Below are 144,179 nucleotides of genomic sequence, written 5' to 3'. Positions count from 1 at the left end.
CAACCAAACCGTTACTGCAATGGCTAGACTGGTGCTAGATTTTTCAAGCAGTTATTAAACTAAAGCACTTTCCGACAGATAAACTGAATTTCATCTAGTAGTGTGAGTGTGAATTCTTCAGGCAGCCAGGCCTCTGTAACCACTATTCACGTCATATATATATTTTGTGTAGCAGGGTTTACTTTAGGAGAACCTGCCTGCTGAGAGTATGTCTTTGAACTCCTGATTATTACAAAGGGCATAAGGGCCAGATTAAAGATGTTTACACCAAAATGCAATTGGCACCATTGTTTGAGAAAGAAAAATAAAAAGTGTTAATGTTACATAACAAGTAACAAGATAGCATCTATTTTAATAATAAGCAACACACTACACACAACTGATACACTTACAGAGAACCATTTATCCTGTTGTGATTAAATTTATTAATTACATTTTTTTAGGACATTGAAAGTATCAAAGGGGGACCAAATGGAGGTGCCCATACTGTATTTGCAATATGTATTGTATGCCAAGTAGATACTGTGGCTATAAGCCATTGTACAGTATTTATATCTGTAGGTTTGCATTGATTGCTGTGGCGAGGGTGTGTTTATTATTATGATATTATTAGCTGCATGTTAACATTTTGATACTGGCTAACTTTTCTTACAATAGTTCTGCTTTCTAAAAATTCTTACAATTACAACATAAAGTCATCATCGGTAAAAGTGTATTTTATCTCCGGTTATCTAGTCCTGTAAGTGGCTTAAATAACAGGCATAGAACTGAAGTATCAAAACCCAATGATCAGTAAGTAAGGTGCTAGTCAGAACCAGAACCTGAAAAGTTCAAGAAAGTTTCTTATTTTCAAGAAAGTGGGACTTATTAAATACAAATACCAAGTGATACACTTCTGGTTCTCTGTACTGTAGGTCAATGATCGTCTGGACTGCTACTGCTGTGGATTCAAGCCTGATCCCTCTGAGTCCTGCGTAGAGGAAATGCTCCACGAAAAGTGTAGAAACCCAAAAGGACAAGTACTGGTGCATGTTTTGGTATGTTAATACTTAGGGTAATGCCCAAACTGCTTGGACATACCTGCAATCCATGTCTCAGACTGCCTACACATGAACACGTTTTATATGTAGTGGAAAGGGAATGGTTCTGCCATTCTCATAGCTGGTTGCTCTACTCTTTTTTAGACTAGGGTAAGTGGGGAATTAAAACATTTTACTTTACTTACTGTAACTGTGTCTGAAGCTTGTAAATCAAGACAAACATGGCTAGTCACAAAGTGTGGTACAGTGCAGCACAAACATTGAGAAATGATCAGAAAGCTTCCCGAAGGCCAGGTATTAGCGTTGTGTAAATGGCATGTATATCAGCCCAGTTGTAGGGGATTGTATTTAAAGGTTCATGTGTGTTAAAAGGTCTTTCTCAGTATGTGAATGTTTTGTATTTATGATTTCTAGCTGTATGCGTGTGCAGGACATGCACATGAACAAATGCCTGGTAAGTACACATTCTTATTAACAGATATCCAGTACATTTGGCAGGGTTGTGCGAAATTGGAGCTTTATGTTTCTGAGTATAAGCATGATTTTATAAAAATGTGGAGTTTTAGTGATCGCAGTACCTGTCTATATCTGTCAGAGTACTAAACCATAAACAAAATTGCAGTATCAATATCAGCCAGTACGATTATAGGTGTTTTTTTTTTTCAAAGTGATAAGTACAAGATAATCAATAAAATATGACCCATAATGAGAACTGATTTACACCCCTACCATAACCAACAATGCCAAGATTACATTTCTCTTGCCTGTTTCGTGGCAAACCATATCAAGGCATGGTACAGCAGCACAAGAGCAAATTCATATACAAAGATATTACAATAAAAAGAAGCAAGAGATCAAAATGATATACATAAGAGAACCAGACTAACGGCTGCTTTCAGTGACACTGATAAGCACTAATGCAGGACTGCATTATCTATTAATTCCAGATTGTCCAAGACTAGTATTACTCAGGATCTTAAAAGATTAAGGACAATCGGCTAAGAAAATGCAAAATAAAACAAAAATGTGTGTTAAAGTGAGACGTAGCAAAAAAACTCTCCATCACTGAGAGTGTGTGCATGAGGGGAGAGGAACACAAGAAATGCATTCATTAGTACATAGTGTAGTATAGTGTTGTATAGTACCTGACTGGATTTTTGTAGTTTCTATTGTAACATAGATTTATGAGGTACTTGTAATGTATATACGCTATAACACTATTTACTGCTGTCGCAAGGGGCCTCATTGCAAAAAATTGTGACTGAAACTTTGTGGTAAGAATTAATATCTTTTAGGATGTTGTGGTTTATATGTCATAAAATATAAACTGTATATAAACTGTATGTGTGTGTGTGTGTGTGTGTATATATATATATATATATATATATATATATATATATATATATATATATATATATATATATATATATAGTGTGTGTGTGAAATTTGAAAAACAAAAAATGGCTGTGTACCAAAAATAGCAAAATCATAAAATGAAATGTGAATAATTGATTTAAAAATCTATTATATCCGGACATCTCAGACTACAAGTCCTTCTTAAGCTGGATGGAAAAATGCAGCCAGGAAGCAAAAAGAAAGCAAATTCATTTTCAAATTAGGCACTTTGGAACCTCTTGGAATTAATATTCTACTCTGGAACTTTTCTTTTCAAAGACAATATAACTTGTTTGTGCACTGCTTTTTTTCCATCCAGCTGAAGAAGGACTTGTAGAATTTATTTTGTTATCAATTATTTACATTTTTGTGTACCTACATTACCTTTTTCTTGTATATATACCACGTGCGGCCTGTATGCGTCATGGCATAGCGTCTACCAGCCTCTGGAATTCTGCAGGAGGGATGCGGCACCATTCTTCCACGAGAAAGTCAATCAACTCATGCCTGGTTGATGCAGGTGGAAAACGCAGTCTCAGGCGTTGTTCCAGAATATCCCATAAATGCTTGATTGGGTTCAGATCTGGTGTCTGAGAAGGCCATGACATGTGGATAAGTGTCATGCTCATCAAACCATTGGGCGACCACACGTGCTCTGTGGATGGAGGCATTGTCATCCCCGGGCAGGAAAGAAATGCTGCAACATGGGGTGAAGATGATCACTCAGTACCATTAAGTAACGATTAGCACTGACCTTGCCTTCTAAGGGAATGAGTGCACCCAAACCATGCCAGGAAATTGCGCCCCACAACATTACGGAACCACCAGAACCCTTCACTGTTGGAACCAAGCACTCAGGGCTGTAGAGTTATTTAGGTTGGCTAGCCATGCTAGCATTTTTATACATGACCCTAAGCATGCTGGGATATTATTTGCTTAATTAACACATGAGTCACACCTGTGTGGAAGCCCTTGCTTTCAATATACTTGGTGTCCCTCATTTACCCAGGTGTTTCCATTTTTTTGTCCACTACCTGTATATATGTGTGTGTGTGTGTGTGTATATATATATATATATATATATATATATATATATATATATATACACACATATATATGTGTGTGTGTGTATGTGTGTGTGTGTGAAAATTATACCTCAGAAATAATACAAGTAAAACCTGAATAAACCAGTCAGAAGGGACTGAACCTGCCTGTTCAATGTGTCTCTGTCATTTGCTGATATTAATGTGTATACCTCAGAAAACTAATTATTAGTTATGAGTATCAGAAACCACAGGTTATCAATGGGGCTTATATGAAATGCAATAGAAATGTGGTATATTTAAGTTAGATGTGAGTTCTATTTGTAGGCATTTCCTTTTTGTTTTTGAGCTACCCAAAAACACAAATTAGAATAAATAGAAGTTTCTGGAAAGCTGTCGTTAAAAGATCACCTGCACTGCATTGTGTTACAACAGGAAGTGACATCGGCAAGTACTCATGCATGCATGCATACTCTTGTATAGTTTTTTTTTTCTTTCTAAAAGCCATTCCTACCAAAGAACTTCAGAACAGGAAATAATTACAAAATTGATTTAATCTAAATGGCAGATCTACAGGAGGGACAGAATGGCTGGCATGTAATGTGAATCAACAATTCTATTTTCATAGATATACTTCAGTAACTCAAATATGGTGTACAATTTGTTAACAGAAGTTTGTATAGTTAATATATTTAAAACAAATTGTATAATGTACAATGTACATTGCACATACTTTAAATATATTGCTGTTTTTGGAAACCAGGTTAGGAAGAAGGACCCCACACGACTAGTGTTCATTGACAATGCTGGCAGGCCTCACCATCCTGAAGACAACCTCAACTTCAGGCTGTTGGAAGGTATTGTTGAGTAAGTACTGGGAAAGTTGGATCCTCATCACCTGCTTAATAAAACAATACAGTAAAAGACTTTCTTCACACACTCAAGTATATATATATATGGACTGGAGAGGAGGGCTATAGTATAAAATGATTGCCCCGGGACGGACTATTGTTACTAACGGAGCTATAATGCCAGAAGCCGCTGATACAGCATACGTAAATAAATATTGACATATATTGTGTTTAAATATATCTGATACAGCATAAGTAAATAAATAAATAACATAAATGAATAACAGAAAATGTTTTTGAAGTTCATCCCATATAGTTAGCAATGTTTTTTCTCCATCTCCATCTGTTTTGCCAACAGCTGCATAATCCAGTTTATATCCCGCCCATCATATTTGTTTTCGTTGAGTTGAATTTGTTTGAATTTCAGAAAACCGTGACAGTGACAGTAACGTTTTAATCACCATTTCAGTGTTTGGAGCATCTTTCTTTTGTAGTGTGTTTTGTAATTCAGTGTTCAGTGTAAGTCAGTGTTCAGCCATTTTCTCTTGTGAAGCGTGCAGGGAGAAAGGCGTTCCTTTGAAAAGGGACTGGACTGAGAGTGATGTGAACCAATCAGATAACAGACAGAGACTATTGACCGGTGGGGTAAGTATGTTAGGGCTCTGAGGAAGACCTACGGGTCAAAACACGTGCCATTATTATGTTTACTGTTGTTTTAAATATGTTTAAATAAAGACTATTGCTTTTATTGAGAATTCCTTGGGGCTTTGGACTTAATTGAAATATATAGTAGCATTTCCAGGTTCTTCACGAATAGATGAAGTCTCAATTCGTTTATTTTTTTTAAATAATAAGTGAAATAAAATCATAAAGTAGGGGAAGGGAACTGGGAGTCAAAAATGAAAACAAATGATTGTAGTTCTTCTGTTTTACTCTTTTCCGCTCTATCTCTATCTTTCCACACACACTTATTTGCTCCAGTCCTTCTAGGCACCCCCTTATATGCCCTTGCTTCCCCCTCCCCTTACAAAGACCCCAGCCCCCCACATCTTTTGCACTCCCACTCCATTGAGGCCAGTCCTGTGGGGGAGTTGGTGCTAGCAGAGTCCTGGTGGGCCACCTCAGCAGTGCCCTCCCCCCCTTGCCGGCGATGCCTGTGTAGCACCCGAGTCTAGTGTTGTAAAGGTGGTTCCCCTTCATCAACCCCCGGCTGATAGGGGGCAAGCTGGTCCCAGTGGAGGACCACCTTCCGCCTTCAAATCCGCAGCCGGACCTGGTACACCACCTCTGAAAGCAGGCGAAGAACCTCACAGGGTCTCTCCCACTGGCTAGTTAGCTTAGGGCTCAGTCCTTTTTGGCTGGAAGTCCCACCCCTTACTCCACACGTCGTAGACCTGCTTCTACCTCAGTCCAGCGCATGCTAGCCGCTCCCATGCAAATTGGTGAGCCTGGTCCAGCCGGTCTTGCAGGGGCTATTTGGATGGCTTGATCATGCCATTAGCGACCATCTCCCAAATGATACCCTCCACAGTCTTCTTCTTGGCCAGCGGGAGTAGATGAGCACGCTCGCAGCTAGGCGGCGCATCTCCCATGGTGATGGACCAACCCAATCCGTGTGCAGTCCTTGGACTTCGGAGCAAAACAGGCCTCATACTCTCCCAGGAGCCTTCCCAGTATGTGGTGCTGCTTACAGTTCAACCCCTCCATGCTGCGCAGATCGAGGTCCTTCATAACTTTTGCCCGCTCTGTGTAGGGTTGACTGACACTCAGGCGGTTGGCCATGCATGGTACTTACGAGTTGTTGGACTGGCTGGCCAGCAGTCCAGCTATGTGTTGATCAGCCTGCGGCGAGCCGGTGAGCCAGGGCAACTATTGAGCAGACAGGCGAACTGGCAAACCACTGGGCTGATGAGCAGGCGGGTGTTGGTGCTTGATGCCCCCCAGGCTAACTTCGGGCTCCTGAAGGCCTCGCATGAGCATGAGTTGGCTGGAAACTGTCCTAAGGCAGACCTCAGCCAGGGCTCACGAGGCTTCGCTGGCTTCTCCATAGCATGGCAACATTCCCGGCTGAATGGGCGTGATGGTGGCACCAGTGGCGACTAGGGCTCTGCACGGGACCCCACTGACCATGCAGGGCACATGCATGTGGCTGCCCGGTCCAACCAGCCCCACTGTCACAGTGTCTTGGTTTGTTGCGGAAGTAAGCTGGATATCATGGGCCGACCCCCACTCCCCTAGGCCGACACGTGGTCTTTTGCTGCTGGCGGAGCTTGAGGTACCTGGGACCTGGACAACTGGGGGCAGGAGGCTTCCAAGTGAACCTATACCCCGCAGTTCCAGCACATGTGGTAGTCAAACGGGGTGCCTAGCTTCAGGCCTGTTGGCCGGCCCTGGCAAACACCCACGCTGTCTACATCACTACTACGCACCTGCCTGAGTTACCGTGGCCCGCTTATGAACGGGGGAGTGTCTGTTCTAGGCGGTGCGCCTCCTGTACAGCCTTCCCTAACATCTTCAGAATCCTTGTGGAAGAGGAAAAAAAGTTACAAGAACTAGATTTACAATTACAATTATTTATTTCAGCAATTTTTTTTTGCAAAACTCCAAAACTACTAATTCAAAAATATTCATATCCTTTGACACTATGATAATATTATCTACAAGGTGCTAGACATTTCAATATCATAATGCAAAACCTAATTCTAGAAAAGTCTACAAAATGCAGGATTATAGGTGAACATTCTTAGAGAGTGTAAAAGGGTTAGGCATAGGATGATTGCTGTCATTACCAATAGGTCAATATGTGAAAAAGTAAAGATCTATCTGAAGACCTTAGGCAGAAAATTATTTATTGTCATAAAGCTGGAGAAGGATACAAGAAGATTTCCAAGCCCCAATTTTCAACTATTGTTTCTATTGTCAAGAAGGACAAGACTCATGGTACTGTCACAACGTGCCCTCGGTCTGGAAAAAAGAAAGTTCTTTCACCAAGAAGAATTGTGAGTAAGGTTGATAACAATCTGAGATTCACTGCCAAATATATTAAAAGTGAACTGGCTGCAAGTGGTCTGGCGTTTCCTTTTCAAGTATTGCATGGTGAAAGTCATGGAAAAAGCTACTCTTAGGAAAACGTCACAAGAACAATCGCTTAAAATGGCATTTGAATGATGGATATTAGTTCTGGTCAAAGGTTTTGTGGAGTGATGAAATAAAAATTGAGCTATTTGGTCATGCTGACAGTAATTACATTTGGAGAAAGTCTGGTGAGGCGTAGAAAGAAAAGAACACCATATCTACTGTCAAGCATGGAGGTGGTAATACCCTTATATGGGCTGTTTTTCCTCTAATGGCACTGGAAATATAACTCCAATACATGGTAAAATGGATTCCATAGAATACCAAAATATATTAGCCAATTGTCTGAAACCCTCTGCTACAAAACTTGGTTTAAAGTGCAACTGGATGTTCCAACATAACAACAATCCAAAGCACACATCAAAATCTACTTCATAATGGTTAAAGAAGAATGAAATCAAGGTTCTGGAATGGCCGAGTCAAAGTCCCCATCTAAACCCATTTGAGAATCTTTGGTATGAGTTGAAGAAGACTGTGCACAAGAAAAGTTTTCAGAACTTGAATGAACTGGAACAATTTTGCATTGAAGAAAAAATTGCTAAAGAATCATGCTAGAAGCTCATTGAGTTACCAGTTTGTTTACATAATCCTGCATGCTCAATACAATTAAAAATGGACTGAGTAGAATTTGTTTTTGATTGTTTTGAGAGAAAATATACCATGATAGTGTTGAAAAATAATATACTCACAGATACAGGTTCAGTTCAATTCATTTTCACATATAGGCTGTGGCACTGGGGGATGTATAAACAAATAAAAGTGTTAGCCAACACTCTGCTCAAACTAGACTTTGGTTTTTAATCTGGTTGCCTTTTTGTTGACCCCCTAGGGTTCCTGAGACTGCTGTGTCTGTTTTGAAGTCAGGGTGCCTACAGAGCATGCTTCTACGGTCCCTATACACCGACAGGGAATTCTGGGAGAACCAGAGCAGACTTCTGGGATTGAAGCAACTTACGCACAACATAGGGAGACGAGGGATGATTCTGCTGCAATACATTCAGGATAAAAAGTTAAAAGGGTAAAAGCAGGTGATCAAGGATACAGGTCTTACTGTATCAAACCAAACGTGTTTTAGTTTGGTTCGACAGGTTCATTTTACACAAAATGATCTGTCCAAATAACTGCAGTTTTGCACAATATCTAATTTTCATTTTGTAGACTTGATAAATGCATAATTGAAAGTTGTTGACCATTTTTAATTACAATTTTTTTTAATGGAATAAAAGTCAGTGGAGTGCACCCAAATGGCTTATTGTGGTCTTGCTTCCAGGCCACGGTAGACACAAGGATCAAATGAGAAAGTGCAGGCACTTTCATCTTACTGATATATAGGACGTATCGGGTTAGTCATAATAGCAGTTGTTAGTGGTTCTCTTACTAGTTAGTATTATTTCTATCACTATTTAAACCACAAAAGTCTTCTCTTTGAAGATGTATGTTTAATACAGATTCAAATAAACAAAAAGGTAATTTAAGAAAATAAACATCAAAGCCTTGACTGTGTCAGTTATCCTAATTTTGACAGTTTGTTTAACTGGTTGTATGTGACTTGGTAGATGATTGTAGTGTGAGCCTTGATGCTGGTCTGGGGTAAAGATTTAAAGAGATGCAGTCTAAACATTGTATAACCTTAGTACTCATTCCAGGTCAAGTGCATTAAAATGGCTGTTTCTATCCCTAAAATACAGAAAAAGCAAATATATTGTGCTGTACTGTCACAAAGACGATGACGTCAGACCAGAAGCAGGAAATAAACAACAAGAGAGATGGAGTTCGGTGGAGCTGAGCGAATGGCTTCACTCAGCATTTAATGAGTAAACAGAACAGACAGAAAATAAACGGTTGTAACATACAAAAACACAGGACAGGGCACTCGTTGCCAAAATAAAAAGACAAACAAAATGGACTATACAGACAAAAAACGGTGAGCAGATATTTTACTTATTACTTATCACAATTATTACTATTACCTCCGTCTCCAATCCCGTTCTCCACTCACCGAACAACCCCGAGTGGGTGAAAACATGTTGCTTTTATGCAGCTGTACCGAGACTCGACTGCTAATCAGTCATTCAACTGGAGTCGCGGTACAACTGCACGTGAATTAATAAAGTGCAATTCCCTGTGCTCACATATTATTACTTTTTACTTGCATGTTAAGTGCTGTGCAAACCTTGTGCCTAAATATAAATATACATTTTAAACACTCGTCTTACACAAACCCGTTTATATCCTGTGTACCAATGACTAAACACTAACATTAAAACACAACACATAACACAAAATATACACAGGGGTGGGCACTTTGCCACATGTACATACAGATATATGTATGTACACCAGTGGTCTGTGTGTATTTTAAAGACTTACGCTGGCTTTTCCAACCAGCACAAGAAGGTCTCACCACTGTGAGAATGTTAAACAACAATGTTACAGACGGTGTTATTGTTTGTAAGATAATTTTATTGTCGGTGGAATGGCCTGCTTTTATTTTATAGGTTGTGGCAAACTAAGATTTAGATTTTTTAGTTCTTCTACCAAAATATATTAATAACTTGCTCATATTTCTCACATGTTCGACTGCCCTATTAACATTTTATGATATTTTTAAATGTAATGTTGTAATGCATTTGAAAAAATACTCAGATGACAACATCGTTATGATTAGTTCATGGTTGGGAAGCATATCTTAAAATGCTTGTAAATTGTGTCTATTACTATGTAATGTCCAGTTTGTGAAAAGCCATTTCCTAATTATTTGCAATAAATAAATAATAACATGGCAAATTATAATACTGTGCATCTTTAGGACAGTGTGTGTTTCCTTACTGTGCAGAATTATATGTAACATTACAACTACATGAGTTTGTAGCGTACTGATATCTTATTCACTAATATTATCTTGTATTGGAAATATTGAGTGCCTACACCACTTGGCTTGCCCATGTGTTCAGCATTCATTCAAGTTTAGTGTCTATGTGTGGCATGTAGAGCTGGTTAAAGGAATGCGTAAGGGTTTACATAGGACAGCAGCCAAAGATGCACAATAGCATCACACTTTATTAAAGTAGATCTGAGCATCCTGCAAATTGCACTCCATATGTACACTGCGACCCTTCTTGTTACAGCTTAGAGCAAATAATTATTCCGTAGGTGATTTCCATTGACTGTATAAAGTAATAGTCGCTTCAAACACCATTTATATTGTTCCTCCAATATAGCCATATCTAAATTTTTCTCTAAATATGCCTTTGCATGGCTTTGAGTTTGCCTTCCTCATTCCATTCAAATGATATCACTATGTAACACAATTTTTGTTCCTGGGTAGTAAGTGTTATTTTCTAATTGCTTATGCCTCAAAAGTATAGAAAATGGCTATTATTCCCCACAAACTTTGCTTTTGTGACCAGGACAGTGATATTTTGAAATTTACCTATTTTCCAGAACATTCCAGATAGATTCAGTGCTGAGTAAACTTGGGGGCTTCCTGGGCAGTCACAAGGCTGAAAACTATGTGGAGCTGGTTGAGACTCTGGTGAAGAACTACGGCACAATGGGCTGTAGGATGTCCCTCAAAGTCCATATCCTTGATAAATTCAAGGAGAACATGGGAGCGTACTCGGAAGAGCAAGGCGAGCGCTTCCACCAGGATATATTGGACTTTGAACGCCGCTGCCAAGGACAGTATAACGAGAACACGATGGGAGACTGCATTTGGGGGCTGATTCGTGAAAATGATTTACAGTATAATCCTAAATCTCGAAAAACTACTCACTTCTAAATCTTTTGTGGTCATTTTTGTATTACTTTAGTATAAATACATGTTAATTTGGATTCATATGTTGTTTTTTTCTGACTTTATGTGAACGAAAAGACACAAATTCGCCCGTTTTCTAATTGGAAATAGGTAAATTTAAAAATATCACTGTCCTAGTCACAAAAGCAAAGTTTGTGGGGAATAATAGCCATTTTCTATACTTTTGAGGCATAAGCAATTAGGAAATAAGACTTACTACCCAGGAACCAAAAAAAAATAAAAATTTGTTACATGGTGTATGCCAATATAACCTTTCAACTCTGTCACACTGTCAATGAGAATGGGCTTTCAGTCCCTTAGAATACTGCTGATAAGCTTGAGGCTCAACTTAACCAGGAAAAGACAGATTGAGAAACTAGTTAATACCTTAATAAACCAAACCCATAACCGCTCACTTAGATGTAAAATCAGAACTAAAATAATACTGGCTGTTATGGGCAAAGGCGTTACCTAGGCTACATTGATTGAGATGTTGTCAACTTGGAGTGCTGAGAGATCTCTGTTTTTCTTTGGTTTGGGGGGGATCTGGATACTAAGTGGGCACAAACATTATAATGAGATGTAAGGATTTTGTCTTGCGCTTAGGCAATTGTTGAGCCTTCAAAAACTTTACACCTCTTCTCACAAGGTGCAAAACATTGTTTTACAGCATAAATGGGGTTAAAATTCCCCTTCGTGCTAAATGTGTGCATAATTTGGCCATCTCTAAATTAATTAAATGATTACCAATTTGGAGATGGCCACGTATAAAGAGAGGATAAGTCGCTCATCAGCATCAGTTGTTCAGAGAGGAGGACTGAACAAAGTAAAATATAAAAATACAAGTGCTACTCATGCTCGATTTTGACAAGCATGATACTTGTTTTGTGAGAATATTTTGTCTGTTTGTTTTGACCACTGTGTCATTTTGTTTTGTGTACTGGTTTTTTGTTTCTGTTTATATAGAAAAAAAAAGAAAGGAGAGCATTTGCGACTCAACCGTAGTACCTTGTGTGTGTCAATTTCATTTGTGAAGTCACCACTCGACCATCCTTTCACACATTACCACACAACTAACCAGCTCTAAAAACATTACAGATGTTGATCTTCCTGGGTCTCAGTATATAGAACTGATTGCTCTTGGTTATCTGTGTGTTGTTATGTACTGTACATCTGAAGCATAAGGAACAGAAAGGGCTGGAAGATAAACATTCACCTCAGCTTTGCATACAGGATATCTGGGAGGTGCTCTGAATAATGTTGCTGGAGACCCCAGTATCCTGTCTTGTTTTATTATAGACCCTTACACTCTGCTCCATTTTCCTCAATCATGCCTAGCTTAGCTCACAAATAAAACAAGCTTACATAGACTTACTGTTGCATTAGCACACTTGAATTTCAAGTTTTATCACATGCCAGACTCTAATGTAACCATTATGCTGGCATTTGCTTTTTAAACTATTGCTCAAAACCCAAGATACACACTGGCAGCAATCGTAATGAGAAACAGAAGGTGTTCTTGTGGTAATGTGAGCATACTATGAAAGCATGGATATGATTAATTTTCAAATGCCTGTGGTAGACAAGCAGGGCTTTAATTTGGCCCAACTATAGATGAAATATATACCCTGCAACCCTCTTGAAAAGAAGATAAGGTAATACTGCTGTACTATAGAAAAACTAAACGTTTCTAAGGAGGTATGGGAAGCTTGCACCACTAATGAGCAAGTCGTGGAATCGTCCAGAGCCAAATGCCTCCAGGAGCATCTTCTTGCCATGAATTAGATATAAGGACTAGCAGGAGGGACTTTACATGCTTGCCCATGGAATCGGTATTGAAGTACAGCTTCTGCTCTCAAGCCTATTAAAGCCCCTGTGTCTCAATAAGATTGAACACCAGTGTAAATACAGCGAAAGGCTTTTTTCAGCACAGTGTGAAGTAATATATTAAACAACAAAAGGGTGATCATTTTAACGCTAATATGTGCGACTGCTTTTTTATTTAATATATGTGTTAAAGCAACAGGCCCTCTTGTGCTAGTCATATGCATGGATGAAAACTGCTGCTGAGTGAACAGCATGGTCAAATGGAACATGAAAACCACATGATTAATTACTTTTAAAAGCCTTTGCCAAAAATTGCAGTTAATAATGTGGTAGAATCAACATTTAACTTGCAGAACCATGAATGGATTCAATATGGAATGGAATCACCTGCAAAACAGCAGCATTTGATTGCCATTGAAAAAATCCTAGAAGATTCTGTTTGAATTCTGCAGTGCCTTCAGGCGGTAAATCAACAGTACAGTTCCTTTGAGGTTTGGACCAGCTCTTAGGCTGCTGTCCAATCCCAGCTTCATTTCCTGAACTCAGACTCTCTGCTGACTATTACATTAAAGTTTCAACAATTTCTTTCATATATCTCTGTTACAAATAATCATTTAAAAATATTAACACCTTGGCTGCCAATCTACACGCACAACAGCCTTTAAATGACAGTTTTGACAACTTGTGGGTTATTTAAGTGCATTTTCTGAGTGCTCCATGCAAAGGACCATTTCAAATGATTACATAATGTCATAATCTATACAAAACTTGATAAGGAAGATGCATGAGGCATTCTATGGATAGACATCTGTTAGATATATGATATTATATTGCTGTAGTTGTTTTGTCAGAAATGGTCAGAGGATTACAAATGTTAATAGGGTTAATAATATTTTGCTAGCGGTTATATATAGTTTAACTATACAGAAGAATATTAAAGTCAATCTTTTTTGTTTTTATTACACTGATTTATATGTATTATTTAGTTTTAAAAGTTTGCCTTTTTATCAATTTGACTTTTTGCTTGAACCAGAAATTCTTAGACGCACAATGAATTCAATGTCTATAAGCCTAAATACAGAAGATATAGCCTTTTTATCAATTTGATATTTAGTTTTTTGCTTGAACCAGAAATTCTTAGACGCACAATGGATTCAATGTCTATGGAAGCCTAAATACAGGGATATAGTAGACAGGGGGGAAGTTGGAAAGGCCAAGAGAGAAATAGAAATGAACATTGCTAAGGGAGCTAAAACCAATGGGGGGGGTGTGTGTGTGTGTGTGTGTGTGTGTGTGGGGGGGGGGGGGTTGGGCTGTGGAATGCACAGTTTTCCTGTCTGAGTGCAAAGGCTCCCAAGTTAATCTGGCGAAGACCACAAACCAGTGCTCAACTTCATGTAGTGTTTTGTCTGCACCATTTCATATGCACAACAATATTCAACCTTAACTTAATCCCACAATTTTCATTGCTGTTACCATCAAAATACTGGTATGTATTTGATTATTATAAAAATTGATGAGAGCAAACTTTGCGCTGGTGCAAACAAGCTGAAATTTTATTCAAAGAACACAAGCACAGCTTATTTCTATCCGTTTTAGTAATCTCTGCCCATCCTTTTTATGTTATTTTTTTACTTTTATTTTAATTGATGGTGTAAATGCCTGAGAAACTTTATTGTTAGTTTGCCTGAAGGCACAGTTTATATGGACAGTGTCTATTCAGTGTCTTCATTATCCATCACACTACATTTCCCAACTGAGTTTTTCAAAGTAGTCATTGCATTATTTAGTTTGTGTTACAAATAATCTTCAAATTAGACTCCTAAATAATATTATATGGTTTTACCTTTTTAAACTTTTTTCCCAGCAGGAAAAACACTGGATTAAAGCTGCCCAACTTTATAAAAGTCACAGTATTTTTGCATGGCATATTTGCAGTTTTCCCATTATTTTCCCATGGTAATACTATGCATTTACCATAGGTTACCATGTTTATTAATACCTTGCTATTATTTATAATACTTACCTATGCTTTAACTGTGCTTTAGTGCACTTTGCTATGTTTTTACTAGGGTAATATATGTACCCAGAAGCCCTTTATACTGAGTCAGGGCTGAAAAACCTGTAGAGCAGGGAAGGATGGATTTTAAAATACTAGCTGGTTACTACTGTAGCAACAGGAACACACTAGGGAAAATAATTTGAGTGTACTTGTTTACATGTTCTTCATATTTAGCCATTTATTGTTACACACTATCATTGTTAGGTTTTCTGATTGTTTATTGTCATAAAATTAATTTAAAAATGGTGGTAATTACATTTTTTTCAAACTTTTTCATTGCTCAGAAACCTTTTGCCATTCATATGGTCTATCAGCACTCCACAGCACTCCATATTTTATATTATTACCCAAGCGTGTAAGACACGCTTTGCAGCCTTCTGGATGAATACCACACTTTAGAGCTGCTTGTTGCAGTTAGAGGCAAGGCTTCAAGACAATCTAGTTTTTCTTCACACTGTTGAGCCATAATCTTTGAATGCTACAGGGAGTAACTCAAGTGTGCACCATAACCATATAAAACAAACAAGTAACATCACTGTAAAACATCAAGGTCTAAACCTAACACATTTTTTCACCAATTATTCATCAAGACCTGTAATAATGTAATAATGGGGCATTGGAGGTGCTGTGGAAAATACATGCGTCTGTTGGATAGTCAGCTAGGTTATTTAAAAGTGTACAACTTCCCAGTAATAGTAAAAAGATAATTATTTTATACTAAAGATTTTTTTTAATTAAGTAAAGACAATATACCGGTATGTGGGCATGCACTATGCACATACACATAATTCAAGTCAATTTGACCATTATAGCAAATTATCTACACAATAGGAGGGTTAAAAAGAATCATACCGGTGAACTTGGAGCCATCTGTCACCCTATGAAACGACCCCAAGCAACACAGACCAGCAGTGGTGGTTGAATGCTTTGGGTGAAATGAATTGTGGGAATGGAGCATCTGTCCAATAGGTACTGTGGAATCTTTAATATCCACAAAGCAGACCACAGTATAACATCATTGCATAATGAACTTGCCTCTCTGGTGATGAACTGTACTTAAGTAGACTAAGCTCCATCTCTTGCTTCTGTGTGCCCTGACCTTGTTTTTTTTTTTTTTCTCTGTCATTAACCCTCAATCCTACATGTACCACAAACCAAATAGAAGTTTTTGCTGACAGGTAAGATTTCCCCTCACAGGGATTGTATTGGAGGGTGGCAAGAAAGAAGCCTTTACTCAAAAATTACCATCTGAAATGCGATGTGGGAAAAGGTTTTGTGGTCAGATGAGACCAAGATAGAGCTTTTTGGCCAAAACTCAAAGTGCTATGTGTGGCGCAAACCTAACACTGCCCATGCTTCAAGACACACCATCTCTACAGTGAAGTATGGTGGTGGCAGCATCATGCTGTGGGATGCTTCTCATCAGCAGGGACTGGGCATCTTGTTTCAATTGAAGGAAGAATGGATGGAGCAAAATACAGGAAAATACTACAAGAGAATCTACTTCAGTCCGCTAAAAAACTGAAGATTGGGAGGAAATTCACCTTTCAGCAGGACAGTGATCCCAAGCACAAGGCCAAAGCAACATTGGAGTGGCTCAAGAACAAAAAGGTGAATGTCCTACAGTGGCCCAGTCAAAGTCCTGATCTCAATCCCATTGAGAATCTATGGCACTATTTGAAAATTACAGTCCACAAGCGTCGTCCAACCAACCTGAACAACCTGGAGCAAATCTGCCAAGAAGAATGGGCCAAAATCACTCCGACACTGTGTGCAAAGCTGGTACATACTTACCCCGAAAGACTTAAAGCTGTTATTGCAGCGAAAGGGGGCTCTACCAAATATTAATGTGTGGGGGTTGAATACTTATGCAAGCAAGATATTTCAGTTTTTTATTTTTCTTAAAAATATTTCCCAACATAAAAACAATGTCACCTTACAATAACTGATTTTGAGTTTAAGTGTTTTAAAATAAAATATCGAACAGATCGAAATTTCAGTGTACCATTTGTAATTCAATAATATGACAGAATTGGTCAGGGGTCTGAATACTTTTGCAAGGCACTGTATATATATATATATATATATATATATATATATATATATATATATATATATATATATATATATATATATATATATATGCCTATAGTAAGTATTCACCCCTTTGGACATTTTCAGTTTGTTGTGTTATAACCTGAAATCTTGATGCATTTAAATGGGATTTTTAAAAATTTTATTTACACAACCTACTCAACACTTTGAAGAGGCAAGATAATTTTTATTGTGAAACAACGGTTAATGAAAAATAATAATAAAAAAATACTGAAATGTCTTGGTTAGATAAGTATTCACCCCCCTGAGTCGATACTTGGTAGAACCACCTTTGGCAGCAATTACAGCTCTGAGTCTTTTGGAGTCTCTACCAGGTTTGCACATCTGGATTGTGCAATGTTCAACCATTCTTCTTGGCAAAATTGTTCAAGCTCTGTCAAGTTGGATCGTTGGTGGACAGCACTCTTCAAGTTTTGCCACAGATTCTAAATCGAATTCAAGTCCTGGCTTATACTGAGCCACTCTAGGACATTCACTTTCTTGTTTTTAAGCCACTCCAGTGTCGCGTAGGCTGTGTGCCTGGGGTCATTGTCCTACTGAAGGTGAATCTCTGTCCCAGTCTTAGGTCTTTTGCAGACTGAAGCAGGTTTTCCTTAACAATTTAGCTCCATCCATTTTGCCCTCTACCCTGATAAGCTTCCCAGTCCCTGCTGATGAAAAGCATCCCCATAGCATGATACTACCACCACCATGCTTCACAGTAGGGATGGTGTTACCTGGGTGATGTGCTGTGTTGGGTTTGCGCTAGACATAACATTAGACACAACTTTGCATTTAGGCCAGATTCAATTTTTGATTCATCGGATCACAGAATCTTTTGCCACATCTTTTCAGAGTCTCCCACATGCCTTTTTGCAAATTCCAAGCAGGATTTTAAATGGGCTTTTTCCAGAAATGGCTTCCTTCTTGCCACTCTTCCATATAGGCCAGATTTGTGGAGTACCTCAGCTATTGTTGACACATGGACAGTTTCTCCAATCTCAGCCATGGAACACTGAAGGTCTTTCAGAGTTGTCATTGGCCTCTTGGTGGCTTCTCTGACCAATGCCCTTCTTACCCGGCTGCTCAACTTGGGAGGACGGCCTGCTCTAAGCAGATTCTGGGTGGTGCCGTATGCCTTCCACTTCTTAATGATCAACTTGACTGTGCTCCAAGGGATATTCAATGTCTTTGAAATCTTTTTATACCCCTCCCCTGATCTGTGCCTTTCCACAACTTTATCCCGGAATTGTTTCGATAGCTCCTTGGTCTTCATGGTAGTACCTTTGCTTGAAAAGCACTATCCAACTGTGGGATCTTACTGAGACAGGTGTATTTAATCTGAAATATGTGAACCACTTTTATTGCACATAGATGGACACTTATTGTGTGAATTCTGAAGGCAATTGGTTGCACCTGAGCTTATTTAGTAGCGTCATAGCAAAGGGGGTGAATACTTATCTAATGAAGACTTTTCAGGTTTTTATTTTAATTGATTTGTTTTTTAACCCCCCTCCCTCCAAACACACATTTTTGTAGATGTATATCTCGATTACCCATAATTCTATAGTTACTGCTTTCTCCCACCGTCACTCGAAAGCTACTTGTATAAACTTATACAAGTACTTACATACTACCTCTACCAAGCTTTTCACTAGTCAAAGTACAGTTATGCTGCACTGATGAGCCCCAAACAGGGCGAACAATGTATGCAGTCATTGTACTTTGATTTTTAAAATGCTGTGAATGTAGAAGCTTGTTGGCAACTTTCACGTGATTTGATTGGCTCTTGTAATTCTGAGATTTGCATATCCCCATTACCCAAAATTCTATAGTTACTGCTTTCTCGCACCTTAACTCGAAAAAAAAAAAAAAAATCGGAACAGTAGCTGTTGCTACCAGGTTTTGCTTTTTTAATTTGAGAATACAGTTGTAAGAGTCTCTACTGGCATGTTAAAACCAAATTTTGCATTAAGCCTTTTCTTAACTGACAGGATATCAGTGTTTTACAGAAAACAATAACACAGTGAGCGGCAAGTACACCTCAATAATATCAACTGGGGTCCAGTTATTAATCAGCTGAGCTGGTTTAACTCTTGACTTAATTAACGTGTTACTGTAATAATATTACTTTTGTCAATAAAAAGGTAATATAATGCCTATGTTTTTTTAATGGGAGTAATAATGTTAGTTACTTTCTGCACAAAATAAACAAGCTCACCTCATTACCTTTTCTCTGTTATACACCTACAGTACAGTATACTTTTTTTTTTTTTTTTTTTTTTTTAAAGCCAAGGTACATTTCAGTTCAGTTGTAACAGTAAATGTGAACGGCTGTTTATTGAATTTTCGGTCAGCATGACACGCCATCAAACTGGAAACAGTAATAACTCGGCTTCGTCTAAGACTAAGACTAAGACTTAACTGCGATTTCCCCTAAACACAGGGAAACCCCGACCACAACCGCTCTCCTTGCAGTACATAAGAACATAAGAACATAAGAAAGTTTACAAACGAGAGGAGGCCATTTGGCCCATCTTGCTCGTTTGGTTGTTAGTAGCTTATTGATCCCAAAATCTCATCAAGCAGCTTCTTGAAGGATCCCAGGGTGTCAGCTTCAACAACATTACTGGGGAGTTGATTCCAGACCCTCACAATTCTCTGTGTAAAAAAGTGTCTCCTATTTTCTGTTCTGAATGCCCCTTTTTCTAAACTCCATTTGTGACCCCTGGTCCTTGTTTCTTTTTTCAGGCTGAAAAAGTCCCTTGCGTCCACACTGTCAATACCTTTTAGAATTTTGAATGCTTGAATTAGGTCGCCACGTAGTCTTCTTTGTTCAAGACTGAACAGATTCAATTCTTTTAGCCTGTCTGCATATGACATGCCTTTTAAGCCCGGAATAATTCTGGTCGCTCTTCTTTGCACTCTTTCTAGAGCAGCAATATCTTTTTTATAGCGAGGTGACCAGAACTGCACACAATATTCAAGATGAGGTCTTACAAGTGCATTGTACAGTTTTAACATTACTTCCCTTGATTTAAATTCAACACTTTTCACAATGTATCCGAGCATCTTGTTAGCCTTTTTTATAGCTTCCCCACATTGTCTAGATGAAGACATTTCTGAGTCAACAAAAACTCCTAGGTCTTTTTCATAGATTCCTTCTCCAATTTCAATATCTCCCATATGATATTTATAATGTACATTTTTATTTCCTGCGTGCAGTACCTTACACTTTTCTCTATTAAATGTCATTTGCCATGTGTCTGCCCAGTTCTGAATCTTGTCTAGATCATTTTGAATGACCTTTGCTGCTGCAACAGTGTTTGCCACTCCTCCTACTTTTTGTGTCGTCTGCAAATTTAACAAGTTTGCTTACTATACCAGAATCTAAATCATTAATGTAGATTAGGAATAGCAGAGGACCTAATACTGATCCCTGTGGTACACCGCTGGTTACCACACTCCATTCTGAGGTTTTTCCTCTAATCAGTACTTTCTGTTTTCTACATGTTAACCACTCCCTAATCCATGTACATGTGTTTCCTTGAATCCCAACTGCGTTCAGTTTGAGAATTAATCTTTTGTGCGGGACTTTGTCAAAAGCTTTCTGGAAATCTAAATAAACCATGTCATATGCTTTGCAATTATCCATTATCGATGTTGCATCCTCAAAAAAATCAAGCAAGTTAGTTAGGCACGATCTCCCTTTCCTAAAACCATGTTGACTGTCTCCCAGTACTCTGTTACCATATAGGTAATTTTCCATTTTGGCTCTTATTATAGTTTCCATAAGTTTGCATATAATAGAAGTCAGGCTTACTGGTCTGTAGTTACCTGGTTCAGTTTTGTTTCCCTTTTTGTGGATCGGTATTACGTTTGCAATTTTCCAGTCTGTCGGTACCACCCCTGTGTCAAGAGACTGCTGCATGATCTTGGTTAGCGGTTTGTAAATTACTTCTTTCATTTCTTTGAGTACTACTGGGAGGATCTCATCCAGCCCAGGGGATTTGTTTATTTTAAGAGCTCCTAGTCCCTTTAACACTTCTGCCTCAGTTATGCTAAAGTTATTTAAAACTGGATAGGAACTGGATGACATGTGGGGCATGTTGTCAGTATCTTCCTTTGTAAAAACTTGTGAAAAGTAATCATTTAACATATTTGCTATTTTTTTTTCTTCCTCTACGATTTTGCCATTTGTATCTCTTAAACATTTAATCTCCTCTTTGAATGTTCTCTTGCTGTTGTAATATTGGAAAAACATTTTGGAATTGGTTTTAGCTCCCTTAGCAATGTTCATTTCTATTTCTCTCTTGGCCTTTCTAACTTCCTTTTTGACTTGCATTTGCAGTTCTGTGTACTCTTTCTGTGTACTTTCTTTTTGGTCCTTTTTTAATGCTCTGTAAAGTGCCTTTTTTCGCTGAATATTTTTTTTTTAATTGATCTATTAAACCATTTTGGCAATTTAGTTTTACATTTAGATTTGTCTACTTTAGGGATATAATTGTTTTGCGCCTCTAGTACTACGTTTTTGAAGAACAACCATCCTTCTTCTGTGGGTGTTTTCTCTATTTTACTCCAATCTACTTCTGTTAGTCTCTGTTTCATACCTTCATAGTTTGCTTTTCTAAAATTGTAAACCTTAGCTTTAGTCATTACTTTTGGGGATTTAAAAAACACTTCAAATGAGACCATGTTGTGGTCTGAGTTTGCCAGTGGTTCTCTGACCTCTGTTTTAGTTATTCTATCTTCGTTATTTGAAAAGACTAAATCAAGGCATGCCTCCCCTCTAGTGGGTGCCTTCACAAATTGTGTTAGGAAGCAGTCATTTGTCATTTCCACCATTTCTATTTCGTCCTTCGCGCTACCCACCGGGTTTTCCCATTTTATTTGGGGGAAGTTGAAATCCCCCATTAGTATGGCTTCTCCTTTGCTACACACATTTCTAATGTCATTGTATAACAGATTATTGTGCTCACCGTCTGAATCTGGCGGTCTATAGCATGCTCCTATTATTATGCCTTTTGAATTTTTGTCTGTTATTCTGACCCATATTGATTCGGTTTTATTTTCTTTGTCCAGGTTTAACACCTGGGCTTCAAGACTGTTTCTTATGTATAGCGCTACCCCTCCTCCTCGTCTGTCCTGCCTGTCTTTCCTATACAGTGTATACCCACAAATATTATATTCGTCCTCTCTCAGACAACCACGTTTCTGTAACACCTATCACATCATAGTTACTTGTTAGTGCAGTAGCTTCAAGTTCTAGAATTTTGTTTCTGATACTTCTAGCATTTAGATAAACACATTTAATGCACCTGAGTATGCGTTTTTTTGTTGATGATACGCACGTGCACACGATCACGATTAACTGGCTTGAGTACAGAACTTAATAAAGTCATAACAGAGGTTCTAACAGGTATATAAACAGCTGCTTCTTCAGTAACCTAAGCTCGTTTTCATGCGATACGACAAAGAAAATTTAGATTTATAAACAAAACGTTTAAAACAGTTTAACCATGTATGCTTTGAAGACCTAAAAATGCATGCATATGCAAAATAGTATAGTATAATTGATGCATAGCATTTACCTACAAAATACATGTGTATCTATTACTTTAAGTAATTTATCTAACACAACGTTTACATACACTATGCAATTTTTTTTTTCCAGCTAACGCTCGCTATTCTCTTATAACAAGCCATTATGTAAATTCAGTTGTTTTTTCATGTCTTGCTCAAAGTCGCATACATCGAAATGATTACAATGTACTATTTGCTATATCCAGTACACTATTAATATCTGTTTGTTATACTTCAATAATAATAATAATAATAATAATAATAATAATAATAATAATAATAATAATAATAATAATAATAATAACTGTTTGACACGTTTAATAAATGAATTACCAAACATACAGTCAAATAGTAAACAATACTCAACAACTGTCTCGCAGGACAAGACGAGATAAATAAATACACCGAGTAAGTTTTTTTTTTCTCAAGAAACGAGTAATAAGTTTTTTTTTTTTTTTTTTTTTTTTTTTCTGGAACGTGCCCAACAATGTTAATCAGCCACCTGCTTCCCCTGAAGACACTATTAGAAATAACATAGAAAGTTAAAGAGTGGCATACTTCCTGAAAACAGACAATCAAACTGAGAATGTTGTTTAGTTCAGAAATGGACCAGATATCAGGTTTTAAAATAAAAACACATTATTTAAAAATTGAAACCTTTAAATGGAAGTGCTTGACAGTTAATGTTTATGGCACTGTTTTGTTTGCTACAACCACTTTGAAGATGCTAGAAACAGGAGCAGAAGGTGAGATTGTGTAATATGTCAGGAGAACCTTGATGTTCACAATGAAAGTGTTTAAAATCAATTAAATGTAACACTGACTTCAAACACTGCAGCCTGAAACCTGCTCACTGTCCCACGATACCTAATCTTATTATGTAGGTTGCAGGAGACGAAGCTTCCATTTAAAAGCCAGACTTAAAAGTAGGATGATGGGTAACTCTTACCCCTGGTTAACTCTTTTAGCTTTTGTGTGAAGGAAATAACATACTGCAATTCCCTTTCCACTGTCCTGGAAACTGGGCTGCCTGTTATTTTTGGGTGGGGTAAAAAGTCAGCTGCAGTAACAAAACAGCATATACATGTAGGGTAAATTAATAATGCTAATTGTGTTTTAACTGGTTCTTCTAAATTCCCACATTACCTGAATAATTAACCATCCAAAATTGCCATAACTGAATGGAAAACATTCTTCATTCTGCAATTTGTAAATCAGGCTTGTCTCGGGTTAAGAAGTTTGTTGAGTGAAATTAAGTTAGTACATGTGTTGTAGCAGTGAAGTAAGGGCCTAAAGGGGGTGCATGACATAATTGGGAAGTTTAAATTTATTACCAATAATATTTATTTTACCTGTATTTTAAGGTTAGAATGGGATAACACCAATGACCAAAAAGAGGGAAACTTCATATACAACAATCGTTCACTTTCTTCAACTACAGTTTTTTTTCCAATCACAGCCTGTCAGCAGCCTCATCTCTCTACTAACATGCACAACCTCTTCATATTGCCCAACGTAAATACTGTTTAGTGTAATTTTTTCACGTAAGCCTGACAGGAATGATTAAAGATCTAATTTATTATGCATTTCAGGGAAGGTAGTGTTTAATTTTAGACCACCCCAGGGGTGGGGTGTCCATCCAGACCAACGCAACTTGAATAGAAATAAATGAAAGGAAGAGCAAAAAAGATAAAGGGGAAACTCTTTAAAGAGAATGAACAGCTGTATTTATTTTAAAAACAATTCTTGCCTCAATATTGCAAAACAGTAATATAACTTTCTTTTTCAGACTGATAGAACATCTACGGATACCAGTGAGCCCTTATGAGTGAATGCATTGGCTGCCAACACAATGCATAATATAGGTTCAGTTTTTAAATGTGCAGCAGAAAGAAAACCAAACTTAGTCCAACCCACATAGCTGTAAATTAAATATGTACTGTACTATAGAAATATGCAATATTTGCAGAAATTGACTTGTCCCATTTGTTTCTTTTCCATGTTTATCGAATCATATGTCTGCTCCTTTTTCATACTTTCAACCCCTTTTCTAATGTGAGCGTAATCTTTAATCATCTTTTTAAAAAAATCTATGTTCAAAGATATATTTTTATCACTTCTTAACACTGAACAGTGTTGACGGGGACAAAAAAGTCTTTAGGCATCACTGTTTGAACACACACAAAAAAACCCACATAACTGTAGTTGTAAATTGAGAATGCTGTTCTTGACTTTCCTAGAGGTAACATTTCATCATCTTGTGTGCATGACGCGAAAGTATGAATGACACAGGCTCTCGCCAATACCCAGGTGCTCTTGTGTACTGACAACTCCAGAGTGCAGACTGATGATGGCTGGCAGAGAAGCTGACACTGCTCTAGCGCTGTCTCCACAATGGAAGATACATGCCATTAATTACTGTGGCACAAGCCCAGCAGGAGCTGTCAGCTGGGATCACATCTCCACAACTAACCTTGCAGAAAATAGCCCTTAGTGCCAGGATTATGGAGCCCGGGGGGGATTGAAGGATACTGGAGAAGGTCTCAAGCTGGTTGTGCTTGCTTTCTTCTCCACTCACCACAATTTGTTTTAAGGATTTGTTGATGACCTTGCTGTGCAAAATGCAAAGAGATTGCCTTGCATTAAAAAAGAAATGCATTCAAGCCCATGACTCCTTGTAATGACAGGTAGACTTATCTACATGGCTCCTTGCAAGGATGTCTTAATATTTCAATTACACATTTAGAATATAAAAAAAACAAAAAAAACACTGGGAGCAGGTAACCAGGCAACAGATATACTGAACTATCAAAATCGTGTATTTTGTGAATTTAGCACCACAGGCCTGGCTACTTAGTTTGCATAAAATGACAAAATCATCAAACAAAACTACTGTATATATATAAAAAAAAATTGTGATAAGGATTTTACCTGTGCCGGAAAATAGAGTTAAGTGGCCAAAATATTAAAGTTTTCAATAGTATTGCATATAGTATTCTGAAGTAAACTATGTATAGTTTACTTCAGAATACTGAAGTAATTCTGAAGTAAGCTGTAAAGCGCTTTGTGGTGGTGATCCACTATGAAAGGCGCTATATAAAAAGAAAGCTTATTATTATTATTATTATTATTATTATGTTTCAGCTAATATTGTAGAATTAAATGTTAATAGTGGTGCTGCTGCTGCTGCTGATGATTACAATGGTCGTCATTGGGAATGAACCTACAGAGACAGATTTTAATATTTCGTGGACAGACTGTCCGTCAGCAGACCGGCAGGTCGGCAGTGCAGCTAATGAAGTGTGGCAGGCTCATGCTGCAGGTTAGCTCTGAACAGCTGATTTTTCTTCCAGGGGAAGAGGATTACTTAGCTGAAACATGTTTTTAAAAGGGTAGGGTTAAAAACCCTTTGATTACAACTAATAAAGACAAGCTTGATACATTCAGATGCAACACCCCGCCATGCTTCCTGTTGCATTGTTAGAAAAAAACAGGTGTAACTGGGCAGAGTTTGGGTATGAACCGGTGACCCTGCACACCACTAACAAGTAATCACAATGCCGGGCTCATCTGCATTCCCCATTACAGAGCTTTAAAACCTCAGAATCTGTAACGGCAGTGCATCACATGACATTGCTAGTTAAATTATGATCATCTACTTTTATTTTAAAAAAATACATGCATACTGGGTATACTATTCTATCAACCTATTCTGTTTGTAACCAGAGTAGGCACGCTGGGATGCCATACCTTATTCAAAATAAGAGTCCTGACAACAGTTTTTTTTTTTTTTTCTGCTGTTTTTAATTGTTTAAGAAATCCTGAAAAACTAACCAATAAAAACAAAAATTTAAGAAATGCTCATGGCAGAAATGTGAGTTTCTGCAGCAGCTAAATATTCATAATTCCACAACGTATATTGGGAAAACTCCCAGATACATTGAGTGAAGCTATCACATACAATTATAATTGTGTTGTACACACCTGCCAATATAACACTGTCAGTTGGGAGCCAGGGCAGCACTAACAGCAATGTTAAAATTGTGGGTGCAAGTTCTTTCATCAGCACATTTAATGAAAACTGCTCTTGTTACTTTTTCATGATGGTATTCAATTGTGAATGTAGGTTGAAGAACACCATAAAATAGTAATGAATTATGCACTACAAAATGAATATTCCAACTGATTAAAAAGGTACCTATGTGGCTTAGAAAAAAAGCTGCTCCAAAGACAGCAGAAAAGAATTGGAGAGGCAGAAGGCAACAGGTATAGTAGATTCTTCAGGTAAGGGATATCTATATTAAAAAGGTATACTTGCTTGTGGTCTATTTTGTTTTTAATTAGGAGTAACGCATTTAAAAAAAAAAAAAAAAACAGTCCAATTGCATGCAAAAAAAAATGCATAAATCAGGAATTTGTACAAAGAAATTATTACATAATTTATTTTACATAAACTACACAGCTGTCAAACACACAATAATCTCAAACCATTTGCAGTTTATGGATTCTAAATTGATACTGAAAATAATCAGAGGTCTTTTCATATTGTAAGAAAAATAAAATAACACACTCAATGACAAAGAACATTAACCTTTAACTAGTTGATTTAGAAAGCCATGTGTTCTTACTGCAGCACAACTCACAATGACCCCATCAGTTATGGGTATGGTGTTGTGTGGAGCAAAATGAAAGATTCTGTATTAGAAACGTCTTCAGTAATGTACTTATGGTTATGAAAACTTATTCTTTTCTATCTGTTTTATTGTTGACAGCTGATGCATGAAAAGGAGGCCAGGGTATTGTAAACTAAAACACTTTAACCAGTACTGGGAAGTAGATGGTTAACTATGATTTAACTGTGTATTTATTTAAATAGGGGTTGCTTATTTGCATCCAGAATTAATATAACCTAAATAAGGCATCTTAATCATAATCATATGTTCATCTTAACGTCAACATCAATCATCTTATGAATCTTCCTAGATTTGGGAAAGTATTAAGAACCAATCAACACATCACAGACAACAATATGATTTGTTTACCTCAGTATGCAATAATACATCACGGCACATTATGTTTATGTAAGATGAATATAAATTATATGTTTCAATGGGTCATGTTCTCAAGCCCACATTAATTGCGTGTTACTATAGAAACACGGGTATATAAAACAGCATTAAAACAAAAACAAAAAATAAGAACATTGACATTCTTTGGGACTTAACAAAAAATGTTATATATTACCAACACCAGTAAAACAAAAGATTTTGTCATATTCTAAAATTCAAACACAAACACACACACACACACACACACACACACACAAATTCTGAGGCTAAACTACTATATTAAGTTAAGTTGATGAATCCTTATCTATGTTTAATAGTTTAAAACTATTGTACACTTTATGTATTTATAGTAATCTTTATATTTCACTTTTACTAATAAAAAATAAATAAATAGTGGTTTACAATGAATTTATCAGATCACTATAAATGAACTATTATTTTTATTTAAAACAGAAAATCTATGTGTAAAAGATATTCGATTGAACGTTAAGCAAAATACTTTGTTTGAAAAATACATTTACTTTTATGGTTGGCTAATGCAGAACAAAAGCACAAATGTTTGTCTTGACTTGAATTGTTTCTTTCAATTTTAGTCTTTACAACATAGTATTTAAAATAGAACAAGGAAATCATTCACTCACCATTGTCACCCCACTCTGGGGATGAAGACACATCACCTTCCAGCAAGTACCAAGGCTGTCCCAATACTACTTGGTGGCTAGTGTTCAAACTAGTTCTGTAAGACTCACAATACATACAACCACTTTATGGTGTCTTTCGTCAATAAACTTAAATGGTTCTGATTTTGATTTTCTGCAGATATAAAAGGGTCACTTTCAGCTAGATAATATTGTATTCATTCAGTTAAAACAGTTGAATTCACACCATGCACAGTTCCACCTTTAAACCAACAAATGGAATTTAATTTAAATAGAAATCTGGTAACCAAGCAAAGACTGCATCATCTTATTTCAGTGACATCACTTCTTAATAGAACTGTGCCTAGTTTTTCATGATATCAACGACTATCTAAAACCACAGGTTTTGATTTAACTATGCTGGGGATGATCCTTCTGCATCAGTGTTTAAAATGAAACAAAGATTACTTTCTTATGAACAGAAAAATAGAAAACGGCAGTGCAGAGAACACTTCACAGATAGTTAAGTTCAACACACTAGTGCTTTCAGGATTCACTAACTTGCAAGCTAATTTAGCTTTTATTAAGCCACTTATATTTTTTGATTTTGAAGAATTTGTACCATTGTAAGTATACTTTAATTTAATCACATATAATCACTTTAAATTATATTTTATACAGTTATTAACCAACACATAGGACAATGAAATAGCTACAGTATATTTCTTCATCAAATTTAGGGTTAAATAATAATCTGGCTGTATCTGATACAACCCTCAAATATTTAAATGAACCGCCCAAGTTATTTAATCAAGGATTTTCATTGTTACTGTAAAAAAACTCAAAAAACAACATATAGGTTTTTAACTTAGCATGGGGGGAGGGGGTACATTCTTATGTAACCTCCAAAGCCAGGCGTAAGCGAGCCATTTAAATTTCTAACAGCGCTGAAAAAAAGCTGTTCCACAACCGTTATTGCTGCTACGAACGGTTGTCTTTTAAATTCAAAATGATAAAGGGAACCTTCATGACTTAAGCAGTGCTATTCCAAGGCCATTTATCCCCTTTAATTAGCTTACATACCATGCTCAGCCCTCTCCAGATTGTATCTCTGCTTTTATCTGTATCGCACCAATCAAAAGAAATCTCTTTTTTAAGGTGTGTGTTACTCACTGCTTTGTGTGCTCACTCCAGCACAGTGCACCCAAAGAGCAACACGCTCTGAATCTAGTTTTTCTTCAAGGCTACCAAGGCTTTTATAACATGAGCGAGTAAGCAGACTGAGCATCTTTCTAATAATTCCCAGGATATGCTCTCAACTTCGGTGTAGAAGTCAAAGACAATTAAGTTTGTATTGAATGCTGTTAATTTGTGAAAATAGCATTGTAATAACAGTAAATAATAAAAAAAAAAAACAGAACCTACATAGCATCACTCAAATGTGTAGTAAGACAAACTCATGTGTTTGTTTTCTCTAGAATAATAATAATAGTAATTACAGCTCTGCAGTTAATTCTGCTTAAAGCAGGTGTACTGCTCAGCTTCTCAATTCGCTGCTGCTGTTAAGAACACACATTTGGTTTTCTTCTACCACAGTGGCTTTTAACACTTTCATACACTGGGAATGTTCCCACGCCTATTTCATGTCCATTTTCTCAATGTCAAATACACTGGACACTGGGTTGATGTATTAAAACCTGAAGAGATTATTTGCTGAAACAAATTACATTCCTACATTTTTCCCCCACCTTCTCTTTACAGTAATACGTGTGTGGGTTGGCACCATGATGAGAAAAGCATACATTAAATCACTACACAATGATAATCCCATTGTAATCCAAATATAAAATCCTACTGCACTGCAAACTGCTTTACAAAATATCGGCATTATACTACATCCAGTCATCTGCACACACACACACACACACACACATATACATGGAAGTCTTTGCTTTTTTAAAAATATAAAACATTTTAAAAAACCCTTTTCAGGAAGGAAAATCATATTTATGAAACATCAGCTTTTAATTACACTTCAGGATCAATTTGGCAGCATTTACACAAGAAATCATACTACCAAATCATACACTATGTCCAGCTGTCCAATTTGTTTTCTTTCTAAAAATGTTTTTTTTGGTATCACTTAATGAACAGATCACATGGACACCAGAAAACAGAAATCAAATATATATAAATAATTATATTCCCTAATTGACTTTGATCTTTGTCTGTGTTGCTGGCTGGTGTTCAGATGCGAATGACCAATGTGCACTGGGGTGCCTTTGTCCCATCCATAAAACAAATGGTTTGAGATCACTGCTGAATGACAAATTCAGACTTTAGTAATCATAAAGAGCTTTCTATCAAGTCCTTTTCAAACCTTTCCGAGGTAACGGTTGTCTGGAACAAGTCACGATCTAACCCTTACATGACCACAGCTGTAATTAAAAGTTATGTTCTACAGACCAACACGTCTGCAAAGGGTCCCAGAAGGGTTTTGTTGAAAAAGCAACGTATCCATACTAGGTACGTGGTGAAAGGCTTGATGTTCTCTGAAAAGGTGTAGTTCTGGTGTGGCAGGATATAAGGCATGTATGTGTTCTCCCCTTGTTCTTGTATCCACACCTCGTACTTCACTTCCCGCACCTTCAGGTACTTCAGGTTCCAAGGAATCTGCCAGGAAACTGTCAGTCTGGCTTCACTGGTGCCCTGGATGGATGCCTGGCATTTGGGATCCCTCACTTTGCCAGGGTGGACAACAATGGCTGGCTTCGCCTTCTTCAGGTTCAGCTTGGTCTTAACCGTCTGCCTAATGGCTTCAATGAGCGAGGGGATATCTACTTTTGTGTCCTGATAGATGCGGAAAAGCCATTCTGGGTTGCGGCAACACAGGTGCTGAGGGACTTCCTTGCTTTTCATAATGCGCTCCTGCTCAGCTTTCTCCAGGTGGGCTATGCCACCTTGATCCCAGGGTCTATCTGGGAAGGCCACTGAATTCTCCTCATTGGTGTTCTGCCAGGCCACGTACTGCAGGTCAATGCCAGGCAAAGAGGCCAGAGTTTTGTATGGGGTGTAGTGGTCTGGGTTAACAGCGTATGGGAAAATCTCAACAACTACAGCTCCTCTAGGCAGGAAGACCGATGTAATAAGTTGGGCCCCGTGCATGCTGACTAACATTGACGCCCTGCTGATGATCTGCACAATATCTGCAAAGGAATGGTCATCCAAAGAAACAGTGACTGTCTTCATCTGGAACTCTTGTGCGAGGGCTAAAATAATCTCTGCTTCATTAAGAATCAGTCTATTTACTGTACGACTGAAAACTACAATGTACTCTTCGCCACTGGAGCTTTCTTCCATGCTCACATTCAGTTTCTCCATCAGGAACCTAGTGAACTGTCTGATTTCCAAACCCGACACCAGTATGTTGGCTTTGGCGCCCTGGGGTTGAACAAAACCATACTGGTACCAGGTGGTCATTTTAGATAACCCCACATACGACTTGGTGAAGCACAGGAGCTTGCCAAAGTTCTTCAGCTGCTCTTTCAGGAGGGGCTGCTTGTTGCTCATTAAACGATAGAGGTCAAAGTGCAAACCCTCATTCCAGCCTTCCATGAAGACCAAGCGGGCATCCTGGTCCAGATCTGGATACAGCAGCATGGTGTAGTAAATAGGGAGAAGGTCATCATGAAATATATGCATTAGGTTGTCCGGGTTGAATCGGTTCAGGATAAGAGTCACATCGGGCACAAACACAGGCTTGGGCATGAACTTGAGGGCAGCTGCAGGCAGCTCCAGAAAGTTAAAGTACTGGGTGTTGTGGTCCTCTACAGAGGAGAGGTCAAGGAGGGCAGGCTGGAACCTCCTTGATCCCAGGTTGGGCAGCATGACCGAGGAGTTGCTGTGGAAAAAGACAAACTCTTCGGCCTCGGTGGAGTAGCAGAGGTAGTCGAAGCGGCAGATACGGTCAGTGTGCATCTTGCCCGTGCACACCATGCGGGTTCCCTCCTCCTGGAGGGACTGCAGGGCGGCGTGGTAGTCGATGCGGACCTGAGACAGCTCCTGGGACTGCTGCGTCAGGAGCAGCTCCTCCTCCACTGAATAGGTATGCTCTTGTAGCTTGGCATACTTCCACAGCACTGCCGCCAGAACAGACACCAGCAGCCCGTTCAACACAGCAGCAATGTTCATCTTGCAGTTGGACCCTCGCATCACAGCAGATACACGGCAAACATCAGGGGATGGGCTTTCATTTTCCAAGCTACAGACTCAGCCTACAGAACAGAAAGAGAGAAGATATTTTCTGAAAAAAAAACATCTTGACTGTTACATGCAACAATATTATTATAGTTTACTCATTTTTGAACCACAAGCTTGGTAAACCTGGTCTTTTAGGTTGTTTTGGAGGAACAATGGTTTTACAGTTTTTAAAATATATATACAGTGCCGAGAAAAAGTTTGTGAACCCTAATGATAATTATGGAAATTCCATAGTTTTACCATGATAGCCTTCCTGAATCAAAACCTTTTCTTAAATATACAATAGGGTTTATAATAAGCAATTCCATGTCTTTTGAAACAAAATGATGTAAGAATTAGACAAACAGTGGGTAACTAAGATTCAGGATATGTGAAAAAGTAAGTAAACTCCTGGGTTTATCAACTCAATTAAGGGGATAATTAAAGTCAGGTGTTTAAATAATTAGGTAGAGCTTCAGGGGTGAATTTGGAAGGCCCCACCTTATATAAAGATCAGAAACTTTGTGAGTTTGGTCTTCGCCATACAGGTGTGTGGAAACTCGTCATGCCACGATCAAAATAAATCTCTGAGGGCCTCAGAAAAATAGTTATTGATGCTTATCAGTCTAGAAAGGGTTACAAAACCACTTCTAAGGATTTGGGGCTCCACCAATCCACTGTCAGACAGATACTCTACAAATGAAGAAAGTTCAAGACCATAGTCACTCTACCCAGGTGCGGTCGTACTACCAAAATCGCTCCAAGAACAAACCAGAAAATCATTAAGGAAGTCACAAAGAACCCCAGAGTAACATCCAAAGATCTGCAGGCCACTCTCGCCTTGGCTAATGTGAGTGTTCATGACTCAACTATCAGAAACAAACTGAACAAGAATAGTGTTCATGGAAAGACAGCTAGGAGGAAACCACTGCTCTCTAAAAAGAACATTGCTGCCCATGTGAAGTTTGCCAAAGAGCACATAGATGATCCACAAGACTTCTGGAACAATGTTCTCTGGGCTGACGATTCAAAGGTATAACTTTTTGTCCTCAATGAGAAACATTATGTTTGGCGAAAACCAAACACTGCATTTTAACAGAAGAACCTCATCCCAACCATCAAGCATGGTGGTGGGAGTGTGATGGTTTGGGGTTGCTTTGCTGCCTCAGGACCTGGGCGGCTTGCCATCATTGACACAACCATGAGTTCTGCATTGTATCAGAAGATTCTAGAGGAAAATGTTAGGCCATCCGTCCATGAGCTGAAGCTGAAGCTGAACCGAAAGTGGGTCACGCAGCAAGACAATGATCCTAAAGATACAAGCAGATCTACAAAAGAATTGCTGCAGGAGAAGTTCCGTGTTTTAGAATGGCCTAGTCAAAGTCTGGACCTGAACCCCATAGAAATGTTGTGGCAGGAACTGAAGACAGCTGTCCATGCAAGGAAGCCCTCAAATGTCACCGAGTTGAAGCAGTTATGTAAGAAGGAATGGGCCAAAATTCCTCAAAACTGATGTGAGAGACTGACCAACAGTTACAGGAAACGCTTAGTTGAAGTCATTGCTGCTCAAGGGTGTGCCACCAGTTACTGAATCTAAAGGTTCACATACTTTTTCACACATGGATATTGAAAGTTGAATCATTTGTGGATAAATAAATGTTGAAAAATTATCATGTTTTTGTGTCAGTTGTTTAATCAGGTTATCTTTATCTATTATTAGGATTTAGATTAAGATCTAACATTTTAGGTTTGAAATATGTGAAAATCCTTAGGGATTCACAAACTTTTTCTCGGCACTGTATGTATGTATGTATGTATCTATATTTTAAAACCTGGTATTTTGTATCAGATAGACATTACATCATAATATTTGCTATACTGTTTAACTACATATTAAAAATATATAGTACAGTATAGTGTGCTGTAAGAGAAGCTGATTTTCACTCCACTCAAAGTCAGAGTGACTAGAAAATAGCTGCTCTTTCCTCTCATGGGGTGGAGATCTGCATGTATTGTGCAGCACCATATAGGATACTTCATATGACAAGAAATGATCATTTGTTTGGCCTAACCTTGATAAAACTTTGTTTTTTTGAGCAAAGTCCTGTTTCTATCCAATCTTACAGCTAGGTCACACAGCAATTTAGTCAAGGATCCCCCAAAAAAGAGTTTCAATAAAGGTTTCAATTTGCATTTCTAAACCTAAAAATGTCTGTCAAATGAGGCAATGTATTTCACATGCACATTAGCAGAAACATCACAGGCCAATGCTCCCATACCAATGCACTATGCATCCCGAGGAGGGAAATTCTCTGTACATTCGGAGGCTATAGTATACAAAAATGTTGCTTCTGCAGATTTATTTAAAGTAAATCAGAATATTCTGAATACAACTACTTAAAAGTGAGTAATTAGAAAAGTTATTGTTTCACCTTTCAACCACTACCTTACAGTTTTATCAGGTGCATGTGCGCTGCCTAAATTGTAGTAGTCCATAATCAATTACGACACCTCACAGTGGCAAACACCTTACTCTACCAACTAGACAACTTGAATCAATGGCAAGGAAATTAAGGAATTAACAAGTGGTACAGTGAGGCAATTATGAATGGACATATTAAGGATTAGGTTCACAGAGTGATCTCGTTTTATATCACCTCGCTTAATATCATGCCCCATTTTTTATCACAATTTTTCAAAACCACTAGTTATGCACCTTTGGTTCTTTAAGAAATGACCTCTCTTAATATCATCTCATAAACCTGTTTATTGTCACGTTTTGTGCAGCTTGTCAAATGCTGTGAGGGGGTCTTACCGGGACAGAGTTCAGTTACAAATTACCAAAGTCACCAATTTTTTATTAACAATGTCAGTCTTATTCACAAAAAAGAAAACACATCAAGTGCAATACCTAATTGATAGCTCTCATCAGTCGACAATGCACGCCCTTTTTAGATAATGACAAACTGTTTTGTTGCAGTTAATGATACAAAGTGTATTTGTTCTGTAGTAAACTATATGGATTTGTTTAAATGTAAAGAATGACTAAATGTACAGTATTAAAACACTGCTCTTTAATTCACTGTTAATTTACTTTCTTTTTTTCTTGCACTCACAATGTGCTGTCATAGGTAAACATGAACCCAGTTTATACTATGACCTGCTTTAAATCATGAATTATGTCTGCACGGCAATCATACACACATACACACACATATACAGTACTGGTACTAATTATGGCAACAACAAATGATTTACAGCAGGGCTGGGGATTGTTTTGCCCATCTATCACTCAGACCATTTACTTAGTAAATATCTTGGAATCCCTGGAGATAATGATCTCTTCTTTAAAAATAAAAGTTGTACTGCTTGCCTAGAAAAAGGTGAACATTTTGGGATACCACTTTACTTGTAAAATGTCTTCCTCATTGAAATATGTAGCATATTTTCAAAGAGGAGACAATGATCTATTCAGACATACCAGGGTATTTATTAAGGGGCCTGAGTGAGGAAAAACAGGCACTACAATCCTCACCCCTAGTTTTGCAGCAAATAATTTGTTGTTTCCATAATTTCTGATAGTATATGTAACGGTAAAAGTCAGAATATTGGCAAATCTTAAGATTTACTGGTAAATGTCTACATTTATCAAGTAAAGCGGTTAATGTCCAAAATAAACATGATAACGCTTAACTTCAGACATTTACTGGTAAATCTCAAGGCAAGTGCCTTTCTGCATTTATGCAGTTGCCATCATGACAGAGAAATTGAGACAAAGACTAAGCAGTTTCTTTCTGGTGGGCAAGGGTTCAAACGTTGTATGTGCAATAAAAAGTGTTTCAACAAAAAGTGCTATTGTAAGGCTTCAGGAGTCCTGTGTAACTCCAAGTACCACAAGAGTCTACGGTGCTTCCATTAGTAAATATATCTGTTTACTGCCTGTCTTTGTGCTGTTTTGTGTCATAACCAAAGTGTGATTTTCTGTTGAAAAATTATAATAAATTATTTAATTTTTATTTAAAAGACAGTTATTTTTCATCAAACTACTACGTATTTTGAGTACAATACCTTTCAACACCATTGTGAATTGTTTTATATGCAAGTTTACCAGAATGTTGGTTGTTCTACATAAGTGGATGTCAATATTGTTCAGTACCATGTTGAACTGGTTTAAATTACTCAATTGTGCATTGTAATGAATATTTTGTTAATGGCAAATGTGTATACAGAAATAAATACATTGTTCAACATTAATGTTTATTTTGTTAATTGACAATTCATATGCAAGAATAAACAAATTATTCTATGACATACCTGCATTTACCAATAAGCTTAGGTAAATCATAAGATAAACTAGTAAATGTCTGACAAGCAATCAAATTCTTCATAATTTCTGACATTGACCACCTTATTTGGTAAATGCTGACATTTACCTGTAAAATTTAAGATTCTTTACCGTAACACATACACATACACATAAATAGATATAGATAGACAGATAGACAATCTTTCTATTACAAAACAAATATTAATAAAGATCTTGACAAAACAGTTTTATGTATTACAGCTATATTCATAGAGCTATAACAAAATTATACTTTGTTATTGTTTTGTTTTGTTTGTTTTTTTACTGAAGCCCTGTAGTAAACTACAACAACAACAACAACACAACGTTCTAGATTTAAAACACATTATTTTGACATTCTATTTAAGACACATTTAAAATCCATGCATGTATAAAGCCATTGTTCACTATGACAGCTTTTTTACTACAAATGTTTCCAAGCCTTTCATTAATATTCCAAGTTTGAAAACAAAAAACTTAAACCAACTACAGTAAAACCTACAGATGATTTACATACCCAAGAACACAATTAAATTTGCCCATTCCAAAGGCTTTGTTTATTGATCTTTTATCAGTCTCCAATATCAGTTTCAGAGGTACAAATAATATAAAAAGAGGCAATGAAAACAGAACCTCCCCAAAACCATATGCTGCACACTGCAGGAAGGCAAAAATGACAATAAACACTCACCAGAGCAGCATATTAATGAACAGCATCTGCTCCCACTCTGGCTATCTGCAATCTCCTGAAGCTTACACTATATGTATACACAGTACACTGCCACTCTGATTTACTGCACTGGCTGCCTGAACAATGAAAGAGCTACCCTGCCCCTTGCACAGCGTGATCAAAATACATTCAAGTCTCCCTGAGAGAAAGGTAAGCCTTCACCTCAAGATCTCACTCCCCTTCTCACTTGTGCTGTGTGCTGACAGTGTACTGGACCACCTAGTGCCCCCTTTCTGCTGCTTCACTCCCTCTTGCACGCTCTGAGCATGCTCGGTTGCCATTGGTGTCCTTGTGCATCAGCTGCTTCACATCAATTTGTCAGATCCTCAGAGGTCAGCGTTGCTCACAGAATGATTTGCTGTGACTCCATCACTACAGCCTCCCCTCCCCCTCTACTCCCTTCCCCCAAGGGAGCCCGCAGGTTGAAATTAACACGATGACATCTCTCGCTTGTCTGCTCTCCGGCACTGCTTCTCTCTCCTCTGAGGCTGCTGGCCCGAGCTGTGTGTTGCACCAGCAAGACATGCTTCCTTTTAGCTCACCTCACAGCCTAGCAGCAGGAGGACTGTGATAAAAGCAGTTATCTGCCAGGCTTTTCGCTACAAATGCACTCATGCCAAAAGCTTTTCATCTTGCAACAGGCAATCCGCTTGTATTTTATAGAATTAAACAGGGCCTGTGCTTTTTTTGGTGTATTTTTTGTGTTTTATATAAACTTGAAAGTCACTGCTCAGGTTTATAAAGTACTGTACAATACTCATCGTAGAAACTGAAATACTGTAATGCCAACAAACTCGTGAATTATGAATTGAATAGTAGATGATGATACGGAGAAGACACCAGGACTATGTACCATACCATCATAATGCATCATTTAGTTCTCAAACTATGGACGGCATTGAATAATCTAGCTTTTATTTGCACCCATTATGTTTTTTTTTTCCTTTCACTTTTGAAATCGCAGAAGTGTTTACAGATGTAACCCCACAGCTTCCATTTACTACAACCAATAACAAAGGCCCCCCCTACTGCGCTCCAACACTGCGCCATGCTGTGCTGATTTTCTGCACTCCATGGACCTGAATTGGAACGGGCATGGGGGGGGGGGCTAATACTTGAGATGATAATTAAACAACATAAGCTGCTAAATCAGGAGCAGTCAGAGACAGAAGATGCTGCTGCTGAACAAGCAGCCAGAACTATCTGCAACTACATCTTAGTTAGTTAGTGAAGCAAGGAACAATAGTGCGTAATACCCCTCTCTTTACAAGAGTATTCTTTTTACATTTTACAATAAACAAGAAAGAAAGTTTTCTGTAGTTAAACATAAAAAGAAATGTGCTGTTTGTATATATTTTGTTTACAACTTCAAAATCTTTGGGTAAAACAAGTCATAAAGACATTTTTTTTTTACCTGCTTAAATACATATCGACCCTAAAATATAAATGATCCAACCATAAATGGTTACAAAAAGCTATCACAAGTCCATGTACTAAACATTTTATGGGACGCAATCCTGGATACCATAGTCACTCGGGTTGGAGTCTCAGTGGTGGCTTTAGGCATGCTTCTTATGTAATTTAGGAAGCATTTTGTAAAAATACATTCTATGCATTCTACACTGGTGGTTTATAATGCAGAGGCCTTGTAACACAAGGGGAACTGGGTATGACCACATTATAAAATGCAGGAACATAACAGGTTAATAGGATTTGGCACATAGGTCTAGAGGCAGCCGACCTAGTCTCTATGACAACCAGAAAGATTATTTTTTGTGTTTTAAACATATTTTCAATTCTACTGAATCTGCAAAATTGTTATATAAAAGGTAAAAGGGAGTGAGCGTACCTGGATAACCACAGCTACACCGTTAAATGAGGCCCACAGGCTCAACCAAGTTCGACTCCCTAGAATCGCCAGGTGTTGTGGCTAATTCAATACAGTTATTGTGAGCAATGACAGATATCTTAAGTTTGGTAAACTTAAAGGGCACCCAAAAGGCTATCTTCGTGTTAGAGTGAGTTTGTACACTCAGTCTGAGAAAGGAAAGAGCAGGTGTAACATCTTGAACTGCAACGCTACTTTTAACATCAAGCAAGCAAATTCAGAAAAAAGGAGCTTGCATATATAACATCTTTAACCAACAGCTCAAAACATGAATGAGTAAGTCAGAGAAAATGAAGATTGTTTTTAATAACTGGATGGCAAGCTCTGAAGAACACCTAGAAATAATTAAAAAACTTTGTTTAAAGGCATTAAAATACAAATAACTTCACTACCGGGGATCGTCATTAAAAGAAAAGGACTACTAATGATTTAAAGACTCAATTAGTGGACTGAATTCACTTGCCAGGAATGGTGAATTTTACTGGAAGAATGTATGTTTTTTTAAACAAAGACAATACAAGACATCACGCATGCTCAACACTGCATCAACTCTTTGGAACAAACTGAGTATTCCCAATTAAACTAAAGAATAGAAAGGTTACAGAAACTATACTTGGGGAATTAAATGTATATTTGCAGAAAAGTTGATAGTGGTGTAATGTAAAAAAAGGTGTGTTATATTTTGTTTTCTTACAAAAAGAAAGGCTAGTTTTATCATCCATGAAAGTGAATTACAGCTAATAGCTACAATAATTGCAAAGCAATCTATGAACTTGAATAAGGGGTTGTGGCAAAGTGGGTTGTAGTGTACAGGTGCTCAGGAGTGACAGACACAAGACAGTTCATGGTGAAAAAGCCGCTCTTTATTTGCTGACAATACCTCTACACAACGATGTGTATCGCTCTGGTTTGTAAAGGGGTTCAATCCCGAAATAATAACAGAAGTAGGCACACACTTTTAAAGGGGAACTGTAATGCAAATGAATATATAACCAATTCAATAAAAAACATGTTAACTAAAGCTGTTGACGCATTTTCAGCCTCTCCTTGAGCAGTATATCGTATAAAAACCATTAAAACAAATTCATATTGAGTGTATTGGAGCTCTCTTCCGTCGCGCTGTGTGTGCCGTCCTGTCGTTGACTCGCTCTACAGTAACACATAGTATTCTATTGAGCCTATGTTCCGTTCCTATATTATGTAGCCATTGTTTTGTTATGGCCACTCTTTGTTGGTTTAAAGGCTTAGGCACACAAAAATACTTTTTGTTACTGATTTTCCTTTGATTATACTATGTAACACAATTTTTGTTCCTGGGTAGTAAGTGTTATTTCCTAATTGCTTATGCCTCAAAAGTATAGAAAATGGCTATTATTCCCCACAAGCTTTGCTTTTGTGACCAGGACAGTGATATTTCAAAATATCACTATTTCCAATGGGAAAACGGGCAAATGTGTGTCTTTTCGTTCACATAAAGTCAGAAAAAAACAACTTATGAATCCTAATTAACATGTATTTATACTAAAGTAATACAAAAATGACTACAAAAGATTTAGAAGTGAGTAGTTTTTCAAGATTTACGATTATACTGTAAATACAGTATAATCGTAAATCTCAAAAAACTACTCACTTCACATCTGCCCGATTTCCCATTGGAAATAGTGATATTTTGAAATATCACTCCTGGTCACAAAAGCAAAGCTGTGGGGAATAATAGCCATTTTCTATACTTTTGAGGCATAAGCAATTAGGAAATAACACTTACTACCCAGGAACAAAAAAAAAAAAAAATTGTTACACAGTGTTATTTTTGCACCCGAAAGCTTTGCATTCCGACATAACCCAGCCGGCGTTCACCGCTGTGGGTGGTTGTCAACTATATGACGTAACAGCGGCACCAGAAAGGTTCCAATATGGCGGAGGCCTGCATTTCCAGCTGACCCAGAAAGCTGACAAAAAAACTGAAATACTGGCCAAATGCTTGACTTTTTAAACAAAACGTATACAGAGCTGTGGCAGGCTGGCGAGTGGATAGAGGCCCAGAGACAGACTGCAGTTCAAACAAATATACTTTTATTATAAATAAACACAAAATGAAAGGGCACAAGGGCCAAAACAAAGCAATTTAAACACAAAAAAGATAAAAAGCAAAACTTACAAAAATAACAGTTTCCAGGCTGGGCAATGCCTTCACTGGATTCAAACTTTCTAAACAACCAAAAAAAAAACAACCTGCTTCCTCAGCTCCCTCTCTCCAAATGAGAAGCAGAGGCCTCCTTTTATATCAGGTGGCTGGGCGCTGATTGATCGTTAATCAACCTAATCAACTAATCAACCCCAGCCACCTGAACATAATAAACCCAGGCAGGTAGGGGAAGTTAACCCCATCCCTGCCAATTTAAAGGGCAGAGCTTTGCTCTGCCACACACCTCCCCCCATGTACAACGTACACCGGCCGCAATCGGCCAACTCCCCCCTTCCCCCCACCCTCCCCACGGCGGCCCGGCTCCCTCTGGTGGCGGAGGCGGCGACGGCGGCCCGGCTCCCTCTGGTGGCGGAGGCGGCGACGGCGGCCCGGCTCCCTCTGGTGGCGGAGGCGGCGACGGCGGCCCGGCTCCCTCTGGTGGCGGAGGCGGCGACGGCGGCCCGGCTCCCTCTGGTGGCGGAGGCGCGGCCCTCCCTCTCGGGCTCTGAGAGCGGCGGCGGCTCCTCCCTCTCGGGCTCTGAGAGCGGCGGCGGCTCCTCCCTCTCGGGCTCTGAGAGCGGCGGCGGCTCCTCCCTCTCGGGCTCTGAGAGCGGCGGCGGCTCCCTCCCTCTCGGGCTCTGAGAGCGGCGGCGGCGGCTCCTCCCTCTCGGGCTCTGAGAGCGGCGGCGGCGGCTCCTCCCTCTCAGGCTCTGAGAGCGGCGGCTCCTCCCTCTCTGGCTCTGGGAGCGACGGCGGCTCCTCACCCCTCTCTGGCTCTGGGAGCGACGGCGGCTCCTCCCCCCTCTCTGGCTCTGGGAGCGACGGCGGCTCCTCACCCCTCTCTGGCTCTGGGAGCGACGGCGGCTCCTCACCCCTCTCTGGCTCTGGGAGCGACGGCGGCTCCTCACCCCTCTCTGGCTCTGGGAGCGACGGCAGCTCCTCACCCCTCTCTGGCTCTGGGAGCGACGGCGGCTCCTCACCCCTCTCTGGCTCTGGGAGCGACGGCGGATCCTCCTCCCTCTCTGGCTCTGGGGACGACGGCAGATCCTCCTCCCTCTCTGGCTCTGGGAGCGACGGCGGCTCCTCACCCCTCTCTGGCTCTGGGAGCGACGGCAGCTCCTCCTCCCTCTCTGGCTCTGGGAGCGACGGAGGCTCCTCACCCCTCTCTGGCTCTGGGAGCGACAGCAGCTCCTCACCCCTCTCTGGCTCTGGGGACGACAGCAGATCCTCCTCCCTCTCTGGCTCTGGGAGCGACGGAGGCTCCTCACCCCTCTCTGGCTCTCGGGAAGGCGGCTCACCCCTCTCTGGCTCTCGGGAAGGCGGCTCACCCCTCTCTGGCTCTCGGGAAGGCGGCTCACCCCTCTCTGGCTCTCGGGAAGGCGGCTCACCCCTCTTTATTGGAGTGACCGGGGCATCTCCCATGTCTACCGCCAGGTAATTAACCACCATGAGGGCAACCTCTGGGAAGGACGCCGGGTGGTATTGTTCCTCCCACTGTTCCCACCTCTCCCCATCTCGACGCCACAGCGTGTTGATAACTATGGGGAGATCGTGGACGAGGTCTGCCTCAGGGTGCATCAACCAGTCCCAGATCTCCTGGGACGGTGGTGAAGGTGGTGGTGCTGGAGGTAGTGGGGTGGCCCCTGATGCCCGGGGTGAACACGGCACCTCTTCCTGGGCCTGGTTGTAGGGGCATCCTGCCCAGTTGTGGCCATCCTCCTCACACCGGCCACACCAGTTTGCCGGTGGCACGTCTGGGCAGGACCGCCAACGATGGTCCTCCTTCCCGCACCAGGAACACCAGGGGAAGAGGCTGGCCGGGTCCTCCAGCGGTGGCTGCAGCAGCTTACATTTCTTCAGCTGCTGCTGCTTTTCCTGCCTTTGCCGCTGTCTGCTCTTTCCCATTTTTTTTTTTTTTTTTCAAAAAAAAAAAAAAAAAATTATCCCAAAAATTCCCCAAAACAAAACAAAAATACTGCTCTGAGCCTCTAGGTGGCGCTATCCCACTTCTCACACCAAATGTGGCAGGCTGGCGAGTGGATAGAGGCCCAGAGACAGACTTCAGTTCAAACAAATATACTTTTATTATAAATAAACACAAAATGAAAGGGCACAAGGGCCAAAAGAAAGCAATTTAAACTTACAAAAATCAGGCTGGGCAATGCCTTCACTGGATTCAAACTTTCTAAACAACCAAAAAAAAAAAAACAACCTGCTTCCTCAGCTCCCTCTCTCCAAATGAGAAGCAGAGGCCTCCTTTTATATCAGGTGGCTGGGCGTTGATTGATCGTTAATCAACCTAATCAACTAATCAACCCCAGCCACCTGAACATAATAAACCCAGGCAGGTAGGGGAAGTTAACCCCATCCCTGCCAATTTAAAGGGCAGAGCTTTGCTCTGCCACAAGAGCATTTAGAGAGCCTTGTTATTTTGAGTACAGTTCAGTGAGTGCTCAGTCCAACAGTGAGTGCTTCAAGTGCAAGTGGTGATTAAATGCAGTTTATTCGTGACAACAATGGTGTAGAGTGATCCGGGGCGGGTGCTGGCTTTTAGCGACAGCTCCTGGATTGGTTAGCCATCTACAAATGACAAATAACGCAGGTTACAAGATCACACACACACAAACTCACAAGTTTTCTACACAGTACTCTTTGCAGATCGATGGGTAACCATAACACATGGAACAGATCGCACAGCCACATTCCCTAATATACGTTCAGTCACGCCCTCTTTGGTAGCGAGTGCAATCACGTCTCCTCCAATCCATGACTGACACATTGCCTACCGCAGTAAGGTGCTGATTTCTAGCGTTGTGGCTTCACCCCCTTTCTGGATGGCTGGCTTCTGAATGACCCTGGAATGAACTGTCAAAACATCCAGTCTGGGGCACATTGTTCCTGTTATACAGCACCCTCACAGGTCGGGAGGGAGATTGTTGACTCTGATTCATTCACTCTCTGTCACAAGGGTGCCAAATCAGCAGCTCGAGCCTTTAAGTTTCAGACTGCAAAAATTAAACAAAAAAGCTTTGTGCTGCTTTAGAACGAGTCTGAATCTCATGGCACACAAAAAAGGCAAGCACGTCATTCTGCAATGCCTCGCTTAAACAGTGCTGAGATTGCTGAATTTGCTTTGATATATTATATATTTTTTGTTGCGACTTTGTTATGTGGAATTGTGACAGAAATCAACCTGTGAGGTCACTATGTAAAAGGAACAGAGTAGTACCCTTAATCAAATGGCATCACAATCTATTTAGATGAGGTGGAAGTCGGTCATTTAGGAAGGGGGCTGAGCTACGGTACCCAAGCTCAATGACTCGGATGGGAGATGGCGTGGCATCCGACGATTGGAGGAGCGGATACACTCGTTAACCTAGGGGTCATGAGCGAGGGTATAAATAGGGGGCATAATGCAAGTGATCTGTTCCTTGATAAAAGGTTAGTGTTTTAACCTTCAAGGAGTCTGTGTTGCCGTATTGTGAAACCGTGAGTTTTGTCTTGTGTGTTAGTGTTTTGTTAACTGTTGTCTGTTTGTTAATAGATTATCAGTAGCACGATCCGGAGCTGGAGCGAAAGCCAGTATAAACCTGGACATCACTTTCACCCTGCATTTCACTGAGAACTGTAAAATGCCGCTGTATCACTCCATCATTATTATTTACAGGTGTTCGCCATAAGGCTCTGGACATTGTTAATCAAATCAATAAACACCCTTGCACCTGGAAATCATTGTCTGTCTGTTTTGTATCCACTCTGCACTGCATGCATCTGTATCTACTCACCACTTTGCCACAGGAATGTAATAAACGAGAACCAAAATGGTGAGTTTTTTCCCCCTTCAGTTTACAATGCCATTTCCACGTTTGTTTTATTTGAAGTGTTTAAAGTGAAATTTTAGTTTTCATTTGCTTGTTCAGCTACAAAAAAGGCACGAGTAAACCTCATGTTATTACTTTATAAACAATGTGTCTATGGCCACTGTTTACTGTGAAGCAACAGCAATGGCAAGGAATTTAAAAAAAGTAAAAATTAAATAAAATGCGGTTTAAACTTTAAGTACTATTAATTTCAAGAATAAACAAAACAACGTTTAACTTGAACTGCTTTTTGGCATCCTTTGTTCTGTAGTTAATTCACTGCGGAAAAGTAAGGCCTAGACAATGTATTCTTTATTCCTGGGACATACTTTTTTTTTCTTTAACGTGTTACATAGTGCAATGTCTTGCTGTAAAATAAAGGCACACACACACACAGGGACCATGCCATGCCCCATGCCCCTGCTGCTATGCTGTCTCTACCTGAGTTCTGAGCAATAATGGCTTTTATGACTTTTTGAAAATGAACGACTATATCTAGCAGAAGCTCATTTTGATTCATTTTTAATCCATAGGAATTTTCACAGCGAAAGTAATTTCATGTAATCATAGAAAGGTGCACAGAATGGTTAATTTAATCTCATTGTCTGTTTGCAAGAACAGAAAAATGAAAAGAAATAACAAAATAGAGTAAGGTGCCATCTGCATTCAAAAGGTGCTGCTGTGGTGCTGCAGATTGATGGACCTTATTTGATTTTCTGATGCACGAGTCAGATAAGCTTACAAACTGTGGCACTTTCAAAGCGCTACGTTACTGAATGGAATGTAAAAGGCTCTTCAATAATGTATCCCCCACTGTAAAACAATTAGGCATGGAAAACCATACTTTAGAGCAGGCAGCATGAGAAAGTGTCTAATGAATCCGTCTCATCCACTGAAATACAGCAGCCAATTGTTCCTAGAGCTGCCTGACTGTCCCAACAGAAGAAAAGCACTCATACCTGCATATAAAAGTGGTGCTGATGCCTAAATTACCCTTGACCCAATGAGCAAAATGACTATATAGAGCACCCCACTGATATAACTGGATCGTAGAAGCTGGTCTTCTATCGTACAGTATTACAAACCTTGGATTCCCTGAAGGTGTCTCTATACAGTGGAAGTAATGGAACCGATAGCAGATGTTCTTACAGTGTTAACAGTTGACACCCCAATTTAATTTTTTTTTTTTTAAAGCAAATTTATTATACTGATATTGTAAAACTAGTAAGAATCAAATTAGGTGGGCTTAAGGATCCTTGAATCAGTGTACAGTATGTCAACCTGTGGTAAGTATAAACGAATCTCCAAGGCAGCAGGTTTCCAGTAATTACTGTACTTCCTCAGTAACTGCCAGAAGCAAAGCCTAGGACTAATAATGATCTAAACAGAATAAAGTGTTTTCAACTTGAAGATAACTCATTTCTGTTTTTTCCTTCTTTTTTTGTGTTTTACAGTACAGGTACCAGGATGCAGCAGCTTATCTATAATGTTAGAAAAATATCCTCATAATAAGAGGAAGGTCAGCGATAAAGTTAATGAGAGATAAGAAATGGATAAAGCTCTGTTAGCATCCCTTGAACCACCAGGAAACAGTCACAGACATTACATAGTGGTAAACTTCACGTTACTGTACAGCAGAACTACAGTTCAGTATCTCAGTCGGATTATGCAGTGTCCCATGTACTATTGCTTTGCTTTCCTCAAGTCTGCAACTCCATGCTTACTATTAGAAACAACACTATATTGTGAATAGATGTAATGCTATTATCCAGGCTATTGCAATATTTTACAGTATGTACACCCACTGTTTCTAGACACCCTGTTCTCAAGCTGGGAGGTTTAGAGTAGCTTCAGAATCTTACAACCATCAGGCCAACTGTTAAATCCTTAGGAAGACAGTGCCATCTAGTGACAATTTTGCTAAATATTTGCTTTACACTTAAGTTAGACACTGGTACTCTGGGATTTCCATCTGTCTCTGTCACACTCGCATGTTTTCATATATTAGAATTACTTGTCAAATTGTGATCAAGTATATCATTGCTACACTATGTGACACACAACTCTGTGTATACTGTTCATACAGTGATTAACTGTTTCTGACCAGGTGTGTATGTTACTGACAAACTTCTTATTTAGTTGTATTTAAGCATACTTCATAAATCTATAACAGCATGATATGATTACTGTTATTTTGATACATGGACATCTTCATCACCAGTTCCAGAACTGCTAAAACACCCCTATATGATGATTGAACCACCTCTGTTTAACTGTAGGTACAAGGTTTTCTTCATTGAAGGCTTTCCCTTTTTTTCTCCAAATAAACTCTGGTCCATTTATGGAGAAAAGTTGTTTTAGTCTCTTGACCAGATAATTTTGTTGAAGAATGCTTCATATTTCTTGATTTGCAGTGAGGTATACATAGATACAACTCTTGTGTTCAGGTGCCTTTGTATAGTTTTTTCGTGGATATTATGTCTGATGATTCTAAATATTTCCTTAAGTACTTGGCTGTTAATCTTGGATTCTTTTTAGCTGCTCGGTCCCGATTCTCCTACCTGCTGAACCCGTAATTTTCTTTGTACATCAATTTCTTTCAAGCGTTTCATTGCTTCATCCCTGGACACTTTGACATACAGCATAATATGTGGCACTATATCACTAAAGTACATTAAATGTACTGCATGACAGTCGTGTACAGTACAACAAAAACACTACACACACACTGTCCTCATAACTAAACAGTAATTGCACAGTACCTGAAAGGTTACAAATATCTGTATAAAATCAATAAGCATATCATGTTAAAACAAGTTGATAACCATATCCTACATCCCCTGTACTTAAATTAAAACTCCAATGCTTGCAATAAAACAATATCCAAAGTTTAAAATGAATTAACCTTCATTCCCCATATTTAACTCAATTACGTGCGACTCCTAGTGCACATTTAATAAGCAGGAGGAGATCGAGCTATGTGCTAGTCAGTGGAGAACTCAGTTCCCTGTAACTGCATTGTGACGTCCTTTCATTCAACTCTGGCAGTCTTGCTCAGGGACATCAATCATGGTTTTAAATACAACTGTACCATTAATTCTCCGAAAGTGTGACACTGCTTGGAGATTCCACTGGCCAAAATCGGAGCCCTTTACATCAAAGAAATTTCAAATGAACGGAGAAGTCAGTACAACTTGCTTCGTGTGACTGCAATTCCTGACAAGCGAACACTGTCACCTAGCAGACCGCAGGCACAACAGACCCACTGTACCGTGCCAGGCACACACAAGAGAACCGACGTCTTAAGCGTAGGCAACAGTATTTGTTTAGAAAGTATGTGTTAACGACACCGTTATAGTTGTTACTACCAGCAGAGGCTGACAGTAGCAAACAAATCTGTATGTTATTAAATGTCACAATAAATAAGAATGCATGTAGTTAGATAACATAACTTGCACCATGTTCTACTGAGTGTTTATGTGTTTTAAATGACAACTCTCTAGTAATGCTGAATCTGGCTACCAATACTGTAATATAATTGATTGCAGCAGAATAAAAACTTACAAAGTGGCTAACATTTAGCATGCATGAACAATTAAGTGTTCTTACCTAGTTGTCAAACAGAAATTGTATCCTTCCAGACGAATATTGTTTCAGTGTCTCAATGTTAGTTGCAACGGAATCTCAGCGTGCAGAGGCAGTAACAAAGCTAATTCACCAGCTGCATCCTCTTCATTGTCAAAGTTGCTGAAAGAATTAGATAAGTATTGATTTAAATGGTTTTAAAAACAGACTAAAGCAACAGTCAACCGCTGTTATTATTATTATTTATTATTTTTTGTCAGTGTTTTTCGTTGTCTTACGTACCTGCTGCCGAATTCAAGCAAGCCTGATCGTTACAGTGTCCACGCCCACTGCTGGTACTGGTGCCCCGTCTGCATAATCAGGTTCAGACCACGCGAGAGCTCGTCCACCTTTTCCCAGTGATGTTGAAAACTGCAACCAACTGTATGGCGTGTATCTGATGTAGCGAGGCTTTGTTTGAGTACTTTACGTGGGTATAGCGCGTAGGTTATTGTCATACCAATATCCAAATTCTTCTTCTTCTTCTTCTTCTTCTTCTTCTTCTTCTTCTTCTTCTTCTTCTTTATAGGGTAGTTTATTGTAGTTATGGCCTTATATTTTCTCCCATTTCCCTATGCTTTTTTTTTTTTTTTTAATAAATTTGAATATACATTTCATTTTCACCATTTGTTTTCCTCCCTTCTACCATCAAAATATAATGTACTGTTGCTGCTTCAATTTCTATTTCCCTTAACGTTCTGTTTAATATGTTTCTTTGCTGAATATAGGTATTGCATTTCTTGAATATATGTTTCACTGTTTCTTGTTCCCCAAAATTACTACAATATTCCAATGTTTATTAAAAGTTGTAAGGACTTCTTCAGCGTGTAGTTGTCAATACCCACAACAAATAAAGGAAAGGTGTTTGTTTAATTAAACTAGTATTGTAGTCAGACTGGAGCATGCTTTGTTGTCAGTTGCCGTCTTTCACATTGATCTATGTGTTCATGGATTTCGTACCCCAAATGTAAAATTCATGAAAAAGCATACTCATGAAAAAGCAAGACATATCGTTGCAGAATTATAAATGTATTTGAAAAATATCAGATCTGTTTGTTTTAGCCATACAACAGACAAAGGAGATTTCTTTTTAAATTTAGGTTTTGCATCCTAAATGTAGTAGCGGTAATTAAAAATACCTTTATAACCACCCGCTGCTGGATCACGCCTATTAGGATTGGCTGAATTATGTTGTGGGCAGGCTCTAGGTGGTGGAATTTGTGTTTCAAGTTCCAACTGTTTCTGTATAATTGTATAACTACATTTTGAAGGATTTAAACCAGAATACACTAGGACCCAACAATATATTGCTCAAAGCTTAACATTGCAGTACCACGTGTTAAAGCACAATGTGACTACATTAAACAAATCAAAAATGGGTAAATAAAACAGCCTACATCCATCTCATTCTTGACAGATCTGATTGCATTTACTGATTTACATGAAATCTTGTTTGCAGAGTTGGCTCTGTGACATTTTGTGCTATAGCTAATGATTAGAGGCATCTTGTTCTAATGGGAGCGTCAGTCCAGACGATTGGCTCCTAGTCTTGTGCTTACGCGTTACAAGATGAATGCAGACAGCAATGTGTGTGACATTTCATTAATCATTGCTCAGAGCTTGTTGTCGGTGAAGCTGTAGGAGCACACTCCAGAATACATAATTTCCAATCCATCCTTCATTTATTCAGCTTTTCTTTTTGTCAGGAGGTACCTTGACATGTAGTAATTAATAAGATCAAAAAAAGTCACAGCAAACAAAGAACAGATTCCATCACAAAAATATGATGTGGCAGAGATACTAAAATCTATACCCATTTTAGCATCTCATTCTCTTTTTTTTTTTTTTTTAAAGCATTGTTCAGGCATCTAGAGTAATTAAAAAAATAAAAGCCTCTGTGTGACAGATACAATGATTCTTGATTGTAAATCTCCTTCTCGACCTGTGAGGGCGCTAAGCAGCAAGAACAGAGTTCCATGGATGGGCTGGTCTGACAGTTCTTTCCCAGGGTTCAAGGAAGTCGGCCAGCCTGGAAGGGGACGACACTTTGTTGTAATAATGCATTGACCCGGAAGGGAAACGACGTGGCAGCCGCAGATTGGAGAGGCGGTTGCACTCGTTTACCCAGGGGTCGTGTGACAGCATAAAAGGGGATGGAGAATCGTAATCTGTTTCTTCACTTTGGTTTTGTATTCAAACCTAGAAGGACTGTGAGAGACCCCAGGGAACGTAATTGTATCATGAGTGTTTTGTTTGTTTTTGTGTCGGTTAGTAATTTGTCTTGATTGTAAATTACCAGACTGCTAACACATTCCAGGAGTAGTCGCACTGGGCCAGTACAAAGCTGGAACAGAACTGCACTACTGTCACAAAATAAACTGTTATCACCCACCACGAGCACTACTGCACGCATCCAGGACTGGTGACCATGTTTGCATTATTGTGGGGCAGATATTATTTCTTTATTATTTGGGACTGCAATCCTGTTGTTATTTACCCTGTGCAGCACACATTGGTGTGTATTGACGGGGGATTATTGTTTGGTCGCCAGACTTGGATAAAATCAATAAAACCCTTTCCAAACCGGATTATAATCATCTCTGTCTGTCTCATTCACGGAGTGTATCAGTCATGCACCTGCATCCACTTAGCCACTTTGTCACACTCTGACATTTTTTTGTACAAGTATCCATCACAGTACAGTATTGTTCAGTTGAAAATCGATATTTTTTATTTTTATTTGGGAAGTTAGTTTAATTCACAAAGTATGAGACAGTATATCATTGTCACTGTGCTTAGTTGGCAGGTACAGTATCCAAGACTACAAAAATGCAGACTCTATACCATTCAGACTTTGTAACAAATTTTCACCCTCAACTTCCAGGACAAGTGATTTACCCTTCTGTAGTAATGGGTAATATCTCGCAACCCCTCTTCCATGGTTCAAACTGTCCAGGCTTCTGATGGTGGTGTCATGGTGTGGGGCATGTTCCCCTGGTATAACCTGCGAACACTGATTACTGTAGAAGCTGAAAGCATTTACGTAATTTACAGTTCCATACTTAATCAGGGTGGATCAAATTCACCCAACAATACTGCAATTGTATCCTGATAATGTACCATGCCAGAATTGTACGTGAATATTGTGTGACTTGGCTGTTTCAGAGTTAGAATGAGCACACTGAGCACACTCTGCTCCCCATGATCACAGATCAAAAGTTCTTTGTCATCAAAAATGTCACGCTGGCAACTCACCCATGGGATGCAGCTGTTCACTTCATTCTTGGCAGCAACAGCTATTAAATACATTGAGACCTGAGGATGAAGTGGAAGGTACTTTGATTAAATACACCATAATTCCAATTCAATGTAAAGAAATAAACTGAAAATTGCTCAGATAAAGGAGGTTTGTGCTATTCAGAGGGAAGAAAATTTGATATTTTGACAGGCTTTAAATGAAACGGCAGACACTGAACATTAAATGATGGCTCACGCCAGTGAGGGCTCTACCATCTGTTATATGCCCTCGATAGAAGTTATTGTGCATCATGAGCCAGATGTCTAATCAAGGGTAATTATTATACATTTAATTTTCTAACATATAAAACCAGGATTAACCTTGGTGTTCTGTGGTTTGTTGTGCACCTTCCTGATTAGACAAGTCTAACACTATGTAACACAATTTTTGTTCCTGGGTAGTAAGTGTTATTTCCTAATTGCTTATGCCTCAAAAGTATAGAAAATGGCTATTATTCCCCACAAACTTTGCTTTTGTGACCAGGACAGTGATATTTCAAAATATCACTATTTCCAATGGGAAAATGGGCAAATGTGTGTCTTTTCGTTCACATAAAGTAAGAAAAAAACAACATATGAATCCAAATTAGCATGTATTTATACTAAAGTAATACAAAAATGACTCCAAAAGATTTAGAAGTGAGTAGTTTTTTGAGGTTTACAATTATACTGTAAATACAGTATAATCGTAAATCTCGAAAAACTACTCACTTCTAAATCTTTTGTAGTAGTTTAATTGTAAAGCTCGAAAAACTACTCACTTTAGTATAAATACATGTTAATTTGGATTCATATTTAAAAAAAGTTTCCAGCAACATTTACAAACGCCTTGTAGAGTGTAACAATCCTGTATAAGCCTACTGTTGCAATTTTTCTCATGTTAAGTTATTTTTTCTACTTTGTGTACTTTGTTTTTCCTACTTTTTTAAGGTGAGTGCCATCCTGAAAGATTATCACTGAGTATTTGTTACATGACAACACAATGAAGACTCGATGACAGGACTCAAAAGGAATGTGGTGTAGACACAGAACACAAAACTACAAGGGATTGTACAAGTCCATATTTATTATATTACAGTTACACACACGGTGGTACTGTTATAATAATCATGAATGCTGACCACTTGACTTCATAGAACAAATGTACTGAAATTCACAACCTTGAACCAGCGTCAGGTATATGATCATGTTGCATTTATTTAATAAGTATCTGGTGTTTCTTTTTAACATTTTACTTACAAATGATTCAGAGCCTTTTGTGTCATCAGCCTTTTGATGACACTAAATGTGATGTAATATAGATTTGCGTTGCTTCCTGAATTTACCTCCAGGTGGCAAAATTAGATGGGGAGTCACAGTCAAAGATATTGCCATTTATTATTAGATCACCATCAATACATGTTAGCATGAGTCTAAGGGGTTAAGTTGGTCAACTCTTTGATTAGTGTATTGTACAGCACAGGCACTTATGTGTGGTTAACCCAGGATCAGTCCTTAAAAACAGTGTTGAAGCGATCCCGATGGATTCCCTGCTTCTGTAAAATGATGTAAAAAACACTTTTAATAGTAAAAGTAAAAGTTGATAAAATGTTCTGATTTTACAGAGCCATCCTACTGGAGGTTACTCACATAAACTGATAACCTTGTAATATCTACTTTATAACTGTCATTTAGTATATATGTGTTTCAAGGGAATTATTATGTTTTTGTCTTTTGACTTTGTTTTTTCTGGTGTGCATTATAGCTGCAGGTATAAGGGTATATTTGGGAGCTGGATTCTTTGTCATGGTATCTCACAATGATGCAACAGCGGTCTGAAAAAACTTGATATGAAAAAATGAATTTGTCACCAACTACAGTATGCCTATGAAGTAATGATATCAAGCAGGGGACCCATTGACTATAATAGCAGTTGCATGTCACTAGGGGGAGTAAGAAGTTTAAATTTAATTCAACATTTTCAGTAAATTGTGAGATACTATACTGGTAAAGAAAATGCAAGGGCTGATTGCAAGGGCTACATAAGGAGGAATTAACTTTTACAAAAATGAATACAAGGCTCGTACAAGTTACTCTTCTATCCCTATACCTTTTGCATTAATGACTCTTGCGTCTCTTGTTGCTAGGAAGACACAGGGCAAGGGAAGATTTTCAAGCTTGTCTTACACATCACTTGTGTAATGGGCAGTGTTGTGTGATGCTTGTCTTACACACCACTTGTGAATGGGCAGTGCAGTGTGATGCTTGTCTTACACACCACTTGTCAATGGGCAGTGCAGTGTGATGCTTGTCTTACACACCACTTGTCAATGGGCAGTGGTGTGTGATTCACTGCTGTTACAGATTCTAACCCCTGCCTCCACTGTGTTATGTTTGCATTTTTTATTTTTTCTAATTTCAAAGTCTAAAATATTAATTATGTGGCCCTTGCTTCTCTTCCATTATCCAAGCATAGCTCTTTTATCATTATTGGTAAAATATGCTTTCTGGCCCAGATTCAATTAGTTGTTTACCTTGAGGGAATATGGAGGAAAACTGATCAAAGTGATGTCTATTACAGTAATTACCACCAGTTCTTTGGAAACATTTTCTTTAATACTTCAGCATTAATATCAATTTCACATCCTACAGAATTCACCTTGAGAATGACCTAGAAGTCACTGCTTCCTATTGTATCTAGCAGGCAGTGTCTACTACAGCCTGTATTATTGCTATTATGAAACAATGTTTCAGGATTCTAAAGCCATGTTAGCTTTAGTGCAGGTGTTATGCCCGCAGTATAGGCTGTTATACCACTGCTTGTCACTAGTGGCCTCACCAGTCTAAGCTTTTGCATTGAAGTCCTGATCTTGTATTTATATTATATTTACATATTTAATTACTAAGGCTCGCTACTGAGGACAGAAGGACATGATCTGATAACTAAAATAAACTAGACAGATGTTGCATTAGTCATCTGTTTGTGATTGTGTCTTGTAGAAAACATGATATCTAATGCTTCCATGCTTTACCATGAAGTAGACAGTCATGGGATGTTGAAAGATCACAATACCACACGGTGGTAAAAACATCCTCCTTCTTAATCTTCTCTATGTTAATACCTGGGACAGACAGGTGCCCCATAGCTATGTTACAGCCCACAGTACACTGTCTCCTTGCTGGCAAGCAAGCAGTAGTGATGTTGTTAACTTTATTTTTCCCTCCAGTCTTTCTACAAAAGACATTAATACACATTGTTAAAACCCCTCATTTTCACAGGCCTCCATCTCTGATTGAGACAGGAATTATAGTTATTTTATACAGTGCTGTTTGGCAGAGCTTACAGCCTGCAGCTGGACGGTGGTAATGGGACACAGCTCAGTGTTGCCAGGGATACAGAGGCCTTCAGTATTTCACATGAAAATTGTGTGATTTATCTTCTATAGCAGAGCTGGTCCTCAACATATGTGCTGTGAGTAAAGGTAGTGATGCTGCCTGAAAAAAGACCAAAAACAGGTTGTTTTTGTTTGACTTATTTCCCCACACCCACACTATGCTGTCTTCTTAACAAATCAGCAAATAAGTAACCCGGGCTATTATTTATTCCAAAGGCTATGAAGAATCTTTTTGTGATGTATTTCCTGTTTTTGACATCCAAGACACTGGCTAATCTAACCTATGGCAGGCAACTCTAGTGCTTAATCTGGAGTTTTGGGTGCAACAATATTAGATGATGTGTCATCCACCCCCCCTCCCCAGCAACACCCTCGCCCATGGACCTTGCACCCCCCCCGCCCCCCCCACACACACTTAAAATGGCTCTGGCGCCGATGGGTGTAATCAGCTTGGTACAAGTTATGTTCTTCCATGTAACTCATTCTTATGTTTAACACTTCCACAAACCATGGCATATAGCACTTCTATTTAAAAAAATCAAATAGTACACTATTAAAGTACATTGCACTTGACAGTGAAGATGATACATTTTTTTAAAATACTATGATATGGTCTCTTTTTTTGTGGCTGATTTAAATTGCAATTTCTAAGGGTGATTGTTGTTGAACGCTGCTTGGAAACAGTTTTTGACCATTCAGCTTTGGTAGTCCTTCCATTTTCAGATCTCTCAGGGGCCGATTTAAAAAACTAGGCCAGGACAGCGCATTATGAACCTCTAAAAAAGTTCCATTAGGGAGACAGAATATTTGACAGACGGTAGTGTTTCTGCGTTTTTGAGCAGTATTGATGAAAAACCCCGCAGTATGGAAGGCCAGCCAGCTCAAAAACATGTTATTTAGTACACATTTCAAATATTTAGTACGTGATGTAATTCTAATTATTATACTTACTAATTTGGCCAATCAGATCAGTGAAAATTAAATGAGAACCAATGAATTTAAAGAAAATAGTATGTGCAATAAAATATCCAATTAAAAGTCACCTTACATCTGCCAGTCCCGCCCAATTCGTGGCAGTATATGGACTTAGCATTGAGTAAATATTAGTGAAAGATGGACAGACTTGGACCCACTGAGACAAGTATCAGCTGGCGGTTTCAGAGGTTTAGAATTCGCTTTGATTCAGTACTAACCCCACTGTAACTAATATATAATTTTAAGTGTTGAAAAACCTGACACTGAATCTAATATTAAATATGGTAACACAATATTTTAGAGTAAAACTGAAATAAATACAATTAGAAAATAAAAAACAAAACAATTATGTACATTTTTAATACAAACTGAACCGTCAGCACTCAGCAAATCTGTATTTGCACTGTAGAAGAAAATCTGTCGCCGCCATGGTTTTCTTTAGTGACAGCTACATATTTTGTTGTACAGGCACAATGAGCTTATGGTCTATTTCCAGTTCAGTTTGTACATAACAAAGTGCCACATTCTGCAGCCCAGAAAAGTTATTTTATTTTATTTATTTTTAAATCCAAAAGTTTGTCAGTTACTCAGATAGATGTATTGTTAATAGATTGTGTTCCATATTTGTTTTAAAATAAAGAGACTGGATGTGGATTTTATTGCCCATTTTTCTCAGACCCCTTGCTTATTAAATATCGTGGTATAATTTAATAGAAAATTGTCCCCTCTTTAAAAATATGCACCTGTGTCTGATGGTTTTCATTTTGAATTCTCAATTACTTAATCAACCCCTTAATTAAACATTTTTAATTGTTCTCAGCTCCAAAAAAGTTTGCCAATTTCAAGTTACTTATAAAATTGTATAGTTAACATGAAATCTCCAACTGTTTAAAAGCCGAAAATAATTAAAAAATATATAATTAAGCTAATGAATATTTCAATTAAGGGTTCAATTAAGTAATTGAGAACTCAGTTGGAAACCAGCAAACACAGGAGTCTCCCAGGACCAGGATTGGGAAACCCTAGACTAGCGCACCTGACGGAGTTTCTACTTGGTGAAATAAACCTACACATTTGTTAATCACATCAGTGTTCAAGCCTGGCCAATATATAACAGCCACGTCATTTTAATTAAAAGATAGACCATCAATTTTATTAAGTATGTGTAATTTAATTAAGCATTTCAAGATTCTTTACAACTATTCAATAAACTTGATCAATAATGTTGATTTAAGTAAGGTTTATAAGTTGAATTGAATTGTACAGCATCATTTTTTACAAAGAGCTCTAATGACAACACATAGATGTGTGTTTGTCCTAAGAATCGGGTACATTTAGCAAACAATACTGCACTAATATTAATATTCTAATAATCTACAATATTTGGATCAACAAAACTAGTGTATATGAGGTGTTTTATTTTTTCAGATGTAGATTACATGTACGAATAGTTGAGTATTACATTGTAATAGCTGGGTAATACAAATGGTTTGTAGTTTGCTGGCATTCAAGTCTATTTCATTATTTGTTTATGGCTAGATAATGATGCCACCAATAACTATTATTTCACCTGATTTAAATGTGATGTGCCTCTTTTTATCCCAACACCTTTACATCACTGTTGTGAACCAGGGCATGCTTAAAGTATAGAAATACTAAAATAAACTGTACTAAATAAAGTACAATTTAATAAAGTCTTTCTCGTGTCTTCAGTGTTAGTTATTTCAGCATTTCTAAATTTACCACAATCGAGTGTCTGACGGTAAGCTGCTTGAAGTAGCCTTACCAAATTTTTCACTGGCCACAAAAAAGAATGCTCCCCACTGAGTCAGCACGTGTAAGCGAGACCCTGGGAGAGCAGAGACGTGTTACCAACGATTCAGGACTTTCTTCCTTCTAAGTGCTGTTTTTTTATTATTGGAGGATATTAACGTGTTGATGTTTTTGTGCTTGAAATTCCCTCACCTTCCCCTATATGAAGCATAACCACTGTTTTAACCCACCAGTCTTGACTGCCACAAAGTTCAGGTGTTGTTGGTAAAAAGCTGATCACACATATGACTGTCTCTGGAAAAAGATAATCTGGTTGTGAGATTAATAACTTCTTGGGAAAATAAAATAGACTATTGTAGAAAATTAGGTATTGTTTTTATTTATCAGCATTAGAATTTTCCAGAATTCTAATGCATTATATAGGCTGTTAAATTGGCTTGGATAAATTAAGTGCTGTGATTGGTTGAACAAGATCACATGACTGTGTAGTAATAATTGTCAACGTTCCAACGGCCGTCTACTCAAAATAGAAGCCCGCTACATCTGGAAGCTGATTGGCTGTTCGCACTCAATGGCAAACTGACACGGAAGTTGTTTAGTCCACATATGTAATGCTGGTTTACAATCTAGAGAAATTATGACGATTACCGGCATCGGTGTGAAAACAGCCTCATAAATTATATTTGTCAGCTTCTCTTGAAGACCCCAAAGCCTGAGTGTGATCATTTCCTATAAAAAAAAAAAAAAAAAAAAAAAAAACACTCAGAAGCCCCACCTTGAAGTGCCAATGCAGTGCAGAGTTTGGCTGTTCCATGAATCCTCCCTCAGATGTGGGGAATCAGGGTTATTTCTTACTTATTCAATACTAGTAAGTTACAAAGTTGTGTTTGTTTGATTAAACTGTGCCTTTCTGTCTGTAACCACCTAACTCAATGCACACCCTAAAAACATAAAAGTACCAGTATTGTAACTACAGGTCACAGCAAGGGTTCGAGATGAAGCCTCTTTCCTTCTTTCCTTGTATTAAAGTCTTGTTTTTTTCCACCTCAATTGACTGAGTCATTCAGCTTGGCCACAAGCTGCTGTTAACTACTTATGAATCACCAAACAATCTCAAAGCAAGTTGGAAGCCAGTGAAAGGATGAACAATGTTAATACATCAATGAAGAAGCAACATCTTTCAAGATAATTCATATTTTATTGGTAGAGACTCAGTCTGTGGTCATATTTGTAAGCATTGTCTACATAATACAAAGACATCCAGTGCTGACTCAGAAGTGGGTTAGTCAATAGACATTGCTCTATGATGGCATATGTGACAGCACAGAGATATGTATTAGACTTTCATGGCATATTTTAGATTTTTTTCTTCTATTAAATACAGAAAGAATTTGATGAATGAGACAAGGTAAATATTTATACCGCAATTGATTTTCATTTTACATGCCCTTCATGTTGACCTGTTCCTATCCAGTTTTAAATAACTTTAGCATAACAGAGGCAGAAGTGTTAAAGGGACTAGGAGCTCTTAAAATAAACAAATTCCCTGGGCCAGATGAGATGCTCCCAATATTACTCAAAGAAATGAAAGATGTTATTTACAAACCGCTAACCAAGATCATGCAACAGTCTCTTGAGACAGGGGTTGTACCGACTGACTGGAGAATTGCACAAAAACGGTGACAAAACCCGAAACAGGTAACTACAGACCAATAAGCCTGACTTCTATTATATGCAAACTTATGGAAACTATAACAAATCCAAAATGGAAAATTACATACATGGTAACAGTATCCTGGGTGACAGTCAGCATGGTTTTAGGAAAGGGAGATCGTGTCTAACTAACCTTTTTTGGAGGATGCAACATCGACAATGGATAATTCAAAGCATATATTAGATTTTCAGAAAGTCCTGTGTAAAAGATTAATTCTCAAACTGAACGCAGTAGGGATTCAAGGAAATGCATGCACATAGATTAGGGAGTGGTTAACGTAGAAAACAGAAAGTATTGATTGGAGGAGTGTGAACAGAATGGCTTTGCTGGTAATGTCAGACCAGCAACTGAATGGACACAGTCTGTTTAGTGAAATTGAATACTCTGCTTGCACCAGCTTATAATAGGTTTAAACAAAACAGAAACACACTAAACAAACAAAACAAAACAAACCCTCAACTAAACCAGTATTAAGCTGGTGTTTCCAGCACGAACAGCAATTGGTATCATTATTATTATTACTCTCCTGTACCTCACCACTGTACACCCAAATCCGTGTGCGTGAAACACTGGATCTTTTATGCAGCTTTGTACCGAGACTCGATTGCTAATCAATCATTCAATTGGAATCTCGGTACATCTGCCCGTAAACTAAAAAATAGGAGGGGTGGCAAATACCGTTGCAGCAGCAAAGGTCATTCAAAATGATCGAGACAGCATTCACCATTCAAAAGGATACTGCTGCTCTAGAAAGAGTGCAAAGAAGAGTGACCAGAATTATTCCTGTTTTAAAAGGCATGTCATATGCAGATAGGCTAAAATAATTTAATCTATTCAGTCTTGAACAAAGAAGACTACGTGGAGATCTAAAAAGTACCGACAATGTCAACCCAGGGGACTTTTTCAACCTGAAAACAGAAACAAGGATCAGGGGCCACAAATGGAGATTAGACAAAGGGGCATTCAGAACAGAAAATAGGAGACACTTTTTTACACAGAGAATTGTGGGAGTTTGGAACCAACTCCCCAGTAATGTTGTTGAAGCTGACACCCTGGGATCCTTCAAGAAGCTGCTAGATGAGATTCTGGGATCAATAAGCTACTAACAACCAAACGAGTAAGATGGGCCAAATGACCTCCTCTCATTTGTAACCTTTCTTATATTCTTATTTATTTATAGTTACATTTACTATTTGTTTTGGCGGGGCATGGCAGGAACACATTATTAAGTTCATTCTAATGTAACGCTACATTCCTCTCAACTGAAAGGCAGTAACCTACCATTCCTGCGTGTTTCAAAGCATGTCAGGTATGACTGTGATGCTGACATTGTGAGATATGACCTGTTTATTTGAGCCTCAGCCTGCACATCGCCAAAAGCACACCATGAAAGCTGGAAGATAGTAAAATATGTTTCTGGGTGGTGGCATGTGTGGCAAAGTGTGGGCCCTGCAAATGGGGAAATATGTAGTTTATTGTATGTTTTTGTGTTAATTGTTAATATATATTGATTTAATTGTTTAGCTATTGTGGCGCTCCGCTGGGGACGATTACCTGTCTGCGTGGAGCAGCAGCTGAAAGCAATCAGCTGTTCCAGCAGGCGGGTGGGCGTGTCTCTGCGGAGCATCAATATAAAAGCATGGCGAGAATGCTGCAAGGCCTGACGTTTTCACGGCACCTTTGATTTATAGTGTGGTACTGTGTTTTATTTCGCACTTTTTGTACAGCTTGATGTACTAGTCCTCTGTGGGTTACCATCGCTGGTAATGTCACATGACCACCTTTATTTTACTTTCATTTTCTGTTTGTTTGATAATAAAACCTGCGCGCCTGTGCTGGCGTTTCAACATCAACACGTCTGTCTCTCTGCGTTCTTGAACATCGGCTAACCACACGCGTGACACGAAGAAGACCCTGTCACAGCATGTTTACTTTTAAGATGGTCTTTTTACTTCTATACCGATCAATCTCACCAGAACTAAAACTGTCCATTAAGAGTTTTATTAATTTTAATGTTTTTAATATACTGTAGCGTTCTGTGCAGGCATAGACACAGAGACAGGGTTATACAAGCAAACGACGGAAACTACAGAGAGGAAAGGGAACACAATACAGCAGGAATTACAGTACGCAAACACAGCAGGAACACAGTACAAAACATAATTGCACGGACCACTACACTGCCCCCACCTTAATTCTTTTGTCCCCAGAAAGTTCAACAGGGCACAATGGCCAAGAGTCCATCTTGGGCATCGCTGTGATCTGGCACAGGTTTTCTTTGCTGCCGCTGTTGGTTAACAACAGTGGTGGCGGTACGGTTAGGGCGCAGCTGGCGAGTGATGCAATGAACTTGCATGCTTCCAAAACAACCCTTTACCCCCCCCTAGTGACTGTAGTGCAACCCTACCCCTTTACCCCCCCCCCCCCCCCGTGACTGACGCTGGTTGGGATCAGGGGGTTAATGCTGGGATTGGCCATCTCTCTCTTGCTCTGACTCCATCTATTTCAGGAGCTCTCAAAAGAGCAGATGCTCGCTGGGGTCTGGGGGTTGATGCTGGTGTCTGTTGCCGCTTTCTCACTCTGCATGCATCTTTTGCAGGAGCTCTCAAAAGAGCTGACAGTTCCTGGGATCCGGGGGTTGATGCTGGGATCAGCCATCTCTCTCGCTTTGCCCAAGTCTGTTGCAGAAGCCCCTGAAAGGGCTGACGCCTCCTGGGGTCTGATGCTGGGACTGGTCGCCGCTCTCCCGCTCTGTCCATGTCTGTTGCAGGAGCCCTTAAAAGGGCTGACGCTCATTGGGGTTTGGGGTCTGATGCTCGGTCACTGCCTTGCTCTTGGCGCTCGCCATTGGTAGCCCTTAAAAGGACTGACAGCTGTGGGCGACCTTGGATGGGTAGGAAGGATTGGCTGCGATGGTGATCGCTCTGGGTTTCCGCCGGTGTTTCGACCCTGGCCGACGCCTTTTACAGGAGCCCTTGAAAGGGCTGGCATGTACCAGGGTTCCTGCGAAGCCATTGCGCTGGGTGGGGTGGCTGGTTCCTCTAGAAGGAGCGGCGGGCCTGCACCAAAGCACCGTCGCTTTCGCCATATCCAGCCACCCTCTCGCCTGTTGAAGGAAATTCAACCCCAGGTCTGGCCAGCCTGCTGAAGGATGTCAGGTCTGACCAGGGTGACAGTCGACATGGTGTCTATCAGCGTGGTGCAGGGCACACCCCCCACCCTGCAGTTCAAATCGAGATGAGCCCCGATACTGGTTCTCCCCATGATGACTGGTGTGCTGGTGGTTTGTTTGGGTTTGGAGATGCGGCCAGAAACTTCACCTTCTACTTCAGCCCTCTTTCATTTCCCACTGGTGACTGGTCAGGTCTTGGCCGCGGCACTTCCCTAGGGCAGTAGAAACTGATGTGACTGGGCTGACCGCATCCCCAACAGAGCCGAGGGCCGGGTGGTGGTGGCTATCCAGGCCGTTTTACCATGGCCTGTTGAACTGCCATGATCTCCCGCAGGGCCTCTGCCAATGAGGTGATGCTCTGGGCTGCATCGCCTTCCTCTTATTTGGTCCGTCGGGCAGTAGGTTGCGGTCAACCACCTCTCTCTTCCCGGGTACCTGGTACCTGGAACCTGGCCTGCAGCAGCTCTGGTTCCCGTGTTGCCGAACCGGCATTGGAGGGTGGCTACCAGGGTGTGTTGGTTACCCATCTCTTCCTCACCAGGTTCAGTAGCACCATCTGGGTCTCCCCTCTCAATGCTGCCGTCAGCTCTGCTGCAGGTGACTGCCTTTCTTGTGTGGTCTGGACTCGCCTCTGTTTGCTCTGGCTAAAATTAATACTGCTGGTTAAATTACATGCTGCAGCAAACACTTGTATAATAATAGCAACGTAATGAATAGAATGTATTTTTATTTGTATTCCTTATATATAAGTCACTAATAAGTTAACGTCGCTATTTATTTTCTGTTCATTAATATTAAACCGCCCATAACATGCAATTACTCTCCCAATCAAATCAGTAACGTTGCTCAGCTGTTCAGTACGTCTGATCGGAGGCAGTATAGAGAACAGCTGATCAGTTTTACTTGTTTGCTGCTCAGTAATTCAGCAACAACATTCACTTTAGCAACAAATATAGGAGCCAATTTACACATTCACTTCCTTCAGTTTAGGGGAAATTTTAAAATCCCGTTCTGTCTCAAAGTGTCCTGAGATTGTGGAGCCTGTTGGCAACCCTAGTCACAAGTCGACACCGGGAGTATCAGACTGGCTGAAACTAAGTATGAACAACAGCTACGATAACTCTGCGAATTCAGGGTGCTTCACAATCTTCTGGTGCTCCCGTAGAAGGGTCTGTAGCTGACGTACGGCTTTTGTCTGCGAGAGGAGTATAAATCAGCAGCAGACGACGGGAACTAGAGCGGAAATGGAACACAATACAGCGCCAATTACAGTACGCAAATACAATAGGAACACAGTACAAAACACAATTGCACGGGTCTCTACAATATTTTGTCATTGTTGTTTTCAGCTTGCCCAATGCAAAAGCTCTCACTTTCTTTGAACTCAATTTCAATTGCTGAATCTAAGAAATCGTGGTGCGTGATCCTAAAAAAATGACTTAAAAATCAATGATCTGATACTGCTTCTAGAACTCTATACTTGCTAAAAAAAAAAAAAAAAAAAAAAAGCCAGTTTCAACAAGTTGCTTGAAAGTAAATTATGTTGGGTAGTAAATTGTCAATGAAGACAGTTGCAAGAGCGGGTGTAACTTCTCTCTTCGTCTTAGTATATAAAAACAAATACAATCAGTATTTACCAGCAACACTTCATCTGATGGTCGGCGGTATTAGTGACGACAGCAATGACGGAAACGGTTTTAAGGCGCAGCCGCAGTAGCTGGAGGGAGGAGGGTGATTTTGGTGAGAGTTGCAGTTCTTAGTAACGCTAGCAGGGACAGTGTGCTCTCATAACATACACACATTCACACGGAAGGCATAGACTACTGTACTCTCCATTGAATTTAAATATACACAACTCACGTTGTAGCAAATGAGCTCTGCTGGCTTTCAAGGAACTGGTTTCACGTTGTTATAGGTAGAGGGGGTTCAATGTTGGAGTTGCTGGGATTAGGGGTAAGTTATCTGGCCGATATCTTCTTTTTATCTACAGTTGCATTTACATTTAAAATACACGTCTTCAGCCTTTTGTCAGACTGCTTGGTCACTGTTGCTATATTACCGAAACCAGCTCAAGCCTCCCTGCTCACTGCTGAGCAGTGATCGTCAAACCTGGGCCTCAGATTGTCATTGCTCATTCCTAATGGACCTGATCGCAGCCTGAAAACGTCGCTCACTTTATCCCAAAACGGACGGGGATCGATTTAAAAAAGAACTGCAGTATTTGGCTTGAGGGGTGTTGTAGGATCTTGGTCTCGGGCACAAAGTTCTCAAGGCCATAATAACGGAGGGATTAGACTGGTTCAGTAACACAGGGTGTTATGACTACATTTACAAACTGCTGTATTTTTGAAAATATGTTTTCAATATGGTTAAGCTAGAGATCCGTATTCCAGACACCGAGTAAGTACTATTTATTTGGGCGCTGTGTTTTGCCTTGTCTCAGTTATTGATCATTTTAATCATCGACCTTCTGTATTTTGTTGAACACATTGGTACAGAAACTCAGGGTTGGTAGGAATGCATTCATAAACCGCTATATTTTTCAACCGATGTTTTCATTATGGTTAGACTAGACCCTAAATATTTCATAATATTAAATGGTACTAGAGTAGTATTGTATGGTATAGAGCTTAATGTTTTGGACTGTTTTTAAATTGCCAGGAAATATAGGACTGCCTTTGTGTACTATCACCATATTAGTTACACATTACATGCTTGTGTGTGTGTGTGTGTGTATATATATATATATATATATATATATATATATATATATATATATATATTATATATATATATATATATACATATACACACACACACACACACACACACAGCAGAGGTTTGAATACGTTCCCCTTTTTAATGAAGCGTATTATCTTTGATTATTTATGTTCTGTGAGATTTAGCCCCAACTAGCCTAAATAATGATATGTGCTCATCACATCAGCAACAGTAGTATTCACAGTACTAGTATCCAATGATTCGATACAGTGGATATATTAGTATTCTTTTGAAGTTAGTTTTGACGGAGTAATCGGTGGGGTAGATTATCTGGTCTTCTGCTTACATGGGTTTGTGTGCATAGACAGCTCGTTTAGATTACAATGGGAAGTAATAGTAAAAAAAAAAAAAAACAAAACAAAAAAAAAAAACAGGGGAACTGTTTCGTGGGAAGTGATAGTAAAAAGACAGGGAACTATTTCGCATGTCGTAAACATAGGGCACTTTGTGGGAGCCTACATTAATCGATAGGACAAGATAGAGGGTGACATTGACATATCCTTAAACCGACATGTGTCAGTTTATTAACGCGCCACTTGAATTACATAAAATACAACCAGCGTTATTGCTGGCTGTCCTGTCTCTAGTGAACTGATCTGTACAACCCACCTTCACATCTGGGTGGGGGTGGGAGGTGTAAAAAGTGATCCTCATTTTTTTTAGTAACGTGTAATTTTTAGTGACATAGGGGAAAACAGGATTTAGTGGAGTTGGTGGGCTTCTGTCCCTCCAGCAGAAACTATAATTGGCAATGTAAGCAAACTGGGAATTGCCTTTTGATTAAATCAAGCAGTAAAACACTGGCAATGCAACATATTTAGGCACACTTAGACATTGCTGTTGGACAATGCAGAGTTGATTAGAGAATAGCCTACTTCTTTTACTGCTGACGTTTCCAAGATTTCTGTCTTTTTCTGTACTCTCTGAAAGTATGAAGAATTGCTTAAACCTATGGGCATTAGTTTATTAACCGGTAGGTTCATCTGTGGACAATTTTAAATAAAGGTAACTATCTTAGAGCAGCTGCCCTGCATGTAATACTAAGCAATCAATAGTGTAAAAAAAAAAAAAAAAAAAAAACAAAAAACAAAAAAACATAAAAATGTGAATTTGGTCTTTTTAAAGCATTTGTGTTATTATTTTTATTTTCGTAAATGTTTGTATTTGTACTGCACTACTTAGATGTACCTGTGCTGGCCCTGTGGGCACAAAATGAATAAAATAAAGTAAACTAAACCTTTTTTTTTATATTCATATCAAAGAATAAAACAAAACTAATAATAATAATAATAATAATAATAATAATAAATACAGCTGCATATGTTACAGAATCTATTAAATTCACAGATTCCAATAAGTTGTTATGTAAACGCTACTGTTGATGGATCGGTGCCACAAACGGGAAATCCATATCCCGTTGAGAAATTCCGTAGATATCGAGGACATTTTTTTAAACAAACGATTTGCCTAAGTGTGTACTGATAAATTAAAGCCTATACATAATTTATTTACATGTATGCGTTCTTTGAATTAATATTGTGGGACGGGGACTTGTGTCATAGGTATTCACAGGGATGTAAGGCAAGGGCTAAAACAATGTCAGTCACCATCTACAGCGTTCTGTTTATTATTAATGTTTGCTTTTACATGCATACAGTAACTCCATCTAGTAATTTCTGAAAGTTTTCATTTCAAATGGTGAAGCATTAGGGATGAGAGGATACAGCAAGGTCACAATACGATGGGTATCAATACACAAGGTCACGATACGATTGGTATCACGATACTTATTAAAAAATCTTTGCTTGATGGACTTGAAAATATCAGATATATACTGTACACAGGTTCAGTTGAAAGTCAGTACGTATTTACCACCAAGTAGTATAGCACTTGTTTGAGTTTAAAGACAGCTATAGGCCAGCTAGAGTTTCTGGGATATCAGATTTAACTGAATTAACCAAATCTCCTTACCACATCTCTGAGAGGAAACAATAGCAATGTGTTTGATAACTATTAAAGTACAAACTTTGGCCATGGGTTTCTTTTAGAAAAATCGAAATATCAAGTCTTTCAGCATTAAGTTGTGATATTATTTTAAAAAAATGTACATCACCATTATTATTATTATTATTATTATTATTATTATAATAACCTTACATTTTATCACCAAGTATTTGTATTATTCATGTTAAGGTTGAGTATGTAATTTCTATTTTGTATACTATTATATAATGTGCTGTTTTTTATTTAAAATAATTTGAATGATTAGATTTAGATTAATGATAAATAAATAGTTTTCATCAAAATTAACACATTTCTTTTAAAGAAAGTAACATTCAACCAAATAAGTTTAAGGGTCATTCAACCAAATAATGGGGCGCACAGGTTGTCGCTCAAAACACCCCTACTTTTGTAAGTTTTTTAGATGACTCTTGGTTCATGTTGCTGTATGTTTCAAAGCTGTTGCCTGACTGCTACAACACAAGTTTGTTTATATGCTAAACCCCTGCAGGTTAGTCCTGCTATTTCTTGCCCATCGGCCTACAAAACTTAACTTTCTTTCTCCATTTTCTCAGGGCTTTGCACTCTGCCATCAAATTGTTAAAATTGTGAACATCAAAAGAGAACTGTTTATTGAATATTTTTGAATTTGAGTTTTTTAAGTTTTATGGGCTTGTGTTTTTTAAATTGATTCTTGCAGTGGAATGTCCCAAAGGCAAAATTAGACTAAATCCCAATAATCGGGCATATTCAGCAGCCGAAACAATGCCGTTGTTTTATCTGTAGTAGGGTTGTTAATAGATCAGTGTGGTATTGAGCTTCAGCAGCTGGTTGAGAGAATTAATGCTATAGGCTAGATGAACTTCAGCAATACCCTGGCCATCTGCCCATGTTTGGGTCTTCAAAATGCATTTGCTGCCAGGCATATGGAATATTCAGAGCAGTATTTTGTGGGGAGATCGGACTTACTGGTTGTGTTGTATGTCTTCCGTGGGTCAGTTTCTCTAACTTTACATTTTATGTGGTTTGTTTATTTTGCAAGCACCTGTGAAACATCCAAAATAATTAAAATAAAATTAATAAATAATAAAATAAATCTCTCTACCAGTGGTGACATTTTTCCCCAAGTATGCAAAAAAACAACACATGACATAAATCTGAGTGGCATGAACCAATTGGCAATGGATATTATTAATATCAGAATATCTTGTATCGTCAATCCTGAAATGGTGTCTTCAATGAGGAACTGTAATTTGAAAGCCCAATTGTTGTTGTTTTGACAGAACATCTTTTGAACAAAGACATTTTGAATCACTCTCTCGGTGTATGATATTGAATACATTTGTGCTGCACCAGGTTTTGCTTTTTTAATGTGTTTTCTCTTTTACACTATAAACATGCTGCTTGCTTAATTTAATTATGTTAACTTGAGCAACTGATATTCATCTCAGAATGATGTCCTAGTTTATGACCCCAGGCAACACAGAGATATGTTTCTACTAGACATTAATAAGAATAATGATTAAGGATATGATTATATTATGGTGGTCATGACTCACGGAGCCTGTGAACTTGGCCATTTATTTCTACTCGGCATGAAAAGAGGAAGTGAGCAGTACACATCTTTTGAATTGGTGGTAGTTCAAAGTTAAAGCAGTTTGCAAATATCAAATTAAAGGTGATTGCTTACACAGGACTACAAAATAGTGACAAAATTAAGTTCTAAGCAACTAGCAGAGCAATATCCGAAACAATTTCATGAATGCGGAGGGAGCAGCTTTAAGGGAGAAACACACTTTTAAAATTAACCAAAGCCTTTTGTGCAGAAAGTATACCTCTGCATGAATTGCATAAAATGCAAAATCTAAAGTTAGACGGTTTACAGTTGTGGAGACGCATGAAACCCTGATTTTCATCACTTGGGGTAGTTGCCATGTGGTGCTTAACAGTATCTGTCAACAGTGTAGATTCAAAACAATCCTTCTAATCATTTAACAATGTGTTGAGGGATGACAGACGTCGCATCAAAAGTGTATATCTTGTAACAACAAAACCACAGACATTAAAGAGTAAGTGGTGTCCATTTTGAAAAGAGCTTTGAAACAGACTTTAAAGTTCCAAGTGTAAAAAGGGTGTTAGCAATGAAAAGAAATGATAGGTATGTTATGTAAATAGTTTTAGCAACACGCGTGGACATATAAGGCTATATTATTGGAATCCTGTTACTTGTGTACTTGAAATTCCACGAGCATGTAAATACTACCTATAGTACTGTAATACAGCTTCAAGTCTCGCGAGAGAGCGAACATGTCATTTTAAATCTTGCAAGCGTGTTACAATCCTCCAATAGAAATGTAGGAATTTGCTGCTACTCAGTAGTTGGGGTGCGTTTAAAGTATTCAGAACTAATCAGTACAAGTGAGGAACGAGGGACATTGCCCAGCTGCACTGGGATTTTACAGTCAACGTGAATTGAGTAATGTAGACCATTCATGTTCTGCACCTGTCATGATAAAATGTAAAAACTTGATTGACTAGAAATGGAGTGAACATGTCGCTTGATATTGATCCTATTGCCTTGCATGAAATAAACAAACTTGAGTCATTACATTCATTTTTACAATCATTAATTTTTTTATGAATCCTGGACTCTACATTTCCTTACTCAGTGTCATCAGTAGTGATACAGTAGCACAGCAGGGATGCTGGATATTAAACTTTGGCATTTGATGTGAACTGGTTTCGTGTTATAGTGATATACTTGACAGTTGAATTTAAAAACTGTATAGGGTGTTTTACAGGGGATTAATTTGTCTTGTTTCTGATACTTGTGCTTTTCTGACAAGTGAACTGGGATACAGTATTAGAAGCCATTTTCTACTAAACACTGCAGTCCTGGATGCTATGATGATATCTGGCTTCACCTCCTATTGAGCACAGCAGGCATTTATTTTTAGTTTTAAAGTTTGTTTGCTATCATTGGTTTTGTTAGCTGTCATAACAAATTTCCACCTTGCATGGGACTTTTCTGTGATGCTACTGAATAAATACTCAAAAGTAGGTCAGCTACAGTATCAGGTATTGCCAGTCGTTTTCACTGAGCTGAAGAGCTTCAAATGGCTACCAGGAAATGATGTGTTACTGCACAATTACTGCAAAACAAAAAATAAAATGTCGATCGCAGCTTGCCTGTCTCTGTGACAATAATTATTTTACAGCTGAAGCTGAGTGTTGAGATATTTAGCATCAAATAACTTTTTCATATTTGATGGTCGAGTGAATAATTTTTCTTACTTGCCAGATTTCATTTTGGAACCTGTCTTGCATTTGTTCAAATCCAATGGCAAAAAGCCTGAGTGATTCGCCCTGTTTGAAATGACGGTGCATTGCTAAACAGATGAAGAGCTTGATATAAGAAAAGTAATTCTTTGATATTAGCTAATAAATAGAGTCCTTTGGTTATTTCATTAACAAGTGTACTCTACCTCTTTGGAGGCACAGGGCTGTTTATTTGTCCAATAACTACAGTACTCTATGAACATTCATGGTGCATCCTCTGTGAATTCATAGAAAAATCACATTATATAAAACATTTATATACAGTGTTTATGTTCTTGCAGCGCAGCATGACTTGTAAAGAGGGAGTGGTTCTCAACACAGCCACAGGGACTAGATATTATCGTCCCACCATCAAGTAACAGTTTCTGCGGCATTACTGCCACACCATCTGATTTGACAATGTTTTCCTGCATCCAGTAGTATTTTACTGAAATGGTGCTCTTGTAAAAATAAATAACTAGTTTTCTTGTATTTGAGACTTAGACTTTTAAAAAAAAAACAAACAAACAAACAAAAAACTGCTTGCAACATGACATTTAGCCTTTTTTAAAAAGAAGGCATATCAAGAGGCAAATAATGTTTAGTGATTTAAAGCAAGTGTCACTTAAATCTGTATCGTTTGATCCCACTAACACATACTGAACAGTTTAATGTAAGAATGACATTTGAAGTGAAAGTACTACAGGTTACAGTTAAACAAGCCTGCATACTGTACCTCAGTTAGTAACTAGCAATCTAAGAAAAAGCCCATAGAAAACTACAATGTTAATGTCACAGACAAGGATTTAAAGAACTGTGCAACAGTTTAAGATTTCTTCACCCTCTCAATTTGCAGTTATAGCGAAGCATTGACAATACAAGATTGTTCAGAAATTAATAAGAAACCTGTATTTTCATGTCCCAGAACACTAAGTTCCACAATCTATCCTGTGAAATCTTCATACTCTAAGCAGCCTTTGCTCAATTAACTATGTAGCTTCCTGCAATGAGAGAGTAGCCTAACCGTAATAGTGAAACAGTTAGAATTGGAGACATGCTGGTTGGGCTTAGTTTTTATGAATTTAAACTGTGGTACACTCACTATTTCTGATACATCTAACAATACTACAGTATGTACCCAAGGTCCAACTGAACCTGTTTAAAAAATGAAAACAGTAAAAATTAGGGGTGGGTATAGGGACTGAGGATCTGTATTGCAATACTGAAAACAATATTGTGATATGCATTGTGATACATATTGGAATTCACTGCTTTGTGATGCTGATGAAATTATTGTGAATATGTATTTTCATTTTATAGTAAACATGTTTTTTTTTTTTTTTCTGAACTCAACATGTGTGAATAAATGCCAGTCATTATAAGTTAACACTTGTTTAGCAGTCTGCAATTCAGCTTTAACTTCAGCCTTGAATGTGTGGTACTATAACCTCTGAGAATTGTTTCCTGTTAGGTACTTGGTATCGTAGATCCAAGACGTTCACCAAGCCGCTGAAGTCTCCAGAATCAACCATTCTGTATGGTCTGAGTTCTTTAATTAAAACACGCATTTTTCCGTGATCATTTTTGCCCAAGCTGAAATAGTTGGATAATTCGCCCCGAGCATAGATGTGATTGTTTGCTGACCTGAAATCGATATACTAGTCTTTACTTGTTCACTGGGACTCAAACCTCCTTCTGCAAGTAAGACCCTCGGGTGGTACCGGCAAATGTAATATGTAAGGTTGGTAGTACCGCTGTCATGGTAAATTCTGTATACAACATAGATAGATATAGTAATTAACCCTATTGTTTGTATGTGTGTGTGTGTGTGTGTGTGTGTGTGTGTGTGTATATATATATATATATATATATATATATATATAAATAAATATAATTTTTTTTTTTTTTTTTTACTGTAAAGGTTATGTATTTAATCACACACATCAATATAATGTCAAACATCCAGAGATGATAAAGAAGTATCTCCGTTACGATTTAAATACCAATAAAAAACACAAATATATTTTAGTTTTTGCTCTGTTCACTCTGAATTGTGTCATGATTGTCTGAAAAAGCAAACACGGTTATGTGGCACTTTCCTTTCACTGTGAGAAACTTTACATTATGTTAGCTGCATACTAAGTAACGTTAAAACAGCAAATCTAGTATTGACTTACTGCCACAGTATAGAGATTCTTGTTGGTGTAAACAACTTAAACATTTTAACATACTGTACCATACAACAACACCTTTTCCAGTTCAGGGCAATCATTGGATCGTATAAGGATGCATGCTGTGTTTCAAGTAGCCTTGTAGCCAAGATTGTACTTTCACAGGGCCGTGTAATTAGGTTAAGTGTACTGGACAGACGGAGAATTCTGTCAAAGTAATTTATTCCTTTGTAAATGGACAAGGTCATGTACACCTTGAGTGCTGTGAGTTTTCTTTGTACAGAATAAACAAGCTTGCACTTTTGTGATTCTCTATGTGTAAAGAGACTCTTGAGGAGGAGAAACATTTTTCCCCAGCATTGAACTCTGACCGCTGTTGATCTAACACCCAATTCGTACGGGACTATAAATCGCATCATCAGCAGGTGGTTTTGGAATTTTTACTGACATTTCTTCTTTTTATCCCAGATAATTTTCTCAGAGGTCGTTTGATTATTATTATTTTTTTAGAGGACATTGGGACCGTCTGTAAAATTTCAAACTCAAGCGTCCTGTGTCTTTTTTTTTTTTTTTTTTTTTTTTTTTTCTCCTGTGCAAATTGACCATGTCAGTTTTATGTTAGAATTGATACAGCATTTCCGGCTCAAAGCAATAGCAACCATAATATAATATTACGATTGGTACTGTCTGTCCTAAAATTCTCCAGTTCAGTAAAACATTACAATTGTACATAACCAAATTGGGTACGGGTGAAAATACAAAACATAATTGGCAACTCTTAAAAAAACGATGCTTTGAATGGTGCATTTGAAGATATGTATAGAAATACATATCACTCGGAGGACGAAATTGTTATTCTGTCCTTTGGGAAAGAAAGTACAATGGAATTTAATTATTTACAACCAGTTCATTTTTTACAAATCATGCGCAAAAGGGCCTTCTCTGGCCACATCATCGACTTTCCTTGATGAAAATGAGTCCACGTCTGGGAGGTTACAAGAAGTCCTCTACTTTTGACCAACTCTGAGGACACCTGGTTTTTAGTCCCGTGCGAATCATGCTTTTCATATGAACGTGCATATTGTAGTACCGTAAAATCTGATGAGTGCACAGCAGAAGGAATTGGACCCTCTGGTTTGGATAAGTCTTTATTAAAGATATTGTCAATTTCTGTTCTTGTACAGATGTTTAGAATTGAGGGTTTAGAAATCTTAAACTACTGCACATTTCTTTTACATGCTAGTTTGTAACACATTAACATTGTTTTCTGTTTGCTTTATCTGAGATTGTTAGTTATTGACTGAGCTACAAGTATGCAAGCTTGTTTCACTGTAGCCTGTAGTGGTTATTAGCAAGCGCTCAAGTTCTGTGTCCTCTTTAATAATGGATTATTTTCTCATACAATAAAGCTACAGGATTAATTTGAATGGTCAATCAGAAAAGTACAGAAGGTGGTAAAAGATAGGACTAGGAGTTTTAATTGACATTCATCAAACTAGCATTTAGATTGCCATTGTTTAGGTTATTGTAAAGTACAGATGATGAATGTATGAAAACACTGCTGAAGTACAGCCATGCAGTTGCAATTTTGGAACCGACAGATGCTTTGTGTATTTTTTATTTTTCCAGGATAAGGTGCATGTCTAAGCATTGTTTGAACGATGGGATAAGTCTTGGCTTTGAAACACTTGATGTGTATGTTGGGGTGGGGAAGGTTTGAAATAATTGCCTGTGGCATGCCGAAAGAATTAAAGGCTTATTGTTATCAATTAACCTTTTTTTTCTTATTAACTTTCTCTTGTTGCAGGTCTGTTTGAAACCTAGCAACATGGTCTGTTCACTTGCAGATGTGCTGAAGTAAGCCGGAGACTCCCAACACTGAACATTCCCTCGGACCCTTCGTCTGACACTTCATCGCGGGGACCGGCATGGCAGGTTTCAAACGCGGGTATGATGGGAAGATCGCTGGATTGTATGACCTGGATAAAACCTTGGGCCGGGGCCACTTTGCAGTTGTCAAGCTGGCCCGGCATGTGTTCACAGGGGAGAAGGTGGCAGTGAAGGTCATTGATAAGACCAAACTGGACTCTGTGGCGACCGGTCACTTGTTCCAGGAGGTGCGCTGCATGAAGCTGGTGCAGCATCCCAACATTGTGAGACTGTACGAGGTCATCGACACTCAGACCAAGCTCTACCTAATCCTGGAGCTGGGCGATGGTGGAGACATGTTCGACTACATCATGAAGCATGAGGAGGGGCTCAGCGAGCAGCTGGCCAAGAAATACTTTGCCCAGATAGTCCACGCCATCTCCTACTGTCACCGGCTCCACGTGGTGCACAGGGATCTCAAGCCTGAGAACGTGGTCTTCTTTGAGAAACAGGGGCTGGTCAAGCTCACAGACTTTGGCTTTAGTAACAAGTTCCAGCCTGGCAAGAAGCTGACCACAAGCTGTGGCTCACTGGCTTATTCAGCACCTGAAATCCTGCTAGGGGACGAGTATGATGCTCCTGCAGTTGGTAAGTGTCACCCATGAGGTTTATTTTAAAGAGGACTGGATAGCCACTTTACAATTTGAACCAACCTTCAGTGTCATTTATAGCTGTTGATGTAACAGTTATTCCCATTTATTAAGCTGTTTGTGTATCTGCAGCTTATGTAGGCCTGCTTGGATATACAACAACAAAGCTTGAAATCAGCTGCTGTAAGCCCTGAAATAAGCAATTAGTTACCAAGTGCAGTATGGCCCGAGCTTATAAAATGCATTCTTTGGTTGGCTGAACAATGTAAATAGAAAATATAATTTCCCAAATAATCGATTGCAGCTGCAGATTACTGGTGTTGGCAGTAATAATAAGCAAAATATGAGCTGTTTACAACAGCTGTAGGACAACCTGTTAGGGTTATAAGAGTGTTGCCATGTGCATTCAGTCAGGACAAGGAACTTTGAGCACAAATAGGATGCAACAACTAAAATAGGCTATTAAGACAATAAGGTGTTTTTTCTACCGCATGTATAAAGATCAGTCACAATATCTGAACACTTTTAAAAAGGATTTGATCTGTTATTAATTGCAATTTCATACACAAACATCCCTTGGTTACTACAATGTAATTCTTCTAGAATGAAGGTGATCCGCTTGATTTCAATGTATTGTGACTAGTAGTATAACAGTTGTCCAGCCCTGAATGTTAAGTATGTGCCTGCTTGCATTTGGACAGTACCGTGCTACTTCCAGTTGCGCTTAAGGATACCCTTTTACATTTTAAATTGCTGAGTGTTACAGTGTCAGGAGCTGTCTTTGCCAGCTGGTCTGCAGAAGGTTGCTTCATTGTTAAAAGGGCCAACTTATGACAATAAGAGTCACTTGAAGGACAAAAATAAAGTTAAAACAGTGAAGATTGAAAGGGGGGTTGTCCAACTTGCCCTACATTATAGCAAAGTAATGTTCCTATTTATTTGCAGAATGATTTAGCCTAACTGAATTTGTCAGTACCAGGGTGGTTAGTCAGCTCGCCTGGTCGCCAAATATGATCTTCAATTTTAATGTGGTCAGTTAATTTTACAGTATATACTGTACAACAGAACTTTGGGTCTGTAATAAAGGCTTTCTGCTTAACTGTCAGAATCTGCACTACCCTGTTGATCTCGCAGAGCCAATCTTTTCATGGAACCAGCCCTGTTTTCTTGTTTCCATAGTAACACGCACCAGCCAGTCAAGTTATAAGAAAGTAAAAAACTTTAAAAGCAAGTAGATTCCCAACAACAACAACATGGGATGAAAGCAGTGTTGAGGTGTCCTGTGCTGCCTTACGGCACAGATGGGGTTTAAAATAACTACACCGCTTTTAAAAAGTTCTCTGTGTTGCAGGAGTGCTGCAGCGCTACAGGACATTAAACTTTCCCTGACTCGCTCAAACTGTCTCTTACTGTCCCTAAATGAAGCGTCATAGAAACTGAAGCAGCAGTAAAATCTATTTGCATTTTGGAACTCCATGAAAATGAGAATGTAATGGAAGATGAGGAGGAGGAGGAGGAGGAGGAGGAGCTAGTGGAGTGTTTAGTATTTTAGCCAGCTTGTCTATGACAGTGAGCGGAGAAAAGTGTTCACTGCCCTGGATTTTTTATATAGTTACTTCCCTGGCATTATTTAGTTATTTCCTGACATTTTACATATATATTTTCCTGGCATGTTATACTTAACTCACTGCCATTTTATGCACATAAAAAATAGTTCCCTGGCATTTTATGCACATATTGTAGTTCTAATTTTATGGAGTTATTTCTCTGGAACATTGATTTTATATAGTTCCCCTCCCACAATTTTAAAGATAATAAAAAACACCCATTACATGAAAACAAAGCATGCAAAAGCAATGTGTGTGCAACATATAGCAGACATGTCTCCTCATATTGTCCCCATCTGAAAATGTTGGCCACCATAAAAGTTCACTTGGCCACCAGGTTTTGAAAGCAAGTGACAAAGTGGCCACCAGCATACAAAGTGGGCATTTAGGTGCAACTTATATTTTTATGCAAAATCTGGGTGGAGTGGTGTGAATGGAAACCACATTTGCAGCTGGTTCTGTAGTGCTTCCTTTATTTTAAGTGTAAAAGCTCCTGTTTCTCATGAGTGATTGTGTATTGCAGACTGGGTTTGTTTTGCACAGATGGAAAATTTGCCTTCCTATTCTCAGTAGTCATGGTAACCGTCCATGGCATAACCAAGGTTTTCATTGGATATACTTGTATGTCAAAACAGGAAATGTTGTATTTGTGTATAAAATCTGTCTTGCATGGGAGTCTCTTTGGTGTGGGTTTGTCTTGAAAAGTATGGAAAATATCTGCAGACTAAAAAGGACTGCCAATGCGACTAAACATTTTGGCATATATATGTAATTTATTTAAGACAAGTTCCACCTCTCCCTTTAAAAATGTGTATTTATGAATGTGCTATGATGTCGCTCTGTAAAAAAAAAAAAAAAGCCTGCATGTCACATGTTTTAAACTGTGAGAAGGACTGTAACAATCTGATATAATACAAATGCCTGGAAATACAGAGGTGCTGTATTGACACCAGCTAAATACGGTAACCCCAGTTTCATGCACCAGTTGTGATGGTGCTCAACTGTATGTGAGTAGTGTTGTGTGTAAATTTAGCTTAAAATGAACAGACGGTGAGTTTCACAATTTAAATGTGTTCCTGTTTACAGGTAAGAACTCAACTAGACGATGATGAATACGATGATGTTTGTTATAGTAATTGTTTGTTTATTAGTTTAAAATTTTTTTATAAAATGTGACCAAGAGTGAGTTTTTGGAACATTGATAATTCGAGATGTGAGTCTGCTATGTATTTAAACACGCAAAATAATTTAGAGTCAGTAATATGTTGTGATTTTAATTTGGTGTAAAAAATGTATTGGTAATGTACTCAGTTTTTATTGATGCCTGTATTTATTTACACAGGACACAAAGGTAATTTAGCTATTAAGTGTATTGTTTCAATTTAAAATGAAAAGATAAACTAAGTGAACAGAAAACTCAGTGTGATAACATTAATAAATAACACAAGCTATGGTGAATCCCTTGGACAAGTTTTTTTTTAAAAATTGCATAGCATTTCAAAAAAATCTATTCAAGATCATTACTTTTTTGCATTTGAGTCGTCCTGCATACCCCCTATGATCCATAGTAGTGCCGCCAGGGTTCATGTACCCCAGGTTGAAAAGTCTTGAAACAAAGAAACAGGCACAGTAATTTAAGACATTACCAGTATCATTAAAGAACTGTGAAAACAGAACACATACAATACTTTGAACTGTAATTAGGAAGTGTAATGTGGAGGGGGAAAAAAAAAAAAAAAATTTCGGGAATTAAATTAAATGTACTGCAGCTTACTTGATTACAGTAGAAAAAATTGCCATTCTCTAAATTAAGCCAAGTGATTGTGCTAATGTACAAGAATGGTTTGGAAATACCTAAATATGACAGTGGGCTTGCTGTGGTATATTTCATATCATAAGTAACAGAATGAACTCACTGAAACTTAAACTTTTGTTTAATGAAAAAATAAACGGTAAGAGCTATGTTACAGTGTTACAGAACACGCTTCACTTCACCAACTACCACTGAACATAGGAGCTGCAGCATTCTATTTTCCATGCTCCAACTGTACACAGTTCAAGGTATAGACACCAAAATATCTAATAGGTAGTCATCAGCTGCATAGATTGACCATTCACCAGAATGAAGGAACAAACAAGTGAGCACAAACATTACGTTTCTGTTTTCGTATCACTTCAGTGTTTAAGCAGTTTAATATGGTAGCAACCAACTTAGTCCTGAAGTGGCATCTAAAAATTGGATTTTGGCTATGACAGAAAGACAATGATTCTTGGTGGTAAATCTCCCTGTGAGGGTGCTAAGTAACAGGAAGAGAGTACTCTGGACTATTTGGCCTGACACTTCGTTCCAAGGGTTAAAAAGAAGTCGGTCATGTAGAAAAGAGACAGAGCTTTGGTACACTAACTCATTGACGTGGAAGGGAAATTATGTGGCAACTGCGGATTGGAGGAGCGGCTGCAATAATTTAACAAGGGGTCAAAGCGCTGTTATCTGTTCCTTCATTTTGGTTATTATAAAGTGACCCAGAAGGACCTGTGTTTGTTGTGGAAATAATTGTCAGTGTTTTGTTTTGTTTTGTACTGTCTATTTATTACTTCTATCACTAGACAGCTGACACGTTCCGGAACTGTCGCCAGAGGCCAGCACAAACCCGGAACAGCACTTCACTTGTCTCACAGTAACTTGTATTGTACCACAGTCACTAATTCACGCACTAAAGAGACTTGTGTATGTGTGTAATGTGGGGATACAGTAACGAGACTATAATCCCTAAGTTGGCCCCGAAATAATAAAGTAATACACGCCGCTGTATTACTTACCAACATTATTATTTTCTGTTTGTTTCTCCGTCAGGCACTGGACAAAACAAATAAAACAAACCTTTGCACCTGGATTACAATTCTGTCTGTTATATCTTCTTTAATCACTTGCACCTGCACACTATTAACCACTTTGCCACAGGCTCCTAAGGCAAAAGGTTTGAATGGATCTCTGTATCTTGGTGATTTTTATGTGTTTAATAGTGTTGTCAGCAAAAAGAATAGTTAAATACATGCAAAATTGAGTGAATCTGCACTGCTGAAAGCCCATGTTGCTTATAGTTTCTTGTGCTAGCTGCACACTTTTGTACATTGATAAAGCTATTCACAGTACTCTCGGCATGATGTTTGTATGTTTTGGCCTTTTAAAAAAAAAAAAAAAATCCTTATTTAAAATGCCACTGAAATTCCCCATGCACATACAGTAGAGCCTGCAGTAGGTGTTGGAAGTCGAGCTGAGCAAAAGGAAATTGAGGCAGGTGGATGTTAAAATACAGGAAATATTGCGCAAAAAGTGATATGGTAAATTTAAACAATGAAATGCTGAGTGTGTTGGGTGATTTAAACTGAAACAGGTCTGTATTTCACCTGCTGCACCCCGTTCTTGCAGCATATAACTTGCCCAGTGCATAATTTAAGCGTTAATTTTTGTGATTTCCATTTGTATTTTTACAGCTGGTGCAGATGTTATTTAGAGGCTACCCCAAATACAGAACTTCCTGTATTATAGAGCACGTCTGTTTAAAAATGAGTATCGCTTTTAAAACAAGATCTCCTATCGCTATTCCCTGCATCAACCAATTGTATAGTACATTCTGCACACTGGAAAAATATAATCCTGTAACTTGATAGTAATTACAAACCACTTACTGCTATCACTATGCTTTAGGGCTGCTAAACAGCTGCCTTTTTCAATTACTCAGAGCTGGACATCTCTACTCTCTAGTGTGACCCTGTTCTCTGAAACAAGCTCCACTTACAATTGGCTTGGCTGCTGCTGATTCATTCATTCACTATTGGGTTTTAAACACCTACTAAAATCCATTTAATGTGTTCTATATTACTTATGCTCTTAGTGTTTTATAATATTTAAATGATCAATTATGTGAGATTAAGCTTAGTGTATGTGTGTGTGATGTGCCTATAGAAAGTCTACACCCCCTTTTCGAAATGTTCACCTTTTGTTGCCTTATAGCCTGGAATTAAAATGCATTAAAATATATATTTTTTATTTTTTTTCATTTATCTACACATCCTACCCCACAACTTCCAAGAGAAAAAAAATATTCTAGAAACTTGTAGAAAATGAATTTAAAATAAAAACTGAAATAGCCTGGTTGGATAAATGTCCACCCCCCTTAATAGCAATCCTAAATTAGCTCGGGCGTAACCATTCGCCTTCAAAATCATACACCAAGTTAAGTGGCCTCCACCTGTGTTAAATTGTAGTGATTTACATGATTTCAGGATAAATTCAGCAGTTTCTGCAGGTTCCCTCTGCTGGGAAGTGCATTTCAAAGCAAAGACTCAACCATGAGCACCAAGGCGCTTTCAGTAGAACTCTGGGACAAAGTTGTTGAAAGGCACAGATCAGTGGATGGGTTTAAAAAAAAATATCAAAGGCTTTGAAGCACGGTCAAGATAATTAAGAAGTGGAAGGTGTGTGGCACCATCAAAACCCTGCCTAGATCAGGCTGTCCCTCCAAACTGGATGACCAAGTAAGAAGGAGGATACCAAGAGGCCAATGGCAACTTTGTAAGAGCTACAGGCTTTTATGGCCAAGACTGGTCAAAGTATGACAACAATATCCTAAACACTCCACAAATCTGGCCTGTATGGTAGGGTGGCAAGAAGGAAGCCATTACTCAAGAAAGCCCACCTTGAATCCTGTTTTGAAGTATGCAAAAAAACACTCAGGAGATTCTGTAGCCATGTGGCAAAAAGTTTTGTGGTCTGACTTTTTGGCCTAAATGCAAAGGGTTATGTTTGGCGCATCACCCAAAGAACACCATCCCTACTGTGAAGCATGGTGGTTGCAGCATCATTTTATGGGGATGTTTCTCATCGGCAGGGACTGGGGCACTTGTCATGATATAAGGGAAAATGAATGGAGCAAAGTACAGAGAAGTCCTTGAGGAAAATTTGCTGCCCTCTGCAAGAAAGCTGAAACTGGGAGGGAAGTTCACCTTTCAGCATGTTAACGACCCAAAGCACACAGCCAAAGCTACAGTGGAGTGGCTAAGGAACAAAAAAGTACATGTCCTCGAGTGGCCCAGTCAGAGCCCCGACCTAAATCCAATCGAAAATTTGTGGCATGACTTGAAGATTGCTGTCCATCAAAGCTCCCCAAGGAACTTGACAGAGCTTAAACAGTTTTGTAAAGAAGAATGCACACCAGATTTGGCAATATTTGACCAAACTTGGTAGAGACCTATCCCAACAGACTCACAGCTGTAATTGCTGCCAAAGGTGCTTCCGCCAAGTATTACCTCAGGGGGGTGGAGACTTATCCAATTCTGATCTTTCAGTTTTATATTTAATATGTAATTTTTTTTCTAAATAAAAGCTTTTTTCCCCATGAAAAGTGTGGAATGTGTTGTGTGGATAAGTGGGGAAAAAAAAATCCTCATTTTTAAATGCATGAAACACTGAGGCACTGACATGAAAAAAGTTCAAGGGTTGTAGACTTTCTATAGGTGCTGTATATACACAGGCTAACGTCACTGTAACACCGGTTTTTAATAGTAGAGGCCGACATGGGTATAAAATCCAGAACCGGGTATGCTGTGAAAAATGCCCAGATCTTTTTTGGGTAATGATTTAAAAAAAAAAAAAAAAATTAAAATCACATTTTAAGTCCATGATACATATTTAAATACTGTATAGTGCACATATGTCTGTAGACTTGTGTAACCTTTTTCAGTAATGATGAGGTGATGCATCGATTTCTCATGTTATTGTTTGCCATAAAACATTGGTATCCTGTCAGTTAAGAAAAGGCTGTAGCGGACACTGCAGCCAAGTCAGGTTATTGCTGGATATTAATATACACCGTTTAAACTTGTTTGAGAAAGTTAAAGTTTTTCTTTTCTCCCATCTCGGTCAAAGTGAGACTGATGCTGGGTCGTAAACATTCCTTTTTGTAATCACAAACTGAGATCTGTGTAAACAGGCAATTCTAGACATTGAAGAGAGGTAGCCCCCCCCCCCCCCCCAATAAAGCCGGGGGGGTTGAGCGGTCAATCATCCTTGACAAGACAAAGGAACTTAGGTCGAACTGGTAATCACGAGCTGTTTGAAGGGCCAAGGAGTGGCCCAGAGACAAACCAACCAGTGATTAGGCACATTGTGTTACTTTTAAAAACCACCCATGAATTCAACAAGCCATTCAACACGGGTCAAGGTTTAATTCACAATACTGGGCCAAGCAAGAAGTCTGAAGCCAGGTTCTGAAGTGGGGTGAGAATCAGGTCTGGAAAATGGCTAAAATCATGTTCTGAGAAGGCTAAGCGGGGGTTGAAATCAGCTCTGAAAAGGGCCTTGGTCTCTGCTTTGCGAGAGACCTGAACCTGGAAACAGGACACTGCATTGATCCCAAAGCGGATCTTTGTTTTTATTTTGCTGCTTGAAACCAACCACGAAACCAACTGAAGCAAAGAGCCAGCAGCTGTGCCTCTGGAAGGTCCCGTAGCCTGTACAAAAGTATTGCAACAAGAACACTTTTACAAAGTACATAACTTTAATTGCAACACATTGTTTAATCTGATCAACTGAACTATTTCCAGTGGGAAACCTTCTGACAAGTCAAAGGTAATGTTGCAAGACTTAGAAATCAACAGCTGCCTCCCTTTGAAAATAACTATTGTTTTGCTGAGAGCCGACGCAATACAATGCCTTCCAAGGACAACAGTCTTTTCTTTCGGTGGAACTTTGTCTCCAGAGAGATGGGAGAAACAGCAGTGTTTTCATCATCCTAAAAGGACTGACTTCTTTGTTGAAAATCGATAAGTATTCAACATATCAAATATTAAATCATTTTATGACTTGACAAATTAACTGTAGCTAATGCTATCAAGTTAGTGGATAAATTGTTCTAGGAATAGAACATAACTTGCAAGAAATGTATTTTGTTTCTTGAAATATGTCATTCAAAGGAGTTGCCTAATAAATGCAGAGAATTTGATCATTTCCCCATTTCTGAGTTAATTAGAATATAGAATCAATTGAGGTTGATAACATATTGTCAGTTTGATAAATTACGCCTAAACTAAATTGATAAATTCGTTACTGGAATGTTGGATTCCATTCTGCATAGGAAGTTGAATTAATTCTTGTGCATTTTGATATGAAATATGATTGATTTAAAATGAGAAAATACTAATGCAAAGTAGAACATTTTGTGTGATTAACCAGAATTAATGTAAGTATCTTGTATGCTGATAATGTTGTGGTCGTTGTAATCGTTTGACTGAGGAATCAATGAGTTGTATACTGTTAACAAATACATCTAACCAATAGCCTTTCCTTTCTGTAATAATAGATTAGTTATGCACCCTTTTTATTTTTAAATAAAATATTGTTTCATATTTCTGACACATGTGACTGTCAATTATTGTCAAGGGAATTCTGGTTCTACATGATGCTGAACTCATAAGGTGTGTGTGTGTGTGTTTGTGTGCGTGTGTATATCTCGTTTCTTACATTTCGATGTCCCCAGGTGGGCGACTATAGACTTATTTATTTTTAAATTAATTGTATACCTAGCACTACAAGGCTTAATGCAAAAGCTTGTTTTAACATTGTCTTTATTATGCCCACCAGAGACCTGCACTTACAACTCTGTTGTCATATTGTCTACATTTTCTTTAAATTCTCAAATTAAGAAATCAAAACTCTGATAATAAAGAGTAATTTAAAACCTGACAGGTTGAACAATGAACTGCTATTTTAGCAGATACTGTAAAAATGGTTAAACATTTTTCAAATAAACCTTCTATTTTAAACACTTTTTAAACTGCAGAGAGTTATCAGGAGCTGACTTTGCTAGCTACTGTAATTTGCAGAAGGTTTTTCCATTAATAACAGAGCCAACTAATGACATTAGGAGTCACTTAAAGACAAAAAAGGTTAAAGGTTAAGTTTGTATTTAGTGGTTTTGTCGGAGCCATGAGGAATTTTGTCATTACAAGTAAACGAGAGAAACCACGGTACAACGCATTCCCGGGTACCGCATGGTCGTGGTCTCTCATACTGTGTGACTACTATTCTGGGTCAAACACATTATACCTAACTTGTGACAGCTGGTTTACTGTACTTTGGATCCCTACCCCATAGCATGTATAGAGCAAGCCACATTCTTGTACAGCAAGTCATGTAAATAACACCTACATTACCACAGTAATTACAGGAATGGCTGTTGCTCAGCTAAGCCATCAGTGTGCAAAAGGTTTGTCAAATTGTAAACTACTACATTAACTCCTGAAGGACATTCCTTTCACTTCACAAAGGTGTGTTGGTTTCAACACTTTGCATGTTTGGGCAGCAGGAAGGGCCTGCCACAAACATGCTTGTGGAATGTGAGTGTGTGGTTTGTTGCCACCTTGTCCTGGAAGTTGGCTTCCAATGAAGTAGTAGTTATGCACCCAGGGTTTTCTTTGTTTTCTACAGTAGGTAGATTAAAAGAGTTATGGAGTGGGTGGAAAGGACTTGCAGTGCCTGACTTATACAGCCTTGTATCATGTAAAGGGAAAAGAAGATGCTAAGTATAGCAGTTTAATGAAGTACTGTCAAAATTATTTAAGAATTTCATAGAAGAATTCCTTTCTTTGGTAGAGAATAGAAATGTGTTTTATGCACTGTAAAGGCCTGGTCACACAGGCGACTTTGTGTCTGCCCTCCATGTTAGTAAATATAGTTGGTGAACTGGATGTTATGAGCCAGCTCGTTCACCCAAAACAGCGCAACAACATCCAACAAGTTGTTGATGCTCCCTCAGAACTGACCAAATAAAATTGCAAATGAACGTATTGACTGTGTTTTATTTGTTTGCATCACTAATATTTGACACAACAGTAGATCCAACACAACTTAAAGAAAGGAGAAAATCTCTGACCGTACGAGACTCCTCCGATCGCTCCTGTCCAATTGAAACTAGTGGCTGAGCTAGCCTTCACAGTTGCCAAGTCTGCTTGTAATAAGCAGAATTGGGCTTGTTTTTGAGAGTCGCTGGTTGGAAATTGCATAAACACTCATACGCTATCATGGGTTCGCTTGTTTTGAAAGGCAGTATCGCTTTTATTATTTTTCTCTTGAGACTTGGCAACAGTGGTAACCTTTCCCGTCTGTATCACAGCTGGCAGTGCTAATTTTGGGAATGAACTAATGCTGCACTTCAGTCTGTTTCATCAGTATCCGCCACCTTCCTTTCAAGTGCCCGCTACCCGTATTTGCCCAAGCGTGGTGTTGAATGCTTCATCAGCAGCTGTCAGCCATCTGGATAGGTAGGGTTTCTAAACCAGGGTAGTATACGCAGCATCACCTGATCCCCCTATATGTTGTACTGCCTTAATGAATGGGAGAGAGAGATATAATATAAAACGTCTCCTCCCAGTTTCAGCCATGGTAATCTGCAGTATCTGTTGGTCAGTTTCAATTTTTTACCGTCAAATTTATTTTTAATTAATAAGTCGTAAGATACATTAGTTTAAACAGTATTTACTACTAATGACATTTCAAAAACAGTTTGGGCAAAAGTAGTAAAACCACATTACACTATGTAACACAATTTTTGTTCCTGGGTAGTAAGTGTTATTTCCTAATTGCTTATGCCTCAAAAGTATAGAAAATGGCTATAATTCCCCACAAACTTTGCTTTTGTGACCAGGACAGTGATATTTCAAAATATCACTATTTCCAATGGGAAAACATTACAAAGTTTTTCGAGATTTACTATTATACTGTAAACACAGTATAATCGTAAATCTCGAAAAACTACTCACTTCTAAATCTTTTGTACTCATTTTTGTATTACTTTAGTATAAATACATGTTAATTTGGATTCATATGTTGTTTTTTTCTGACTTTTATGTGAACGAAAAGACACACATTTGCCTGTTTTCCCATTGGAAATAGTGATATTTTGAATTATCATTGTCCTGGTCACAAAAGCAAAGCTTGTGGGGAATAATAGCCATTTTCTATACTTTTGAGGCATAAGCAATTAGGAAATAACACTTACTACCCAGGAATAAAAAAAAAAAAAAATTGTTACATGGTGTTATTAGTCAGCCAGGCACAAGGTATTTTGCTTTATTACATACAGCAGCTTAGATTCACTTGTGTACCAGTTCTCTGCACATGGAAACCACATTTTCACAAAAGTTCACAAATAATGTACAAAAACAGCACAAGTACTTTACGCATAGGTAATCTTACATATCAATCCCCACCTTTTCCATTCATTTGCATGCCGTCAGGTGAAAAGCCTGGTAAAATAAATTGAGCGAATGGAAACCCTAAAAAGCAGTTTACACGAGACATTTTTCTCATCTAAATGTCTCACCTTTGTGCTTAAAATAAACATTTACAGCAACTGTCAACAACAGGTACACATCACCAAAATATAAATGTTCTGTGTTTATGAAGCAAGTCTGCATTTTGCACATTTAAGGATGTCATTATTATGAACAGAGAAGTCACTTGAAACGGTCTCGTGAAACATCTGAAGTGGCGTGGTGGGAGGAACAGCCTTTACATCACTCAGTCGCTGATTGAAAAAGGTCTTGCGAAGATTTACCACACAGGGCTTTACATAAACATTTTTTAAGTGCTGTATCCTGACCATCAATGTTAATGTGCAAATTTACTTTATTAGGCACAGCACATGCACTGTTCGGTTAATTGTGGAGTGGGAGTTGGGGCAGGAGCTGGAGCAGGGCCAGAGGTTTTCTCACTCCCACTCTGCTCAACCATTTTATCCACTCAACTCCAGCTCTGAGCACATTGCTCCTGCTCCGCTTCGCTTCACCCCGCTCACATGCTGTCTGGTTTACAAAGTGACGTTCTAATTGAGCATTCTGAAGTATACATCTACACATCCTGTTAAACATTGTATCTGTTTTTGTAACATCACTTTACTTGTGGTCATGTATATCACATCCCCATAATCCACACTTGTACCAGGCCAGGCTGTAGAGTTGCCCAATGTAAAGTTCAAAAGGGCTTTATATTAATAAACCACTTCAAGGCTCATAGGAAACAGTGGTTGAATGGTATAGTAAGTCTCCAAGACTGTCTGACTGGTTGCTTCCTGTAAGATACAATATTATGGACCTTCCAATATGATGATAAAACTTAACTACAGTTCAATGTCCTTGTTATATAATTATTGTTTTTGGTGTAGTGTTATCATTGTGATGGTTGTTTTTTAAGCAATTGAAGTAAATTTGGAGCTTGCTTGCCTCTTTGTTTGGATCAGGTTTTATGAGTGACATTAACAGCCATGTTATTTCCTCTAAAAGCTGTAAAAGCAGTGTTCCATTCACTGTGCAAAGTGATTGTCTTGCAAATACTGAGTGCTATAAATATTCCATAATTTCATCCGAATGGGCTGCCGCAGTGTTATTTATACAGTGCCATTGTTTGTGGCAGACATGGTGAGTGACGTAGTTTAGTTGCTACAGCAACTAAAACTTTATGTAAGGACGTTTTACACACTGGTGAACAGGGCTTAGTGGCTGGGTGAGGGATTTGCTATATATTGAATTTTTCTCACATGGTACTCGTCTGGAATGGAAAATATGGATTTGTTGAGCAAATGAGCAAATGTTATGCTTCGCACCACAGTGTTTGACATGCATTTAGTCACTGTAGATCAAAGCTAAAACTAGCTCTTGGGCATGACATGCAATCACTCTGTTAAAGTACATAAATAATTAAAGTAATTAAATTAAAGTAGCAATGTATTACTGTAGATTTTAGGGAAAAAATCATGTACTACTGTGCCATAAATTGCATTACTGTATGTTTACCAAGAGTAGTACATGCACTGGTGGGGTACTTTAGTTGCCAAGCTACTGTACAAATCCGCAAAACAACACTAATTAAGCCTCCAGTGTGATGTGTATGCTGCCACAGTACAGAATTGATTGTTACTGTACAGTACAGCAGTTTTCATAGGTGGAAAGTGGCATCTATATTAATTGCAATGATTAATTCTTCTTGCCTAGTTCTTGCTGCTTGCATTTCTGGGTCAGTTGTTTTAGAACAGTGCTTTGCAAATGTAAAAATAATCCAAGATAGGCTGATCATTACCAGATAAAGGATATGAGGTGCACTGCATACAGTAACCATGGTAGCTGCCCAACCACAATGACAAAGCATTTGAGATGAGCTAGAATAGTTTCAAGTTAGCAATTGCATATAGAAGTAAGCAACCCCCAGCCCAGGTTGGTTGTAAGGCACAAGGAAAAGGGAAATATTTTCTGCCATGTCCAGAAATGAGTATAGCCACATGTCTGAGACCCAGACCTGTGCAGTTGTACTGAATTAGTTGAAATCCGTTTCCGACACTGGAGTGATTTTAGATTATCTATTTTTTCACATGAATAAAAACACACACACACACAGTTACCACAGTGTAGTAACCTTGAACTGATGACTGGAGTGCAGATTATGTTTAATGTAAGTCTTTAGAGTGTTTTCTGGAGTTTATTGTGAATTGACAACAACAGTTGGTGATACACAGTATTCCTGATGCTTGAACGTTGTTGTTGTTGTTGTTGTTAGCTCTTCACCTACAGTATGAGCCTTGTACAGAATGATCTGCTCCAGATCCTGTGGACTGTACTGTAGCAGTATTATGGGAGCTCTAGCATTGTGTTCAGTGATGGAAGGGCTTTCTCTGTTGCTAAGCTACAGTAGAACTATAAATAGTAGCCATCCAAATGCTTGCATCTGGTTAGTCAAATAATTCAAGCAAGATGTTGAAAAAGCCATAAAATCAATAGTATTATCTCTATTTAGATGCTGCTGAAGGAAAGGTTGGTAATCATACAGATTCCTCCTATTCGGGTCCACTGACTGTATCCATAGATGTCTTCTACAGTATGTAGCCATGTAGACCAGTCAGTCAGTATTGTAGTCCAATTTATTATATAAATGTAGCATTTTATTTTATGAAACATTTCATACTGAAGGCTAGTTTTTACAGCCTGTTTTGCTGATTGAGCACAAGAAGAACTTCCTGAAAATGTGTCTTTTTCTTTTGTACTGTAAGTTTTGTTGAAAAGGCTCTTCGTTTTAATAGTTGGAGCATTCGATATAAAAATAAATACGTTAAGAGTAGAATGATCATATGAAGCAGGTGTTGTTAAAATGTATTGAGTTCAACAGTGGTTTTCATTACAGCATGGTAGAACTTAAACTGCAGTCAATGGACATCCATCAGAAGTGATACTGTACAGAGTCTTGCAGTACGCAACTGAAGTCAAAGAGCAATCCATTCAGGCTGCAATGAAGCACTTCTAATAATACTGTTAATACAAAAACAGTACAATCCAATCTAACCTTTTGAAGTGTATTTTGAATTAAACTCATCTATCAACAGGCCTGGTTAAAACCTTCCAAATTTTTTATTGTTTTGCGTTTTAAGGCGCAAACTGTAATACATGTAGTTAATGAAAGACCGTAAAATGGGGTTTGTGTCTCAAACAACTTTTTTTAGAACTTGAGTTGCCTTGTTGGAGTAGTTTTTAATGTCAAGTTTTTGGTATACTTGCAGTACATTTTACAGTGGAGAGATCCACTGTTACATACAAATAATTCACCGGATATTAAGGTCTGCAACCCCATTCATGTTTGTGGTTTTAAAGCACCTTTGCGCGTCCACATATGTGACTGAAAAGCAGACCTAAAATGTGTTGAATTACTTGTGTGTGTTTTTTTTCAACAGGGATATACAGTAATCATTGATTTGTAGCAGCTGTTTCTTATGAAATACATATTTTTTTCAATGCAGCACAGTAGCAATTTTGGGTATTTATTTATTATATAAAAAAAAAAAAATGTGTGTGTGTGTATATATATATATATATATATATATATATATATATATATATATATATATATATATATATATATATATATATATATATATATATAAAAATCAGGAAATGGTTGGGAGTTCCACGCTGCCTCAGCAGAGTGGGACTTTATGGTAAAGGAATACTGCAACTACCAATCTCTGCTCTAACCGAGGAATTTAAGTGTACCAAAGTCCGACTGAAAATGACATTAGTAGATTCACGTGACAAATGCGTCCCTTATGCAGCACCTGTGTTGAAAACTGGAAGAAAATTGGCGGCAAAGAAAGCTGTGGAAGATGGTAAGGCTGCCCTTCGAATCGGAGATATTATGGGGCAAGTTCAGCATGGAAAAGGAGGTCTTGGTCTCAGTTCAGCTCCTCCTACATGGCACAAGGCAATCCCAGCTCAATGGAGGAAGCTGGTAGTCAACGAGGTGCAAAGGCAGGAGGAGAGGATCAGGTGTGTAAAGGCCATTTCCCAGGCTAAGCAGGGAGAATGGATGAGATGGGAGAGTGGGGAACAATGCACGATCGGCTGGGAAGACCTATGGACAATGGAACACAGCAGGATCAGTTTCCTCATCAGATCAACATATGATGTTCTCCCATCACCACAGAACCTAAACCTCTGGGTGGGTGAGGATCCCTCATGTGTTCATCACCTGCAACATTAAGGCATATTTTGACAGGATGTAAGGTGGGTCTTAGCCAAGGACGGTTTACTTGGCGCCATGACCAGGTGCTGCGATGTTTGGCCTTAGCATTGGAAGACAAGTGTTATCTGACCAAAAAGTTGCCACCAGTTCCATCAAAGCATTACACACAAAAGACATTTCTTTCCTGCTGGGGGGGGGGGGGGGGTATGTCTTCCAGGATGACAATGCCCCAATCCACAGAGCACGTGTGGTCACCCAATGGTTTGATGAGCATGACACTGATGTTATCCATATGTCATGGCCTTCTCAGTCACTAGATCTGAACCCCAGTCGAGCATTTATGGGATATTCTGGAACGACGCCTGAGACTGCATTTTCCACCTCCATCAGCTAGGCGTGAGTTGATTGACTTTCTCGTGGAAGAATGGTGCCGCATCCCTCAGAGGCTGGTAGACTATGGCACGGCACATAAAGGCAGTACTGGCCGCATGTGGTGGCCGAACGCCCTATTAAATGACTTTACATTGGTGTTTCCATTTTTTTATCCACTACCTGTGTGTGTGTGTATATATATATATATATATATATATATATATATATATATATATATATATATATATATATATATATATATACACACACACACACACAGAGCATCAAAATAAATTAATCACTTATATTTACTAGATGTGATCGAAAAATGACAAACTCTGTTTTAGAGCAGGTGCGGTGACTTTTTATTGTGCTGATTTAACTGATATCACCAAGATGCTGCAAAATGATCTGTCGATCTTGGGCAGGTATTGTCTCCCTGGTCATGGCCTGTCATTGACAGAGCGTGTCTGGTTATACCGTCTTGCCAGGTTTTAAATTGTTGGCTGTGAGCACCCAAGACAGTGAGCCACAGTACACTGCCCTAGTCCAGCCTTCAACGTGTCGATTGCACAAAGATCCTGCTGTCTTGAAATAAGTGGCATGTTGTTTTATTTGTGTGATTTTCTTTATTGCTTGCAATTCAACAGCTGAAATCACTCCATATCCAGTGTCCAGTCAATTGTCTCACTAATTAGATGATTAAGTACATATGCTTCAGAAAAGAAAAGAAACCAAAAACATTTCGTCAGTGTCCATTTATATACCTTTTTCGAAAAATAAATGTGTTATATTAGTGATAAGTTTCTTTTGATGCTCGGTGTAAATATATATAGAACACGGTGACGGTCCAAGCTTATCCCAACCCATCAATCACATTGTTCTCGCAAGTGGTATTTAGAATGTAATGTTCAATAACCGGTTACACCTGAAATGTTTTTATACAAAGATCAACTCAGTATTTAACATTTATTCCTGTTACAATAAACATTCATATGTTTTACATTGCACGTTTCTTCTCATTTACACTTATTTGTTTAACACGAATACCGTCTTTGTTTACAAACACGGTTGTTAAACTATTCCATTGTTTACTCATTATTATTATTATTATTATTATTATTATTATTATTATTATTATTATTATTATTATCATTGTCATTATTATTCTCTAGTCCCTAACCATTACCAGAAAAGACTGAACATTAGCATTACCTCTTCTCTTGGAAGATGTGGCAATGTTGAACCCGCCCCTGTGTGTATTTCGGTGTTGTATGTTACGTGTAGTGTGTTAATGTTGGTGTCATTGGTACATGGGATATAAATGGGTCTCTGTAACACGAGTGGTTTAGAATGTATATTTGAATTGCACAGCACTTCACATGCAGGTAAAATGTAATAATATGTGAGCACAGGGAATTGCACCTTACTAATTCACTTGCAGTTGTACCGAGACTCCAATTGAATGATTTGATTAGCAAGTGAGTCTCGATACAGCTGCATAAAAGCAGCATGTTTTCACTCACTCTGGATTGTGTGTTTGGTGAGTGGAGAACGGGTGTGGAGAGGAGAAGGTTTAAACGTAAAGTAAATCATAATATCAGCTCATCGTGTTTGTCTGCGTAGTCCGTTTTGTTTATCTCTATTTTGGTGAAAGTGCCTGTGTTTTGTTTGTCTTAATCTTTTATTTTCTGTCTGTTCAATTAATGCTGAGCGAAAACAATCGCTCAGCTTCACCAAACTCCACCTCTCTGTTTATTTTGTGTTGGTTCCTGTTTCTGGTCTGACGTCACCCACTACAGCCGTCTTTGTGACAGAAGATTACCCTACATACGGCTATAACAAAACCCTTGTCCCATATATGTACAGTGGCTTGTGAAAGTATTGACCCCCCCTTGGCATTTTTCCTATTTTGTTGCCTTACGACCTGGAATTAAAATGGATTTTTTGGGGGTTTGTATCATTTGATTTACACAACATGCCTACCACTTTGAAGATGCAAAATATTTTTTATTGTGAAACAAACAAGACATAAGACAAAAAAACAGAAAACTTGAGCGTGCATAAGTATTCACCCCACCAAAGTCAATACTTTGTAAAGCCACCTTTTGCAGCAATTACAGCTACAAGTCTCTTGGGGTATGTATGTATAAGCTTGGATTGAGGTCTGGGATTTGACTAGGCCATTCCAAGACATTTAAATGTTTCCCCTTAAACCACTCGAGTGTTGCTTTAGCAGTATGCTTAGGGTCATTGTCCTGCTGGAAGGTGAACCTCCGTCCCAGTCTCAAATCTCTGGAAGACTGAAACAGGTTTCCCTCAAGAATTTCCCTGTATTTAGCGCCATCCATCATTCCTTCAATTCTGACCAGTTTCCCAGTCCCTGCCGATGAAAAACATCCCCACAGCATGATGCTGTCACCACCATGCTTCACTGTGGGGATGGTGTTCTCGGGGTGATGAGAGGTGTTGGGTTTGCTTCAGACATAGCGTTTTCCTTGATGGCCAAAAAGCTCAATTTTAGTCTCATCTTACCAGAGTACCTTCTTCCATATGTTTGGGGAGTCTCCCACATGCCTTTTGGTGAACACCAAACGTGTTTGCTTATTTTTTTCTTTAAGCAATGGCTTTTTTCTGGCCACTCTTCCGTAAAGCCCAGCTCTGTGGAGTGTACAGCTTAAAGTGGTCCTATGGACAGATACTCCAATCTCTGCTGTGAAGCTTTGCAGCTCCTTCAGGGTTATCTTTGGTCTCTTTGTTGCCTCTCTGATTAATGCCCTCCTTGCCTGGTCCATGAGTTTTGGTGGGCGGGCCTCTCTTGCCAGGTTTGTTGTGGTGCCATATTCTTTCCATTTTTTAATAATGGCTTTAATGGTGCTCCGTGGGATGTTCAAAGTTTCGGATATTTTTTTATAACCCAACCCTGATCTGTACTTCTCCACAACTTTGTCCCTGACCTGTTTGGAGAGCTCCTTGGTCTTCATGGTGCCACTTGCTTGGTGGTGCCCCTTGCTTAGTGGTGTTACAGACTCTGGGGCCTTTCAGAACAGGTGTATATATACTGACATCATGTGACAGATCATGTGACACTTAGATTGCACACAGGTGGACTTTATTTAACTAATTATGTGACTTCCGAAGGTAATTGGTTGCACCAGATCTTATTTAGAGGCTTAATAGCAAAGGGGGTGAATACATATGCATGCACCACTTTTCCGTTATTTCTTTTTTAGAATTTTTTGAAACAAGTTATTTTTTTCATTTCACTTCACCAATTTGGACTATTTTGTGTATGTCCATTACATGAAATCCAAATAAAAATCCATTTTAATTCCAGGTTGTAAGGCAACAAAATAGGAAAAATGCCAAGGGGGGGTCAGTACTTTCGCAAGCCACTGTAGCTATGGCAACTTCATTAAGGGAAGCTTCCTAATCTAAATGCAGCAATACACCACAATATGTCAAATGCACTTTGCTCAACAACATGCATGATACATAGTAAACCACTGCTCTATCACCAGTAGAATAACATTACCAATGAATAACAGGCATTGAACTATGAGTGAGGGTCTCACCCTCACATTCAATATTGATTCACTGCTGTCGTGGCTAGCAGAGCTTTACGTGAGAAATTGCAAGTGTGAATGAGATCTAGTAGTTGTACTTTTCTTTTTTTTTGCATTAGCGTATCTAATCAGTATTTTTGTCAGTGTATTAGTGTACCATTTAGAAAAAACAGGATATTATATATATATATATATATATATATATATATATATATATATATATATATATATATAAATATATATATGTTGTAGCCAATCTAGCCAATCTGGACTCCCCCACAAACAAATTATCGAGGCAGTGAAATGTGACACATCGGGGACGAATGGGCCATAGGAAATGCTGTTTGATCAAGGCAAACATATTGATCATGGCTCTATAATGATCATAGACTAAAACAAACAAATTCCATGTACAGTAGCTTTGTGCAGGTTGAGTTGTACGATAAGGAGGCTGCTGCTTCCAGTGCTAGGGGCTCACAGGCAGAGCTAGATTGGCTTTTTGCAACCCCGTAGCATGGTCAGGTGCCACATATGTTTCAAATTGGGTAGACAAACCTGTGTAAATTGCTTAATAAGTAAGTAGTATGTCTTCAATCCAATTCTACAGGATAAGGAAGGTGAGCTTGATAATGTATTGTACAAGTAGATTCATAAGTCCTTCCTTGCCTTTGTGCCTTAATATGGAAATGACAGGAGAGCCAGCAAGGCTAACTAAGGACAGGTGGTTCGCCAAGTGGAAAATGCATTTGTCCTGTGGTGCTGTCAGATTTCATCTCTCGTGATTTATTGTTCATATATGTTAAAATGAATATCCATGGATTTCGTTAATTTTTTTAAGATTTAAGAGGAATTTATTTACTGAATTGGGTCGCTGGAGTGCCAGGATTCCAAAGCGACAGCAGCAGAGGAGGGACGGAATAGGAAAAGTTGGAGCAAGGTAGTTTACTTACCGCATACTAAGTAAAATTACTAAATTAAAAAAAAAAAAAAAAAGTTAAATGAAGCAATAATTGAATGATTGAATGTGTTCAGTGCTACAGAGTGAATTTATTGTTATTATTATTTTTTTTAATAACTGGATCATTTTGGAATCTAGTGTCTTACGTTTATTTAAGTCCAGTGACAGATTGACTGGGAGTCACACTGTTCCAAATTGCACTGAATTACTAAGAAGGTATGGGGCTTTATGTAAGGAGTAAACAATGCTACGTGTTGAATCTGTAAAAATAATTCACTGTTTCGAGTACTGATTTTTACACATTTTTAGTTGTTAGTGCCACTTAAAAATGTAATCCTAATTTTGATACTTTTTCGATTTTAATCAGATTCAATTGATTTGTTAATTTGGTAACTGGATTTGTTTTTTGCTCTTTTGTTAAGGTTAGTTCAAGCAGTGAAAAATGTTTGTCTCGTGTGAGTATGAAATCCCACGAACACAGTCAAAACTGTCTGTTGTAAGTGAAGATCGTAGTGATAACTATGTTTTAGATATAGAATATAAATGTGGCATTAGAAAAAATGTAAAAACAAATGGATGTGAACCGGGAACAGAGAGTAAAGTTATTATCATTTTGCCGAACATAAAACAGATGAAGACCTAAATATCATTGCCAGCAATCGGTTTTCGAGCAGTAGGGCCTACTTTGGCAAAATGTGGGTTGTAAGTTTGTTTGAACAGTGGTTAAACGGAATGCAAAAGCTGAGTTTACCTCTAGCGTCCTTTTGATAGAGATGTACCAAGTGATGATGAAAATGCTCTTGTTCCTGAGCCTGTCCAGAAAAATGTGAACTATAAAATAGAAGGGAATGAATGTGTAAGTATGAAAACTTGTAATTCTATTACTTTTATGAAACCGCAAGCCTTTTTGGAAGTTTGAAATGTGTAATAGTGTGAACTAATTGTGGACTAATTGAAGCACAAACAGATTAGTTAATTAACCATATATCTGCCCCGCATTCGCCTTCTCTTCAAAGCCACAGACAATCTCTTCGGAGTGCTTCAGAGCGTGAATTTCTTTAGTTTTTCGAACAATCTAAAACGGTTTGAAAATGGAAGTTGTCAGTGAGAACAAAAGATAAAGTTTTCTCAACAATTGAAAATACTTTTGGTAATGGTTTACAAGATCTTCAATGTGACAGTGAGAAAGAAAATGTAAGCCAGTCATTCGTGGATAATGTAATACTGATATTATGAACTTTGATCATTATGTAGTTGTGCTGTTTTAATTGCTTTTTCTTAAACCAATATAATTGAATTTTATATATATCTATATTTTTTTTTACATGAGTTTAAATCATAAGTCTAATACTACTGTAATTACTACTGTTGCTCTTCAGTTTAATTTAACTCAGTCATTTTGAAGAGCGCTCTGAGAATCGAGCTCTGAAGTTCTAGCAGCCAATAGCTCCGAAATTCATCTTCGAACAACACCACAGAGCACTCCAGGAGTTTATGAATGGTCATTCATACTAATGATACTTTCACTCAAGCTTAATCTGTCCCATTTGCACCACTTGTCTGTTGTAGTTCTTCAGCAAATTGGTGCTTGGAAGTTACACAGCTGTCTTCACTCCTTTTTTTTCAGATTTTAAAAGTGAGAGAAATGCCTTCTGGATTTGATCATTAAAATTATTAGTATGCAGATGAATTCTGTTATGGAGTGCAGCAAGGTGTAGTCCAGAGGAAACAAAGACAAAGTTGCTTCCTGCAAGATTTGCTTTTGCAGGTACCAGGTTGAAGAGAGCAGACCTGTATCTGCTGCTCTCCAAATCTGATTTCTCTCCATCTCTTCTCAATAGATGCTCCAGCTCTTCCAGGCATTCTGCCTGATGTACTGCTGCTACAGAACTAAGATTGAAGCTGTCCATCTGACAGGTTCCACTTTCTGGCTATGTGAGCTAGCAGCAACAAATTAACTGAAGCCTGAATGAGCATCAGCAGTCAGCTGTGTGTGGGGGCAAACTATGGATCTCTCCCTGCCCGGTTGTTATGCAATAGAAGGCACAGTTTTAAGTAATAAAATTGTCTAGCAAGTAATCCTTTAACCAAAAGAAATTCACTGCCATTATCAGAGCGCATTGCTTATTGTATAACAAGTGTTTTCATGTTTAGCATGGCGTCTGTTAGGATGAGCTGTGCAATTCTATTGTATTTCTATTTTCCTGTTGCATACACAATATATTTTAAGTGAATATTACAGACTAGCATTATAACAAATAATGGAGTGACCAAACATTAAAATAGGTCTCACTGAAGTAATTTAATCAAAAGTGCATGTGGCACAACACAAAATACTGTGCATATGGCTGTTTGGAAAGATGACAAACACTGGGCTGGTATTCTTTATAGTCAAAATAGTACATTACAAAAGCTTAACTCATAGTGGAGTCCTCTGTTTTGTCTTTTTTGGATTGACAAAGTCCATTTTGCTATTCTGCATATAGTAGAAGTACAGGTATTTTTGATTCAGTTTACTGGTCAGTTGTTTTGGCTGGAGTTACAGTATACTTCCTGTTGTACTAGTGTTCTGCATTGTGGAGTTATCGTTCCTAGACCTGCAGTGTAACAGTATCTCATGGTGTGTCATCCGGCTTTATTGCAATTGTTAGACAGAACACATATTTCATTAGAAACGGAGGGGCATTATGGCTCACAGTCTGCTCTTTAGTGTTTTCTCAAAGACATTTCAGTCAAATTTCAAAGGCTACTTGGTATAATGATCAATGCTAGTAAAATGCCTTTAAAAACTCATCCTGGTAGTATAGAGCACCAGTATCAATCCTTGGAAGCTGGTGAAGAGCTGAGGTGTACAGCAGGAGTTCACGTGATGTATGAAAGAATAGACTTTGCCGCAGTTCCCAAGGCAGAGGGAAATGTCTGAAGACAACAGCAGTTGGAAGTAATTAGTAGGTTTATTTTTGCTGTTGGACTGTAACCCAGCATGGGCTCTTTTATGTGCTCTAATAGCTGCTTGCTTTAAACTTCTGTACAGAAGCCGATACGGAGGCAGCGTGTAAACCTGCTGCTCACATGGAGACAGCAACTGTTTAGCTTATCAGCAGGTGGGGCAATGACATCACGTCTAATACGAACCTTAGCAGAGTTTACAAAAGTGTTCATAAGCTTTGTGAAGACAACAGTGTTTTGTGTAAAGACCTACAGTCGGGACATTGCATACTGATACAGTAGTATAACATTGCTCCTCCTGATGTCTCAAACGATTATACAGTACATTAGCCTAGACCCTTTGCAATGTTATTTAAATGTTTAAACTGAACTACTCTAACAATAGCTAAATTGGTAAGCTGTACATTTCGTTAATGTTTGTCACAGTAAAAGCATAGCAAAGTGTAATAAAGCACACTGTATTGTAGGTGAGCATTGTAAAGCCCAAAAGATATGGTAAAGTGTACATGTTTAGCCAAGACTAGGAAAACAGCAAATTTATTGGTCAAGGGTTGTTACTTTGTTTTTGTATAGTATGTATTGCAGTGCAATTTCAGAATGTTGGTTGTATTTTTTCATTACATGATTTGGGCTCCTGATTATGTTCTCCTTTTGTGTTCTGTAAATGTAAACTTTAGTTTACTGCTGTTAGAGTGTGTGTGTGTGTGTGTGTGTGTGTGTGTGTGTGTGTGTGTGTGTGTGTGTATGTACAGTATCAGCAGCAAGAAGGGGCTTAATTTTGTTATCCGTTAACTTTAAACAAATAACCTGACTGGAAGTTCTCTGGGGAAAGTGTAGCTAAATAATACAAATTATTTCTTCCCAGAAGCTATTACGCTACAGTAGAAAACCTTTCTATCCAATTTCTGTGTTCTGTTTTTGGTTGTGAATGGGTCTGGATATAATTGCAATTTTAAGTGCAAAGTTAGCTTTCAGAGTGGGTATTGTGTACAGAATTACAGTAATTAACCTTACCATAGTTCTAGCTATAGTAAGCCTGATCTGACCACTTGCTGTACAGTATTTTGTTTCCCCTTTTTGTTTTTGTACTTTTTTTGACAAATACTGTAAATGTAAACTTGGAAGAGTGTCTTGTTGTTCAGGGTTGTATTTACAATTTGTATGCAGCGCTCCTAAAGAAGGTCTTGTAAACCGTGTTGCATGCTTGCTCTTGCACGGCTTGAGGCAGCCATTATAAGAAGGTCTTGTCTGTGTTCAGAGGTTTGAGTCATTAACGTAACTTCTAGTTTTATAGCTAAACTACAAAGACACTATTCTAGAAAGTACTGTTTTATCGTCTTCTATATTTTGTCATTAGTTAAATGGGAATTATTAGGTTGGTTAGTTCTACACAAAAGTGGTACAAGCTTATGTTTGTACTTTTTCTCCTGCAGATATTTGGAGCTTGGGAGTGATTCTTTTCATGTTGGTTTGCGGACAGCCACCTTTTCAGGAAGCTAATGACAGCGAGACTCTCACCATGATCATGGACTGCAAATACACAGTGCCAACACACGTCTCGCAAGACTGCAAAGAGTAAGTGCCGTGGAGCTCTCTTTTGGACCAATACTGCTAATTAGAAAAAATAAAAAAGAAACATTTCTTTTTCAGTCATATTTCAGCTGCTCAATAAGTATCTATAACACAAGACAATGTGCATAGTATAATTCATATTAAAGCAAACAAAACTACATTTTACTTTATGAAGTGGGATGGGAAGCATATAAGCATACAACACAAATTGCTTCCCCACCTCACTTTCTCCAAATCAGCTTGAGTTTACACGGTGCAATGAGGCAGCTTTTTCTGTAAACTTGTTTCAGGAGTGCAAACTTTAGTGCATGCTAACAAATGTACAGGAGCTCAACAAAAAATACTATACGCTCAGGAAGTTATTTATTATAATAGTTCAAATGTAAAGATGTATTTGTAACCTAATGTATAAATTGCCACATTTACAATCCTAGAAATGCCGTATTTTAGTAATTTGAGCCTACAGTTAATATTGTGCCATTTTATAGCACCTTCTACAACTGTCTGTTTGCTTTCAGATGGAAAATGTGTGCATCCAACAATCAGTACAGAGGGAATGAAGCCATACAATCCATATATATGCGTTATCACTGAATCAGACACAGAGCAGTGGGTGTTGACACACTGCACAGGCCAGATGCTAGGGTACCATCAGTGGTAATCCTAGTGGTGGATTTAATAAAAAAAAAGTTAAAAATAAGTTTGCCACACAAGGCAAGCGTTAGTCTCACCTAAAAGAGACATCCCGCTCCAGGAACCTACTGCACTACAAAACCCTCTACTTAGTTTGAGATCAAATCCTCTAAACCAATGGTCCTCAAAGTAATTTTGGCACGGGCATAAATTGATCTTACTTGGCTGTTTGTGGGCACGCTGACTATTGCATAGGTTCAGAGTGCCTTCTTGCAAAATACACTGTGTGTGTGTGTGTGTGTGTCTCTCTCTCTCTCTCTCTCTCTCTCTCTCTCTCTCTCTCTCTCTCTCTCTCTCTCTCTCTCTCTCTCTCTCTCTCTCTCTCTATATATATATATATATATATATATATATATATATATATATATATATATATATATATATATAAGAGTTTTAGCAGGAGTTATTCTTGGCTCACTCTGATAAAGCAAAGTCTCAGGCAGTAATTGTGTGTGCTGTGCTTATTCTTTAAATAATTGACATAAAATATGCAATGCAAATATTTTTAAATAGCATGTTTACACAGATAGCAGTGAATAAACTAAAATTAAGAGGATAGATCGCGTCTCGATTTGTTTCAATTTGACAAATTTGTCAGCACTACTCTGTTTTAAAGATCACTCATCTCCAGTACAATTATTCAGAGAAAGTGGATTTGTAACTAAATATACTACGATGTTTCCCTTGTCTGGTGAATATAGAGGTAGAAAATTAAATTCTACATACTGAAATGTATTATTTTTCTCAATAAGTCTGTGCTTACCTGGCATATTAACACCCCACCTCACGAATGATTGGACAGCTGCGTAAAACTTGGCAGATATTTGACTCTCCTATTGGTTAAACTTATTGTCAGTACCTGTAATTGAAACAGACACAGTTTACGTCCCACCCAGCTAACTTATGATTGGGCTACCGCAGAAACGATGCAGATATTCAATTGGTTGATGGTATCGCAGAAGCCATTCAGGAAAAAAATAAAATAAAATGTTGCGTACGTACAAGCACAGCAAAAGTGAGCAGCACTGTCAACAGACTGCTGTGGCGCTTTTGTTGGGAAAATATGTTTAAAGCTTTCATTATTTTCATACGCTACGACCCGCCAGAAATGTGTTCACGACCCATAATTTAAGAACAGCTGCCGCGGGCACGATGGCCTGGCTTTGTGGGCACCACTTTGAGGATCGCTGCTCTAAACTAACCTACTGCCGTTTCTCCCAAAGTCCTGGCCTCCCGGCGACTCTGAGTTTCCTGACAGCCCTGGCTGGGCAGAGCCTTCACAGACACCGTCTTGCAGTTGAAGGTTTCCGTAGTAGTTATCTTGTGGAGCAGACGCTTTCCTCTTCGATGTAAACACAAGTTTTTGCTCGGCTGTGCCCATGCAGTAGCCTCAAACATTGATGCTTCTGCCTACTTAAATAGGTGAAAGCTCCCTGGCCAATCAGGACCTCCCAATCGGCTCAGCTTTGAGTAAGCCTTCCTGTTTACCAAAGCAGCAGCGCAGCTGAACCCGCCACAGGGACATTCATTTGCAGTTGAGGAGATATTTCTTTTGAAAAGGAGCGAACGTTAATAGTCAACTAAGAAGACCATCCCAAATATCCACTACAAAGGATGTCCTTCAGTTTGATAGAAACTGCCTCTGAGCCCTAGGAGTCACCCAGATGGGTTAAAAAATAGAACATTAGAGACTTGGAGGTAAGAGGCCAAAGAGGAGGGAAAGGACACATTCTTTCACTGTGTAAAAATCTATTTTTCAGATCAATAGATAAGAACTTGAAGTAATCAGTCAGAAATATAAATATTTATATCCAGTTAATCTGTTACCCTTTGAAATTGAAAAAGCATGGATGTGGTATCTCATTTGCATTTTTTGACAATGTTGCATTTAACATAATACAAATTTAAATAAATCAATACAGCAAACTTTTAACAAATTATTGAAAGACAGCTACACATCAAACATAAATTTGAGCTGTTTTGTCTTGATTCAGCATAAAAATAAACCATTAGAGCTGTTAAACTGTTAGCATGAGATCTGATGGCATGATTCTACATGCTGTCATTATGCAAGTAGGGGGTTTAGTGCCCTTATTATGCAGGATCTCTTAAATAAACACAGTAAACCCTGCCAAAATACTGTGTTATTTAAATGGCCAGAATTATGTTTTCAGGTTTTATTAAATGGCCATTGACTCGATTTCAGGACTGTGTAATTTTGGTGACACAGACTCGCCATGTTTTCTTGTGGATGCTCAAAAACAGTACAACGTATGTTCCACTTCCCAGTAACAAAAGATAAACGAAGTTAATGTGTTTTTGGAGTGGTGTGGTGTTTTTTTTTTTTTTTTTTTTTTGGTCCCTCAATGGGAAGCTGGATGACATCAGTCCTGCGTTTGCATGTTGTTCTGGATTGAGTTCTTGACAAGCCTTCTCTGCACTATGTGTCTCTGCTGTAAGTACTACATGTTGATAGCCAGATACCTCCCTCTCTGTGCAGCTGGTAGGAAAGTCACTTTCCAGCCAACCCAGGTCCTCGGGGAGATCTTGACATATCTGGAACTAAATAAAAGCAAGAAAGCCACTTGGCTTACACCTGATATAATTTTGCATTGTAATATACTAGTTATGAAGACCACTGATAACTGCAACCTCATAGATGAATTAAACTGTTTTTATTGCTGTAGGGGTCTGATTCGTCCTAACAGCACAGTGACAGCAACTTAATATTTTTTGTCTGCCCTAAAGATGGCTATGTGCACAAATGTCAGTTATTTGGTAAAACGTATAACTGGGAAATTCAAAAAAACAGCTGTAATTAATGGAAATACCTATACTACGTATTGATAACAAACCAAACCAATGCATTTGTTCTTGCACATAAACAGCATTTAATGCCTGGGGTATTCTATGAATAGTTTCCTACAGTAGGTCATTCCTGTGAATTTCATTAGCTTACTTTCCAATGTCTTCTAAGCATAAGCAGTGATGTTCTGTTGGCAATATTGCTATGTTCCCAGTTTCACTTTTAAAATATTGTCTCATATACAGATGAACCTGTTTTATATCACTTCACTTAATGTCATACCCTGTTTTTATTATCACGATTTTTCAAAAACTATTTGCCACGCACCATTGGTTCTCTGAGAAATTACCTCTCTTAATATCATCTCACAAACCTGCTTATTGTCACGTTTTGTGCAGCTTGTCAAATGCTGCGTGGCCGGGCTTTACTAAGTAACCACAGGATATAATTTAATTTCCAATACAACTAACAACCAATAATCCATCTTGGCTGATAAACCAACATTTTGTGCAGCCTGTCAAATGCTGCGTGTGTGGTCTTAATGGGATACAGTTTAGTTACAAAACACCAACATCACCAGATTTTTCTTGATTTAACAAAAAAATACCAAGTGCAATGCCTTATTGATAGCTCTCATCAGTTGAGAATTCATTCTTTTTTAGATAATGACAGAAACTGTCTCATTCCAGTTAGTGATACAAAACGTATTTGTCCTGTAATAAACCGTATGCATTTGTTTAAATGTAAAGAATGACGAAATGTAAGGTATTAAAACACTGCTCTTTTAATTCATCATTAGTTTTTTCTTTGTTTTTTCTCACTCATAATGTACACTTACAATTAAAACAGTAGAACCTTTCAAATGATTTGGCAGTTTGGGACATAAACAGAACTGACACACTTTTTCTGTTATTTTTCGCTTTAGTTGTCTTTTGAGTGGCATCCCCTGCTACTGTGTAGTTACATGCATATTAAACTGACATGAAGCTGCATATTACGTAGAGGGATTTTGCGGAATCAGATGCTGACTGGCACATATTTATTATGCATGTTCATGCTTATGATAGGGGTTTGAATTTAAAGCTTGTCCAGAGATGAAATATTACTAAAAGGAATTCTACATATCTGAATGCTGCTGTAAATAGCCAATTGATCAAAGGTCACAACTAAATTCTGCAACCTATCACATTATAATTGCGCTTTTAGTTAAACTGTGATCTGAGGATGGCGTCTTACGGCCTTTTCATATTGTACTTGGACAAACTCTGTTTGTATGCCCAAGTGAACCGAGACCTCTTCCTGTACGCTTTAATTAAAACAAGTCCTTAAGCTCTTAAAACTAAGTGTTAATGGTTGCATTGCTTGCTGCCCTGACTGAATTCTTGATACAATTACTTTGAGTCCAGCATGTACAGTATATACAGTAGTTGTCACAGGCTTGAGAATGTCGTGTTTCGAGAAAATCAGAATCTCAAATGTGACTAGAACTGTAATTGCCAGGAGCAAAGCTAAATGAAGCAGCTGGCGTCAAGAGAGGTCTGAGCCAACAAATATACCCAGCAACCAAAATTAGTTTAGTTTTGGATCATTTTCTTTGAAAAGGACCAATCTATTGATTTATAAAAGCATGAAGTTGGTAAAAATAAATTAAATGATGGAAAGCCCTTTTTGTGTTATTTTTCTTGAACATAGGAGCTTTCTAAGAGGTACAAGCTTAGGTCCTTCTAATAAAAAATAAAGTACCAGAAAGGAGAGTATAATGTTTTTTACTTTGTGATGAAAGTTAGCATATAGTTGCATACAATACACTAGTACCGTGTTTAATACCAAGTAAATAGATTTACAGAATATTTGGATGTAGTGTGTTTTGGTCAAACAAAGAAGTGTTGACTAGTAGAAATTGGATGTAACAATTGGATGAATACCTGTTTCTATGTAAATGGCATGCATTTGTTATAAAAATGCATCAAATTCTTATCTGACTTTGCTGTGCAACTCGGTTACAGTAATGCAGTTTCCAGCTGTGGAGCGCTCACAGGAGGTTTAAAATGGGTTTATTGTCATCACTCTACTTCATATTAAATATAAACAGATGGGTTCAATCTTGCACTTTGTTCTTTTTTATTCAACTCAGGCCAGCTTGCCTTATAAGGTGCTCCTAATAGTATGGTAGGCAGAAAATCTGATGTAAGGAAAACAAACAGTGGTCCCCAAGAGAGTTGGGTTGGGGGAGGTATTGTACTCCTTCCAAAACAGAAATCTTGGAAGGAATTTAATCTTTTAAATGGCTTAAACAGCTTGTAGCATAATAATTGGTCACAGGGCTTCTGCAAGTTCAAATGTTTGAGTGGGCGGTGAAGGACGGGGGTTTTAGTAAATTACTGTGGAAGTGGTCAAAGAAGGTTATTTAAAGGGTGTTCTCTGTACTAATGCAGTTTCTGGTGCTGTTAACGTATCAGCAGTTTAAAAATGTTACTTTCATACTGTTAATTAATACCTTATTTTAAGGAGGTACGAGTCATAGAAGCTACTCCAAAGCTGTGCATGCTTTGATATAGACTGGCCTGGCTGATGCAAGATGCACTTGGTTAGCTTTATCCTTATCAGTCAGTGCATGGTACTCAAAATTGTATTGATGCCATCAGCTGTCATCAGGCTTCATCAGCAATCTTCTGAGGGATACAATTCTTGCTGCCTGAAAAGATAGGTCAAGTTTGTTTGTTTGTTTGTTTGTTTGTTTTTTAATCCTGGCTGCGTACAGTATTGTAGGACCTATTATGACATCGCAGACTTAATAGAAATGTCTGTGAGCTTCCGCTCCGTTCTGAATAGGTTTTGTTAGTTACTGACATGTTGCAGAGGATAAAGCAGATGAGAGGTGACAGGAGAGTGGGACGGACTCTTTAAGCCTGCAGTACTTCAGTTATAGAATCTCTGAAGAGAGTCGGGCACATAGGCAGGTGGAGTTGTCAGGGTGGGCAAAACTCAAACACTGGCAGTACATTAAGAATTAAAACAAGAAGGAAGACAATTCTAAGATGACTCAAGCTAAAAATAGCATGCTGAAGTTAGTCCATATGTTTCCTACTGTACAATATCTTCAACGGTGCATAAATCTCTAGGATAGATACATGGGGGACTTGAACCTGTAACTTGCCAAACAATTGAAGTCTATTTCCCATATTTCTGATATGGTTCATTTCCAGCTCTGCAGAACGTCCTTATGCAACACAGTACTGAGTTTAACCAAGTCTTAGACATACTCTTTTTTATTGGAATTTTATCTTCTTAGTTGCATTTTCGAAGGTTCTGTTTTAAACACTGAAGGAATAGAAAGAAAATAAAAATGCAAAAAGATTGTCGACATTTTTCAACATGATGTACATTTAAATGCAACAGGTTTGGCTTTACTGTTTTACTCATTTATGAGCTGTGTTCCTTACAGTACATCTACAGCTTGTTCACAGAAGCTGAAGGTGTTGTCAATTTTAGTTTATCTGCATTGCCGACAGTGGCCAGTAAGCAGGACAAGATTCAGCTTTGTGTTGTAATAATTGACTCGAGTCCACCTATATCATTAAGCTAAGCAAGTTGCATCCTGTTAATGTGAGGCTGTTTTTCAACCACAATTGATGGAACAGCCAGATATATAAAGGAGCTACCTCCTAGCACACTCAGTGCACAGTGATTGCTAGTCCCAGCAGGGAAACATGTTGGTTCATTAACTTTACCCAGCAGTGTTTGAACCCAATACGACTGTCTGTGTGGCAGGGATCTTTTTTAATAGTGTTCTTTTGATCTTTTGGCAGTCTAATTAACCGGATGTTGCAGAGAGACCCTAAAAGGAGAGCCTCTTTAGAAGAGATAGAGAACCATGCCTGGCTCCAGGGAGTGGACCCTTCTCCAGCAACCAAATACAACATCCCCCTGGTCTCCTACAAGAACCTCTCGGAGGAGGAGCACAACGGGATTATCCAGCGCATGGTGCTGGGGGACATCGCTGACCGTGACACCATTGTTGAGTAAGTCATGCTTAGGCAGAAATATTTATTAACATACTAAGTCACCCAGCCCTTTCCTGAGAGTATAAATGGAGTACACGATTTTTCCTAGATGTCAGAAAAAAGGGGTACCAACAACCACATACCCGACGTGGCTAATGGAAGTTATTCAGAAAATCTGCTTCCTCACTATATTAACCCGTCAGTCACATAATGGCAGTGTCATGAATACACCTGGTTAATGCAAAACTGTAAAATTAAACGAAGGAAATTGATTCATAACAGCCCTTTTGAGTGCCTCCTCCTTCAGAAAATAGAAAATAAGCAGCCAGACATGGTTGCATTGTTATATACATACAAATGATTTATATTCTTTTTGTTAAAGGCAAACGCATAACCCATCCTTTTTACAGTTAATTCCTGCTTGGTGTATGCTGCCACTGTTAAAACTTCTCGTGTTAGCAGTGTCACAAGTACAATAGGTAGCCTCTATTATAAGGTTGTCATAAATCTTGCATCCCCTGTCATCACCGAGAGGTATAATTGAAAAGTGGGGAAAAACACTTTATTGGATTTACTTCAGCCCTATTGATACATCTGACTGTTTTGTGTTATTTGCGGAAATTTTTACACAATAACATATGTATTCATTTGAAATATCTTTATTTTGTAATCTGCATGAGAAAATAAGTTTCCCTTCTTTCTGGTAGCTATTTGTGAGTGTCAGGAGCGCTTTTCAGAAATGTTAACTGATACAGAGGGGTGGAGAACATGCAAAAACCTTGTTGGTCCAATGTCCTTTTTGCCTAGAAAAGTCTCATCAGTTTCACTTGTTCTCTTCCTTAGGGCTTTGGAAACCAACAAATACAATCACATCACCGCTACTTACTTTCTACTTGCCGAAAGGATTCTGAGAGAGAAGCAAGAGAAAGAAATCCAGAACCGCTCTGCCAGCCCTAGCAATATCAAAGCGCAGTTCAGGTAAAAGTCAATATCCTCTTTTGAATATTCTGCATCTGAAATCAAGTGCAGGAACGTCCTGGTGCTGTGGTTGGAATAAAATATGGGTAAATTTTCAAGGCATCACCAGGTTAACTTATTATATATTTTATTTGAAAACAAAACAAAGAAACAGGTTTGTAAATTCCACATTCTGCTGTTGGCAGTCAACTCCTAAAGGATTTCCAGACAGCCTCTAAAAATTACAAAGTGTCAGAGGGCCTAATGTAACACCAACTTCTGTCAAAATAAAGGAAGGGGAACAATCACCAGAAGGTATATGTTTAAAAAGGGGGAAAAGTGTCAAGCTAAGAGACAGTGTTCCATAGATAAATTTCCCTTTCAATTCGAAGACAACCACCAACAATACTTTTGGGATATGCCTGCCACAGGTCAGGTATTCACTGAGCACTGAGCATATCAGAGCTGCTGATCGGCCCCTCCAGGGAGTGATGTCCTCGTTCCTGCCTTCCGACAGAACAAATAGTCACTCCACGGAGCTCATGTCCTTTTTTGCTTCTCACCATGGTAAGGTAAGGTGTCACTCGAGTTTACTGGAGTTCACCTGCTTTATTTTAAGAAAATTTTGCTGGAAGTCAGTTTGCCCTGGAATCAGTAACTCAGCTTCTGTGAACTGAGCTATAATCGTTGCGCAACTGCTCTTTGTTAAATCCTTCTACTTTCTAGCCCCGCAGCATCGGCTGTTGTGTGTGTTTTTCTCCTGCTATTTGCGGCTAAAGAAAAAAAAAAACGAGCAATTTCCTCCACCGTGGCCCGGCTATGGCCCACCCGACAACATGTGCTTCCTTCACCGGGCCTGGTTCTACCTTTCCCCGCTGTTGTAGACTTCACCGTCTGTCTCGGCCAGCCCACCGCAGTGCACTGGGCCTTCAAAAAATAAATAAATAAATAAATAAATAAATAAAATAAAACGGTAGTACCCTGTTTTTTCTTAACTGTCTCTAAGCATTTCAGCCCGCCTACCGCAGCTCTTTGAGCCTGTGTTCCACTCCAGTGTACTTCTTGATATTGCTGTCCCTTTGCCTAACCACAGCGACTTGAGCCTGTGTATCCACCCTGGCGTATGCTACGCGCTACCCCGGGTTGTGTGACTGCATGCGGTTAGGGCTGGGTGTCTGTCCCCAATACCCTCGCTGCTTGCACCCATCATCGTTCCTTGGTGCTTCAGCGCCCCTGCACTTCAGTACTCAGAAGTTAAGTGCCCCTCGGTGCTTCGGTGCCCCTGGTGTCCCAGTGTTGTGCGCGCCCTCTGTGCTTCGGGTTGTCAAATTTCTGGTCCTCAGATCCTTGGTGCACACGGTGCCCTCTGTGTTTTGGCTTTTTTGGTGCTTCGACGCTCCAAAGCACATGCCCCGGAACTGACGCCGTTTTTACCAGTGGTCACCTTTACCACTGCAAGGTAGTGGAGCGCATTTGGGTGCACGACGGAAACGAGTCACTGACCCCTCCTTTTTATTTGGAGGAGGATCAAAGACTAAACTTCCGCTGCTCGGTTTGGGCATTGAGATGTTAAGTTGACAGGTCGAGAGCTCTGCGTTAGTTATGGTTTAAGGACCCTTGATCAAGCCCTCTCAAAGCAGCTGCTGTCTCACTGGATTGTGGACACAGTTTCGACTGCATATACTAATGCTGGCCTACCCCCACTTGGACAGGTAGCCGTGCACTCTACCAGAGGAGTGGCTACATCATTGTCCCGATATATGTACTGTGGCTAGCTGGGCTACCCCACATACTTTCACTAGGGTTTATCCCTGTATGCCATTAGGCAAAAGGGTCCTTGAGGTTGCATGCTTGCACCGCTACCCGTGGTTTTGGTCTCGAGATGTCCCTCGTCTGTCTCCGCTCACGCTCCCTTGTGGTGGCTTTGGTATACTTCCCAAAAGTATTGCTGGTGGTCGTCTTCGAATTGAAAGGGAACTTTAGGGTACTGATGTAACCCTGGTTCCCTGAAAAAGAAGACGACAACCACCAGCCTGCGAGGTCGTGTCGGTTACCTTCGTGAGTTTGATGCAAAAGAAGAAGCGAGCTCCGTGGAGTGACTATTAGGCGGGACCGAGGACGTCACTCCCCAGAGGGGCCTTTCGGCAGCTGTCATATAAAATGCTCAGTGAATACCTGACCTGTGGCAGGCACATCCCCAAAGTATTGGTGGTGGTCGACTTCTCTTTCAGGGAACCAGGGTTACATTCGTAACCTAACGTTTTTCAGCATTCCATTCCACACTTTACTGGTTTCACAGCTGCCTCGGCAGGATAGAAATCTGAGTTCTAGGAAAGATGGAAAGAGTGGTTGGGATGTCTGTGCACAATGTAGGCTCACACTAGCAGTTTGTTTTTAAAGAGTCTGAGTTTGCGGCAGGTCTCATACAGGAGAGCCTAGAGATTAAATTGCTGATTTTTAGTATTGTGTCTGTCGCCTTGTTTCTGAACTTTATAAGCATGCAGTCCTGCTGAAAACATTGTTCTCGAAAAACATCATGACAGGTTTTGATAGTAAGTGCTGTGTAGTGTTACAGTATTTCACCTTGTACAAATCTGTTTAACCTTTCCCTGCTCAAATCTTAAGAGATACAGGCTCTTTGATTTATAAAATGAAATCCAGCCCCATTCAGCAGTACTGATATGCAAGCCACTAAGCTGTAGAGTCTGACTGAATTGATTTGGATAAGAGCAGCACAAAACAAACAAAAGAGACAGCTATTGTACCAGAAAATGGTCCACCATAATGGAAGATGAAAATTAATTCAGTCAGCAGTGACATTAGGGTTGTCTGTTTGGCACAGAGCTGATGGAATGGGACTTGGCTGTAACAAAGACGCCCATTCTGAAATTTAGACTAGCATTGTGGCTTCAATTTAAACAAACAAAAAAAACAATTTTTCTATTGGTGAACTGACAGTAATTATTTTCACAGCTGCTTTTATGTTTGACTATTAATCAGGGGTGGGACAGTGTGCATGTGCAGCATAGACAGTGCTATGCAAAGATGAATTGTGCTGTTGATGATCATACAACTGATACATATTCAAGGTTTTTAATTATCTGATGACTTGGTAAAGCTGTGATACAAACTTATAGCTAATAATTTATTTTGCTTGCATGCGTTCTGGTTTGGAACCTGGCACCGCACCTATATATTTTAGTAATCCAAGATGTCATTGTCATTGCTCTGTACAAAGCAGCAACATTTTACTATTGTAGCTGCAGTTCCATAAAAAAAAATGGGTTGGGTTGATTTAATAAAATTTTTTTTTTTTTTTTTTTTTAATTCTCGCACATAGGCAATCTTGGCCAACAAAGATCGACATGCACCAAGATCTTGAGGACAGCCTTGCAGCTTCTTCCATCTCTCACTCAAGTATCCCACAGTCGCCAGCCCGCAGTGCTGAGAATCTGCTCAACGGGCACCGTAGCAAAACACTGCTGGAACTGGGGAGACGGGAAGAGGTGGCACAGTCCTCGGTCTCCGCAGGCACCTCCTCGATACTCTCCTCCCTAACCACCACCACCTCCCTGAAAAGCGCTGCTGCCGCCGCGGCCACCAGCCAAAGCCGCACATGTCTCTTTCGGGTGGAGGAGGATGAGGAAGAGGATGAGGAAGAGCAACACCTGGCCCAGCTCCCCACCCAGGTGGTCCTACGGCGCAAGCCCTCCATCACCAACCGGCTGACGTCCCGCAAAAGTGCGCCGGTCCTTAACCAGATCTTTGAAGAGGAGGGTGAGTCTGATGATGACTTCGATATGGACGAAAGCCTGCCGCCCAAGCTGAGCCGTCTCAAGATGAACGTTGCCTCGCCGGGCACTGTCCACAAGCGTTACCACCGTCGGAAAAGCCAGGGCCGTGGCTCGAGCTGCAGCAGCTCCGAGACCAGTGATGATGACTCAGAGAGCCACCGCCGCCGACTGGATAAGGAAACTGGCTTTGCCTATTCCTGGAACCGGCGGGATAGCAGTGAGGGCCCGCCTGGCAACCCAGGAGGGAATGGAGGTGGTGGAGGAGGAAGTGGACAGAGCAAACCCCCTGGGGAGGGCAACCCAGGCCCAGATAGGGGCAGCCCAACTGGAGGTGGAGGCAGCAAAGGTGGAGAGGGCAGCCCTTCTAGCAGTTCCAGCGGTGGCAGTACAAACAACACTTCGGGCTCCACCCGCAGCTGCTCGCATTCCTCCCCTTCGCACAAGACCGCTGGTGAGCTGGTGGAAAGCCTGAAGCTCATGAGTCTCTGTCTGAGCTCCCAGTTTCATGTTGGTGGCAATAGTGGTCTTGGGGCCAGCAAGTACATCATAGACCCTCAGAACAACCTGACCTTCCCCAGCGTCAAGGTGCAGGAGAAGTCCACCTGGAAGATGTGCATCGGCTCCAATGGGAGCCTGAACAAGACTTTTTCTCCCACTACCACAGCCCTTTGTGTCGGCCTGGGTGGCCCTAAATCTTATCACGACCAAACGACTGCAACCCTCAATGAGCTGGAACTGGCCAAGGAGAACAACATGAACTTGAAGAACAACATCCTGCAGCTACCTCTCTGTGAAAAGACCATCTCTGTGAACATTCAGCGGAACCCTAAGGATGGGCTGCTTTGTACCTCAAGTCAAACCAGCTGCTGTCAAGTGATATGACAACCATCTCTGTAGCATTCTCTTACTTGACAGTACACTCTTTCAGTTCAGAACTATGAATAACCTCTCTTTAAACATCCTTTTTTATTTTTGTCAAGTTTTTACACAGGCTTCAAGAGTTATTTATTGTGTATATAATTTGCTGAGTAGATCGACAATGCATGAAGAGGTGCATGCTGCTAGTGTTTTTTGTTTTCTCACCTCCAAGTAAGGACCCCCCCTATTCCTCCCCTTTTTTAAGCTTTGTGTTTAGTTTGTAGGGTTCCCAACCAAAGGGGTGGAATGAAACCTGGGCTCGAAAGTTTTGTAGTTGAAATACGAAATTAAAAAATAAGTTGGCACTTGATAGCTTTATGAGCAAGCTTAGAAAATGCTAATTGGGAACTGATCAGCCCATGGTTTTGACACCCATGCTTTGTGGAATATATGTGGTAAGAGCTGTTAGGATGGAGAACCAAAGCAATAAAGCGAGACCTTGACAAGCCCTTGAGAGCGCTTCTGATATTCCAAGGCTTTCACAAGTTAAACATGGAAGGAAAGTCAGTACAGTAATCTTAATATTGATTTGAACTCCACACTGATGTCTTAAATTGCCATTTTGTGCAATTGACCAATCGATTTAAAGAAAACAAATGCCTCTGTGATAAGAGCTGAAATATTACATTTTACCATGACAGACGCAACTAATCGTGCTGTTACTTGAAATTGCACACAGACAATCTTTGTTTTAAACATGATCTAAATTAAAGTTTGGTTTTTAGTTGCTGATGAAATAAGGATATACCAATTTTATTTCTCATAGCAGTAATACTTGGTCACTTCCCGAAATCCCCTTTAACCTTACTCGCTCATACTTCACAGATTTCAGTAAGTGCATTTTTTGTCAGTTAAAAATGCCTTTTTTCATCAGCAGTGGATCTTTGCTATATAACTAGAACTGTGTGTGGTGAAACAATAATATTATAAAAACATTTAAAGAAACTGGCTATGTTTTGACCCGTAATGTAAATTATTACACAATAAGGTATCCCATACAATGAACAGGTCTGTGCACCAAAAAACAAGAACTTAAAAAGCATAGCTCAGTACTGTCATTTTTTTTAATGATGCCATATTGTAAAAGCACTTCTACTATGGTTGTGCAGATGTGATAAACATCCCCTTATATATTTATGATCATACCTTTATCTTTTTTCAATTATATTCTAATTTAATTGTAATTATGTGGGGAAACCAGTTGCAGTATTAGATAATTGTCTCATGCACTGTTTTGAATGAGAGGGCAGTAGCAGGAGTCAGAGTTACAGCTGTAAAGTGAAGGTGAGAAATATAGCAATGGTCCATTGCATTTAAAAATATGTACTTGTGGCTATTTATTGTATATGTATCCCCGTTCCTACTGTATACAACACCACTGACCTTGGTGTCTGCTGGAAGAGAGCAGAGGTTACCAACAGCCACTGCCAATCACTGACTTCTCCTGTTCAGATATCTAAAGTTTTAGTTTCGCTCCACATCAACCCGAGCCACTGCTATAAAAATATATAGGCACCGTACAGTCTCACAGTCCTCTTTGACAAAGAAGTATTGAGTTGATAAGCTGCAATGAACAGACTTGGTACAAAGACCACTGATGGCAGAACCATTCTTTCGATAAAATGTTTGCATTTTAGTGCCTACATCGGAACCTACAGTACAGGAAGGGTTGATAAGCTATGAATAGGAGGGTGTTCCCACTTTTTTTGTTTTCCATTTGCACACTCTCCAGCTGTGAGCCCCCCCTCCCCCCTCTTAAAAAAAAATAAAAATAAAAATAATAGTTTGTGTAGGAAAAAGAGTAAACTGTCTACCAGTGTATACTGTGCCAGAATGTTTCTTTGAAAGTGTGCCAATGAACATGGGTTCAGGGAGCCTTCAGCTATTGTTGCCTGCTTGTCCCAGCTGGAGTTCCTCCACTGGTAATCTGAGAAATGGGAGTGAGACAGCAAACATATTTTTAAATGATATTCTCAGAATGAGACTCAATATAGTGAATGATGACTCAAGATCCCTTTTAGCACTAAACACGCTGAATTAAAACCATTACTCGGAGTGTGTACTATTTTTTTGAGGGTTTAATTTTTTTAAAACTAATTTTAGCCTTTTTCAAGAAGTTCTAATATAATAATATCTAACGTACACTGCACCTCAGTTATTTTTTTAACACAATATTTCTTAAAGACTAGTTTTAAAACAAGAGTGTTAATATGTAGATTCTAGCCTTTTTTTAAGTACACAGTTCATTAACTTGTCTCAGAGGTCAGCTGAATAATGGTTTTAGTGTGGGGTTTTGTTTTTTGTTAGTTTGTTTAAGAGCCAAAAAGTAGCATGTTTCTCTAGGCAACAATATGGCTATAGTGGTGCTATCATTTTTATTTAATTTCAGGTCTTAGTTCAGTGCACGAGTACAAGCTTAGAGTTAACTTGAGTAATTTGGTGTGGAAGGGGCAGACCTTTCAGTGAGGGCAGATGGCACCTGATTGGCAGTGTTCAATAGAGGTATAAAAGATAATTAAAATAATGCCTTCATTAAATGGGCTGCTTGCAATTCTTGTGAGCGTTACTTAATTGAAATGCTTAAAGAATCAAAATAGAGAAATTGTTATATTAAAAGGGCATTGGCAATAATCTATATGTTGCAGCTATCTGTAAATATATCTATCTATCTATCTATCTATCTATCTATCTATCTATATATATATATATATATATATATATATATATATATATATATATATATATATATATATATATTTTATATTATTTAACATGTACAGCCTTGGAATGGCACTTTTTGAAAAAAGAAAAAAAAATCCTGTGTTTTTGTTTTTAAACAAAGGTCTGTAAATACAGATGTATATATGGTGCATTACATTTAGAACAGTAGTGTTGACCATAAGGTGCATAGTTGTAATATAGCCTTATTAGATAAGTGACTGTACAAAACAATGTTGGACTGTCTGACTATTGTCTTACCCAGTTGTGAATGACTGTGCATGTGTTTTATGTTGTACATTATTATTATAGGTACAAGAAAGGGAGAGAGTAACCACTAGTGTGTGTGTGTGTGTGTGTGTATGTTTATAGAGAGAGAGAGAGAGAGAGAGAGACCAAACAATGTACTGGCTTAAAATATAATGTATTGTTCTGTACCTAAAATCTGTCTTCAGAGTTACACATAGCTACGGTCTAAATTAAATGTTGTGAAAAAATGTTCTTTAAACTGTGCTTATTGTGTCCATATTATGTTGCCATCACATTGGCTTTCGCAATATTTACTGCTATGCTGCGGTTGTGGATTACTCAAGTCAAGGCAATGTCAAGTTACATTTTAAGATAACTGGTATTCTGCTGAGAGACCATTGAACTGGTGACATTTATTTTCAAAAGTATTGAGAAAATGTGCATGACATCGAAAAGGACTGGAATCAACAGCAGCACGAGGGGGGAATTAAATAATTATTTAACTCCATGATCATGAGAAAAACATTGCATTATAACAAAGTTTGTACGTTTTTTTTTTTTTTTTTTTTTTTTTTTTTAAATGGCCAACAGTAAACAAAATTCACACATACTGTAATTAGAGGATGCTCTGTAGACATTCATACTGTATTTATTCCGCGAATGAGGCTGGCCAAATAACCAGCATTGTTGTTAATAGCAACTCTAATGAGGTCTTATTTTAAAAGTTTGCGTGATGACTCACTTATCACAAAATCTTGATCAGCATACATTTTTCACAGCTGTTTTCACATACCCTTCCTTCGCACTACACTGTTTCCTAAATGATAAAGGAAGACCTCAAAAACCTGAAGGAAGCAAAAAATAAAATAAAACAAACTATCTACCCTATTTCCTTATTTTGGCTATAATTTCCTGAAATAAAATTAAACATTCTTCAATTAAAACATGTATGTTTACTTTGTAGTATATCGAGAGAAACGGTAGTTCCTCGCGCCAAGTTACAGCAGAGAACTGCCGGACTCTATACAGTACGGATAGTTTACGTGTTTTCAGGGTATTGGCACAGCAAAAGTACGCCAAAAGCACCATTACACATTTAATTTGTAGTTCCCAAAACACTTACGTGAAATGTAGAAAAAAAGGTAAATACCTGCTATACAGTAAGAGAAATAAGTCTCCAAAGAAAGGTAAAACTGTCCATCTCCTTTTTCTTCCGACATATTTTTTGCAGACCCCAAGCACTTTTATCCACATGTATGTATGTTACAGGGAACATAGGGAAAATTTATTTTTCACTGTCATATAAACAATGACATTTACGACTGTATGAAATTAAAAAAATATTCAACAGTTCTTGTTCAATTGTATACTCATGAAGATATTGTGAAGGTCGTCATGCTTTCATATATTTTTACTTTCAAATTGAAAAATATATTGTAACGACTGGGACAATTGCTTTGTTGCAGGACTTGTCTGTTCAGTTTGTCTCGTCTGTCTATGTTACATGTATTTTAAGGGGAACGGGACGGGTCACGCCGTTAGTGAATGGGGAGAATGTGTGTTGTTGTTTACGGGGGTTGCAGAGCATTTGAGAATTCAACACCATCTCCTTTTCTTCGTCATACATTAGTTGCTTAAACAATTTCCACTATCTTATTTAGAAAAAAAAAAATACAGTTTTGTACTGATCTGTACATTCTACTTTGTCTCCATTTTAATAATGCTGAAGACAACGAATATATCCGCGTGATGTAGACAATACAAGCTGCAGCTCCGTGAACCCAGCAGGCTACATAACTGTCGGCATTTTGCAACCACCGAGTATTCTTCTTATACCGTTTCACCGAAATTAGAAAAATATCATTTATGATGTGCCAGATACTTGGAATTTGTGACACCTATTGTGCACAACCGGTGAGCGAGTACACTTTGACGTGATTTGACCAAGATTATTTTTTTCTTTTAAGATAACGTACTTACCGATACATGTTATTAAGAAAAAATACATTTTCAATAGTTTGTTACAACATACAGTACTTTTGCACACATATCTTTAACATGTATATACAGTGGTTTGCAGAAGCATTCACACACCCCCCTCCACAAAGTTTTCACATTTTGTTGGCACCTGAGCGTACTCCACAACGCTTTCAAATTAGAGTTTACATGTAGAATCTACACAAACTACTCACATTGATAAAGTTAAAAAAATGCATATAGAATATAAATAAGTAAGATTTACAGAGATAAACAAATTAATCTCAGTTGCATAAGTTAATTAATCTCACTTGCTTGATTTTTCTGAGGATGCAACATCGATAATGAATAATTGCAAAGCATATGACATGGTTTATTTGGATTTCCAAAAAGCTTTTGACAAAGTCCCCCACAAAAGATTAATTCTCAAACTGAACACAGTTGGAATTCAAGGAAACACATGTACATGGATTAGGGAGTGGTTAACATGTAGAAAACAGAAAGTACTGATTAGAGGAAAAACCTCAGAATGGAGTGTGGTAACCAGCGGTGTACCACAGGGATCAGTATTAGGTCCTCTGCTATTCCTAATCTACATTAATGATTTAGATTCTGGTATAGTAAGCAAACTTGTTAAATTTGCAGACGACACAAAAGTAGGAGGAGTGGCAAACACTGTTGTAGCAGCAAAGGTCATTCAAAATGATCTAGACAAGATTCAGAACTGGGCAGACACATGGCAAATGACATTTAATAGAGAAAAGTGTAAGGTACTGCACGCAGGAAATAAAAATGTACATTATAAATATCATATGGGAGATACTGAAATTGGAGAAGGAATCTATGAAAAAGACCTAGGAGTTTTTGTTGACTCAGAAATGTCTTCATCTAGACAATGTGGGGAAGCTATAAAAAAGCTAACAAGATGCTCGGATACATTGTGAAAAGTGTTGAATTTAAATCAAGGAAAGTAATGTTAAAACTGTACAATGCACTTGTAAGACCTCATCTTGAATATTGTATGCAATTCTGGTCACCTCGCTATAAAAAAGATATTGCTGCTCTAGAAAGAGTGCAAAGAAGAGTGACCAGAATTATTCCGGTCTTAAAAGGCATGTCATATGCAGACAGGCTAAAAGAATTGAATCTGTTCAGTCTTGAACAAAGAAGACTACGTGGCGACCTAATTCAAGCATTCAAAATTCTAAAAGGTATTGACAGTGTCGACCCAAGGGAATTTTTCAGCCTGAAAAAAGAAACAAGGACCAGGGGTCACAAATGGAGATTAGACAAAGGAGCATTCAGAACAGAAAATAGGAGGCACTTTTTTACACAGAGAATTGTGAGGGTCTGGAATCAACTCCCCAGTAATGTTGTTGAAGCTGACACCCTGGGATCCTTCAAGAAGTTGCTTGATGAGATTCTGGGATCAATAAGCTACTAACAACCAAACGAGCAAGATGAGCCGAATGGCCTCCTCTCGTTTGTAAACTTTCTTATGTTCTTAAGTATTCAACCTTTGCTACTGCAGCCCTAAATCAGCTCAGGTGCAAATGATTTGTTTGAAAGGTCACAAAATTAGTGAAGTGGTTTCAGCCTGTGTGTACTCAAAGTGGTTTAACTTGTAGATAATTTCCCCCTCAGGTATATAAAGACGTTCAAGCTGCAACTCACATAGTGATCCAACAAAGCAACCATGAAGACCAAGAAGCTTTTGAAACAAGTCTGGGATAAAGTGGTAGAGAGGCACACAGCAGGAGAAGGGTAAAAGAAAATTTCAAAGGCACTAATTATCCCTCTCAGCACAGTGAAGTCCATCATTAAGAAGGGGAAAGTGCATTATACCACTCACACTACCCAGATCAGGTCATCCTCCCAAACTGAGCAGCTGGGCAAACAGGAAACTGGTTTGGGATGTCACTCTGAAGCCAGCAATGACCTTGAGAGATCTGCAAAGTTCTGTGTCTGAGATGGGAGTCAGTGTTCACACATCAACAATAAGCCGGTCCCTACACAAAGCTGGCCTGTATGGATGGATGGTAAGAAAGAAGCCATTACTCAAAAAGCCTCTTAAAGCATGTATGAAGTTTGCAAAAAAGCATGTAGATGATACTGCAGACATGTGGAAAAAGGTTCTGTGGTCAGACAAGATCTAAATTCCAAACGTTACGTCTGTCGCAAGCCCAACACTGCACATGACCCACTCAACACCATCCCAACTGTCAAGCTTGGTGGTGGCAGCATCATGTTATGGGGAAGTGCAAAGTACAGGCGAAACCTTGAGGAAAACCTGTTTGAGTCAGCCAAGACTCTGAAACTGGGGAGGAAATTCACATTTCAGCAGGACAATGACCCGAAGCGGAAAGCGAAAGCCACAGGTTGAACAAGAAGAGAATTAATGTTCTTGAGTGGCCCAGTCAAAGTCTTGACTTGAATCCAATTTCAAATTTATGGTGATCGAAGATTACAGTCCAGCGACGATCCCCAACAAACTTAAAAGAACTGGAGCAATTTTCCCATGAAGAATGGGCAAACATTTGACCATCCTACTGTGCAAAGCTAATAGAGACCTATCCAAAAAGACTCACAGCAGTAATTGCTGCAAAAGGTGCTTCTACCAAGTACTGACTTAAGGGGCTGAATACTTATGCAACCAGTAAATTTCATTTTGTACATTTTCCTTGCAAGTTTTGCTCACATTTAACCTCCTCCTCATATAACAGTTTAATCACTACAGCTTTGAGTAAAAAATAAATGTTTGAAAAACTGTGCACACATTATTTGTAATTCAACAAAATGTGACATTATTGGTAGGTGGAGAATACTTCTGCAAACCACTGTATATATTGTTGATAGTTTGTATTGTAATACTGTTGATGAAATAATATGAAATCATGATCAAATTTGGATATGTCAATTGCCTTCTGCTGAATCAATTATATTTATTTAAAAAAATAACTTTAGTATGTGGCAGATTGCTGCTGAACATATCTGGCACCCTGGAGGGGCACTCGTTCTTTCTGATCAGGATGGGATCAGCCAGGCAGAATACCAGATGGAAACTAAACAACACTACTATGTCGGGCAATGAACATAATTTTATTAAATACAGGTGGTAAACTATACTTACTATATAAGTATAGTTTACTATAATATACAAACAGGGCAGATCTACAGTCCAGAGAAAAAGTCTGTGAACCCCTTAGGATTTTCACATATTTGAAACCTAAAATGTTATTAGATCTTAATCCAAGTCCTAAATAATAGATAAAGATAACCTGATTAAATAAATGACACAAAACATGATACTTTTTAAACATTTATTTATCCACAAATGTTTTAACTTTCAATATGAATGTTTGAAAAAGTATGTGGACCTTTAGATTCAGTAACTGGTGGTACCCCCTTGAGCAGCAATGACTTCAACCAAGCATTTCCTGTAACTGTTGGGTAGTCTCTCACATCGGTTTTGAGGAATTTTGACCCATTCCTCCTAACAGAACTGCTTCAACAGCTTGATGACATTTGATGGCTTCCTTGCATGGACAGCTTGCTTCAGGTCCTGCCACAACATTTCGATGGGTTTCAGGTCTGGACTTTGACTAAGCCATTCTAAAATGTGGAATTTCTTTCTGTAGCCGTTCTTTTGTAGATCTGCTTGTATGTTTAGGATCATTGTTTTACTGCATGACCCACTTTCGGTCATCCAGGTGTATTTTGAGTTGATGCCTGAGAGGCCGCAGCTGCTGCCAGAGAGTCCGGTGCAGCCAAGAATGAAGCATCCTATGCTGCCAGTGCCAGAGCCCCAGAGAGAGAGAGCCCAGCACCGCCAGAGTGCCCAGCGTTACCGCCTTAGAAATAGAACCCAGCACCGCAGCTGCCACCAGAGAGCTCCACATACTGCCGCCGAAGAAAAAGTGCTCCACACTGCCAGTGAGAGCTCGCTGCACCGCAGCCAGTGAGAGACTGCTCAGCAACACCAGCGAAAGAGTATCTCCCGTCGCCCAGAAGAGACTGTCCTGGACTACTAGAGAGAGAGTGCCTCGTGCTGCCAGAGCCCCAGAGAGGGAGCCCAGCATCGTCAGAGCCCCAGAGAAAGCCATGTGCTGCCAGAGCCCCAGAAAGAGAGTCACGTGCCATTAGAGCCCAAGAGAGAGAGCAACGCGCTGCCAAAGGTCTAGAGATAGAGAGAGACCAGAACCCCCATAGAGAGTGCCCCACATCTCCAGAGCACCGTGCCACCAGAGGCCCAGAGAGGGAGCCCAGCATCACCATAGCGTCAGATAGAGAGCCCTGCACTGCCATGAGGGTGTTAGTGTATTGCTCAGTAGAAGTGTGTTTTGTGTCTAGGCAGTGCTGGTGTGCTGTCTGGAGTGTCACCTGCACAGTGCAGCTGTATGCGTGGGACTGAGGGTCTGGTCTGAGCGATTGGACCGCGTGTATGTAAATGTACCCCTGTGTGTGTGAGCCAATAGGGCTCGGGAGGGTGGGGGGGATCACTGTTTAGGAGCTGCCTGCGTGCAGCCTCGGGGTAGTGTTGTGGTTTTCATGTAGCTGTGTATCTGGGAGCAGTCTATCTGAGCTAAACCATTTAATAAGAGAGCGTCCATTTGCCTGCTGTTCCAACTCTTCAATAAAAATAGCAGTTTTCACTGCTTTAAACTGCATCCTATGTTGTCTCCATTTTTTCCTGCTGCTGACCAGATATGCTACCACTACAATATATAGCAGATTGTTAAGTGTCTGGACTGTGAATTGAATGTATTGATTGCTAGATTACTATTTCCAGTAATTGGATAATAGTGTTAAATGACAATGAGTACCGGGTGCATTTTAATAGATCTAATGAGTCCTGCTTTCAACGTGCTCTGATGACAATATGTCGAAATGCATCAACGTACATGTTTATACCTTGTTTTAATGAATAAAGTATGAATAATTGAACACTTGACACACTTTTGGAATGTATACTTTAGTATGTATATATATATATATATATATATATATATATATATATATATATATATATATATATATACTGCTGCACAAAAGAAACACAACACTCAGGTCTAATGGATTTAATCAAGAATACAGATCAGTATAAAACATCACCACACTGTCAAAATGAAAACATTACAAAGTTAGTATCGGGTATGACCTCACTGAGCATTAACACAATCCTGGCAGCATTGATGCATAGACCTGATCGGTCTTTGGATAGACTGCTGTGGGATGTTCCACCGCTCTTCCTGTACAGCTGCAACCAGCTGGCGAAGGTTGGCTTGAACAATGCAACAGTCAGCATAACGGTCTGTCATTTTTATGAAATCACTGAAATATGAAATGAAATGATATGATATGAAATGACTTGAGCTCAGTATTTTGTTATGCCAAGGAACAATACTACTCAAACAATCAACAAACCTATCTGCTCACTATTTAAAATGCAAATAACATTATGTATGTGCCCAATGAGCAATGATGTAAAATTTAGACTGTTGGGTTTTCATTGTGCATCAGTGTGTATATACAGTATACATATATATGAGAGAGAGAGAGAGAGAGAGAGAGAGAGAGAGAGAGAGAGAGACTTTGACTTTTAAGATCCTTTATTTAAATATTCCAAATAAAATCCATTAAAATTCAAATAAAGGTAAAACACAACAAAAGTTAAGATTCCTACTGCCTGAGCAAAATTTAAAAAATCCTAAAATATATCGTGTTCTCCTTAAAAACAGATTTTAAACAAAATAAAAGGATCATTAAAAAATCAATATTAAACAGTGTTTTTTTCTTTGTTGAAAACAGATAAAAGCCAAAATAAAACACTGTAAAACAAAAATTAGATAAAATTAGAACAAAAACTGGAGCTCCCCCTCCTCACTCACAGCACACAAGGCGTCTCCCACACACCACCTCTCCTGAAAGTCCTCCAGGTTACTGACCAGTTTAAAATACTCAAACTCTACTCTGATCTGGCTGACCACGAGCACCCTGAACTGAACCACTAAACTGGTCAGTCCAGAACCAGAGAGTTGATTTTTCCTTGTCTTTAAAATAGCCAATTTTGCCTGTCCAAATAAAAAATTAATAAGAACACACCTGTTTTTCATTTTAAAACTGTATAGAACCCCAAAAATAAAAAGCTCCTTACTAAAAACGACCCCTAATTTATTCAGGATTCCCTGCAGTAAATTAAAAAGTGGCCGCAGCCTCTCACACTCACTGTAGGCATGAAAGAGAGTTTCCTCTGCTGAGCAAAAAGCGCACTGCTCACTGATGCTGGGGTCCACTCTATGGAGAAACCTGCCTGTGGACACAATGCAGTGTAGAATCTTCCACTGCAGGTCCCCCACTCTCTTGGCGAGAGGCGGCTTGTACAGCACCCTCCACACCGGCCTGTGCCCCTCCTCTACAGCCAAGTAAGCTCGCCACTTAGAGTCTACCAGACCCCTTAGCCTACTATACTCTGTGGCTTTAACACACAATTTGTATATCTGTTTTCCATTCATTGTGTGAAAGATAATTTCCTCCACATTCTGCAATTTAAGCAAAGTCCCTCCATTCTCTCCACCGCCCTCACCTTCCTCACCTACTGCTGGTGACACGATCATCCCTGGAAATAAGGAAAGCTGTCTCTGCTCTGTGCCTCTGGACAACTCCTCCCTCAGGACTGCCTTGAGCCGCGGGGAGAGGCAGCCCCTCAACTCACCCATCAGTCTTTCTGCAAGCCTCTCTGAGTGCCAGCCTAGCTGTGCAGTTAGCTGGGAGGCAGTTAGCCAGCAGGAGAGCTCAAGGTTTAACAGGTGGACCATCCTGGTTACACCTGCTTTTAAAAAACTGGCACAGAGCGTCATCGACTGGAGGAACTTAACTGGAAAGAGTGGATTAAAAAATAGGGGCTCCTCAAACAGGTCCTGCCCTGTCAAGGACTCCACATCCCTTTCCACCCTCACCAGCTGCCAGGCTTTTAAAATACTTTGATAAAAAGGAGGAAGTCCTGCTTTACTAAAACTGGTGTTCTCAATTAAAAACAGGTGTTTTCCTAACCCCAGCCCCCCAAATCTATTGAGAAGGAAACAGGCCAGCCTCTTCCAATGAGCCTCCTCCTCAGTGTACAGGAGTCTCTGAACCGCCTGCAGTCTGAAGGCTGCCACCCTGCTGGCAATGCTGACTAGCCCCTGCCCCCCCTCATCACTAGGGAGGTAGAGGACTGCCGGCCTCAAACTGTGTCTCCCGCTCCAAAAGAACTCCAGCAACACTCTCTGGATCTCCTTCACCAGGCCCTGGGGTGGGTCCAGGCATACCAGCTTGTGCCACAAGCTAGAGGCCACCAGATTATTAATAACAAGCACCCGGCCCTTGAAGGACAGTTGAGCCAGCAGTCCCTTCCACCTCTGCAGCCGCCCCCTCACCCTATCCAACAAACCCTCCCAGTTCTTTTTCATGTAGTTTTCTGTTCCGAGGTGCACCCCCAACACTTTAATACCTGTTCTGTTCCATTTCAGCCCCTCAGGCAGGAAAGGAGGGGTGCCCTCATCCCAGCCGCCTGACAGGAAGGTGTCACATTTTGCCCAGTTTACTCTGGCAGAAGATGCTCTCTGGAACTCATTTAGAGTCTGCTGCAGCGCTTGGACATCTGCATCCCCCCTCACAAACACAGTCACATCGTCTGCGTAGGCAGACACCTTCACTGTGGCAGAGGAGGGTGTGGAGGGCGAGGAGGGCACTGTCCATCCAGCTAGCCTGACCCTCAGCAGGTGCAGCAGGGGCTCTATAACCAGTGAATACAGCATACCAGACAGGGCACAGCCCTGCCTTATACCCCTGCACACTGGGAAGGGCTGACTCAGCCCATTGTTGATCTTTAAAATACTAAAAATGTTGGAATATAAAAGCCGAATATAAGAAATAAAACCAGGACCGAACCCGAAGGCTTCCAGTGTATGAAAGAGGTAGGTGTGGTCGACTCTGTCGAAAGCCTTCTCTTGATCCAGGGAGACCATTCCTACATTAAAATCACAAATATCACTTACAGTTAAAAAATCTCGAATAAAAAACAAGTTATCAAAAATAGAGCGACCCGGTATACAATATGTTTGATCCATATGTATTACAGTTCCAATAACACTTTTTAATCTATTAGCGATTGTTTTGGATAAAATCTTTAAATCAGAACATAAAATTGACACAGGTCTCCAATTTTTAAGCTGGCATAGGTCTCCCTTCTTGGGCAGCAGTGTAACCACTGCCCTACGGCAGCTAAGAGGCAGTTCCCTGTGGCTGAGGCTCTCTCTCAGAACCTGGAGCAAATCCTCCCCCATTATATCCCAGAAATTATTATAAAATTCTGCTGGCAGTCCATCGATCCCGGGAACCTTTCCGCTGGAGAGCTGCTTGACAGCGGCGGTCATCTCCTGGTGGGTCAGCGGTGCGTCCAGCTGAATCTGCTCCTTCTCACTGAGGCTGGGTAACCCCTGGAGCAGCCGCTCAGTGTCCTCTATGTTGCACAGTTCTTTATTATAAAGTTCCTTGTAAAAACGCACCGCCTCTCTGCTGATTTCCTCCCGGGTGTGCAGTTCTTTCCCACCAGGAGTCCTGATACAACACAGCTGTCTACTGTCCGCTCTCTTCCTCTCCAGGTTGAAGAAGAAACTAGTGGGGGCATCCATGTCTCTCAACTCCATGAATCTGGAACGCACAATCGCCCCCTTCACTCTTTCCTTCAGCAAGCTCCCCAGCGCGATTTTCTGCTCCTTTAGGTTCTCCAGGGTCTGTTCTTTAAATTCTGAATTTAAACTTTCCTCTAGGAGGAGGATTTTGGACTCCAGTTCTCTCACGGCTGTGTTCAGTGACCTGGTTGCATTTATAGTATATTGTTGACAAAAACATTTAATTTGTATTTTGCCAATGTCCCACCACTGTCTTAAATCTTTATATTGTGCTTTTTCTTTTTTCCAAATTATCCAAAAAAGTTTGAATTGTTGCTTAAATTTTACATCTTGTAATAATTTTACATTGAAATGCCAGTAAGATGCTCTGTGGGGTTCTGATTGAATTAATACTGTAATTAATAGACAGTGGTGGTCAGAGAGACTACTGGGGATGATTCTTGCTTTGATAAATTTATTTAAATCGTTTTTTGAAGTATAAAACCGGTCTAGTCTTGCTCTATATACACAGTCTGTGTGATACTGAGACCAGGTGTATTGTCTTGAACTGGGGTGCAGGCATCTCCATATGTCAACCAGGTCACTGGACTCTAACAATGCAGCCAACTCTCTGGAGGACTGAGGGTGTGGTTCATCATTATTTCTATCAATATTAAAATTAACAGTACAATTAAAATCTCCTCCTACTACCACCACATCATTATTATTAATATTAAAAAGAGCTTGCTTTAATTTCTTAAAAAATAAAATTCGTTCGCCCCCTCTATTGGGGGCATAAATATTAATAAAAACATACACTGTACTGCCCAGCCTAGCTCTTACTTTTAAAATCCTCCCTTTCTCGATTTCATCTATATCTAGTAAAACTGCCCCCAGGCTGGGTTTAAAAAGCACGGCTACTCCTGCACTGGTACTAGCGCCGTGACTCATCACGCACAGCCCCTTCCACTCCGCTCGCCACGCCTCCTCATTCTCCTGATCCGAGTGCGTTTCCTGCAGAAACACCACCCCCGCCTGCTTCTGCTCTAAAAACTCGACTAGCTGCGCCCTCTTAAAAGACTGTCTGCAGCCGTTTAGATTAAAAGAAATAAAAACGCACCTTTCCATCATAGCTAAAAAAACTAACACACTAAAACAAGTAATAAAAGAAGTTTCATAAAACACAGCCATTTTTAAACAAGAGATTTTGAACCACTTTTAAGATCCTTTTTAATTTTCTGAACAATTTTTTTTAATCTATAACGTTTTGGCTGATCAAATTCTTCTATTGTGGCTTTCCTTGTTATAACGTGAGCGGAGTGGAGAAATAACCTTAGATCAGGGAAAAAACTCTCTATTTCTACTCCCCTTTTCCCTTTTGTTTCTATCATAAAATCATTTACCTGCTCAAGTGTGTATAACTTTTTCTTACTGACGGGTTGGCTATCAGGGATGTCTGAGATAAGCGAGGAGTCAGAGAGCTCCCCCTCCATCTCATCCGCGCTGTCCTCTCGCTCGCCCCCGAGAATCCGTTCCTCCGCAGCTCCCTCCGACTCCCCGACACCGGTCTCTGCTACAGCCGGCACCATTTCAGGCGGCTGAGATTCAGCTAGCGGAGAGTCTTGCACCGCGCCCGGCTCACCCTGCGCTGTGCTCTCTTCCTCCGCGTTGGGAGGGACTGACGCCCCGCCTGGAGCCCGCAGTCTCCCTGTCTGCACGGGTTCGGAGTTCTGCACTGGCTGCGCTCTGCCATCCGGCAGCTCTGCAGCCTTCCGCTGAATTCGTGTCTTTTTCGCTACTACCTTGAATGATTCTTCACCATTCTCAGTAGTAGCGGTATTATCCTCCGAACCCGTCAGTGACAGGCTGCGGCTGGGTCTCTTTGTGCGAGGCCGTGGTGTTGGTGGTTCTGCTCCGGTTTCCTTCTGGATCGCCCCCTCCTCGGTCAGCACGGGCTCGCTCTGCGGCTGCGCTGGGGGAGCCGACTCTTCCTCCCGCTCACCCCCAACACCCCCGACTTCCTCCCCGCCAGCATCGCCCTGATCCTGCCCTGTCTCCGCTCTAGCCTCCTTTCTCGGGCAGGCTTTCCTCTGGTGTCCCTGTTCTCCACAGTAAAAACATCTCATCGTTTCGGAACTGACAAAAACTACACAATTCATCCCTTCCACGTTAAAATTCCAGGCAACATTAATGACTTGGTTAGGATCATTTAGTAAGACAAACGCCTGCCTTCTAAACGACATGACGTGCCTAACACTGTTATTTTTGCACCCCAGCGGGATTCCCTTAATCGGGGACACCAGTTTACCAAAACGAGCTAAATTCTTTTCTAATTGCTCATTTTTTAAAAACGGAGGCACATTAGAAATAATAACTTTCGTAACCGGGGTTACTAGAGGGGAAACCTGAACAAATTCACCTTTTACTGTAAATCCTTCCTCTACCAGCTTGTGTACCAGAGACACCTCCACTAAAAATATTACTAGCGCTTTATTCATTCTTGACGCCGACATAATATTTTCAAACCCCACCACCTCTCCTACTGCCAGCAGGCACTCCTCCACCGAAACCCCGGGGTCAGGCAGGCAACGGACCCCGTGTCGGCGGGTGAGAGCCCCCAGCCCTCCTGAACGAGACCCCATAACGGGATCTCCAAACACCCTACAAACAAACAAACAAACACACACACACACACTAACCTACGAACAAACAAACACACAAAAAGAACAACTAAGTAACTATCAAACAAACAAAATAAATAAATAAATAAATAAATAAATAAATAAATAAATAGATAAATAAATAAAGTTTTAAATTTCCCGGTCCTACCGCACCGGCGTTCCACCTCTCTGCAAGCCCTTCCCACAATCCTCCACGAGAGAGAGAGAGAGAGAGAGAGAGAGAGAGAGAGAGAGAGAGAGAGAGAGAGAGACTACCAGCTCGATATATCGAGGGCAGCAATATAGCGAGAGACCCATAGAAAAACAAATAGGATAACAAATACTGTACAACCACGGCCTTGTTTTATCAGGGATGTCAGGGTCCAGTATAAATCCAGCACAGCGTTTTAATTTGTTCAGCAGAGGGTAATTGCTTCTCATCAATTTAAGAATCTTCCTCCTTTCTCAAATGCCCAAACCCTCTGCATTGAAATAATCCACTCCCAACAGGCTTGTTGCTAGGGAGCTGACGTCACTGCCTTGTGACTTTTGCATTGCTGCTGCCACACATGAATACCTCGCTGGCTAAAATTAAGAACCGCTTCAGCAAGTAGATATTTAATTTGCTTTATGTTATTGTGCAACGCATGTGTATATGATAACAGTATGACGTTAATGCTTTGTTTTTAATTGTTTTTATATATTTTTTGCTTGCGGTGTGAAGTACGAGCCAACTCCATGACCGCGATATATATATACAGCTAAATATATGTTATATATGTTGGATATTTCTACATATCTGACTGGCTATGTAAAAAGTTAAAGATTGGATGGATCACATTTTTTTTTTTAAATTTAATCCTTAAATCCATTCTTTACACAACATTTTCAGTCCCTTTTGGCCTGCACAGGACACACAGCTTTTTATTTTCACACAGGGGAAAAGTCATTATATACATATCAATAGGAAACACAGCATGCTACCCAGTCTATGAAAATAAAGAAACCCATGAGGGCATGTTCCATCCAGCTGTCTCTTTCTGTAGCCATGGTATGAATTGAAGGCTCCAGCTGCATGGAAACACACTTATCTAGTTCAAGTTTAATAAGGATTCTCTGACTGAGGAAGAAAGAACTAAATGGCTGGTGCTGGAGGAGCAACCCACTGTGAGAACGTGTTGTTTACCGCACAGTTGCAGAAGAAGCAGCTGTCACAGATGGGTCAGCTAATTAGGGATTGCTTTAAGCAGTTTGAAATCCGCTTTGTCTGGTGTCATTAGCTCACGGAAGTTGGTGAATTTGCTGTGACATTCAGTTGCAAGTGAGACTAATGGGGGAGCTATCTTTGGTGTCCAAATGAACTGATTCGATCTTTATTGGGCGATTTAATTTTTAATTTTTTTTTAAAATAAACTAATAGTAACATTTGTAGCAGAATACAAGGACAAACTATGTTATGGTCATTTAATAACCGACCTGCATTCATAACATAGATCAGGTATGTAAATTATTTTTTATACCTGTGTGCTATAAGATTATTGAGGATAAGGGATAATATGACCTGTGGGCAATACTTACTCTAGGATAGACTGTAGAACATCCACATCATTTTTTTAAACATATTTAATAGCAATAAAATAAGCTTGGCTGCAATGGACTGGTGACAATAAGCCCCGAATTTTACCTCGGTTCTGCCTCGCTACTCAAAATGTTTCAGCCTCTCTGGGATCTCAGCATATATTCAGCAACCTCGGATATATGAATCTGAATGATACAATACACTGCTATGGTGCAAATCTGCTTTGCCACTTGATCTATGGGCCTAGTAAGTTAATAGGCACATATTACTCAACATATACATTTTTTGGCAACTACATTGAAATGACTGTAACATACTATGTCCGTTTTTTTAGCACTGCGTTGTTGGTATTTGGCAGGGCATCATTGCATTGTCATGTATCAATAAGAATAATGTTCCTCTCCAAATCACCAACACTAGGGATTTAAATAAATATTTAAAACGTAAACCTATCCCAATCCACAATAAATGTAATTATGAGTACACATATTGTGCCACTAGAATAAGTTAGGATTGGCAATTATTTTCAGACATCATTAAACTGTTTATTTAAAAAAAAAAAAAAAGTATGATATCGATGCAAGATGCAACTCATAAATACCTACAAAATAACCATTTGGTGTCGAAGGACCTATTTGGTTCCGTTTGAACTCCTCCCGATCTTCCTTCTGGGGCTCGTTGTATTTGCTGAAAGAAAACAAAATATGGATTTAAAAAAAAAAAAAAAGCATTTAGTAATGATATAACAAACAGGGGAAGTGCCTTGGCCTGTGTTTCAGCAGGCTCAATGAACGGTAACAAATGCAATTGATAATGATAGGTTTCTGGCAGGGGGCCTCTTTAAATATACTGCTGGAGGAGTCTAGGCCAATGTCCTAAATTAAAAAAAGAAAGCAGACAGGAAAATAGTTTAGGGACATAGTTAAGTTTTTACTGGGCACATTAACATGTTATTCTTACTTGGTATACATAATGAAGAGAGCCACCTATAAATCCTAGAAAGCCATTAACATCTGCAGCAAATACAAGGACTCTTGAAGGAAAGAAGTTACAGGTCACAAAAGGATTTTGAATTATGCAGGCCTCCCACTGCTAAACTGATTTTGTAAACAATGTGCCATTCCGTCCGACTGTCATTGCTATATCTAGGGACGTGTGTCTGAGTTACAGACACGTTGTTCTTCAACTATACATCAGGCAATGGGAAATTTAAAATGACAAACAGGAGGAGTGAGGGTAAGGTTTGTAGTAATGTTAGGGTTAAGGTACTATTTCAGTGGCTTCCAGACTGACACTTTTTGTCCGGCTGCTGGACACATAGGTACAGTTTTTGTAAAAGCAAGAAAAAAAAAAAAAAAAAAAATTAACAGATGTGAAGAAGAAATATTACATTTTGATCAACACTACTATTATACATTGTGGACTTTGAAATGTGTTTCCCCAAACCACAATAGAATAAGCCGTTACAAACTGCAGTGATCACATTTCTCATTATTAATGCATCACAATACATATCACAATTTGCACATCTTTGACAGGATTCTGTAAAGCCACATGGGAACTAAACAAATTATGGTGAAAAAAAGGTATCTGTCACTTAACACGTAATTCCAAATAGGGCACTGTTTTGAATTCATACACTGATCATTATAATTTTTTTATTTTCTTACATCGATTCTTGGCAGTGGAATTCCACAAAGACCATGTTAATAATTATCGTTCCTTTGGTGTATTGTTACACCTTTAACAAGGACCAAAGTAGAGAAAGTACAGATACCTTCACTTCTGTGTCCTGTTCCCCCCCGCAAGAGGTTTTCTGGTGTGCTAATGAAAGTCATTGTGTAAAGTGCAATTGACATTTTGCTGAAATAAAATAAATGATCTAGGGCACTGCTGTACAAAGCTACACAAACATAAACCACTGTTGTCAAAGGCTAATTGGCACAAAAAACGAGGCACAGTTTCCTTGGCCATGACAGTTTAGTTAAACTAATTGCCTTAATAAAAATACAGGACACTCATCCATCATGCCCAGAGGAGGCTGCCCCACATTAAAAGGGCACCAAGACTAAACAGCCAGTTCTACCATTAGCAGAATGGCTTCTTAAACAACCACAAGCACATTTGTTACAGGGCCATTTTTTTTGTTTTGTCAGGTAAATGGGAAGCATGATTTTATTTATGGCGCATGATTAACTATGATTTTCTATTGCGTGTGATAGGACTTGATTCATTTTGTTCTAGAAATTGTAGTGATGGGAAAAGTGAAGCCTCCTGAACCACTGAAATCTCCGAATCATTTGGTTTGCAAAAAGATTCACTGAGCCGACGCACATGAAGCGCTTCATGCTCTTCAGTGCCATCTCTTGGTAGATCTACACAACTTAGTACATTGAGAGTAAAGACAGCCCCCTGTCTCAAGAGAAAAGGCATTTAGTAAAGTGGACAATTGCACTGACATTTCATATATGTTTGACATACAATATCAAGCAATTTCATTTTTAAGTTTCTGTGTAAAAGAACATTTCAGACAGAGACAGAGCTCGGCCGCTGCTTTTATCGAAATTGCCTGGTCTATTTATTTTACATATCAACCAACCAATTAACCAATAAAACCTTCAATCACACTATGCAACACAATTTTTGTTCCTGGGTAGTAAGTGTTATTTCCTAATTGCTTATGCCTCAAAAGTATAGAAAATGGCTATTATTCCCCACAAACTTTGCTTTTGTGACCAGGACAGTGATATTTTAAAATATTACTATTTCCAATGGAAAAACGGGCAAATGTGTGTCTTTTTGTTCACATAAAGTCAGAAAAAAACAACATATGAATCCAAATTAACATGTATTTATACTAAAGTAATACAAAAATGACTACAAAAGATTTAGAAGTGAGTAGTTTTTCGAGATTTACGATTATACTGTACATTTTGAGGCATAAGCAATTAGGAAATAACACTTACTACCCAGGAACAAAAAAAAAAAAAAAAAAAAAAAATCGTTACACGGTATAATCATACTTGAAATATAAAAGTGTTGTCCAATCGAAAACAAGCTCTTGTTGCTTGAAATAAAATAAAGTGTCATTTGATGACTTTAGGAACCGTAGCGTGTAAGATAGTGTGATAAGCAGGATATTTTGATTTATGGTTACAAGCAGATTCTTCTGTGGCCCATGTAGTATAGCTGTAACTATAAATTAGAGAGGTGGAAAAGAGGGGGTTTGAATCCCTACTGTTTCCATGTGTAAAGAACTTGTGTACTTGTATCCTTATAATAGATCAAAGGATTTTTTTTTTTTTACTAAAAATATTCATAAAGAGCTTTGTACGTACATACTTCATGCTTTTTTGTTTGTTGTTAATTAAAAAAAAAATGTTTATGATATATAAAACAAAAGGCAGCATCTTGATTTTTTAAAATAAATGTTCCTTTCAGCTTGACTGAAACACCACACTGTGAGCACTGCTGATAAAAAGAGTATGTATTATGGCAAGCTGTTGTAACATTTAATCCTCAGTTGTTGATATCAACAATTCTATTTCCAATATCAACAATTCTGTTTTTGATATCAGTAATTGTGTCACATTTTTGATATCGGTAATAGAATTGTTGATATCGGAAATACAATCGTGGATATCAAAAATAGAATTGTTGATATAAAAATAAAAGGTACTATTTTTTATATCAACAATTCTATTTTTGATATAAAAAAATAACATTGAGAATTGTTGATATCAAAAATAGAATAGCTGATATCAGCAAAACATTGCTGATATCAATATTAAAATTGCTGATATCAGCAGTTGAGGATTAAATGTTAAAACGGTTTGCCATAACGTATTGGGTAAAAAAAATTGTTTCCTTATTATCAGCTACTGCTAAGTACCGTTCATGGGTCATGTGACCTAATGAGCTGGTGAGTTGTTAAATTCATCAGTGCTTTGCATCACTGAGTCGGAAGTGACATCACTTGGTGTGGGGAATTTAGTTTGGTAAATCAACATAGCTGATAACACCGTGTAACAATTTTTTTTTTTTTTTTGGTTCCTGGGTAGTAAGTGTTATTTCCTAATTGCTTATGCCTCAAAAGTGTAGAAAATGGCTATTATTCCCCACAAACTTTGCTTTTGTGACCAGGACAGTGATATTTTGAAATTTAACTATTTTTCAGAACATTCCAGATAGATTCAGTGCTGAGTAAACGTGGAGTAACTTCTAGAACTTTTGAGAACTTTCCAGTAATATAAATAGTAGTATAAATACAGGGGCCTTAAGCCCACCAGTTCAGTTTAGTTCCAGCTGCCTAAGTGGATACATATCTGCATTTTTCTGAGATGGCATCAAGAGGCTGCAATGGTGGCATTCCTGATGGGTCTCCAAGGCGGTTTTACCAAGTTTCCCTGCTATCTTTGCCTTTGGGACAGCAGGGACACCAAGGCGCACTACCACAGGCGGGACTGTCCACAGTGGACCGAGTTCTCTGTGGGGAGGAACAACGTCAAGTGGGAGCCACTGGTGGACCCCCGGAAGGTGCTGATGCCACCACCGCACATCAAATTGGGCCTTATGAAACAATTTGTCAGAGCTCTAGATATGGAGTCGGCAGCCTTCAAGTACCTTCAAGACTTCTTCCCTAAGCTGTCTGAGGCAAAGGTCAAAGCTGGTGTCTTCGTCGGACCACAGATAAAGAAGATCCTGGAGTGCAACTAGTAAGGAGAAAACGGCTTGGAACAGCTTTGTCGCAGTGGTTCGGGGCTTCCTGGGCAATCACAAGGCCTAAAACTATGTGGAGCTGGTTGAGACTCTGGTGAAGAACTACGGCACAATGGGCTGTAGGATGTCCCTCAAAGTCCATATTCTTGATGCTCATCTTGATAAATTCAAGGAGAACATGAGAGGGTACTTGGAGGAGCAAGGCGAGCGCTTCCACCAGGATATACTGGACTTTGAACGCCGCTACCAAGGACAGTATAACGAGAACATGATGGGAGACTACATTTGGGGGCTGATTCGTGAAAGTGATTTACAGTATAATCTTAAATCCCGAAAAACTACTCACTTCTAAATCTTTTGTAGTCAATTTTGTATTACTTTAGTATAAATACATGTTAATTTGGATTCATATGTTGTTTTTTTCTGACTTTATGTGAACGAAAAGACACAAATTTGCTAGTTTTCTCATTGGAAATAGGTAAATTTCGAAATATCACTGTCCTGGTCACAAAAGCAAAGTTTGTGGGGAATAATAGCCATTTTCTATACTTTTGAGGCATAAGCAATTAGGAAATAACACTTACTACCCAGGAACAAAAATTGTGTTACATAGCGTAATCTGTGGTTGACCAGTGCAGGCAACTTATTATTATTATTATTATTATTATTATTATTATTATTATTATTATTATTATTATTATTATTATTATTATATCAATACTTTTACTATACTATATTGGTTGGATTGTTTCGGTCTTGTTTTCTGTCACAATTATAGTGCCCCAGTGTTTTATAAGACAATAGCGGTCACACAATTGCAAAACATTCAAACACATTTATCCTTGTGACATATTCTTTGTGTTTATGGCCCTTGATCTTTGACCTCACAGCAGTTGTGGTTCTCTCCAGTTGACTTTCTTTAATATCCTGTCATTCACTGATAACACCTGCCTAATAACATGGACTGAACCATCGATATTCAATGAGCATTTAACTTACTGCTTTCACAGGCTTCTAGGAAAGTCAAACAGGTAAACTGTGAGTACAGGTCATTATTAACACAGCACTTGAATTGCACAGGGGTACCAGTATCATGAATAACCGATGGTTTGAAGTATATGTAGGCTTGCTACTATTAGATTTTTTTTTTTTTTTGCCAGATCGGTGATTGATATCGATGTTTATTTTAGAAAGAATTTCCTTTTTTCAGAAATACTTCAGAAATAGAAAAGGACCTGCAAGGAGGCTCGCAATAACATTCCATGAAATCAACCCGCTGAGGTGGATTTCCGGAAACAGCTTTTAAAAACATGTTGTCAGAGCACGCAAACAATACCAGTTGCAGGCAATAGCTCCAGTGTCTCTTTACAATCAATGAACTGGCACAAAATCAATACTGATGTTCCTGGGCATAAAACTGAACCTGTGAACAGGTGACTCTGAATCACAACACTGCTAATCCATTGAGAACACAAGGTCAGCAGTTTTTATGGATACTTTTAGCTGGTTACATTTTAATTGCAAATTCCTGTGATCAAGCTTGCATAGGCTGGACACCTGGACAGGCCAAATGACAATATGTCCTGATTCATTTCCTGGTTAGATTACTTTATAATAGTGAATGTGACAGTATCTTAGGATAATAATATATCAACGTACAGTATTATCCAAAAAGTCACAAATAACAATAAAAAAACCACATTAGGGTAAGGGAAAACAATAATAATAACAATATATAATACTAGCAAGAAACAACTAGGTAGGAGAAGTTAAAATATTGCTTAAATGATCAAAAGACATTCCTGAGGCAGTCATTCTAAACAATACATGGTTGGCTCAATGCTGTGGCAAATAGCTATATTATTCAGTCACTTCATGGAATTACAAAGCCATGACTTTGGTCTTCCAAGAGCACTGAAGCTCCGCTCAGGTCAGAGCCTGGATCCAGGATCAGGTCCCTTTAATACAACCGGCTCCTGAGACAGTGTTGAGTACTAGAATGAGAGGGATGAGAATTGCACTTGAAAGATATTTCTAGAAATATTGAGGTTTTCTCACAATTGAAATACTTAAGATAAATACAATTTTGTTCTTAACATGATGCTAGTACTGTATTTGTATAAAGGGTGTTTTTAAAAAGTATTTTCAGTTTCAGTATACAAATGTGTCAGCCGGGGCCTTTAAACTATGCACCACGTTTACTCACTTTCATTGGTCATTTTCCCTAGTTAAGGTGTGTGCAGCTCCAGGATTGGATCAACATTACAGATCAGTGGAGCCTTAACCAGATCCTAATAGTAAAACACCATCTCATGATCCAGCTTCAGTGATCCCAGATCCGATCCCATTTTTTTTAGCACTCCTGTACTAGTTTTAGCACTCCTGTAATGTGAGGGCGACACTTCCACATAATTGAAAAAGTGAGGGGGACATGTCCCCTGCATCCCCCATCGCCTATGGTTACTTGTATATATTTTGTTTCCAAACCAAACCTCATCTGACTGGGATGATGTCCAAAACATCAGGCATTCTCCTCCAGTATTAGCATTATGGATATATTTCATGCCTAGCCTAACTCTAGCAATTGTTTTTAATTCTCTCTTAGTATATGCAATTTAATTTACAAAGAACTGCTGCTTTTATAGGCTTAGCATTGAAAAGCTTTCATAAATTGTTTTTACATTCCATTGAAAGATTGAAATATTTAGAATGATGGTAAAAATATAATATTCAGCCACCAATGGCACTCTTACAAATCATTTTTAATTCAAGACAATTTTTGTTCGCCCTTAGTAAAATGTTTGTCATTTGCTATTACTTACATTAGGCTCTTGAATGTCAAATCTGAATCCTGGGTTTAACTCTTAACTCATGTCGGAGGGTATATGGAAGGAATGGTCACAAGTTAGGGTATGTAAAGTGAGAGTGGATGCAGTTCTAATTGTCTCAGTCCAGTAGACCTAGTATAGGCTTTGAAAAACTGATTAACCTAATTAATCAGATTATTCATAAGCAATGCAAGTATGGAGTAGACATATGCAGTGCACCCGTCCTTGAAAATGATCTATAGCTCTTCTGTCCTTCTGGACTCAAGGTGCCATTAATGCATATACAGTTGCAGACAAAAGTATTTGGGCAGGTTAAAAAAAAAAAAAAAAAAAAAAAAAAAAAGAGTAAAACCACTAAGAAAGTGATTTCTATCATTTCTATTTGTTCTATTGAAAGACGGAAATTAAAGTACAGATTCAGCTTATAATAAAACAATACATTATTACATTGCGTGCCTAACATGAAAAATAATATGCAAAAACGAATTTCATACTTTGACAAAAGTACTTGAGCAATCAACATATTTCGTATGAAACCCATTCATTGCTAATTATTGGCAATCATCATGAATGAAAACCAACAGCTGATAATTATAGAATAAATAAATACAATTGGAAATTTATTATTAAGAAAAGCAACAGAAAAGGTTAAAACAAAAGAGTACAGGAACAACCTCAAAACTGCAGTGAACTACCAGTACAATAGCAGAAATACTTTGTTTACCGAAAAGCACAGTGTGGGCTATTATTGACAAACACAGGAGAACAGGAGCTACTGTTGAAGGCTGCTATTGCAAAAAGGAAACCAAAGTCGACTTTAGAACTCAAAGCTGTATGTGTTGAAGAATGGGCAAAAATATCCCTGGAAAGATGCCAGGAACTGGTTTCAAAATACAAAAGAAGTCTGTAAGCTGTAAAGGAAGCAATGGGTTGGCACACAAAATACCAATGTAAGCATGCCCACATACTTTTGTCAAAGTATGAAATTATTTTTGCATGTTGTTTTTCATTATATGCATGTTATGTAATAATTTGATGTTTTATTATAAAGAGGAACATCGTCTACTTTATATATTTCAATAGAACAATTAGAAATTTATAGAAACATTGATTTAAACAAATCAAAAGTGCATGTCATAGTATATCTCAAAGAACGTTACCTTTTGTAACAAAGTCAGAATTTATTTTCTGGTTCACATCCTTCTAACAGAGAAAACGGCCTTTCTCCACAATAACCACTCAATGTACACATTCAAAAAACAGCTTGTTGTGTGAGGATATAGAAGTGAACTCTTTAAAATATGTGATTAGCATCCTGCTGTGCCATTAGCATATAAATCAGATGAGCAGCTGCACCTGCTACACACCGTTACAGCATATGATCTCTGTGAAGCAATTCAGCACCCACAGCATCACTGTGTAGTCATGTGTAACAAACACCTACTCAAGTAATGAGATCTAGAACACACCATTTCCAGCCACTTTCTTAACTGAACAGGTGATACATAAAGATATTGTGTCTTGAGGAAGATCACGGTTTAAAAATAAAGAAAAGCATCCTCTGCCAACATGTTGCATGCAGTGAAGGAAATGTTCCTTTCAATGCAGTTTGGAACACATTTGCTAGTAAATGTAAATAACATACAAAGAGTACAACTATAATAAGTAATAATTGAAAAATAGCGTCTGTCTGTTTTTTTTTCACACTCTCCTGATGTACAGGTGTTTTAGTTTGTTGTATCACAGATACAAAATCATTGCTAACTATTACTGCTGCTTTGTGGAAATCTGATTTTTCTTGACATTCTTTCAGTTTTGTAACTTGAACCCCAGATTATAAAAAGCACTTGTATATAACCTGTCATGTTTCTCTGAATTTTTTACTGTTTTTCCCAAAATGCACACAATGTTTACAGTAGGCTCCATCAAATTCTGCAAAGACAAAATGTTTTTTTTTTTTTTTTGTTTATTTCTGTTATATATTTTTTGTTAAACAGTGGAACATTTTACAGCTATTTTTACTCCTCTAACATCTTGTCCCACGATGGCTAGCTGGAACACTGCTGCAGCAGGTGATCCTGGTTTCATACCCTGATGGCTTTTTTTTTTTTTTTTTTGGGAGGGCAACATTCTTTCCATGCACTACTCTCACTGAAAAATAAATACATAAATGAATTAATACATAAACACACATTGCCAAGTGATTTACAGTCTGTATTTTATTTTAAAATAATAAAATATTGTACAGATAATCTCATATATAAGCATTTTATTTCTATCATTATAAACATATTTGTCAAACTTTCACAATAGTTTCACAGATCGATAGATTGTGCATGACCAGTACATAACTAATATCACTTCTGTTCAAAGTTACATCATTAAATAAATATATATATATATATATATATATATATATATATATATATATGTGTGTGTGTGTGTGTGTGTGTGTGTGTGTGTGTGTGTGTGTGTGTGTGTGTGTGTGTGTGTGTGTGTGTGTGTGTGTGTGTGTGTGTGTGTGTGTGTGTAGCGTTTAAATCTAAACAATATGGTAAATGGCAAATTAGATTAGCAATCTAAAAAACGCCAGAGAAAACTTGTCTTGAAATGCTTCTAAACATTAAACTTCACACCTAACCTCAAGGTAGACTCAGAAATAATTTTATAAATAACAACATGATTTTTTACCTTCATGACTATAGTGGATCTTTCTTGTTATTGCAACATTTAAAATGTCAAGCTCTCTTGGGAGCCATTTCTGGGTTTCTTTATAACCAATAGAAGATCAGCTTTTTCTACAGCTAGCCAATCTGAAATGATAGCAGTGGGATGTAAACACTTTTTAAAATGTTTGTGTAGGTGCTAGACTTTCGCAATTCAGTTTTCAGAAGCTGTCGTGGCTCTCTAGAAATATACCCGGAGTGTGTTTCTAGTAACAGAACGAACTAAGGAAAAAATAAATAAATAAAAAGGAATTTGCCCAACATCATAACGGCAAACCTTGTAGTCCCTCACACAAACCCTGTAGTCCCAGGCGTTGGACGATATGAATTGCACACCCCTGATGTTGTAACGATAATAACAACATTTTGAAAACATACAAAACATACAAATCTGCAAAACACAATACAAGCCTAAGCTATTCAATTTAAACAGCCTTTAGGGTGAGTAAGAGGGTTCAACTGGCTCCTCAATACAGCAAAAATGCAGAGATGTTAGCCTGCCAATTGCAGATGTGATCGACAAAATAGAAAGCTTACCTTATCTTGCAAATTAATGAACCAGAAGGGTTTTTTTGTAACTCTTAAAGCTTAGGGGACAGCCATTGCGTTAGCGACCAGCCAGCACTACCTCCTCCCACCTTGTGAATTGGAATTTCCAATGAGTCCCATCTGACACTCAGCTCCACAGACAGAAGGCTCATGAGACCCATTATTGTCTTTCACAAATTGCGTCCATTGTGAAGCAAGACATGCACATTATGTTTATTAAGCCAGAGTTTTCCCTGAGAATTCTGTATGTAACAGATTAAACAGTCAC

General features: G+C 38.8%; 3 protein-coding genes across 5 annotated transcripts in view; 2 read left to right on the top strand and 1 right to left on the bottom strand.

Annotated features, from left to right (window-relative positions):
- LOC121313361 (Golgi-associated kinase 1A-like) overlaps positions 1-8,400 on the top strand; it is a 33,886-nt gene extending 25,486 nt beyond the window's left edge. The window contains exons 4-7 of the mRNA XM_041245784.1: positions 915-1,037; positions 4,242-4,345; positions 4,883-4,974; positions 8,294-8,400. Coding sequence (XP_041101718.1) covers positions 915-1,037; positions 4,242-4,345; positions 4,883-4,925 — 270 coding nt within the window. The 3' untranslated portion in view covers positions 4,926-4,974; positions 8,294-8,400. The remainder of the gene's footprint in view (positions 1-914; positions 1,038-4,241; positions 4,346-4,882; positions 4,975-8,293) is intronic.
- A 19,964-nt stretch (positions 8,401-28,364) lies between these two features.
- On the bottom strand, positions 28,365-49,690 carry LOC121313360 (protein O-linked-mannose beta-1,4-N-acetylglucosaminyltransferase 2-like). Of its 2 annotated transcripts, XM_041245782.1 has the most exons (3): positions 49,648-49,690; positions 49,390-49,527; positions 28,365-32,807 (listed from the first exon to the last, which is right to left on the bottom strand). In XM_041245782.1, the coding sequence occupies exon 3, from the start codon at positions 32,743-32,745 to the stop codon at positions 30,985-30,987; it is 1,761 nt and encodes a 586-aa protein (XP_041101716.1). In that variant the 5' UTR covers positions 32,746-32,807; positions 49,390-49,527; positions 49,648-49,690; the 3' UTR covers positions 28,365-30,984. The 2 variants fall into 2 exon arrangements, with proteins under 2 accessions (XP_041101716.1, XP_041101715.1); XM_041245781.1 differs by lacking the exons at positions 49,390-49,527; positions 49,648-49,690 and adding an exon at positions 37,809-38,195.
- A 15,773-nt stretch (positions 49,691-65,463) lies between these two features.
- On the top strand, positions 65,464-117,928 carry LOC121313359 (SNF-related serine/threonine-protein kinase-like). Of its 2 annotated transcripts, none has more exons than XM_041245779.1 (6): positions 65,464-65,662; positions 75,788-76,497; positions 101,945-102,086; positions 109,392-109,604; positions 110,430-110,564; positions 113,884-117,928. In XM_041245779.1, exons 2-6 carry the CDS (start codon positions 75,909-75,911, stop codon positions 115,217-115,219), a joined length of 2,415 nt encoding a protein of 804 aa, XP_041101713.1. In that variant the 5' UTR covers positions 65,464-65,662; positions 75,788-75,908; the 3' UTR covers positions 115,220-117,928. The 2 variants fall into 2 exon arrangements, with proteins under 2 accessions (XP_041101713.1, XP_041101714.1); XM_041245780.1 differs by lacking the exon at positions 65,464-65,662 and adding an exon at positions 65,669-66,109.
- The last annotated feature ends 26,251 nt before the right edge of the window (positions 117,929-144,179 follow it).

Source organism: Polyodon spathula, chromosome 3 (genome assembly GCF_017654505.1).
Source record: "Polyodon spathula isolate WHYD16114869_AA chromosome 3, ASM1765450v1, whole genome shotgun sequence".
Taxonomy (NCBI): Eukaryota; Metazoa; Chordata; class Actinopteri; order Acipenseriformes; family Polyodontidae; genus Polyodon; species Polyodon spathula.
The sequence above is the reverse complement of the archived record's forward strand: the minus strand, read 5'-3'. Positions and strand labels throughout refer to the sequence as shown.

Coding starts and splice junctions, on each gene's coding strand:
- LOC121313360 (XM_041245782.1), bottom strand. CDS start 32,745: ATGCGAGGGTCCAACTGCAAGATGAACATTGCTGCTGTGTTGAACGGG.
- LOC121313359 (XM_041245779.1), top strand. CDS start 75,909: ATGGCAGGTTTCAAACGCGGGTATGATGGGAAGATCGCTGGATTGTAT. Junction 109,605..110,429: donor GACCGTGACACCATTGTTGA/GTAAGTCATGCT, acceptor TCTCTTCCTTAG/GGCTTTGGAAACCAACAAAT. Junction 110,565..113,883: donor AATATCAAAGCGCAGTTCAG/GTAAAAGTCAAT, acceptor TCTCGCACATAG/GCAATCTTGGCCAACAAAGA.